Raw genomic sequence first — 144,179 nt, 5'->3', positions numbered from 1 at the left:
ACCCAGTGAGAGGCACTTTGCTTTATTACCACCTTATTTCTTTCTGAAGACTTCCCTTGCAAAGTCACAGCCCTTCTTCAGCACTCCTCCAAAGCAAGCAGTCTGTCATGCACCCATCCCCAACAGCCTCATCTCTGTTCCCCATGGCTACACTCGGTCAGCTCAGGGGACCAGAGCGTCCTGCTGCACATGGAGACCCTGGGCAGAGACTCCCCTCAGCAAGTTCATGACAAGAGGTTCATTCAGAAAGCCTTCTGCTCCTTCAACAGGGAAAGGGTGTTTCAGTCATCTCTGTTTATCTTCTCCTGCCCCCACAGACAGGAGGAAAGCATCCTCTCTATACTGACGTGCACACATGTATGCACTTTGCCGAGGGTAATCAGTATGTATCCGTAGAAAACATTTTGTTGAACAAAGGAATGAAGAAACACAAACTGGGTAGGTCGTTCACAGTTTCCGAGTGGTGACTCACATTTACCTCTTCCACTGGGCTTGAAGATGTTTCTGTTTTCTCTCAGACCCGAGGTGCTGAGGCCGGTGGTGGAACTACTATTCCCTCAAGCACTTAACTGCTGACACCACAGCTTCCCTGGACCCCAGCCTCAGAACTTCTCTGCACCCATTCTTCTCTTGGAGGTGCTCTGGGAACCTGCTTTTACCTCCCTCTCATCTGCTTCTGTGTTCCCCATCATCTCTCCGTCCCATGGTTCACTTTATTTTTTGTGCTCCTAAGAGTAACACATAGTCACCACTGACGTTTGGAAAATAGAATGAAACAAACGAAAACCCTCACTGTTTCCAAAAGGCCCATTTCCTCCCCGACTTCTCAGCCCATGGGGCTCCCCTCCTCTCTGCTCCTCCCTCAACCTAGTCCTCCTTCCTGGAGGGGCTCTCTCACTAGCATTTTCAGGTCTCTAGCTCTTCGGGGACAAGTATTAGCATACAGATTACCTTTGTACAACCCAATTGCTTCTCAATCACCAGCAACCCCAACCAGATTGGGGTTATTCTTAATTTGCATAATTTTGGCAAAGGGATAAGAGGCACAGTGGGAAACTGGTGTTCTCATGTGTCTTAAAGTAAACACAGTAGAGGCTTGTTCTGGAGAGGAATGTGGTTTGGAAACAAATAAAAACATAAAATGCAATAGGGGCATGTGGAGGTTTAATAGAGAAAGAAAACCGGCCAGGTTTCCACAGTGGGTGAGCTCTGTTCTGCCCAGACAGACAGGCACTACCTCAATGAATTCTTGCCATCCCTTCCGGCCTCATATAATGCAGAAATGGTCTCATAGAAGGGCTTCACGAAAATAGCAGAGTTTGACACAAGAGTTCTCTGAGGGACCACTTGCTGCTACTATATTTCCTGTACTTCTTCGTGAAGTTTACCAGGCAGCCTGCCTAGGTCCAGTGGAAATGCCGAGTCACTCCAGAAGACTCTCCATCCACATCCTTCCAGGACACTGTGTGGCTCCCAGGACAATGTGTTCTAAATGGCAATTGTGCACAGAATGGCCTATGTGGACTGACACAAGGAGGGTCAACGTAACAGAATAACTGAATTGCTACCTCCCCAGAATGGACATGGTGTTGAATCACCATACAATCCCAAGAATTGTTCTAGACCTACCATATCAAAAGAGCTACACAGCTAGGTACATGAACTCTTTTTAGGATCAGTGAGAAAACGAGACCAAGAAAAGTCCTACTGAGGGATTAGAATGTAGAGGATCAGCCAAATTTCCTCAGAGACTAAATAAATTTTCCAGCATTACACAGGTGTTGGGTATCCACAGATTTTGACCCCCTAATGACCCTGAAGCAGTTATACACTGAACCATATGCCCAAAGAGAAACCTACCACAGAAAGGATTAGTGAGCAGTGTAGACGTCACTAAAGACTGGGTTAGCAGGGTGAAGAGGGGTTCATAGAGCACAGCACACAGCATTTCATGCCCCAATTCCTCATTAGACATCTTTCTCCTAGTCTTTGTTCTTGGCACTAAGTATTTCCTCCTGAAATTGTTCATTGATTTGACAACCTTCCATGGGGTTCAAACTTAGATCTAGTGCCCTTGCTGGGAGCTCCTGCCATTGAGGAAACCAGAAACATGAGTGGATATAGCCCAGAGGAGATGCAAAGTTGTCGGTCAGGCTAGTAGAGACAAGAGGGTGTGTTGGTGTGGAGGGCACGAGGGAGCAGAGGGAGACGGGTAGCAGAGGACATGGCTTTGCAGCCGAGTGGTGGCAGTGATAAGAAAGAGGCAAGGGCCGCAGAGGAGCTTTACCTTGGTCTGGAGGAAATAGAGAGCCACCAGAGGACTTATTTATTGTTCTTATTTCCATCTGTATTATTTGTCCTGTCCTCTATATGCTGAGGAACTATACGATCGGCCTCCTTCTGCCGAAAACCTGTCATATGTTTGAAAACAATTATATTTCACCACTTGATTTTTCCTTTTTTAGGTTAAATAGTCTTGATGCTTTAACCTTTCCTCATGGGACCTCTTATCCATCACTCATGCTCTCCTTTCATTTGTTCTTTCTGGATTGTCTCAAGTTTTTCATATCTTTTGAAAAGTGCCATAATCAAGATGGCATGTGGTTTTCTAAAAGTCTACTGGGAAGCATAATAAAATGACTATTTTTCTTTCCCTTGCATGCAATTTTCTTTCTAATGCATTCTAGAATCATTGTGGGTTGTTATCCCTCCTCAACAATAATGCAATAAACTTGGCCTGTTTCCCAGCTTGGGATCAGTGATGAATTCCAGGCCTCTTTCCCCTTATCCTACCTACTAGTCTGCAGCCAACCTTCAGTTGAATCAGCACATTTGGTTCACAGCGTACCCATTTGCATTGACCTGCAATCATTACAACCAAAATGATCCATTTTGTTCTATTCATCTTCACTTAGATTTTGCCTCAAGTCTCTCATAAGTTTGGGATCCCTTCCCTTACACTCGCCCAAAATCTGGTTCTAGAAAATAAGGTGCTGGGTGTCTTCTTCTCATGACTGGAAAAAAACATTGACCAATAAAAGTCTTTGAAATAGCTAAAGACAAGTTCCAGGTATTCTTGATTTAATTCATGTAAATTACCTGATTTCTGATTATGATAGAATTCTCTCTTTTCAGGCTCCCATTCGACACTTTTTTCATGTGTTAAGGAATGTCTTGCCTCTTGGGTCTTTTCTGATTTGTTGCTGTTGGGATTTCTGGAGTTATTTTGAAACCTGTCAAGGACATGTCACCTCCAAATCTCTTGACGGAGGAGTTTCTATGATCCCCTACTGCCATAACTATTAAAACGCTGCTTTTGCAAGGTTTTCTTTTTTTGTCAATTGAGAAAAAATAATTTCCTTCCTTCCTGGGGTATATTTAGTTTATCTCATTTATCCATGTTGGGAAACTGTAATGATGTGATTAAATTAAGGGTTTCACACTGATTTGGAGGTGCTTACTGTGGGGTGGAGTTGTCGAGAGATTTTCCCAGAGACAGAGAAGCAAGCTCAGGAGAAATGAAGAGTTGACAGTGATGCAAAGACAGAAATCTGAAGCTTTTTTTTTTTTTTTTTAATGTATAAGCCATCATTAAGTTAAGAAAATTGGTTTACATGCAAATTTTCACTCCGAATTGAGAATTTCCTATCTTATGAAGTTTAGTTGCTGAGAAACTCGGAAAATAATGTTGCACTTTTTTTAATCCTAAGGAGAGAAAGGTGGAAGAGGAAATAGCACACGGTATTTTTTTCTCTTATTTAGGGGGGAAGAAGGCTTAAGGAGTGAGAGAGCATTATAAGAAAAGCTCAAAGATTTGCCCCTAGGAAAATTTCATTCTCTGGAGAACATATCTAAATAGAACATTAAATTTTCCGAAGAGTTTCTCCATCTGTCTCTCTCCTGAGAAACCCAGCATAGCCGCCCCATCCTATCATGGAGGGACTGGAGCAGAGAGGGCCAGGGAAGGCTTGTCTAAGGGCCCAGAGTGAGGTATTGTCCCTACCACCTTCACTTGGTACCATTACCCAACCTGCCCCACCCTCTCCAAGGCCCCCCAACCCAGAAGTTACCTCAGTGGGATCCAAGCTAGAGACCCAAAGATCCATGATATTGCAGGGAAGACACTCTACAATGCCCTCAAGTGGGGAAACCACTCTTTTGAGGCTCCTTCTCCTCTAGAGCCTCGACAGTTGATGACAAACAGAAGAATGCAGTGAGCGAGGCCAGAGGTACACCACCGTTAGTGATGCCAGGAGTGAGCACTCAGAGCTCTGGGCAATGTCATGAAGGACGAGGGAGAAATTGGCAAGACCAGTGGAGGGAAGTAGATGACAGATAGGGAAGTGGCTGTTCAGGTTTCATACACCTGACTGACTCATCACCATGTTCATTCATTCATATTTTCTCCCCACCAAGGGTAGACTGAACACCAGCTATATGCCGGGTGCTGTAACTAGAGGTTAGGGCACCAAGGGGGATGGGCATGGTCCTGCTCTCCGATGATGCCCACAGCATCTTGGAAGGAGAGTGGAGACAACGACTGTGTGGGTTTGGGCTAAGTCTGTCTTGGTGACATCCTAGCTCTCCCCTTCTGAGTCCTCTCTCAAAGCCACCATGTCATTCTATTGCCCTCATCCCTCATAGATTTGGTTGGTGTCCCTCGAAACTCCCATGGCACCATGCCCTGTAGTACGTGCTCCTTTGTGATTCAGCTCTTAAAGATTTCTTTTGTGATAGAACATCCTTCCGAGATATTGTAAGGGTAAGAATGATGCTTCCTCCGTTGTGGGGAGTCTGCAGATATTTTAATTTTTTGCGCCAAGCTAACTCACAGTCACAGATCTATCTCGCTTTTAATTACTTTCCCCTACAGTTTTAGTTGACCCTCAAATCCCTAAAGATGGATCCTTTCTTTTTGGAGTCTTGGCATATAGCATTTACGTAATGATTATAAAAACATTAAATGATTCCAGGGGTTTTGGTCTTCCTTAAACAAGGTCAGAAACCAGACGTAAGTCTGCCTGCCTATCTGAGGTTAGTAGGACACAGCAAAGCACCCTAACGAAAAGCATCTCCCCCACTGGAGGAGATTTCTACGTCATCCACATCTCCACTATCAGGTTCACTTTCTACAGTCACTGCGTGAGCAAGCCTATAATTAGAACAAAAATTTTATAATGGAAAAGAGAAAATGAAAGGAAAGGAAAGGAAAACACCATAATTAAAATTCCACCACCCGAGCCTTATACAATTATTACCATGTAGTATGTAATTTTACATAGTTTCAGGTTTACTTTTAAGGACCTGCATGTTCTCAAGTCAGATTCTGAGTCAGCATCACGGGTTCAAATTTCTTCTCTGCTAATTACTGTTTGACTTGCTGTGTGACTTGGGACCAGTGACTGAACCTCTCTGTGCATTCTGTTGCTTCATCTGTAAAACGAGGGTAACAGTAATACCTGCCTCATAGGGTGGTTGTGAGGATTAAATGAATTAATATGGACAATGAGTTACTATGTAGTGAGCACTGGCACATGGTGAGGTCTCAAAAAATGTCAGCTGTTATGACAAGGAGAGGCAGGAAACCTGGGCAGCATTGAAAAATGAATGTAGCAGCTCAACACACAGATTTCTGTCATTTATCTACGCAGTAACCACTGCTTACAAGCAGCCCCCAGCTGAGCATTGTCCTGAGGACCTGGGGTACTCGTGAGGAAGGCCAGTTGAAGGGAGGGTGCGGGAAGGAGGGCCAGGGGGCCTGGTGGGGTGTCTCTCCACAAGAAGCCTCCAGGCAGTGGGTACGAGGGGAGACCATGGGGAAAGAGGAATGGAAAGGAAGTGGGGATCATGAAAAAGCACGAAGGTAGAGGGCGCTGGCTCAGCCCGCTAGGCACCTCTCTGTCCATTGGCCCTAACTGGCTCCCATTCCTGTTATTGTTCCCATTTAGGGGGGTTGGAAGGGTGGGGAAGGTCTGAGCACAGGCAGGATGAGACAGGGAGATAGTCCCTGGCTGAGCTGGGCTGAGTAATTAAGGAGGAAAGGAACTCTGGAACCCACTGGACAGATGTGCTTGTTGTGCTGAGAGAAATTCACAGAACATTCGGTGCCATCTGCGTGGAGAGCTGGCTGTTTGCATGATGCAGTGCTCACCTAAGGAGGTGAAGTATCAGGCTCCCCGGGGCCCCATGCATGTGCCCCCATGTCTGGTTAGCTCTAGGGAAGGGCACAGGGGGAACCCCCAAATAGAGCCACGGGCACTTTCAGGAGGCTGGTGAGGAAGCAATCGACCTTCTTCATTCTCTGCCTAAGAAAAAAGGGTCACAACAAAGAATGCCTGGACTGAGTTTGTAGACAATGTTGGAAATAAAAATAGAAATAAAAAAGAAATATATATGGAAAAATTTTAAATTTCTGGCACAAGGAATAATTGTCAATCTCATATACATAAGGAGGCTCTAGTAGGCAGACCTACCAGATGCCCCTGGGAGAGTTCCCCATCCCAAAATGTGCCCCTCCATCTGTCTCTGTCCCTCCAGACATGAGGGAGTTGGAGAACTTCCCTGACAGCCTAGAAGGTCTGTCTTAGCACATGATGCTCTTACAGAAGTAACCTGGATCTAGGCGATGTCATCACTGTAGTCCATTTTCAGAATGTCTCCTGAGCGGGTGCCATATGTTTAGATCACAAGGGGTTGTTTGGGGAAAAGCTTCAGGACACGGTTGGGAAAGAGAAAGGGAGAAAAAGAAACACTCTGGGATAGGGTGAGGGGAGGTGGGGGAGTTTGGGCAGCTCTGAGTTTTTAGCCTCGGAAGAAAAAAGGGAAGGGGAAAAAAATCCAGACTCTACAGCTTATCTGAAGCAAGCCAAATTGGATTCTAAATCACGGCACTTAAAGCATTAAGGACTGTATAATTCAAATAGTTCTTGACACAGAAGTAAAACTATGACATTCAAAGCAGAACGTAATTGGGCTAGAATGTGCCACTGTCCATACGGGGTTAACAAGCTTATGTGGGAGTGAAGGTAAGGAAGGCTTTTCACTGCACTCAGAAAGCTAGAGGATTAAAATGCTCTGCCCCCCCCCCAAAGGAAAAAAAGTCAGAGGAGAAATGAAACAAGATTGGGAAAATTCTAATAACTGTTGGAAACTGGGTGAGGAGTTTATGGTGGGGAAGAGAGTCTTATCCTAGTCTTTCCAGTTTCTTGTACGTGTGGAAATACCCATGATTAAAGTATTTAAATGATAGGGAAAATAGAGGAAGGAGAAGAAAAGCTACATTTTATCTGAGAAATTTTGACCTTGTTAGTAGTGTTATCTTAAGCAGATTAGGGAAGGGCTAACTCTATTGGTTAGAGACCAATAATTAATTAGAAATGGGACAGAAGGAAAGCAAAAATGTTAAGCGGGGGAGATTCTGGAGTAGATAGTTGGAGGGCCTGGACGGCCCACTAGCACACGTAAGAGAAAGCACTAGAAGGATGCCAGAATCACTCATTCTTTGAGCAAATATTTGCTAAGCACTTCTGTGCAGGGGATACAGCAAGAGCCAAACAGACATTCCCTTGAGCCTCTGGGCTGGGTCTGAGGGATCCCAGCTCCTTAATTCAGCCCCCATTGCTGCTTCTGGTCCCTTCTAGAACCTTCTTTCCAGATGCCATTAGTGGACCAGGTAGTTACCAGAGGACGGAGGAGCAGAGTACCAACCACCAACATCATCTAGCTTCTCCTGAGAATCTGAGCTCTTCCCCTACCCCTGGTCCCTTCCTCTTTAAAGGTTCATTACAGCCAACCCACTCAACCTGCCCTAAAAGAGCTAACCCAGTTCCTGGCCCAGAACGTCTGATGTCATAAGCACAGTATGGGAGGGAGCACCGTCAGCAGGCAAGACATACTGAGTTTAACACCAATCAGAGCTACGCACTTTCTGGTAACATTTCGCAGGGGCCAAGAAGCTGCCAAAGCAGTAGTCAAGCCCCACCCCGCCACCCCCCACTCCACACGTTGACCTTTACTTGGCAAGGGCTCTCTGCTGGGCTGGGGAGGCTGCCTGTACCTGCCCAGGCCCCAGCCCCAACCTTTCTATGTCTGCTGCCTGCCCAGCATAGTAGCTCTCCTGACTTGGCCATGCTTCTGTGAATCCTACCTGTGGCTTCCCTATTCAGGAAGGCTGTGCTAGAACCGAAACGTGATCAGCTCCCCAAACAGGCAGTTGCAAGAAGGCCTCTGCTCCCTGTCTGCTCCCGCTGTGCAAAGGTCCAGCCGAAAGGTTCAAATTAGAGCTTGTTAGCCAATTGTTGAAAAATTGCGGCAGCACTCATTTGTAAGCACGATAATGAAGAAATCCCAGTATGGAAAGCGTGGGTTTATTTTTAACCCTTCCAAGGCGACACTTCCAAACACCTATACAATCAGCTGTGGGTCGGGAGAGGGAACGAGCCAAACGCAGGGCACAGGGCACATGCACTCACATGAAGCAGGAGGACATGACACAGAGGGACAGTGGTCTGGGGACAAATGGCACAGGATGGGAAGAAGTCTCAGTTCCCACTGCTCTGTCTCTGACCTCAAGAAGAGCTGCGGCACAGTGAGTGTGTCAGAACACCATGACCTGTTCCAAGGTTTTGTGAAAGACGCCAAGGGATGCTCCTGCCCTCGCACCTTGAGTGGCATCACTGAATGATGGGACCCCTCCCTCCCCCCTGCAGCATCCCGTTGTGCCTCTGAATTCTTGTCCGTGACGCTGAGCTCAGCAGGTGCAAGGTGCTCTGTGATATTTGATCTCCTGGCTCCGTTTGTGGCCGGGCCAGCTGTGACCGTGTGCATACGGGCTTCACAGCTCCACCCCAGCCTGGCTGGCTCGCACCTCCTGTGTCACCCAGGCCCGCAGAGCTGCCCCACCTCCGCACACCAACAACTTCCCGTCCTCTCCTGCCTCTGGGTCCCTTGCTCCTCCCAGGGAGACACTGAAGAGACATCCTGCTCTCCAGCAGGACAGGTGCACTCCTCTAGAGAGCCACAGGGTGTAACATGTGACAAGAATGCTTTGCACTCAGGGGACATCTTCTATCAGAGGAACTCCATGTGCTCCACAAACATTCCCCAGCATAGCACGGGGTGGGGGGGGGGCGGTGGGGGACGGAGGGAGGGATGTACCAAGTATGACGATCTCAGGTTTTTAGCTGGAGAGACTGAGGCCCAGGAAGGTGGAATGTGGCCACGGTCTCTTAATGAGTGTGGAGCCAGAAAAGGACAGTGGGCTGCTCCCCTGAGATTTTCATCAGATTCACCCCTTTCTGAGCTGTGAGAGCCTGCAGCTTCCCAGACCTGGTCCTTTCTCCCTGGTACAGGAACGTTCCTGTGCTTGCACTGATGTCCCTGTGCCTGGGCATGCTGGAAACCACACATCCAGCTCATTAGAAACCCAGAAATGTAGGCTGCACTATGGCCAGCATTTGCATCATGAGGGTACCTCAGTGCTCAGGAGAGATTTACACCCAAATCTACACCTTGGGCCACTTGGGCTGTACGGGTGGGAAGGTGCTACGGAACTCTCTGGAAAGAGTTTAGCCTGCAGTCCCTCTCTCTGATGACACTGAGTGGCTAATCAGACAGCCTGGTCAGGAAAGTGGCTGGACACAGCCAGTCCTGAGGTGGGAGACAGAAGACTGTGGGGACCAGGGCACCTCCAGGGTGCTCAGGGGTTTGTCGGGCAAAAGCAGGATCTATCTCTTCAGAAAGAGCAAACCATATCATATGTTAGAACCTCAATACCAATTGCTTTCTTTTCATTCTACTGTCACTGATCACCAACACTTCGTTGCAGAAGATACAGTGGATGGGCCCCAGTTTTCACGGCTCAGTGAAGGCAGCATTGGTAGGAAGCAATGCTAACCAGAAGTGACTTTGGGTGTGGAATATTCCATAGGCTTGGGGGCGGGGTAAGTGGGATGTAGGATAGTTCTATGACTAAAGACACAGGCTTTGTGTTTCCCAAAGATGACCACAACAATAGGTCCCCCATTCCACAAGTGACACTATTTCATAGAGAGGTGGGATCTGAGGTCTCTCCCCTTAAACCTGGACAGATACTTGCAACTTCCTCAACCACTAGAATAGGGTGGACATGATGGGATGTGACTTCCAAGGCTAGGCAGGAGCAGCAATGCGGCTTCCGTCTTGGTGCTTTGGCCTGCTCCGTCTGGGGGATGGCAGCCTCCATCTCCAGAGGCCACACAACAGCCATGCAGAGAAGGCCCCCTGCCTATAACTACCACCAGCTTGTCTGGCATGTGAGTGGGCCATCTTAGGAGCAGACTGAATGGCTTGATCCATTCAGCCTACAGCCTCAGCCAACTCATGACAGCAACCACACAAGGGACCCCAAGGCAGAACTGGCAGGCTGTCCTTCCCGAATGCCTGATCAACAGAAGCAGAAACTTTTTTTTTTTTTTTAAGCACAATATTTTGGGTGATTTGTTATGTAGCATTAGATAACTAAAAACACCATGGGAAGATTCTAAACAGAAGGGTGCTACAATAAGATTTATGTGGGAAGAATCAAGGAGGCCACTATTTATACAGTGGGTTGGAGTGCAGTAAGATTTGGGATAGGATGACCCAGTTATGGAAAATGGCCGTAATGGCACCAATCATTCCTCCTTCACAGAGGCATCGTGCCACATCCCATTCTCTGGGATACCAGATGTCAAGTGACCTGACTCAGGTAGAGGAGCAATTCTGAACTTCATCACAAGGCAGCCCTAGGCAAAAATGAGAAGGCGGGATAGGCAAGTGAAAGCCATTTTTTTCAAGTGGATATAGGTGCTTCTCTTCCATTTATATCCTCCCTCCTTTGGATGCCATATCATTTAGAATTAATCCTGGCCAAAAGAACAGAAAACCCAAAATAACAGTGGCTTAAGTAAGACATAATATTTTGGTCTCTCTATCACCAGAAGCCTAGAGGTAAGCAGTCCAGGGATTGTGTGGTGGGTGAGCCTATGGTGACAGAAACCCAGGCTTCTTATGATCTTTGCTTTGACACATGCAGCTTCCATTCCTAAGGTCATCTCTTGGTCCAAAATGGCTACTGGAGTACCAACCATTAATCTGAATTCCAGCCCATAGGAATGCTCCCTCCATTTAATGGCACTTACTGGAAGTTGCACATACCGGTTCCACTTGAATCCCACTGAGCAGAACTAAGTCACAGGGTCACTATCTGCAAGGGAGCCAGGAAATGTACATAATCTTTATCCTGTGTGAACATGGGCACAGTTAAAAACTGGGGGTTCTGTGACTAAGAAGAGGAAGATGGATATTGGGGAAAGAATAAGCAGTTGGCCAAGGATGTCAAATCCGCTCCGTATATCTATGCATCATTGTAGATACATCTATTTCAATGACTGAAATGCCAGGTTTCCAAAGGGAATCTAGGTAGAGATTTGTATTCATCAGATTCTCTCTTTCTCGTGTATCTGAGATCTCCAGCCACTTTTTCCATTCCAGTCACTGCTGTTCTGACCAATTCTGCACAAGACATGACCAGCTTCTCAGGAGCTTGAGCACACATCCCATCCTTGGACACGCATGAACAATTTCATAGTGCCTCACCTCCAGCCTGGGTCTTCTTTACTGGGTTCTGTCCTGAGATGCCTCAGGACCACATAACATCTACCAGATGCGTGCCACTGGAAGCTGGGGGTGGTTACTGCCTGCGGTGCAAACTTTGGACCAGTGGGAGAGAGGAGTCAATGGGTAAACTCTCCATCTCTCCTCCCTTTGGAAGGGCTATCCTGAGATGCTGTGGTTCAAAGGGCATATCAGAAGACGGTCCCTTAGGATCCAATAACCAGTTGAGCTGGCCCACAAGCACGGGCCAGCTCAGTTAGGTGTCCTCTTATTGGCCCTCCCTCTTTCGTGCCTCTTCTCCCTATTCCCTCTCTCTTGTCTCTTGGGGATGGCACTCCCCTAGCAGGACAATAGCACCCAGGCTCTGCCGTCCAGGGAAGCCAGGTTAAGGAAAATCTAGCAGGACAGTGGGTCTCTCCCCTCCATCCAGACTCCCTCTCCTTTTCTTCCCTGTTTCCACATGGCCAGCCAGGCCTGAGTGCATCTCTTAGGGATATATAAGATACTATTACAGAACAGAAATCAGTCTTCTGGCAGGTTCAACTGAAGTCCTGTTTTGTCTACTTTTTCCCAATCTTTTCATTCCAGACAAACTTAGCATCCCCAGTTTGATAAGGTGTCTGGTTATATCAGGTTCAAAAAAAAAAAAAAAAAAAAAACCCACACACACCTTGAGAATTAAAAAATTGGTTGTCTCTGATCAGCTTTTTTATAAAGAAAATTCATTTGCAGAACTCCTTTTTAATAGACTGAATTGAAAACGTGAAGAATTATAGGCAGAGAATCCAGTTTTCCCAAGAACTTCATTCCAGTTTCCCTGCCCCACCTCCTCCCACGCACTTGAGGTCTGTCCTTTGCTGGGCTCCTCATGGGCACCCAGTTGCATTTGGGTTTCCTCACTTCTGAAACACGGCTTAGGGTAACAACTTAGCACTTTTCATTGTGTGCTAATTCTCAAGGCAACTTCAATTCCCAGGAAGGTAGGTAATGTTCCTCTTTCTTGAAGGGGAAAACCGTAAGCATTGAGAATAATCAGGCACTGCTTCCTTCCCCCATTTTCATTCATCAAACTACTTGGACTTTAAAGCATTTGGGGGACATCTGGCTAAAAGAAAATGAGTTTAATAACCAAATGGTGTTATTACAGTAAATGAGATCTTTTGTCTCAAGAGTAGTCCAACCTAGTGGGACTTGAGGAGCCAACAATCTCTAATCTCTATACCACCCCCCCCCCCCAGAGGAGTCCCCACCCTCAGAGCAGCTGAAGTGGGACAGCAAATCCAGATCCGCTGGAAGGTCAAAATCCAACCCAGCGGTGACCATACTTCTGGGACTTACAACACCCACCATCAGTTTGATGTTGTAATCACTCCCTCTCTCTTGTCTACAAGGTTATCACGGCATCTTACCAAAAAAGCTTAAAGGATTTAATGTCATTTTAACTCACCAGTAAAATTGAAGCGACTTTAGGGGCTTGTAAATACGGATCCGGGGTCATAGAACTCTGTTTTCAAAAGTACCACCTTCCTTCCCCTCCAACTTTCATTATGAGACTGACGCGCTACCTACTGTGCTAACGAGGCATCTTCCATCTTTCCTTATGTATCTGATTGACACAACTCCAATTTCACAATGAAATGAAGCAAATACAACATTTTCTCTCAATCGTGTTTTCGTTCAGGTCTGAGGCCATCTGCAGCTTGGGGTTCCTTCTGTCATTCCACTTCAAGTGGCCAACTGAGCAGGAATTCTTAACAAGCCATTTTCTTTGGCAATACCCTTGGTTACACTTCTTGGATTAAAGCTGCAGTAAAATCTAAGGAAATTTTGAAACCTTTGAAGGAAGCATTAACTTGAGGCGCCTGGATGGCTCAGTGGGTTAAGCATCTGACTTTGGCTCAGGTCGCAATCTCGGGATTCTGGGATGGAGCTCTTTGCTAAGCAGGGAGTCTGCTTCTCCCTCCTTTTCCCCCTCTGTTCCTCTCCCCACCTCACACCCCTGCCCCGACTCTCTCTCTCACTCTCTCTCAAATAAAGAAAGAAATAAAATCTTAAAAAAAAAAAAAAAAAAAAAGCATTAGCTTTACTTCTTCCTTCTTCTAGATCTAGGATAGTTCCTGAATTATTCCCATTAGCTGGAGCTTGCCATCTACTGATTATGTTTTGTTTTGTTTTGTTTTAAGATTTTATTTATTTATTTGACAGAGAGACACAGCGAGAGAGGGAACACAAGCAGGGGGAGTGGGAGAGGGAGAAGCAGGCTTCCTGCTGAGCAGGGAGCCCGATGCAGAGCTCAATCTCAGGACCCTGGGATCATGACCTGAGCCAAAGGCAGATGCTTAATGACTGAGCCACCCAGCTTCCCCTGATTACATATCATTTAAGGCAAGCTCAATTATTCCAAAAAGTTATGAACCAGCCCTAAGATAACTTTATCATGGCTTTCCTAAATACTCTCGATATTATGATCACAGCCAGGTGAGAGATTTTTGCTCTCTACCCAGTCGTGCTTGGTCAGTCATGGCGTATGCAGAACATGTGTTGTAAACAGAAAGTTCTCTCACAACTGTCCACTGAAGGTGTGCCTCCCAGGGTTCACTTCAGGCATAGGGCATTGAGAAAGAGCAGGGCCAAGCAACATCGGCAAGGTTAATAGGTGACATTCAGCTCCGACTTTCAAAAATTATTAGAGAAATATATTTTCTCTCATCCTTCCTTGGCTCCCCTCTGCTGGTGTTTTCCTGAACCTGAAAAATGTATTTGCTCTTTGTAGCGCCCACCCTCAAAGCAGTCTGGCAACTCAGCCAAATTTTCTGCTGAGCCAGCCAGTGGGAACAGACACCAGGGTCCATGGCAACCGCAGGCGTGTATGTGTATATGTGTGCATGCGTGAGTGTGTGTGTGCGTGCCTGCGTTTTCTCTGTCTCCTCCTCAGCCAACGCAATGCACACTTCCTAAAACAGAACCCACACCTCTGCCCCAGCACAAGGAAGTAGAGCATAAACAAATCCTGACGCCAAGTTCTCTCTCCCCAGTCAGAACCCAAGAAGAGCCATTAGTTCTAGATGGAAATCTGCCTTCCCAGGTCTTCATTCCTTGAGAAAGAGGGAAGGTCACCTTTGTTTTGAGTATCATGCCACAGCCTTCTGTGTGTAATGCCTTTATTATTCCAGTTGTCCTACTCTGTGGGGAGAAAATGCTTCTCTATGTTTACTTAATGCCAGAGATTTGGGAATTCTGAAGAGACAGGTCCTAATTAGTCTACCAGGGTCTCAGCTACACAGATCTCTTGAAAGGAAGTGTTTTGGCTATTCTCATATCAGAAGCCAGAAGCCTGAGAAAATGCAGAATGTGGAGGCGGAGATATGTTGCTGGCCAGAGAAAGAACCAGAGAAAGAAATGCAAAATGTGAGCCAAATCCCCAAGCAGAAACCACTGTGGTCTCGGTTCTGCCAGTCTCTCACTCAGACCGGCAGCACCACTTCCTGCACTGTAAAAGCAGGGTGTCAGACCTGGGTTCTAGATCTTTACAGACTCCAAGAGGGGGGATGGGGGCTGAACTTCACCCATTCCTGGTCAGTATCAGGAAGTCCCCCTGGAAATCTGGGTCAATAGCCAACGTGGAGGTTTGGTATTGAGAAGGCCTTGTGGCACCTGGCTAAGGAAGATAATAGAAAGTCCAGAGAGGAGAGGAAAAAACACCTACCCATGTCAATGGAGTACAAAGATTGTTTTTAGTGCAAGAAGGCCAAGCCTCAGGCAGAATTATGAAGTAACCAGAGTTTACATCCAGCTCCTGCATAGTCCTTTTTCTCTATCAGACTGACTAAAGGATTTAAAATCAGTGATTTCTAATTGAGATGGGTTTGAGAGTCATTGGTTCTTTTGAATCAGAGGGTTAAGAGCACTTTAGTGTTATTTTCAATTGTGGAGCCAAAGCCCCCTCCCACTGCCCAGCCCCCAGCAGGAATTTCAGGCTTGAGCGAGTGGCCTAGGGAAGTGTGTGTGTGTGTGTGTGTGTGTGTGTGTGTGTGTACAGCAGTAACTTCAAGGTTCTCAAACCTGATTTCCTTATTTCTGGTGCTGCGGCTTTGTAGGTCCTAGAGGCCTATTCCCCTCCCCCACCCTCTGTTTCTCCCTTCCCCATCCCTCCCTCACCTTCCCTCCTTCTTTGTTCCCTATGTTCTAGGCTGACAGCCTACACTGTTCCTCAAGAAGCACAATTCACACTTCCTGAAGCCCATCTTGTTGTGAGTAGAACTTGTCACCGGCATGACCCAAGCCCCTCAGTGAGAAGACCCCTTCCGAGGAAGGCTCTTCCTCCCTGAAAACAAGTGTCAAGAGAGCTCTGCCGGATAGAGAGGGCTTCCCGCCTTCCCCGCAGGTCTCCTCAGGAGCCCTGGAGCCTGAGGGGCTGGCAGAGCCCAGAACATTCTGAGCAAACCAAGCTCTCCGTCTCTGTTTGCATTCCATCTGATGAGACAACTGGCAAACCTCTCCAACGTCTCGGCGGCGTGGTGAGCATGCTGGCCACGGGCTCGGAAGTGCTCCGAGATGACGGCGGCATGGAGCTTAAGGGAGCATCACCTGCCTCCAGCCAGAGATTCCTCTGTCTCTCGAGCACCCAGGATATGAGAGAAGGATTTCAGAATCCACCTCCAGCCACTCCCAAATGAATTGCCGAAGGGAGAGGGGAGCAAAAAAGACATGACATCACCAGCCAATGGGCATTTTAAGCAGACAGAGTTCTCTTGTGCAAGCGGGAATTCTTTGAATCACTGTTGAACGCGACCGCCCATCAGGATCATCATGAACCAGCAGAGGAGGAACGAGCCGTGGTCACCAGCAGGGGGCGCTGGACCACTCCCAGCTCCAGAGACCGGGAGTAAACGGGAGGGCTGGGTTCCTAGCCTGGGAAGGACATCAGCCCGGTTCCCACTCAGGGGCATCCTTGTTGAAAGGTGTTGATTGGAGGAGTGGCTAGGACGGGAGAAACCCTGAATCACACCGGGTCACTTAGCTGGGACATCAGCTGGCCACGTGCGGCCATAATCATGCACTTAGTGAGATCGCGCCTGTGCCCTGAGCGGTTTCCTGATACAAAACAAATATTTGAGCGCGAAGAGCTGAATACAGCTGCAGAATGTTTTGTCGACTGCACATTTTCTCCGCTGCAACTGCAAGCCTTGGAAAGCCTTCTTCGTGGCAGTCCGCGCAAGAACCTTGTTTCCGTGGGTAGTTTGCGCTGAGTACCAGTGACGTCACACATTAAGAATATCCTCCCCGGCTGTCTCACTCGCTCCGTTTCCACTTGCTCCTCTGTATCGTTTGTACAATTAGGGCTTAGACAAAATTTTCAAAAGTATCCCTCCCTAAATCAAAGGGCCAAGGGGTTTGGGCTCAGGGGCCACCTCCTTCTCCAGCCCCAGGCCATTCCGATGCTAGCCTGGTGTTCTCAAACTCAGAGAGGGCCAAGGCCAGGCCATTAGAAGTTTCAGCTGTTCATTCTGTCTCTGCCACAGACAGGCATGCTGTGTGACCTGGGTAACTTACTCAACCTCTCTGGACATGAGTTTCCTGAACAGTAAAACTTTGCCCAAGATCCCATCCATCTAAACCTGTAGGCTTGAATGTGCCTGGACTAGGCCCTGGGGTATTTGGGGTTGTGGGAACGGCTCCGAGTCTGACCTGGAGTGTGAGTTCCCTGGGGAGTGGGTGGGCTAGGTCCTCTACCTAAGCCAGAACTCAGGCTGATAAATGGAGCCGGTCCTCAGGATCACCTGAACATTTCTTGGGCCTTTCATGCAGGCTTTAAGTCACATTCCAGGGTCTATTAGAAAAAAAACAGCCACCGCCAGAGACCATCCAGACCGAGCATCCAAGGGACAGGGAAAGAGTGGGAATTCCTCAGGGTAATTGCTCCATATCCCTTATCTTACTCTGAGGCCTCTATGTTTCCAATACCCGTATCTCCAAACACACGCATTCTCTCTCCCTCTTCAGAGATCACATTTCCTCTGCCTTTTGGCATTATCTCCCATGTCTCGAATTTAATCGGCTTTTTTTTTTTTTTCCCTCCTTCTTGGCAATACAACTACTGGGCTTGACTCTTATACTAAAGTTACATAAGCCCTACAGTTCAAAGAGAGAATTGAGTCAGCAGGACAGGACTGACTAAGCATTCCCAGGTTGGCCACAGCAGGGCCAAATTCTCCAGTCCTTCTTTTGGCCTCATTCCCATGGAAATTCAATGCCCTGTAAGAGCTACAAGCTTTATACATATAATTATGAACAAAGTATTTGAAAAGGCTAGAGGGCAAGAAATAGGAATCTGCATCTCTATATCAGCAATTACCCTCTGCTTATTACTATAATAGCTCATTGTCCTTGTGTCCTCTGCACACACTGGTACAGGCAGGCAGGCGGTTCCCACCCGACCCTCTCCCGGGCCCGGCCCACCTACTGCTGATGGGACCAAGGGGCTTGAGAAGACAAGTGAGAGATTGGAGAGAAGTGAGAAGGTTGGAAGGACTTCATGGGCTCATCATCCCCTGCCACTTGTCACTGCCTTGTGTTTTATCACTTAGCATTCTATGCTATAACTTCTCTTGAGTAAGCACTTGACTCTTAGGGGAATAAAAAGAAGCACCAAGAGGTATTAAAATGCTGAGTCATTACAGGAGCTTAGAGGGAAGGACAGATGGTGAATTTGGAGAACAAGCGGAAATGAATGTCTCTGGGTGTTAACAGTGGGATATTCTGGAGACTGGTTCCCCCAAGATCACAGTTCTTTGCTCAGGAAATAAGGGCTGAAAGGACATGTGGTAGAAATGGTGAACTCTCTAATGATTTTCTGGGGTTCTCAACTCTGGCTCTCCATAGGAAACACCTGGGGAACATAAATTAGTGATAACTGGGCCCCACCAACTGAAGTAGAATTTCTGGAAGGTAGGTAGAGTCCAGGCATCAGTATTTTTGAAAGGCTTTTGGGGTAATTTTGATACACAGGGAGGTCAAGGACACCAAAATGTAGTCAGCACTGTTATCTTTACTATATAAGGAAGTTGGGAGAGGCGCCAAACCCTGAAAAGTGACCATTTTTATATTAAGTGAATAAGGTACAACTGATCTAATATTGACAGTAGTAACAGCTCACACTTACAGTACGCCAAGCTGGGCACTAAGCTCTTTCCTTGCATAGGCACACTTCATGCCAATACTAATCGCTGTGAAGGACACACTATTATTAGTCTCATTTTGTAGATAAAGCACCAAGGCTTGGGGACATGTTGTAACTTGCCCAGGGCCATAGCATAGTGAGATCTAGTCTATGAAAGGCACGTGGTGAAAGGTAGCATGGCAAATGGAACCTGGGTCTGATCCTCAAGTTGCTACCATCAAGTGGAGCCAATGACTAAAAGTCTGGAGCAGAAGGTGCGTGCTGTCCCAGTGCCATGATGTGTGATGGAACCATGTGATGAAATGGTGGGAGCGAGGGGATTTGTAAAGACTTCATAGAGGAGTTACGCTGAGCTCTGAAGAAGCAGCCCTGGCTGCTGATTTACAGGCCTGGCTGGGGAGTCACAGCAGGAAGAAGGGATCCCAGGGAGGAAGCCCAGTGTACAGAAATCCAGGAAAGCAGATCAGGACTGTCAGGTAGCTAGGGCTGGTTACGATTTGAAAAAGAAGCAATGTAAGGCTAAGAAAGTGAGTGGCTCTCCACTGTGCGATCTTTAACGGGATCTAGGAGGCAACTGCTTCCCCTCAACCAAGAGGTGGGGCTGATCAGGGTATGTGATGGCATGGTGTGCCAGAAGGAGCCAGACAAACTGGGAGCCCTCAGGAGCCTCGGAGGGACCCCATACAGGGCTAGGAAGCAGGCTGAGACACTGGGCTCTCAGTGGACAGAAGAAAGAATGCCAAAGGCACCTGGGAAGATAGTTAGCATACAACCCTATGAGCTTTTTGTTTGTTTGTTTAAGTTCAGGACAAGAGGGCATGAAGTTACAGAAGTCAACTATCTCCTCGGGAAGTCCCTGGATGCCTTGGCATGGAGCCCTGTTTTATCTCACCAGCATTGAGCGACTCTGTACTCTTCCACAAACCCCACCTTATTGTCGGGAACCACATCCCTGGCCAGGTCAGACCCTATCGGGGGGACCGAGGTGTCACTTACTCTTTGTTAGCTCCGGTTGTTGTTATAGGTATTTCATGGGAAAGACAGGGACAGCGGACTCTACACAGTTCGGGTTGTTGTTCATGTATCTATATAGATACTGTATGTTTTCCCAGTGCCTATGATGGTATATAATATTTGATTTTTCCTACCAAAGAAGAAGTGAGGAAAATGAGAACATAGGATGCTGGGCTAGGTATAACTTTCTTATATTTCCAGAAGACAGAGTTTTTCAAACTTTCCACTGGAGAACTTCTGTTGAGACTTAGGATTTGGGGGTATGGTCAGTTGTAGCCAACTAAAAGCATACATTTCTTTGCAGTTTTGCATTTTATCTTAAAATTTCATGTAAATATTACATTCCTATAACACATCCATCCTTCCCTGTTATGATGTACTGGGGTCATCATGTGGCTTTGCAGACCTCTGGCTCAACACACAGGCCTCCTTTGTACAAGAGGCCATCATGATTGTGCGACCTAGGACTGGATTATTGATTTACACATGAGTCACTTGAAAGACAGCTTTAAGTTTATCTATTTCACCGTGATCAAAGAAAACAGCTTGTAAATCTTCCTTGCTTTAAAAAAAATTTTTTTTTTTCCTGAATAGGTTAGCAGTTGGAAGATTTTAACACATATGTCATGGTAACCACTTTGTGGGAAAATGCTCTTTAATGAAAGATTCTTCTGTTTACAGCAAGTTCCATAGAGCTAAATCATACTAGAGTATAATCGCCAACTTCTCCATAGGGCAAAACTTACACAGGGGACTCTGAGGAAGGAAGGGAAGTTGAAGAGAGGGCCTGGTTATTTGACTGGTACAGGTTGACAGTGGGAAACTACCATTGGCTGAATATCTTTGTGGAAAATGGGGTTTTGTTTTCAGAGCTACTCCCTTATGCACAATAGTGCCTCTTGCTCCCAAGGCTGCGACCTCCAGCTATGCTCTCAATTGCTCCCCTTCTTCCCAGGGTTCTGGTTTCTTCTCCATCTTCAGCTTCTGATCTCTAGCACATTCTTTTCAGCTCATCCCAATGAAGGAGTTAAGAGATTCTGTCTTCCCATCCCATCTGTCACTTCCTGGTTTTCTCCAGAGATGTTGCATCTTTAATGGAGTATCAGTGTCAGGTTTTCCCTAAAGTCCTGACTCTTTGTTCACTTGGACTGAATGAGGGCCTTTCTCCTCACCCATTCTTGGCAGCTGGCTCGCCCCTCCATAACAAGGTTATGTTTGGCAGGGCTAAACTTTACCTGGGCAACAGTGAGGTTCCTCTCCCCCACAGCCCTCTGGCGGGAGAGCAACCCCCAGGCTCTTCCTTCCTCAGAGCCTGCTCTGATCCCAGCACTGCTCTTCCTAGGACCGAATGGCATGGAACCACCATAGCTGGTATTGGTTTAGGATTTAGAATGGTTTCAGTGCTGGTAATGGTTCATTCTTCATGTTCTAATGGCCAGCCCTTTCATTTTCTTTCCTGGTCAGCCCAAGTTACAGCAGATAAAATACGTTAGTCACTTGTTAAATATTTGTTGATTTTGCTATGCCTCTGTTGGAGCACTGTAGTCGCAGAAATACTCAAACATGAGCCAAGAGGAAAAAATTGTATGGCAAGCACCCAACTTTAATATCCTGTCATCTACTTCCTGTTTACTGCCTAAGACTTGATGAACCTGTATGTGCTGCTGCCCGGGGCACATTGCAGTTACCAAAACGCCTGCCAGATGGCCACTTGGTTATAGAGGAGCAGGACAGCTCCTCTCAGACCTTGGGGACAAATTTTAGACCTCACCTGCCAGAATTTTGTCCTGCCTGAGGAAGTTGGGAACTGGCTAGGAGGAAGGCAAACACAAGCAGTCTCAACACAAAAGTTTACAACAAAGGAAATATGGCTGATGAGAAGGGCCATCGGCTGGAATTTCCTGAGCATAATAAACTGTCCTGAAGGGGATACCTTCAGGGGCCACTTTGGAGACCGTGGAAGCCATAGCTGGATCTGTTGCCTAACGTTGGGGTCAGGGATGGGAGAATGCTTGGGGGAGGAGACGGAAGCAAGAGGGAAAACACTGGTGTCCCATAAGAGGAGCTCAGGTTATAGGGAGAATGGAAGGAGAAACAAACTAGGTCAACTCGAAGTCCCAAGTCTTGGGGCATATGGGTGGCTCAGTGGGTTAAAGCCTCTGCCTTCAGCTCAGGTCATGATCCCAGGATCCTTGGATCGAGCCCCGCATCGGGCTCTCTGCTCAGCAGGGAGCCTGCTTCCCCCTCTCTCTCTGCCTGCCTCTCTGCCTACTTGTGATCTCTGTCTGTCCAATAAATAAATAAAATCTTAAAAAAAAAAAAAAAAGTCCCAAGTCTTGGGTAGGTTGAGGTCCCATGCTGTACTCTGGCCAAACCCTTTGATTCCCTGTGGGAAGTAGGGGTTGGGGGAGCCATTCAGGAAGGAGCATCTCACCCACCAGTCCAGCTTCGAACTCAAACAACAGCAGGGAGTTTGCAGAGCACGCATGATAACAGTGGCAGACCATCAGTGCAGCCTCATTGAGGAGAGAAGTAACAGGAGAGAGAAGGTGGTCCTGGCTAGTAGAACTTTCCCTAGTCTCCTTTTCCCACCAGCTCTGAGCTTCTGCTAACAACAGCTGAAAACAGTTACCAAAGATATGATGGGGAGGAGGCTGTGTTATTTATACTGTAACTGCCCACGGTCAGCTTTTCTAGAAAGCAACTTCAAAGCTTTCTACCCAACCATGAAAAATTGTGAATGGTCGTTTCTTTCCAAAAATAAATGTAATTTCATGAGGAGCGTCTCCAAACTAACAAAGCTTTGTATCTGAGTCCCATGCCTTCACTGGATGGACCAGTTAAATGAATCGCATAGGGAGAGCCATTTAGAACTGGCCCCGTTGACAAATGCTCTTCATGAAAGGGGGCCTGGAGTGACATTGTACAAAGATGGTCTTGGGAAGCCAGGCCTTCACTGATGCTGGTCTGAATGACTCACCATTCTCTACATGTGAATGGGATTTGTTGTCTTGGTTACAGCTAACAGTAATTCATTTCAATGTAATGACATATATATATACATCAATGGTGACATCAGACTTGACCCCTTTATGTCTGAAAGGCACTGATGCCTCCCGTTGGATGTCCCATTAGGGCATTATGAAGCACTAGCCTGTTTCGGGCTTTCATACAACCATCTGATTCATAGTTTTTGAAATCTGCTATGTGGCAGATACTAGGCTGTCACTAAAGACGCTGAAATGAAAAACTCAGTCCCTGCCCTTAAGGCATTTAAAATCTGGTGGTAAAGTGAGACCATCCAGTCTACCGTATAGGTCAGGGCATCTGGAATTGGAAGTCACTACAAAGGCCAACCTTGAAAGGCTACACTGTTTAAAGAAGCAGGTCTGGCTTGACGTATAGAAAATGGAGTGCCTTGGTTTCCTATGGCCGTTATAACAAATGACCCCCACATCAGTGACTTAAAATAATACAAATGAGTTATCTTACAGTTTTATATATTAGAATTCTAACATGGGTCTCAATGGGCAAAAATCAAGGTGTTGGCAGGACTTTTCTGGAGGCTCAGAAGAGAATCCATTTCCTTACCTTACCAGCTTCTAGAGGCTGCCCACATGCCTTGGCTTGTGGCCCCTTTCTGCCATCTTCAAGGCCAACATCGCAAAGACAACAATGCATGTCTCTGACCATTCTTTCATAGTCGTATCTCTCTCTGACAGTTGCTGGGAGAGAACCCATGGGATTAGATTAAGCACACCTGGATAATCCAGCCTAATCTCAAGGCCAGGAAGGTAATCACCTCTGCCCTCTAAAGTAATATATTCACAAATTCTAAGGATTAGGACTTGCATGTCTTTGAAGGACCATTATTCTACCTACTACCCTGAGGAAAGACTTGCCACCATACATCTCCTACGTGTTTATTTTGTTTTGAGTTGCTTTTTGTTTCTGTTTCTTTTCCCAAGCATTATCCCTTGGAGATGCTGTTTGTTATCAAAAGACCATTTTCTGTGGTGGTAGATTCAGGTATAGGCTGGGTGGAGCCAAGGCAAGGGTTGTTTCAAAATTTCCAGGTAGAATGCACAGTTTGGAAAAGATAACTCAGTTTTAGAATTGATATTTGAAAAGACGTTTTTAAAAGTCATACTCCCCTTATACAAAGTACATATACAAAGTGCTAATACAGAGGACAGAAGGTAACGCTCAGCCCCATTTTCTTGGCCAATGGCGCTATGCAGAGGGAGTGCATTGCCTCTGTTATCTAGGATCGGGAGCAGGGCCAGGAGGGGTGGGGTAGACACTTCCCTGGGGGTTTTTATTAGACTGTTTCAAAAGAAGATTGAAAAGCACTGAATTAGACCAGGATAAAGGGCTTCTTACTAGCCTCTCCACCTCCACGCTTTCTTCAGTCTAGCCCATTTTCCATTTTGTCCCCGCCCAGATGGGCCTTCCTATGAAGAGCTCTTTGCTGAGGCCTCTAATTCATAGTGCAGCTCCCAGGGGGTTCCTGGCAATGCCTGGGATGAGGCAGATCCTCAGGAAATGTTTGCTGAATGAATCAAATAAAGGGAATGACTGCTGTTCAGGTCATTCCTCCTCACAGACCTGCCATGTCTCCCCATTATCTGCTGACTAAAACCTGGTTGTTTGAAACAGTCCCTCCCCTGCCCCCAATGCCTGTTCTTCAGTCTTTCTCTCCCCATGTCCAGTTCCTTTCTTTTTAAAGAATGGTTTGCATTCATTTGGTAAGGGGGCCGAAACAGAGCGCCACAGACCGGGTAGCTTCAGCAATAGAGATTTATTTTCTCAACAATTCTGGAAGCTGGAAACTGGATATCAAGGTGTCAGCAGACGTGGTTTCTGCTGAGTCCCCTCCTTGGCTTACAGATGAGCGTCTTCTGCCCGAGTCTTCATGTGGTGATCTCTCTGTGTTTCTGTCCAGATTTTGTTCTTAGAAGTCACCAGCCATATTGGATCAGAGCCCACCTGAGTAGCCTCATAGGAACTTGATTCCCTATCTCGAGGCCCTATCTCCAAACATAGCCACGTGATAAGGTGCTGGAATGTGGGACTACAACATGTGAATTTTTCGGAGACGGAATTCAGTCCATATCAAAAGCCAGTTTCATCACTTTCTTCATAAAATGTCCCATCTCTCTCCTTCCCTCCACTTCCCCCTACCATCTTCTCTCAACCAACTTTTTCCACCTTGTATAACACACCCACACAGACTTTCTAAACTCATTTCTCTTCTGAACAGCCATAGCAATAAATATATTTCTAGTGATGGCACTTACTACTTTTGACCTTGAATCAGATCACCTTATATTATATTTTCTCTACTCTTATACTACAGGTATTCTGGGTTTTAACAGGCATTTAACAGGTATTTTCTCATTTCTGGGGTCGGACTTGAACAGGGACACCCCCACATACCAGCAGCTCTCTGGCAGTTTTCTCACCTGGAATGGAAACTCCTCCTGGACAGACTCAATTTCTAACTAATGTGTGTCTCCCCTCACATGGCTTGATACAGTGCCTTGAACATAGTGGATGCTCAAGGAATATCTGATGAGCGAATGAAGACAGTAGAAGATAACCATGAGGTAGTCACTTGAATATGAGATAAGTTCCATAGATTATAGATGAATTTATTTCTTGCTTGAAAAATAGTTCTTAGAGGGCAAGGAACCAGAATCATGTTTAAGTTTGTGGTGAATAAATGCTTTCTGACAAGACTAACAAAGCATACCAGAAAAGCTGAGTGGTCCCAATGGCAGCATAACTCAGAATGGCTGAGAGACAAGACATGTGAGTACAGCTGTTGAGAGCACCAGTTCAAGAGCTAGCCTGCCTGGCTTTGACCTTGACTTTGTGACCCTGAAAAGCTTGTGGAAACTCTCTGTGCCTCAGTTTCTTCACCCACTAATTGAGGATTATTTAACAATATGTATATATATATATTTGTTTAATAGATATTAACAGATATATTTATTATATAAAATATACAATTATAATTATATACATATATCTTCACCTCATAGGCTCCTCTGGTACTTGGACTAGCATCTGGCATGTGGTAAACACTTGTAAATGTTAGCTATTATTGTCAGTGATTTCAGATGTTTTTAAAGTGTCAACCCCCTCCCCACCCCTGCCACTCACATCCACCCCTTAAATGAGGATCATTATATTTTGGTGCATGAATAAAGAGTTCTTCAAAACCATCACACTTCTACCCAAGGACCTGCAATTAGCCCTGGGTATAATTCTTCTTTACGTGTGTCTGGACATTGGGGAAAGCAGGTAGATCTTGTTCACGTCGCGGATGGGCCTTTGTGAAAAGTGACAGCCAAGTTCTTAATTATTCTTAGAAATGTCAGAATTCACTGGAAGCAATTGGGCTTGACAGTTCAAGGGCTAATTAACTCCAAATGCTGCTTCTTGGGTTGCCTCATTTGCAATTCTTGGTCACTTATTTTCTTATGTCTTTTTAGAAATTCCTTTCGCAGTTTTGTAGAAGGTGAGGACGCCGTGTGCAACAGATTTGTTGGCGGGGGTTGTCTGCAACACTGGCTCTGTGAAACTGCCAGAGAGCTGCTGGTATGTGGGGGTGTCCCTGTTCAAGTCCGACCCCAGAAATGAAGAGGGGGGCCACAGTACATGCAGGACCCCCGCAGAAAATCACTCTGGCCCAGAACTGACTTCTTCTGGTTCAAGAGCAGGCTTCCTTAGCCCCTCTCCCCTGACTCTAAAATGAGAGCATTTTCTTGGGGCCCGATTCTTAACCCGAAGCCCTCATTCAACACAAAGCAAAAATATGCTAAGTGAAGTAAGTCAGACACAAAAGGACAACTCTTACATGATTTCACTTACATGAAATATCTAGAATAAATAAACTCATAAAGACAGAAAATAGGTTAGAGTTTACCAGGGACAGGGATGGGGTGGGGGAAGGCTGGTAGGTAGCGGGGCATAGAGAATTAGTGCTTCATGGACGGGGGTTTCTGCTTGGGGTGATATGATGGAAGGGTTTTGAAAATAGACACTGGTGCCCGTAGCTTAATGCCATGAATGAAATTAATGCCATTGACTTATACACTGGAAAATGGTTAAAATGGCAAATTCTGTGTTTTATGTATTTTAACACGATAAGAATATGTTGAAAGGCTAAAGAAAAAGTCGCCACTGTCCCCACTCCTGAGCCCAGCGTATAGAGTTGCTTGGACTCCCCCTGATGCACCAGTAGCGCCAAATGACAAGCAGCCCACAGGACACAAGGTACTTATGCCCCAGCCTCCATACCTTTGCACATGCTGTTCCCGCTCCCCGAAATATCCCCACCATTCTGTATCTCTGGCAAACTGGCTTCATCTTTCGAAATAAGTCAGCTACTCCCTTCTCTGTCTAGGGTGCTTGACCCCCTCCCTGCTCCCCTTCCAGAAAGAGCTGATTACTTCCTCCTTTGTGTCATTTCGCACATCAGACTGTTGCTGGACACTATCGCAGTCTATCGTGCTTTATTTTCTCTTTCTGAATATCAAGTTATAATGCATACAGGGAAACTCACCCTTTTTAGTGGACATTTAGGGAAGTTTTAGCCAATGCAGTTAGTAGCATAACCAATACCAGCATGGTTTTATCACCCCACCACCAAAAGCCCCCCATCACACCCTTCTCCCAGCCCCTGATGACAACTATAATGTCTTGGGTCTCTCTAGCTCGGCCTTTTCCAGAATGTTGTATAAATGAAATCATGCAGTACATATCATAGTCTGTTGTGATTGTTTTTTTATATCTGTCCCTTGTTTTAGACTTGAGCTCCTACCATCAGGAACCTTGCCTGGTTTGCCAAGCACAGTGTGGGGTCTGTGGTAGGGCCTTGTGCGGGTTGGTGAAATGAATGAGAGCGTGATGTTATCAACTGTTTCTAGTAGAAACAATCCCAATATAGTATCCTTTGTTTGGGGAAGAAGTGGGAGGTTTCAGGCAGGAGTAGGAGCAGCTGGTAGCAAGACAGTCCCAAGCAGAAGCCTCGGGGAGAGGTGAGGTTTGCCTGGCCCTTCCTTCAAGGTGGCTGATTGGAAGAAGAATGCGTGAGGTGAGGCGATCAGCAACTAGCTGACTGGTCAGTACTGGTCACCTCTGAGCCAGCCCCAGGAAGCCACACCCATCAGCAGAGGCTCTACACTGGGCTGTCCTGGTCCCCACCCAGGACACTTCCTGTTGCAGGCCCCTCTGGGACTCCAGGTCAGCCAGCCAAGGGGTAGCCTAGAAAGGTCATCCAGGCAGTACTGAACAGCATCCTGGTGAGGGAAGAGAAACCAGAATGCTGGGGGGAGTGGGGTCCTGAGAAGCAGCTAAGCTTTGCCCTCGCCTACACCAGCCCTAACCCTCCCCTTCGCCAAACACACACACAGTCACGCTCATTCAGAGGATCCTTTTCCTGCTCTAATACTAGGCTGAAGTGGAGGGAATAAGGCATGACAAGTAGCCATGAGAGTGGCTATTTTTCACAATGGTTCTCTGTTTTACCCTTCCTAGAAGACCCTGGGGAAATCCTCAACCCCACACTCTGATCTTGTAACTGTGACCTAGAAGCAAGAGCTGGCGTTCTTATATTTCTCCTTCCTTCCACGCTTTATTAAATCTTTTATTAGTCCCTCAATGGGAGCTCCTCAAAGGCCAGGGACATAACCAGTTCCCTGGGTCATTTTGCAAGCACATCCATTATTAAAGACGGGCCATAAGAGAGTCAGGCCCATGTGGCCAACACTAAATAAATATCTGTTGAATAAGAGGATTCACTAATTCATGATCGACTAGTATAGATTATTGAAGCTTCCTACCTACATCTTTCTCAGACCTCAGTTTGGAGTGGCCACTGCCCCTAGAACATATCCCAGGACAGAGAAGAAAACAATTCACTCCTTATGGTATTCCTATTATGGTCCTGGAGAAAATGGCATGGGGCTAAGTCTATTACTTCTTATTGCAACAATTGAGAATCAGCCTTAAGAATCACTTCAGTATTTTGTTTTCCTGTGGAAATGAAATTTCAAAAAAATTCATATCATGGACCAGAAGCTTAAGAATATTTAAAAAAAAAAAAAAAAGAAAGAAAGAAAGAAGGAAAGAATATTTTCCAGACTTTTCACATTGGAAGTGACGTTTCTTTTTAAATTTGTAGCCCTTGCATCACCAAACTCACAGATGTGTTTTCACTTTCTCTTTTTAACACTCAAGGCTGTCTAGCCTACAGAAATGAGGAAGCGAATTGGCCCTCAAGTCAAGCCGGTATTCCAGGTCCGGCCGTGCTGTTCAGACAGATCCCGGTCACATGTCCAGTGCTGTGATGGAATGGAGCCCAGTCTTCTTCCGGTGACAAGGCCACTGATCCAAGTCCTCTGCCCCAAATCACCCCCACGTGCCAGGGCATTTCAGAGCAATGCATCATACCCATTAGATTTGATTGATTGATTCCTCAAGCATGTGCCAGGAGCTAGGGGCAGACGTGCCACGCTCATGATACGTGAAGGCTGCCTGGAGGGAGAAAAGGCAGCTACCAGTCATCACTTGAAGGAACCAGAGGAAGACTCCAGGCCAGGGGCTTCACGGCCTCCCCAGGGGCCTGGGACTGTGCCACTATGTCATTAGGCACCCCAGGGTGTCAAACAGGGAGCTGCAAAAGACCCTCTGGGCCAGCTATGACCCCTCCGGCCTGAGGCTCTCCCCACCAGAGGCAATAGGAAGTTGGAAAAGAGCACAGATTTCTTCTGAGCCAAATGAGCTAGCATCCCCATTCCACTCTGGACTGACTGTGAGATTTTCAGCAGATTTCTTGAACTCTGTGAGTCTTTTCTCGAGTAAGGGGCTAATATCCTCTGCCACCCAGGAGGCTCAAAACTTCTCAGTGATGTATTATATATAAAGAGCTCACAAAGCACACAGAAGGCAGAATGCCCTTCTTACCCCATGCCCACCTCCCAAGAACCAAGAGCCGTACAAAGCATGCCTGTATTACAGGGTGAGAACAACCCAAAACCTTACTGTCAGACAGTAGAGGAAGCACATTTTAATAGGGACAGGAAATCAGGCAAAATCTGGAATGTGAAACCCTGCAGGGATTTAGGCTGAGGTTTGGAGATAACCAAACTGGGGGTAACCCAAGGGCAATGGTTGTAGTGAAGGGGTTCACTCAGACAGAGGAGGGGGGACAGGAAGAAATGAGGGTGTTACAAATAAATATGGTTCCCACACCTTGGCCTATAGCTAGCCCTACATCTGACAACTGGTCCCTGAAACTACAGCATGTGTGATGCTCTACTTGGGGACAAAGCTTATCTTCCTTGTCAGTCCTGCATCAGCAGGACACAGGGGCTTGACTTCTTTCCTCGCTCCCCGCTCCTCTCCGAGACTGCTGATGTCCTCAGAGGTTCACCGAGAGCAAATCTGTGGCAAGCATAAAGAAGTTACAGCGATATACTTGTACGGCAGTCTAAGGAAGTGGTCATTCATCAAGCTATAGAATCTAATTTGAAAAGCCATCTGCCTCTTCCCTCCATCAGGATGCTGTCCTGGAAGACAGAGCTGCCCCCACAACTGCATCTCCTCTTCATGGGCCTGGAGAAGCCAGCCATATGGTGACCTGGGGGTAGGCGGCATGCGCAGTGGGAAGGGACTGCTCCCCCTCCCCCACCGCCGGCTCCCGTGTCACGTGGTGAGGGGCGTGGCTCTGACTCTGAAACCACTACAACCCCCCTCTCCTGGTGGGGACTCACTTCTCCACGCTGGGCAGACTGAACATTTTCACTCTGCCCCTCCCTACCCATTCTTTGCTTTGTACTCTTGGTTGCTCAACTTTTAAAGGCCAGGCCAACCATCTGAATGTCTGTATATTCCCGGCGTTCTTCCAGGGGAACATGTGTGTTCCTCTGGTTGTATACAGGATACCTCCGCAACGCAGTTTCATGGAGGAGACTCAAAAATCCCCCAAGGGTGGGGGTGACATGACTCATATCAATCATGGAACTCTGGGGAGCATGATGTCACTTTGATTTACCCCAAATTCTAGACTTGATCGTGATAAGTTAAATAAATAAATGATTGATAGCTTCGCTACATAATTCAATCACACTTATCCCCATAGGAGGGAGCATTTGGATAAGGTTGGCAGTTTTTGCTAATTTAACAATTCTGACCCGCTTAGAGGTAGTACCAATAAGATATTGATTTCCCAGGGGAAATTTTCTTCTGATCATGCATACTGAGCTTGAAGCCTTTAGGCATATGCAGATTCTGAGAATTTTTTTTTCACCTGAAACCATTTTTTGTTTGTTTTACTCTGACATTTCAGAGTGTTTATTATATTAGCCTGTGGAGATCTCTCCCCACTCTTTACTCTTAGGTCCTCAGTCATTTTGTCCTAAGAGTGGGTGTGTTTTTTCCACTACCTCTGACCAGATCTCTAGAAGCAAAAGATGGCAGCTGCCAGGGCTCTTCTTGCCCATAGTTCAGATTCAAGAAGGCAGGAAGGTATCTTTACCAGCAGAAAAGCAGGTGATTCGGTTCCATGCCACAAGCTTATGGAAAGGACATCTTTAAAGGATAACAACTATTATTTTCCTGATAAATCTCAATCAGAAGCTAATTACTAAGCATCTACCCACCATCTCCAAGGCACACATAGTTATATTAGATAACCTGTACCTAGTTAGATAAGACTCAGACCAAGATATACTCTTCACTCTACACAACAAGAATAAATCAGTGAAGTATCATAAGAGATTCCTAAAACTTTAAGAAATCCAAATATAAAGTGGATTCAGTCAATATGAGCTTCTTGAGTCTTTTAGCTATTGGTCTAGGAGAAAGTCAAAGTGTAGGACTAAGGTAAATCAGTCCCATTTGGACGGATAGGGGAATGTTGCCTCATCTTTGTCATATGGTTTGATTTGTGTTGTGCCACTCCCAGGGAAGCTGGAATATGTGTGGAATCTGTTTGGGAACAGTAACCAGTGTTTGGAAACAGTTGCCAGTCCAATGTGGGTGAAAGTCTAAGTTTGGAGGAGCAACTAGTTGGAGTTAAAGAGAGATCAAAATAAGACAGATAGGTGAGTATGGTGAAGTTGTTTGCTTACAGTTTTGGATAGGTACATTGTTGGTTTTCTTCTTCTCCTTTCTCATAGCACTAATAGCACTGCTTCATCCTTGGCTTAAAGAATGGGGAAGGCAGCAGAACGCACTGGGTATGTTCTGGGTAAAGGGTGAGCACTGCGTGTGCTTGTCCTGGTCTCCTCCCCCATTCCAGGTTGCCCCCCCCCCCCCCCACAAGTGTCTGTTAGCTTATGATTCTAAGTGATCATCCATCACATGCCTAAAAATCAGCTTTGCAGGGGCACCTAGGTGGTTCAGTTTGTTAAGCATCTGAATCTTGATATCAGCTCAGGTCATGATCTCAGGGTTACGGGATCAAACCCTGCGTTGGGCCCCACACTGGGCAGAAGTCTTCTTGAGACTCTCTCTAGGTCTCCCTCTGCCCCTCCTTTTGCTCACACTCTCTCTATCTGTCCCTAAAATAAACAAAATAAAATCTTTTTTTTTAAAACTTAGCTTTGGGGCTCCTGGGTGGCTCAGTGGGTTGGAGCCTCTGTTTTCGGCTCAGGTCATGATCCTGGGGTCCTGATCGAGTCCCGCATTGGGCTTTCTGCTTCGTTGGGGAAACTGCTTCCCTCTCTCTCTCTCTACCTGCCTCTTTGCCTACTTGTGATCTCTGTCAAATAAATAGATAAAATCTTAAAAAAAAAAAAAAAAAAAAAAAACTTAGCTTTGCAGGTGAACTTGCTCCAAAGCATTTGTGATAGCCTTTGATGGCGGGGTATAGTAAGTTGTCCTTTGAGGTTGAATTGTATCCACCAAAATGATATATTCAAGTTCTAACTGCAGTTATCTGTGATGCATTTTAGAATGAGGGTCTTTGCGAGTATAATAAACTTAAGGTGAGGTCATACTGCATTAGAGTGGGCCTTTAGCTGATGGCATCCTTCTAAGATGAAGGAAATCTAGTCACAGACACAGGCAGAGGAGAGGCCATTATAAAGGTGAAGGCAGATGAGGCAGAGATCAGAGTGACGCATCTCCAAGCTGAGGAAGACCAAAGATTGTTGGCAACTGCCAGAAGCTAGAAGACAGGCAAGGAATGAATTCCTTCTCAGAGCTTCCAGAAGGATCCAAACCTGCCATTCCTGTTGAAGGGAACCGTGTGTCATCCCAGAAGCAACCTTGATTTCAGACTTCTGGCCTCCAGAACTGTGAGAGAATAGATTTCTGTTGGGTAAGCCACGCAATTTGTGGTACCATGTGACATTATCCCCAGCAGACTAATATGGCGGTCATCTAGCACAAAGGCCAACATAACTGGAACAAGCTTTATTAGAGCCTTTCCATGTCAAAGGAACACATTTTGGTCTCAATGGAAACTTTATTTTGAAAGGATTGCTCTCCTTGACATTCTTTCCTAGGTGTTTTAAGGAGGTCCATGCCTCTGTGCTCTTAAAAATATTAAGTGTGCATGTCCACACCCATATAAATTCACTACTCAGCTGTATTTCATCTAAAAAATACATATACTGGGGCACCTGGGTGGCTCAGTGTGTTAAAGCCTCTGCCTTCAGCTCAGGTCATGATCTCAGGGTCCTGGGATCGAGCCCCGCATCAGGCTCTCTGCTCGGGAGCCTGCTTCCTCCTCCTCTCTCTCTCTGCCTGCCTCTCTGCCTACTTGTGATCTCTGTCTGAAATAAATAAATTTTTTAAAAAATCTTAAAAAAATACATATACCTAGGGGGTTTATTGTTATGAGGAAATTAATTAATTAATTAATACATTTTCTCGGAAGAAGGTGACCCATGTTACATTTTTTTAAAAAGATTTTATTTATTTATTTGTCAGAGAGAGAGAGAGCAGAAGCACAGAGAGCTGCAGGCAGAACAAGCAGAGCAGGCAGAGGGAGAAGCAGGCTCCCTGCTATGGCCCTGCCCAATGCAGGACTCGATCCCAGGACCATGGGATCATGACCTGAGCCGGAGGAAGACACCCAACCTACTGAGCCACCCAGGTGTCCCCCATGTTACATTTTTAACATCATATTTAATAGCTCTGGTTCAGTCTTATTGCATTCTCTAAGAGCACTAGCCAACCCCCAGCCTGTGGGGGCCCACACTCTTTAAGGCAGTTTGAGGAAGAGTGATCATCCCTTGTGTGGGAGACTAAAGTCTTAGATTCAGATCCGCTGGAAACTGCACATGTCCACCCAAACCAGAGGCCACATTCACCCATCTTGGTTTCTGCTACCCAAAAACATATAGACATCTGATGACGATTCGGTGATTTGCATAAATGAAAACTCACCCAACGACCACCTAGACTTCAAAGTTAATTTTGTTAAACTTAATGATGAGGCTTAAGGATTAATTTTTTACTGTTTGGTCTGATTTTCTATCACGATGTCAATTTTTCACTGGCTCACTGAAACAGCCACGGACTTGTGTACTCAATAGAATTCAATCCTGCTTTCCATACATTCTGTCCTATCATTGCTTTATTTTTGGCTTTTTGGTGTTTTTTTGTTTGTTTTTCTGGCTATAACTGGTATAAATAAGAAGAATAAAAGGAGCTTTTAAAAGTAATTCTATGACAGTTCACATTATCACTGGGAAATACATACAGTATTCCTTTAAATGAAACAAGAAGAATACAAATCAGTTTATGATTCTAAATAAACACATTTTAAAACCAGTTTTTTAAAATGGGGAAATTTCATATAAACTCTTTAAAATCTTTTTGACCTAGACAGAGAGAATTTCTGGCATTTTCACAGTTGAGAACTTTATGTGCCCTGGAATTAGCAAGAGAGACTATCTATTTCTGGTCAGTTGGCCTGGCAGAATGAAAAAGGTAGCCTTTAAAAACAAAACGGCTTCCTTTTTCTGTAGAAAGTGTGTTTTGCAGAAGATGGAATACATATTCATCATATATCTGTATGAAATAATCCTGAGCATACAAACTGACATATATTCAATGTCAATGTCATAATGTCAATGTCAACAGGGTTATTTTAGGATGTTGGGAATAGGAGTGACTTCTCACTTTTAGCTACTCTTCTGTATTTTCTACAGAAATATGTCATTGTATTATAATCGCAAAATATAATATAATTAATTGTTAAAATGATCTAAGAGCAAACCTGATGCTATGAAACATGTCCACAGACAGCCGGGAAACAACCACAGTTGACAGAACCTGCTGTTCCACTGTTTTCAAGGATGAGGAGTGGCCCAATTTGGGTGAAAAATGCTCACACCAAGGCCAACAGACAGGCCAACAGCAGCAGGCTCTCCAGGTGAAGCCCCAGCTGGCCAATGGCCTAAGACCAGCCTTCCCCAGGCTGGAGTGTCATGGTGTCCAGTTGGCACCATTTTTGTGGCGTCAAGCTCATTTCGTCTTTAATCCCAGCCTGCTTTGATGTGTTCAGATGAAATGCTGAGAATTTTTAGAGCAGAGAAAGCAATGAAGAGTCTGGCTCCCCAATCTGTCCATCTGGATAGACACACTTTGAATCCAGAGAACTTCTGGCACCTTCACAGTTGAGAACTTCATGTGCCCTGGTATTAGCAAGAGAGACTAAACTATTTATCATAGGGTATTTGGCCTGGCAGGATGAAAAAGATGGTCTTCAAATAGAAAAAAAAAAAAAAAAAAAGCCTTCCTTTACTGTAGGAAGTATGTTTTGCAGAGGGTATACCTATGGGCAGAAACATTAAGCCTAAAGATATTACAGGTGCAGCTGGGGTGCTGGGGTGGCTCATTCGGTTAAACATCTGACTCTTGACTTTGGCAAGGATTGTGATTTCAGAGTCCCAGGATCGAGCCCCATGTCGGGCTCCCTGCTCAATGGGGAGTCTGCTTGTCTCCCTCTCCCTTGGGTCTTCTGTCCCCACCCCCCACCTCTCTTTGAAACAAGTAAGACTTTTTTAAAAATTTAAAAACAAATAAAGATGCTGCTAAGGGAGACTTTCATTCATTCATTCATCACTCACGCACTTATTCATTCATGCCACCAAGCATTAACACAAGCTCTGTGCACTCGTCCTTAAAGCAGAGATTCTCCAAGTGTGGACCCGGCAGCATCAGCCTCACCTGAGAACATGTTAGAAACGCAAATTCTCAGACTCAACCCCCAAACTGGGGCCCAGCAATCAGTGCTGTAACAAGCCCTCCCCATGACCCACGATCCCCATGGACACTCAAGGTTGAGGATCACTGGTCTTGCACACGGGTGTGTTACAGTAGGGTGGGGAGGAATCAAGTATTTCAAGTAAAAGGGACATTAATAGGACATGGAGGGAGCTCACTGTTCTAGAGAAGTAAAGTGTGTGGGGCTGTCCTTTGCCGGATGGACAGAGCTTCCCAAAAGTCATTTTGTTGCCCTGAATGCCTGGTTCAGTGGCAGTTGCAGTGTTTATTTCTGTGAGATTCAGTAATATCACTCTCTTAAAATGTCAGACAATATGTGATCTTCTCAATCCAATATGATATTGATTTGAAGTATTTTTTCAATTTACTTCTAGAATGAAGTCAAAGGACCCAAATTAAAAATATCTCTACTCTTTCTTGCTGATGTTCTCCGATCAGAATGTCTTTGTGCTTTTATGGAATGGCTGCAGTCCAGCCTCCACAGCCCAGTGGAAGTCTGCCAAAAGGTATTCTGGGAACTCGAAGTGGCTCTTAAAGATGTCACCTGATAGGTGGCTAGAGCCACACGGCTCCCTTGGAACAAACACTTTCCACTTACAATGACATCCATTTATTTTCTCTTTTCGTCTTGTCTTCTTTCTTCCTTATGGCACCATCCTTAGTTGGGAAAGCAGTAATTCTACCAACTAGCCCTCCTATCCAATTTAACAGGCCTGGGCCCAGCTGTGTGGGAAGCAAAGCTGCCTATGATGTGAGCCATGTTGGTCTCCTGGGTGGAAAGGACTTGCTCTTCGGGACAATCTGTTGTATATCCCATGTTCTCTCTCTCTTGGCCAGAAGGGGCGTGGCTGTGAGGTTAACACAGCCATACAGTGGCAGCTGGCCACTTCCTTTCTCACCTCCTAAGGGCTTCATTTTGGATCCTGTCCAAATAGCCATGTTTTGGATAGAATGTGCAAAACAATCCAGCTGAAAGTCGCTTTCATTGCCTATACAGTAGACACTGTCCTCGTAGGTTTCGACAGGAGGGCTGAAGTTATGACTCCCTTTCCTATTGCGTGTCTTTATTTAAATTCCATTGCAGAACCTCATACCTACAGCTAGTCACAGCCATTGAAAATAATCTAATCACGACCACTTATTGAGTGCTTGCAACATGCAAGGCATGATATTAGTGTTTTCTGATCTAACCCCAGGACAACTCTCTGAGGTGGGTTTTTTTAGCCCATTTTGCAGTTATGGAAACTGAATCTCAGAGAGGTTAAATGATCTGTGGAAGGTTACACAACAGGGAAGATGCGGGACTGGGATTGGAATTCATGTCTGACTCCCTCGTGCTATGGTGCGTCTCTGATACGCCTACAGTGAAAGGGTAGAACGTGACAAGTCATTTGGCTGAACATATGATTCTGTGTTCTCTAAATGTGCTCTGGCCAGGGCTCAGACAAAGCAGTCTAAACTAATGACTACATCTCTGAGGTTTCTTATCAGCTTGAGTTTAATCAAAGAGGAATTTGCCAATGAACGATAGATTCCAGAGCTGGCAAATAAGTTCATCTCACTGATTATGATTATTTGTTAGTTGGTACCTGGCCTGCTGTGTTGAGAAGGAGTTGGAGGTCATATGTGAGCCCAGGGGGTAAGGAATGCTGTAACGCATGAGGGATATCCGTCCTGGCCTCAAGAGAAGCAATTACAATGAATCGGCTACCACATACGTCCTATCTTTGATGTATCCTGCTGGGTGCCAGGATCTAAAAATGTAGGCACAGCCCCTGAATTTAGATGATACACTGAGACAGTAATATTTAATTCATAATGAGGTATGATGAGGATATGCTCAATAAAATGTGGTGTTCACCAATTCTGTGGGACTTGGGGACAATGAAACACGACAGTAGGTCAGATTGGAATTAATGATACAGGCATACCTCATTTCAAGGAAACCTAATTTTGAAGGCCTGAACTCAACATGATAAACGATAAGGTTCTCAATTTTACAAAAGGATGGCTAGGATGTTTTAAATAATAGCATCCCACCACCATCCCAACACTTGTAAGAGGTTATTTACAATCCCCAGGATGGGGAGTCGGGCTGAGAAGCTTAACTGTTGGAAGACATTCCTTATGGGAGAGAGGTTGAGAATAAGCACTTATAAAGCTGAGACCGGAGTGTTAGAGAAGGGGAACCATGATTCAGTGCATCAAAATTTAATGTACATGACTTTTCAAGAACAGATCTGTCGAAGAAAGTCTTGGGTATCAATATTCTTGAAGAGAAGGAAAATGTCAGGGGATGAGGAAAGATCTTGATACCAAATCCTCATAGTCCGTTCAGTTAGGCTGATCTTCACGACAGGAGCTCAGAAAGGATGATGCTGTCTTTGGTGTAATCCAGCATCTCCAGGAAACTTTGGCACATGTGCAGCTAACTTGCCTCTGGAAACAAATGAGAGCCCCAGGGGCTTTGGGACTGCAGGTGACTCAGGGTGGAAGGCTTGCCCAACACCACCAGGGCCTCCCCAACCCATCTGTGGCCATCACCTGAGACAGGCTCTCAGGGACCAGACTGGAATTGGATGTTATCTACGTAAGCATGCTGGAATTTAGAAGAGTTTTATATAACTTTGCTCAGAATACTGTGAAATATTTGCTTCATTTTCTGTTTCTGTATCTATTGGACACTTTCAACTGTTACAACTCTGCAAGAGTTACTGTTCACTGATTAAATAAATAATTTCATATTGAGAACATCTTGTACATTCAAAATAATTGGGGGTCTGTTTATATTTAATGAACTTTCAAAGTACATCTGCAATGTACTTTTTACTACCAGAAGAAGGGGTGGACCAAATGGCATACAATTGGAGTTTGAAAGCCTGCAAAGCTAATTTGACATTTCGTTGATCATTAATATTGACTTTCCAGAGGCAGTTCTTTTCTGGGTAACGAGTCTTACAGAACATCCCAGATGTACCCAGTGGATCACAGAAGTAACCCTCCGAACTGGCTCCATGCAGGGCCAGGAAGCTGTCACTGAGCGAGTAGATAACATTTTCCACATGAATGTGGAAAGCTGGGAACATCAACAACTCTACAGCGCTGATTTCTTCTACTCATTGAGAGGAATAAACCTGCAGGAAATCTGTATGCACCTATAGAAACTAATTTGTGCTCTCTGCATCTTGCACAAAATACTAAGAAGCATTAGGTTTACAAAAATCCCATTTGGTCCATGAAAGGACTTACCTATCCTGCCTCTAACAATCTCCGCTTCCCTCTTCTGCTCTCCACATCTCTAGCCAAAGAAAAGAACCCGTCTTTTTCAAAGGCCTTTTCATGATATATGGTGAGAAATACATTTCACACTATGACCATGTACACATATTCATATATGTATTATGGAAACAAAAGACCCATGAAAAAGTGGTTATCCTTACTCTATAGAATGTACTCTGACACTTCTTATTTGATTTCATTTTTTTTTTTTAATCCTGGCAGTTTGGAATATCTGAGTAAGAACATGATGGAAATGTTCTAGATCTACGCTGTCTGTATGGTGGCCACTAGCCACACAGGGCTATCGAGCACTTGGAATGGCTGGTGTGACTGAAGGACTGGATTTTACATTTTATTTCAAGTAAAATTTAAATAGCCACATTTAAATTTAAATCGCCCCTGAGGGTGGTCTCTGCCGAGGGACAGCATCCTCCCTGTTTAGGAGCATTTTCTCAAGCTAAACATTTACTAAAGCAATTCCAGTCCTAGGAACATACCCAAGGAAAGTAAGTGCCTATGTCCACCAAAGGACATATAATAAACACGTAAAATAATGGCACTAAACCCAGAATAAGCCCAAGGTTCATCACTGATAAAATTAAAAATTTTAAGTATAGTATACTCATACAATAGAATACTATAAAGCTGCCTCCAAAGGAAAAAAAAAAATAAAGAACTGCTATCATATGGGTATAATGTCTGGGTGAAAGAAGCCAGACAGAAGAGCAAAGCTGTGTGTATGATTCTGCTTACATGATGATTGAGAATAGTCAAGATTATTAACCTCTGGTTATCGAAGTCAAATAGTGGCTGTCTCTGGAGGGGGTGAGTTTTTTTTTTTTTAATTGAAGGGTATTTTATTTTTTAATTTAATTTAATTTTGTTTTCAGTGTTCCAAGGTTCATCGTTTATGCATCACAGCCAGTGCTCCATGCAATACGTGCCCTCCTTAATACCCTCTACTAGGCTCACCAAACCTCCCACCCCCCGCCCCTCCAAAACCCTCAGTTTGTTTCTCAGAGTCCAGGGTCTCTCATGGTTTGTCTCCCCCTCTGATTTCCCCCAACTCCCTTCTCCTCTCCAACTCCCAGTGTTGGAGGGGGTGAATATTGACCAGAAAGTTACCTGGAGGAAATTCCTGGGGTGCTGGAAATGTTTTCTATCTTGATTCAGGTACTGGTTTTATGGATATATACCTATGTAAATGACTTACTATGCCATACGTGTAAGATCTGTGTACTTTAGCATATATATTATACTTCAATAAAAAAGTTTTAAAGAACGCTGGTTCCCAACCACTGAACTGATTGCATGATCCTCTCATGGGTTGGGAGCTGCGGTTTGAAGAACAGAGCTAAACAGACAGAGCTCAACATCCCTCCCAAGAGCGCCATTCCCTCCTGGAAAGGAAGTTCACAGAGTTTTAAATGGTGTTTTCTTATTCCAGCCTAGATTTCTTTAAATTTGCTGCATGGCTCTCATTGTTGTTCTGCTTTTGCATAGAAGAGCTGATATAAACGTATGTGAAATCAAATCAAGTCACTCATTACCCCCGGTTTGTTTTTCTTTATTTTATATGGTTCCCTCTGTTCTGCTTCTCCTGCCTTTACCCGCTTTGCGTGGTCACAGTATGAAGGCACTCTGTAAGCATGAGCTGGCACTTTAGTTCACCTTCTCCTCCTGCTGCTGCCTCAAGACCACTTACACAGAGACAGCGGACTCATCTAGATGCCCACCGGCACAGACAACTGAGTGCCAGGGAGTGCTGTCCTCCCTGCCTGGCCAGAAGGGCTTAGGGTCGGCACCACACTTCCTTAATGGCTGATGTTCCGCCTAGCACTGCCCACTTGCTTACAGAGGACCCACAGGGCTAGACATGCCAGTGCCACGAGAGGCTCACTGGCCACCTGAAGGAAAGAGCAGAAACATCACAGAATGTTTGCCCATAAAAACACTGTGGTGGAAAGTGCCCAGGAGGAGAGAGAAACTAGCAAGGAGCACCTCAAGACTAAAGGGATAAAGAAGCAGGATAGAATGACAAGGTGGGAAATGCAAGCCTTGCCAGCATGGAGCCCAGGAAAAATGGAAGTGAACAGTGAATGAGAAGGCAGTTTGGGCAGATGCACACAGTATGAGACCACCGAGGGAAAAAGTGGGGGAGCTCCTTAGGGCAACAATGAAGAGAACTGAGAGTTATTAAATGCCTATTTTGTGTAGATTCTTTAATTCTTGTGATCTCATTTAATTTTCATAATAACCCTGTGGGATAAGTGACATTCTATCCATTATACAGATGATAAAGTTGAGGCATATTTATGTTGAAGACCTTGGTCAAGGTGCATAACAATTCCTTGAGTGGCCCTCTGCCAAGACAGTAACAATCTTCACCTGGACCATCCACTTCCAGCCCTGCCTTCCCAGATCTCAAGTGGGCCTTTGGACTAAGGAAGCAGCAACTTAGTAAGGAGTAAGAAGCATGCTCCCTGATGTTTGGCAAGCAAGAGGTGATCTTGTGTGATTATATCCATGCTACTCCAGCAATTTGAGGCCAAAGAAGATTTCTGGGCTATTGGATGTTCATTCTGTTCTGAAAACATTCCAAGAGATTCTAGTTCTCTGTAAAGAGTCCTTAAAGTCCTGCCCAATCCAAAAGGATCTCTGGAAGGGCAGTACGAGGTGTTTCCAGTCCACTCTGAAGGGTATTCTAGAAGGCAGAGCAAATTCCTCTTCTAAGTTTTCCCAGGGACTTCCAAACCAAACTGTGTTGCCCTAAAACTTGATGTCTCAGGGCTTTCCACTGGAATTTCCAAAGTAAACCAGGAATCAAGAGAGTCCCTGCATTTTCCAGGATATGGCCATATTCTTTGGTCCAACGTTGGCAACAGTGAATTTGGTCACGGTTTGGTGATTTTGAGTCTAGATTCAGATTCAATTAATGGTTACTAAGACCTACTAGGTGCCAAATGTAGTCATATATATTATTTCATTCTTTCAATAAGCCCAGAAACAAAGTGTGATTATTTCCATTTTATAGATGGAAATAAGAGAGATGAAGACATCCATCCAATATCAGACTGCTCATGAGTGGGGACTGGTCACCAAGCCCAGGCCCTCCAGGCACGTGATCTGAGGCCATCCCATTGTGTTGCTTATCTTGACATGGTGGGTGTCCAGTTGAGGGACCTTTACTGTATCATCATGGTCCTTACTTACCAGGCACTTAAAAAGCTCATGATAGTCTGTTAGAGAGGAGATAAAGAAGGAGATAGAGAAGGAGATACACCCACCTCACTAAGAGTTCTAGCTTACAGATGGCTCATAACCAGCACCAGATTGTGACCAATGAGTGCCTATCCTGCACCAGGTCCTCAGCCCTGACAGTCAATCTCTGATGTCGTTTAACTTTATAAGAATACAAATGGTGGCGTGCCTGGGTGGCCCGGTCAGCTGAGCGTCTTGCCTTCAGCTCAGGTCATGATTTCAGGGTCCTGGGATCAAGTTCTGCCTCAGGCTCCCTGCTCAGCCGGGGGTCAGCTTCTCCCTCTCCTTCTGCCCCTACCCTCCTCCTGCGCACACACTCACTCTTGCTCTCTCTCAAATAAATAAATGAAATCTAAAAAAAAAAATACAAAATTTTATATACCTAGAGTTCATCCCAGGTTACTCCTCAATCTTTTGCTACTTAAGATACCTTTGCAATCAGCCCAATAGAATCTTTAAAATTAAAGTGTTATGCTAAGAATCACTTCATTCCTGGTGATCACCATAAGGCTGCAAGAGATGGCGTCTTGAGTAGTATTCTAGTCCCTTAAAGTAAAAGAAATTGTATTTTTGAAGAGGGAGTCAGAATATATATATACCTGATCCCTATCTGAGAAAGCTTCATAAAGTAATAGAACTAAAAATAGTCAAGTATTAACCAAACCTCAGTGATTTCACCTCAATTTTCTCTAGAGCATCTGGCAACCAGATAACAAGATTTTCCAGTTTTGTTCAAGTATGTATGAGGTAGATTATTAGCCACATAACAAATTAAATCCACTCTGCCAACATGGTTTTCCAGGTTTTGGGTCAAGCCTAACCATCCCTGAACTGTGTTTCAAGTTGATGGATACCTCCTTTGTAAAATAGCATTGACTCCAATAGACCCTAAATGATCATGCCTTAGCTCATTGGTGATCATGAGATAGATGACTGACAAAGTTTGGAGTAGGATGCAAATATTATTCCCTTCTACTCAATAAGTAATTTTTCTGTAAGTCTTGGTGATAAACATTTCATTTACCACACTAGAAAGGGAGATTTAAGTGGTTTTTCTATTTAAGTACATATAAAATATATATTTTATATAAAATCAATATAATTTGATTATAATATATTTTAATTACAAGAATTGGAGTGGGAAAAGGCTGGACATATACTTATAAATATTTAAAAATATAATTCTCTTATATATGTAATATATATTATATGTAATTTATTACATAATTATATAAAATACCAGTCCCTTAATATGCAGAGTGAAGTTTCATGAAGATAAAACAATGATCTATTTACAGTAATGGTGGCTAATCTATGCAGAACAGAGAAAAGTTGAATTAATTTAGGTAAAACAAACAAAAATGGTTTTTTGTTCTTTCTTTAAGATTCAGTCAATAAGGACAACATACAAAATGCTGGCAGTAGAATCTTGTGGTGTTTGCCATTTATATAAAAGTCTGATACAGTTAAATTTTTAAAAACCATATTCCAGAAAGCTGTCACCTGATTGTGTGAAAGTTCCTGGTTTTCATCATACATCCTTTGGTACAATTACGTTTTCAATTGTGCTGTTGATGCTGCCAGTTCACAGCGATATTTGTGGCATACGTGGGGAGTGAGAACGCGAGAAAAATAAGGATAATGAGTTTAAATGAAGTTGGCATCAATGATGGCTGTAGATCTTAGAAAAATGTTTCCTTTGCCAAGAAAAAGGAAGCTATTAAAGTGTGAATAGATCTCATAGAGAGTGTGTTGAAAATCCACTTGAAGTGGGTAGTGTGACTAACCACCAGCATCTGGGAAACCAGAGTGATTGCTACTCAGAGTCAATGGGACCAGTATGCCATCAGCCAGGTCTGAGGCCACGGTCACAGGCAGTGTTAGGCCTTTGAAGCAGATAACAGACAACGATGCCTATGGAGGCTTCACATAAATCACATTCAGCAGAGGGTCCAAGACTTTGTTTGAACAATTGCTTCCACAGTCATGGAGCAGTCTGTCCTGATCCAACCACTCCTTTCTTCAATTTATGATTTCCAACATTATTAAAGCAACCCTGGGAAGACATAGGTTAGCAATTAATATTGCATCACTTTCTATTGGCAACCTCAAAGGTTTGGTAAAGCCTTTGTCTTTCAAGTGTGAAAAGAGTTCTCAAAAATTAAAGACTTTAAAAAATTCATGTGAAGGTGAAGGATGGACTGAGACAAGGAAGTACTTACCATCCTGGTGCATGACAGACTATGTCTATACAAGACCAACCATATGGTGGAAAAGAAGAAATTATGTCTTCCAGATGTTTTATCTGCATAACATGAAAAAGTTCTTTGATTGAATTTTTCACTTTCATTCATGTGTTTGATGTTCTATGGACAAAGTCACAGATAGGAGAATATGAGAAGAAAATGAAAGGTGTGCAGAAATACATCATCAAAAATGCTTTTTGATGATAATAAAGTTCCCCTTTAATATTTCAGAGTTTTCTTCCAAGCAAGATTTGACGGGTCTGATATTTATATAAGACATACATTAACATGTTTTTTGGACTTTAGGAACTGTTGATCTCAATGTCTAAAAATCAAAGAGGAGAGAGCCACAGACTGAGTTTTGGAATGTCCTCATCATAAAAAGCTTGCTCCTGGTGGTTATTTTAGAAAATAAGCCATTAAACCAAAGGAGAAGCTAAAGCAGGAAAACAAAGATTAAGGGGGAGAAAAATTACGAAGTTGGAGGAAATGTGTGTAGCAAAGGCAGCAGAAGCAGAAAAGCAGAGACACACAACTATGACACACAACCCTGGAAAGGTCCATGGGTTGGAGGCCTTATCATAGAGAAATTTGGATGTCAGGTTCAGGAGCTTGGGGAGCTGTTCAATATTTATTTTTAATTTTTTGTTTGTTGGAGTCACCAATAATAGAATTCCTTCTGCCTCACCCAAGCTGAAAGAGAATTTGTCAAACAATCAGGTAGCTTATAGAATCTTTAAGTGAGCCAAGGAGTCTGGCTCTAAAACTAGGTAACAGGAGCTACTATCATAAAAACACCACCAATACTCCCAAAGATCCAGAAACCTCCCACACCACCTTTGACAGAAGAATGGATCCCAGTATGCAGCTACCTCCTCGTGTTGCTGATTTCTGGTTCCACTTCTCTTGTGGAACCTGAAGCACTTGAGATTCACAGAACAGAAATCATAAACCTGAACCTTAGCTGCAAAGGAGTCTGGGATATGAGGTTTCTCCTTGAGGAAGCCATTGACCCAGATGGTGGGAGGATGTTCAGCAATGTTGGGCAGCCACTAATGAAAAATGTCCACTATAGAAATGAGATGATCATAGCTGTGCTTTAGAAAAATTAATTTAGCAGGATTTGTGTGGAAGGACTGGAATGGGAAAAGGCTGGACAGGAAGACAAGTTGGGATCCTGTTGGCAATTGTCCAAGGAAGGATTAATATGATCTTTCATATTAATGCTGTTTGTGGTGGGAGCACAAGAGAAGGGGAAGATTCCGGAATCACTACAGAGATAGAATCAACAACATTTAGCAATGATAGCTGAGGTCAGTCGGCAGATATAGGGAAGTCAAGAGGAGGTGCCACTCTGAAGAGGACAGTTGAGTCCAGCCTGGGACACAGCAAAGTACACTTGAGGTGGACGAATCCAACAGGCCATTGTAAAGACCCGGAGTTCCAGAGAGAAGTATCTAGATACAGGTATTAGAGTCACCTACAGAGGAATGATAGTTGAAAGAAAAGGACTCGGAAGGTACGGTTCAAAGTTAGTGCTTTTATTCCTTTCCAAAACTGGTTTCTTTTTTTGTACCACTGTTTCTGGGTGTCAGCTTTAGTGATTTTAAGAGACCTTAACCCGGAGCCTTTTCTCCCCCAGCAGAAGAGGAATGAGTGAAAGCCTCGCTCTTATCCAAATAACACATTCTTTTCCATTGTGAGGAGCCAGCCTTCAAATGATTCCCAGAGTCTTTGTAGAACTATGTCTTGGGGGGTTAGAAGACTTAATTGTTTGTGTCCAGGTGACAGGATGGATCATAAATAAGGAAAACCAAGGCTGCTTTTATTGCGGTCATTTTTCACCTGGTCTGACAAAAAGCTAATGACACAGTTGGTAGATCAAAAGAGTCCACATCACAGGAGAGAAAGTTTCTGAATCTCCAACCTGGACAGGGCTCTATGTGAAAGGAGAGGGAGGGGCTTATTCCCGCGTATTTAAAGTGCCACAAGAGCTCACAGCACGATGCCTCACTGTCCTACATTTCCACTTTGCAGTCTCCTAACAGTGAGGCTTTCTCTGAGGAAAAAGACCCTCTGGGAAGTGAATGGGAAGCTTGTGACCCACAAAGAGTGAACTAAAAAGTTGGGACCAGCATTTTCTTTTAAATCAAGGGACACTTGTTTTGAAGGGTGAAACTATCTCAGAGCGGCTGAGCTGTGGTGCTGGGAAAGAGTCCCGGCCTCCTGCTCTGCTCTGATCAGGACCCCAGGGTCCCCAGGCATGGGTCAGGGTCAGGGTTCCCCAGACCCTGGAAGGATCCTGAAGCTGCAGCTCCCTGGAAAATGAGGGTCAATCAGTTGCCCTGGGTTGGTGACCTGGACACAATGTCACAGCTACTGACTTCCTTCTGAAATCTCACCTCCTGATGTGGAATCTTCTTAGGAGATGCCTTAGAGAGACAGATCTACCCACACAGGGGAACACCCTGCCCCAGAACCGACTCTCCTAACATGCCATTTATTTAAGACGATCTGCACATGCCCAACGGGGAGTCTCCACAGAGACCCAGTGGTTGCGTCTAGCTGGACACAGCTTCTCTAGGGCAAACCACCCAACCTCTGCATGGTACATAGTAAATAGTTAAGTCAATCTTCGGAACTCTGTCTTCCCAGAATATCAGGCAAAGCACGGCCTTATTATTTAATATCTTGAAGCATCACAAACGTGCATTATTCCAAACAGTAACAAACATTGTTCCTGAGACAGAAAGTCCTCTGCCCAACTCGAAAGACACAATAGGACAGCATGGCAGGGCGGGGTGGGGTTTCCTTCAGGAGGCCAGATGGCTGAAGAGGGTCAGGACTGGTATCTCTGCTCTGCTTAAACTCCAATTGTATACTCTTTCTGCAAAGGGGCCTTCTGCTGTCAAAGGTTTCACAGACGGTTCTAGATGTGGTCACAGATTAGTAAAGGGAAAGGCAAAAACTTGCTTGGCAGGGCTTACACTTCTCAAGTGTTGACCTGGGTTTTGGATTCTCGCGACTGTAATTTTAGATGGTGTGGGACACTCACAGAAGCTGCCTTAGAGGTGTCAGGAGACAAGGAAAGAATTGATGTGGACGCGGCAGACAGTAACACACAGGGCAGAGCACCAGGAAGAAATCAGTTAGTGGGATATGAATAGGCATGGATTCCTTTCCTTCCCAACTGGAGCATATTCTCAGACTTTTGTGGAGGCTTCTAGGTGCCCCAGTAATGGCTGTATTACCATGTTGACCCTGACAATGTCCCAAGGCACTTGGGCCGAGACTCACAGTGCTTCCATCCCGCAGAGGCAATGTGGAGGAAAAAATGTGATGTTTCCTGCAGAAACCTTCCACATCTCCCAGCAGTGGCAGTAAATCTGGGGTCCACTCTTCTTTTCTTTTCTTTCTTTCTTTTTTTTTTTTTTTAAAGATTTCATTTATTCATTTGACAGAGTGAGATACATCGAGAGAGAGAACACAAGAAAGGGGATTGAGAAAGGGAGAAGCAGGCTTCCTGCTGAGCAGGAAGCCCGATGGGGTGCTGGAGCCCGATAGCGTGCTCGATCCCAGGGCCTTGGGATCATGACCTGGCCCAAAGGCAGACACTTAACGACTGAGTCACCCAGGCACCCCGGGGTCCACTCTTCTGCCCCCTTAGGCATTAAGCAAAGCTACAGGAAGAGAGTAAGATTTTTGTTGGTGCTTGGCCCTGCAAATCATGAAGGTTATCCCACTGTGCTCGGCGGCAACCCCCAGAGGAAAATCAGGATTACAAAAGGGACAAAGGTGTTAGAAGAGAGGAGGGAAAAGTCTGAGTCCTCGACTTACTCATGAAAGGTCTAGGACAAAAAAGAAAGGGAGAACTTGGGGGTGGGGATCAGCATAGGATGGAGCTCCGGGGTGGCAGCCCCCTGCTGCTCCTTGCTTCACACCAGCCAGCCTTATATAAAGATGTCCTTTACCCACCAGCACTGAGCAAATGTCCCTTCATGGGTGGTCTGATCTGGGCCATAGGTGGAGATGGAGAGAATAAGATAAAGACACTATGACTTCACCTTATCCCCTGTCTGAGGGTGGTCTGGGTTCTCCCCGGGGCTTCAGAGAAACCAAAGTGGCCTCCTTCTTGACAGAAGCAGCTGGAAGCTTTGCCTTTATATCTGGCCTCCTTCCTCTGACAGACTGTTGGCCAACAGCACCATTATTTCTGGAGATGTATTTACAGACCACAGAACACGTAGGTACCCGTGACCCTCACCACAGCTCAGTGGGTGCTTATGGTCTTCATGTTCTCCGTGTGGAACCTGATATCCAGAGGGGTGAAGAGACATGTTCAACACCACATCATCTGAAGAAAAATTACTAAAATCTAGATTTCTTTTAGCCCAGAGTGTGACAGAGGTGTTCTTGTCCCAGTTTGTGGACGGGGAAGCTGAGGCACCCAGGGCACACCCACGTATCTTGCCCTTGGACTCGGCCTTCAGTGGGAGATATCAGAGGATGACGTTCTGTACTACAGCTACATTGTATTGTTATCTGTCTGCCAAAATCCAATTCTTTCTGTCCCCCTACCAAAAACTCTTGTCCCCTCCCAAGCACACTACTGCCATGCATACTCCTAAATGTACCTTTCTGCTCAAATCTGACCTATTCTGTGGTTGCATTAATTAGAGCAATGGTCCCCCACCAAAAATGAATATAATAATCACCTGGGGAGCTCTTTCAACACAAAAACACTCGCCTCAATTGGAGACAGTCTGATTCAATATAGCAGGAACGGGGCTGGGGGTAAGCACAGAGTGATTCTTTGCTGTATCTGGGATAAATCAATCTATCCTTTCAATTCACCCATTACCCAACTGATCTGTCTAACAACAGCCAAGAAATGGGCTAGCAGAATCAGAATTCGTGGGCGGTGAATACTCATCCTGAATGTTTGTTCTTTCCCCCCTGCACGGGATAGGCCCATTTCTCTGCCAATCACACAGTGCACGTGCAAAGGATTGGCTGTCCCGCCTCCACCCCACCCCCAGTGACACAATTTCCTAACCACGGGCTTCATTCTCCTGTCACGTTTCAGCTTAGCCAATAGGCATAAATCTGAGCCTTTCTGGAAAGGATCAAAATCACTTCTGATCTAATAAGTATAAGGCTGAAGGAGCATGGATGGTTTTTCTCTCTCCCTTGGAGCCCTGAGTCCAGTAATCTAGCTGTTCTGAGGCTTGGCCTGAGAAATAAGAACTCTTCAAGAAGAGTCCTTTCTCTTTAAGGATTTTCAAAGACCAACCAACCCCTTATGCGCTTATGTTTTCCCCTGACTTTTTTCCCTACAATTCCAAAGAAAGCCTCACATTGAGGAAAGCTAGAAAGGCATGATTCAATGATGTCAAATGCTCTCAGGATTCCTCCTTCCAAAGTCTTTGTTAATTGTGCCCAGTATCTATAGTGATAAATTTAAAGACACACGAAGCAGTGAAGCAGCGGGATCCCAAAAACACTAGACTATTGTATTGTCCCAGTAAGTTGAAACAATGGAGAAGAGTCTTGAGCCTGTCTCCAGGGCAACTGGAAATGCCAGTCACCGTCAGGTGGGCTTTCTGATGAATCTTTTAAAATGGACTTCCACATACTTGGTTATTTTAAATATGGAAAAATTAACTCATAAGTATTTAGATAAATTTATGAATACTTTGAACCAAAAATAAATCTTTGTTTTAATCCCTTTTGCGGGGGGACATTTTGTTGATCTGTGGCAAAATAAAATTTCTCAGATCAGGAGAAAGAAAAGACCCCATGAAAAGCACAAAAGCAACATATTAGCAAAAAAGAAAAAACAAAAAAAAAACCAACCAACATGCTTCCTTTTTTTTAACTTAAAAATCTATTTTCGTATTTAAATATGACAACATTGTATAATGCTGGCATTCTGAGATGTAGTCTTAAAATCTCTATTGCCAAAAGACTTCACTTTGCTCTGGACATCAGGCTTGGACCTTCCAGGAAGGCTCAAACAATCGGATGTGAGTGAGGAGCTCTTAAAACACAGCTGTAGGCCAAGAGCCCCAGAGGCCTGTGTAGGGGAAAGCACCATGGCATCCTGTCGGACACTCTGCCCCCATCCTCTCAGTCTGGCCTTGTCTCTCTCTGGTCCCAGCTGGTCCCCTGCACTCAGCTTTGAATCCTTGCCATGACCTCTCGTTCATGACCATGCATTTTGGCAGCATTTTTCTTGGCTGACCTCAGTATTCTCTTTTGGATACAATTTTAAATCCTTGCTCTCCAGACACACTTAGGATGACTAGGAATAAGAACTTCTAGAGCTGTGCTATCCAAGATGGTAGCCATTAGCCACGTGTGTCTACTTAAAGAACTTAAAATTGAAATAAAGATAAAAATCCAGTTCCTCAGTCACACCAGGCACATTTCAAGTGCTCAATAGCCACCTTCCCTTCCATACAGAAACTTCCATGGAACAGTGTGGATTTAAAGGTATTCCTAATTTCATTCCAACCCCAAGGGACTGACCAATTTGACTTGAGTTAACATCTTCTCCAAGTTCTCCCAATTCAAGTAATAGGAAGCCAAAATCACTGGAGTCCGGAATAATCTTGTTAGTCTCCTCCTGAGATAGTTCCAGCAGTGGTTCAGAGTTCTTTCAGATGACTCCAGAATGACTACAACACCACTTTGTCCATCTAGATATCTAAACATTTCAAACACAGCATAGCTAGATCGTAAGTGATCTAGGTCATTCAGAGCAGCATGGAGAAGATGACTCAGAGAACAGCAGAATACCACGTTTATCACAACATGTATGGGCAGAGCCAGACCATGTTAGTTTGCTACTTATTTGTCTATTTATTTGGCAGGGTGCCTGATGTTCCACCATTAGAGTTTTATTCCTTTGGGTGTTACAGGTATCGTCTTTTGTCTCTAGACTGGGACAGGGCATGTGGACTACACTGGTGGGGAGGTGAGAAAGAGAACTCTAGGGCAATAAGGGAAGTTGTTGATGTTCTCTTGACTTACTGCCACCTAGAAACAACCCTACAGGTGAGAGAGAACAAGAATGAAGGCCAAGAATGCCTCCTTGTATATCATATATGATAAGTGAGAAATTATGCTTTAATGTTACTTGTTATATACTCTGCATAGTGTTGGGCCCATAGATATTCAACACATATTTGTGTTAATAGATATTCAAATTTTTTAAAAGATTTTATTTATTTATTTGACAGAGAGAGATCACAAGAGAGGCGGGCAGAGAGAGAGAGAGGGAAGCAGGCTTCCTGCTGAGCAGAGAGCCCAATGCAGGACTCCATCCCAGGATGCTGGGATCATGACCTGAGCCGAAGGCAGAGGCTTTAACCCACTGAGCCACCCAGGTGCCCCGATATTCAATTTTAAGAACAATTTTAAGATTACTTTAGCATTAGAATCGTTCTGAAGCACTTTCATCTATCCTAAATTTTAAACTAATCTCTTAAGTACCCAATGCAACTTTTCTCGATACTTTTTTGGCCTAATGAGTGAAAATCTTCTCTTCCGCATCCCCATCCCAAACAAAATTTCATTTTATTCACTCATTTGTTTATTTATTCATTCAGCCGCTATTTTGTGTACATATTCAAACACTGTCCAGTCTCTGCAGAGAATACAAAGTTGAATAGTACCACTTGGTCTAGAAGCTTGGCGGGTGACCATACAATCCCAATTTGGACCTGAATCTTCTAGAAGAGAAGATTCCTAGCTTTGCTATCTCTGTTTTGTAAACTCCATCCCCAGTCCTGAATCCCAGTCTATTAGTTGGAATTCATCTTGGGTGCCTAACTAAGGAAAGTCTAAATAGTAGTGGCCCACACCAGATGGAACTTTATTCCGCCTTAGGTAAAAAACCAGAATTAGACTTCAGGACCAACATGGCGGCTCTTCGGAAATCCAAGCTCCTGTCTTCTTGTTTCATCAACCTTATTGCATGCTTTCATGATCTAAGATCTACGTTCCAGATGACAGAGAGAAGAGAAACAGAAGAGCATCCCTTCACCCTTTGGGGGTTGGCTTCTTCTTAATCTCATTGGTCATAATTTAATCCCATGGCTGCATCTTGCTACAAAAGAGAATGGGAAATTCCATCTTTTTTCCATCAGGCTTCTGTTCCAAAAGAGAACATTTACAATGGGTGATGGGGGCAGGGGCGACTGGCCGGCTCAGTCATTCAGGGGAGCATGCGACTCTTGATCTCCAGGCTGTAAATTTAAGCCCCATGTTGGGTATAGAGTTTACTTAAAAAATAATCATAAATAAGGGTGTGTGATAGAGTAGACACCTAACAATCTCTGCCACCTGTCACACACTGTGCCTAAAGCACTGTCCCATCTAAGCATACTTCCTTCGGAGGCAAAGGTAATAATCCATGCCCTCTGCTGATGGAAACAGAAGTCATTATCCTTGAGTGATATTATTCACATCACCAACATTCTTTAAATTGTGTATATTGCAAAATTCTAATCTCATCTTCTGCAAGCTTGTTACTGTAACATAGGAATAAAATGGATGTCAGCGGACACAACTACTAAAACCTTCCATAGATATTAAGACAAAACTCTTCCAGAGGCAATAACAAAGTCATAAAACACGAAAAGCTATAAAATTAGAACATCTAGGTTTTTCATAAAAAGTAAAACAAAACATTAAATTGGTCATATTGACCATGGTATTTTAAATTTCCAATTATCCTGTTAATTTCAATAGCTTAGAATAGGACATGGAAAATGGGGAAGTAAATTAATGTTACCAAGAGAACCCTAATTTTTTAGACCATAACTTTGAAATAACTCCGTGTCTTTAGTTTTTACGCATAAAAGGAAGAAACGAGCACTGTGGAAAATACTAGCCTGTGGAATACAAAGACAAAGTCCATGGAGGCTTTGATGTTAATATATGACAGAGTTTTAAAAAAAAAAAAAAAAAGGCAGAGGGGGGAACCAGATCAGAACTCACTTGCTGCTGTTATTCAGCTGGGGATAATTAAACCACTGCCAGGTTTCCCAAGCAGAGAAGAAAGGCATTTTCTCATGAGAAGAACAGTGCTTCTCTAAGTTCTGTTCAAATCATACCCTAAATACACTGAAAGAACTTCTCTTTAAATTGAGATTTATTGGGGTGTCCGGGTGGCTCAGTCAGTTAAGCGTCTGCCTTCAGCTCAGGTCATGATCTCAGGGTCCTGGGATCAAGCCCTGTATGGGCCTGGGCTCCGTGCTCAGCAGACAGTCTGCTTTTCCCTCTCCCACTGACCCCCGCCCCAGCTTGTGCTCTCTCTTTTTCTCTCTCCCTCTCGATCACTCTCTCTCTCTCTCTCAAATAATAAAATCTAAAAAAGAAAGATAAATAAATTGTGATATACTGAAGATTTTAACTGCTTGTAGCCCATGCTTCATTTGCTTTTGCCCTATTGGTTAATGTCAGATTCCTGTCCAAAGCAAAATCCCCTTCTCTTGTCTCCAAATGTTTCTGAGACTTCAGGTGCTCCCTGTACTTGTAGAAAAGCCTGGTTGAATTTCAAGAGGCAGCTGTGGCTCCCCAATATCCTGACCCTCCTTTCCCCTAATAGAGTGCCACACCTATAGGCCAATGAATGGTGGTCATATCCATGAGTGCTGTGGCTCCCCCAGCACCCTGCCAGCTCTGCTGGTCACTCGCAGGCTCTCCAGCCTCCCACCTCACTGTTACAAATCATAGAGTCCTGGCCAGTACTACTGGCAAAATTGGGAGAAAGACAAAGCACAACTGAAACTCAGCAGTGGGATAAGAACACAAGGGAGTTATAATCCTGTGGCAGAGACTTTTGTCTCCCAGTATCCTTTCCCCCCGCTTTTTCTGTAGTAACAGAATTTTTGCAGGATAAACTAAAAACTATACTTTCTAGCATCTTCTGCACTTAAACGTAAGAGAACATGACTACGTTCTGGCCAAAGAGATATAAGTGAACATGAAAGAAAGGAGTCCCGCCCCCTTTTTTATCCTTTTCCCTTTCTATGGGTGAAAATGTAAATGCAATGGCTGGAGCTCCAGCAACAGTCTTGAGCCATGAGACGACCTGGAGAATAGAAACTGTATACAAGAATACAATTAAAAAAAAAAAAAAAAGTAGTTTAGATTCTCCTGACACCACAAAGTGAATTCTTTCTCAGGAGTAACTATCTCTGGACTTACAGAACATATGAGAAAAACACTCCGTTTTGCTGAAGTCACTGAAGTCACTGTTACCTGCAGGTAATTTAATCCTAACTTTATGCTACAAATAAGGGCTAACCATAGTCAAAACCGCAGCAAGGTGGATTGGTTTTTCATCTTCTGGGTTCTCTATTACGATTTTTCTCCCCAGGCTCCCTGTTCTCTGATGCTTTCTGTCTGCCTTTGCACAAATGCCCTCCAATGAAGTAGTCATGCTCTGAAATTTTTCCAGTCATTCTTTTTCTATCCAGATTTACCAATCCTACATCTCATTCTTTCAGGATCTGGCAGGTGACTGAGTAGGTAATGTGGTAATTAAACTTATATAAGTTATTCATGTGAAATAATGAGTGTTTTAATTCTAATATAGGATTCTAATAGGGGATTAGGTGACTAGACTGGAGGAATGACTAAACATGGATACCCTAGCAGGTAATTATGGGAGGCATTTTCAGACAGGCAGGCTTTTTGACATTTGATATAAGAAATACAGTTCTGCAAACTGTCAGGCAGCTGCAAGTTTACATCGCATGTCAGATTCAATCAGGGTTCCCAAATGCTTATCTCAACTTGTTCCTTGTACAGCTTGCCCATATAAAAAACCACACTGATGGTGTTCAAAACAAGATACATGGAGCCTAGGTACGATGCAATGTGGAAGTTAACAGTTGGAAAACACTTCAAGTTTTCAGGAATGATATTCTTTTGATTTTCCTACCTTGGAAATTAGAAAGAGTGTTTGAAAACTCCAACATCCAACACAATGGTATGTGTTGGGAAGCTTCAGGCTCCTCCCATAATCTCCATCAGCTAGCACTCAACCAGCCAAATAAGCATACAATCTAAGTGCAAACACCACTTCTAGACAAATCCAGGCCTTCCAAGACAACTGTGACTCCCCGACACCCTCCCCTTCGGAGAAGAGGGGGCTACCACGGGTCGAGACACTATCATTTTTTCCCTGCATCAAAGTCAAATCTACTGATTATGTGTGGCGTAGTAGCGATTTACGGTTATTTCATCCTTATGTTCACAGGCTTTTCTCTAGCTTCTTATAACTCGAGCTAGCTCACAGGGAACTGTCTACTGAGGATATGCAGGAGACCCCCTGAATCTTCGAACGCCGCCTGAGTAACCATCCACTCTTACCTAGACTCCATTGGCCTCACTTCCCACTAGAAATATAGTAATTTGAGCCTGTGTCTTAGACCCCACAGCAACAGCTAATGACCAACATGTAATTGTAAACCAACTTCCTTGAAGATAGCAGTGAAACGTGAAGCAGCCCTTGGAAAGGAGGGAAGCAAGTAACCTCCCGGTGACCTCTTGTCTTTCCTTTCAGCACCCCTTATCTTGCAGCCGTCTACCTTCTCCCCCTCTTTCATCCCGCTACTGTTTATGACAGTGGACCCCTGGCAGGAAATGAGTTAAAAAAAATCTATGAAAATATCTTGTTACCCACAATAAAAAAAAAATTGTTTTAGTTACTGTCTCCTCTAATTTCCCACTTTGAGAAATGTCTCCGATTCTAGAATTGCTGTTATTTTTTAGGCACTCACTCCTCCGACCCCAACCCAGAGCATTGCTCTAGAAGCACACCTTTTGACTGACAGGCACTCTCCTAGGCATTGTGGGGATGAATGAGTCATCTGGGACGCCACCGCCCCCATTAGCTTGTCGCCTTGTGGGAGACAAGACAGGATGGATGAAACGATTATTAAACAATGTCAATTGAAGATAATGAATAATGATGTCATGCTATGAACTCGTCCTTGAAACAATGTACATGTACATGCCTAAAAATAGAGCTCAGGTGAGTCAGGAGCTAGGTGGGTGGAGGGTATTAGAACGAGAAGGGTCCAGCAAGGGCCGTGTGAGCCATGCCAACTTCAGAGAGAGTTTGAGGTACTGCTGAAGGCGATTGCTTTGGCCAGAACTTGATCCTGTGAAGGTCTTTGTGCATTTTCAGTTTTCTTTCTTTCTTTTTTTTTTTTTTCCCCAGTAAGTCTAAAGAGAATTTTCAGTTTTGAGGCACTCGGTAGTGGTTAAAAGGAAAAGGATTCTCATGTATGCCCCTTCTTGCTTGTCGACTTGTGGGAAGGCCACTCAGGTTACTGTGTGGGAATGACCCTTCACATTCTTTTGTGCCCACCTGCAGGAGAGCTTGCTTCTCCTCTTCGGCAAAATCCTTTGGGATTTGAGGAAAGGAAGGAAAAAGAAACACTTCCACTAAAAAGCTATTAGAGGCAAGGCAGTGAAAATGAAATGAGGTTTTAATCTTACTTCTAAGCCATATCATGCATATATAAGGTTTCATTCTAATCTTTTTGTAAATGAGCGATAATTTGAATGCTCTAAAGTCAATATTTAATTACCCATGAGTTCAACATAATATGTCCCTTTGAAAATATAAAATTCTTGTCATTAGGAAGAAAAATCCAGTCTAAAGTAAGATTTTGCTTCTGACTCTAGATTTAAATGAGGGTTTCCTTTAAACACAGTTTGAATTATTGACTTCATAGTTTATGACATTGTGTTAAATGAGATAGAGAGAAAAAAGCACACTGGCTGACCGTGTTGCGTAGCCTTCAATAAATGTTAAATTTGTTAATGTATAACAAAACCATATAAACTATAATCTGCAATAATACAGATTTATTGAGCATTCCAAATTTCTCATTAACTCACCTTGTGTTTTTCCATTTAGATGAGCTTAAAGTGCATAATGGAAAGTGTTGGAAAATGTTCATAGTTGTAGATTATCCTGGACTCCTTAAACTATTAGCTTGAGATTCTGCTTTAGAACTAGTTATTCTTGGGGCTCCTGCTTTTGGCTCAGATCATGATCTCAGGGTCCTGGGATTGAGCCCGCATCGGGCTCTCTGCTCAGCGGGGAGCCTGTTTCCCCTGCCCCCCTAGGCCTGCCTCTCTGCCTACTTGTGATTTCTCTCTCTCTCTGTGTCAAATAAACACATAAAATCTTTAAAAAAAGAAAAAGAAAATCAAAGACACCCTAACTTTGGCTGTGCTAAGACCTTGACTTTACGGTTCTGTGGCATAGTCCTCCCTCGCCCCACCAGTCCACCTGTATACCTTATGTTCCCTTCCACTGACACCAAATTACTACTCTTTGCACAGGAATTATCAACCCTGCCAAAACCACAGCATGAGTGGAGCTATGTGATCTTGATTCTTTTATCCTTTAAATTACAATCAAGCCAAAAGACCAGCTCTCAGAGTAGCAAGTAAAGAAGAGGTCTACCTGTTTTAAGTAAATCTGATGGATTAAATTCCAGATTGGCAACCCATGCGTTAGGAAGTGATTATTGGCTTTGTAAAAGAGTCTTTCACTTTGCAAAGATGCAACCAGGGGATTTGTTTGAAAGCTCTATAGCATTTCAGTCATACCAAGAGTCCTTCTGTGGGGTAAAGCCAGCAATGTCCTGCAAATGGCCAAAGATGCTAATCACTCACTAAAGAAAGTCTGAAAGGTAACAGCTGTTAAACTCAGATCTACATACAGCAGTTTCTTTAAATATGAATGGCCCACAGACACCCCCCTCCCATACATATCTGCAAAAAAAAACTTCCCCACTTTGGAGAAGCAAAATGGTTTTGTCAGTCAGTGAAGACCTGTTTGACACAGTACGATAATAATAAGTTGCAGCTTTGAGTTCTTGGCTGAGAGAGCCTGGTTACAAAAGGATACAAAGAATAATTAGTGCTTGAGGATTTTTTTTTTTTTTAAGATTTTATTTATTTATTTGACAGAGAGAGAGAGAGAGAGATCACAAGTAGGCAGAGCGGCAAGCAGGAGGTGGGGGAGCAGTCTCCCTGCTGAGCAGAGAGCCCGATGCGGGGCTCGATCCCGGGACCCTGAGATCATGACCCGAGCCGAAGGCAGTGGCTTAACCCACTGACCACCCAGGTGCCCCATGATTTTCTTTTTAATTTTACCAGGCTCTTTGGAAAAATTACATCCTACAAAAACAAACAGATGAACGCAAAACCCAATATTCCGCACAGCTGAAAGAGCAGAAATAAACCTTCCTCTGATTCTGTTCATGGAGTGGTAGCAACAGAGGTGGACAAATCCAGCACAAAAAGAGGTGTAGGCAGAGCAAGGAAATATCTAAGTTGATGTTGTGAAACAAAACCAAGGAGACGGAAAAGGACAAAATGAGTTGCAGAAGCATGTTTTCCTAATCTGGAGAATAGAAAACCAAAGAGCCAGACCTTCCGCCCGTGGAGAAAGCCTGGACTGTGTCCTTTACATTTCTCCTTTGTGCCCCTCACTCACATGCTTCTGTCTTCTGTTACCGCCCGGCAATCCTCCAGGGAGAAAAAGAATCTTGCTTTGTCCCTGCCAGACCTTCAAAGCAAACGTAGCCCTTTGTTTCAGAGCTCTTTCACCTTCACAAAATGCTGATACAGTTTTTACAAATCAGAGGAAATCTGATGGTGGGAGTGGGGGCAGGTTTTGAAGAAAAAGAATTTTCTTTCCTGCCACCAAGACAGGATACATCTAAAGTCATCTCCTCTGGGTAAGTGCTGATGTGTTGGTGGCCTAGACCATACATGCTTTAAGGATTCCTTTCTGGGACTCTGTGCCAAGCAATGAAGGAATTAGCAAAAAGAAAAAAAAAAACTTTTCCACCTAAATGCTGCTCTTTTCTCTAGCTATCTAAATGTTTCTCAAGATTTTTAGCTGAATGTTCTTCAAGGTGATGTATTTTCAAAAGGAAACCTCTAATTCTGACTGTTCAGCTCAATCAACGTCTTTGAACTTTCCTTTTGGGTTCTCAAAATCCTCAGTGTGCTTTACTGCTAGAAATTGAGCGAGAGGGCATTTCAGGGGATCAATCAAAGATAATAGGAGGGTTCTGAGCTTTTACAGTTGAAAAGAATGCTGTTTTCAGAAATCGTGAACAAGAGCACTATTATGAGCATTTAATTATTTCTATGAATATATTACAAACTCCTCCATTACTAGAATGTAATAACTAAAAACTGTCTTATAACGAAATTTAAATGAATTTCATTCCATGAAATGAGACTTTAAAATCAGCCAGGCAAACAATGGCATTTTTTTTTTTCCTGTTGGCTCCTCAAAACTCTTGCTCCATCAAAACACAAGAGGAATGTTGTTCCTGTCATGTAAGCATGCTATTAACATAACTTTCGTCAGAGCTCTGAGACCCTGGTTATGTAATATTTCCAGGGCAACTCCAACTACTGCAAGGTTATTGTGAAATCCCTAAAAAAAAGACAGAAGGAGAGGAAAAAAAAAAAAACTAAATAAATATGAATACACATCGAAAAGATAGACAGGTGGTATGAAAGATTTTTGGAGGTAGAGGCATTGATTATCCACAACATGAATGTCTTTATTCTACTGTGGACATAGTCAAAATATAAATCTGCCAATTGCTAAGAGCTTGAAGGCCTGACACCTAAAAGTATTAGATTGAGCTTGAAATATCAAAAAGTAAGAAAATTAATGAATGTTTGAAATACAGTTGAAATTGATTATTTAAGAGTTAATTATGCAATTTCTGGATCTTTTGGTTTTTTTTCCTGATTATGCCTGGACCTTAGGCCGTTGTTCCTTAGGATCTCCCCAAGATGCTGGATTTGGCAAGAGAGAGGATATGAAGGTTCATATGCAGGTAACTGTTCCAGCTCAGATAAAAATGTTAAAGGGAAATATAACTATAAAAATGTACATATGTGGTGGCATGGCCTTATGATGGGACAATATGCAATCTTTCACTATGGTGTTTACAAAGAGTTATGATACTGACAAAGTGTTCATGGGAGTGAAAACAGAGGCAAGAATCCAAATTCCATGAGTACAAGCCCAAACATTTAAAAGAAATGGGGAAAACAAAACAGATGGAAAGGGAGCAGGGATAGAGGTTAGGGTGGTGGGGGAATTTGTTTTCCTGGCTTTACGTTTTTTCAAATGTTTCTAATAAGGATATATCACATTTGTGGGATACTTAAAGTTGTAAAGGATAAATTCGTGTCTGTGCATACTTTTTCTGGATGCAGTCATTCTTAATTAATCCTTTTGTCATTTTTGCAAAGGTTGGATTTAAAGAAGGCCTTTAGTTACCAATACAAACAGAGATTCCAAAGGACCATTATAGGTATGACCCAGTTTCCCAGACAGGGTGGCTCGGAAGGCTAACTTAGGAAGGTCCACCTAGATGTAGTACTCGGTACTGTGTATGTATCTGTTACATGGCTGTCATGATTATTAAAGATTACCTTTTAATGGGTAAACAAAAGATACTCTTTTTATTCCTCTAGGAAAAACCAGATGGCTAAGAGTCTAGGGAGCAACAGCTTCAAAGGGAACACAGAGAACAGAGGACGGTTCCAAAAGAGAGACTTGGTGTTTATTTCAATGGAAGCTGAGAATCAGAAGAGAGACCTTCTTCTTTGGGTCAGAGAAGTTGAAGTGGGAACCCAGCCAAAACTGGAACTGGAATCAAGGGCCCGACAGAAACCCTGGTTTGGCATTCAGGAAGAACATCTCGGCCTAAAGAGGTCTTCACTGGATGGACAAAGATGGACAAAGATCAAGACTCCGATGGAGTCAGACAGACATCAGGATGATGGTGGATGAAGACCGAGTGGACTTATGAGGCTGGACAGAGCTCTCCACATCACAGTTTCTGAGTCACATGAACCGAACGAGGCTCTATTTTATTACCTAGAACCACCTACCCTGGGACAGATTGCACTCTTGTCAATTATCATCTGGAGGAAAGTTGTTTTCATCGCTGTGTTCACAAAGACTGGCCTACGTGTGTGGTTAGCATGAGGGTGACCTCCCCAGGAGAAAAGTACAGGCAGGCCTGGAGACTTCGAGACAGAGGGAGAAGGAAGACCTTTAAGCTCTTCAGGAGATAAAAGCAAGGACCCAGACGCCTTTGTTATTGTACCGTGCTCCTGGATATTTCTGCCATAAGCAGCAACACTAATTAAATTGGCATTCCTTATAGCCACTGCTGTAGTTTCCTGGGAACATTCATATGTTGACGTATGAGTTTGTCTCTGTAATACTATCATTGCTCTTAAAATATTCCTTTTCCTTTTATGACCACCTGCTGTGGCTGCTAAAGGGGAACAGTTTGGTGGGTCCTATAGACACTACCTTAAAACATCGAGAATCCAGCCACCTGTTCTCGTCTCCCTCCCACCTAGATAGTTCAAGTCATTATCTTTTCTTACCCAGATGATGATTAAAAAAAAAAAAAAAATCCTCCAGATGGATGTCCCTGCTTCCTCTCATACCTCTCTATAATCCTTTCTCTATATAGTCGTCGGAGTGATTTAAATAAAACCTAAGCCAAGCATTGACACTATTCTGCTGAAATCCTCTGTGGTTTTCCTGTGCATTAATCTCAAGCCACACTCTTTGCTGGGTCTCTGAAAACCTGTGTGAACTACTTGTGCTGTCCCCCTCTGCCATCTCTCCCACCCTCTGTCAAGCTCCACCTGTCTCCCTATTTCTTGAACTCACCAAGCCTGTCTTGCCACTTTCTGATGCCTTTGCTTGGAAAACTCTAATCTCTACTTGCTCTCTCACTATTTCTTTAATTTGATTTTATCACAGATATGTATATATTTTAGATGTTATTTTAAGTAATTTCTATACCTAACTTGGTGCTCAAATTCATACCCAAGATCAAGAGTCCCACTCTCTACCAACTGTGCCAGCCAGGCTCCGCTATCACAGATATATTTTTTTTAAAACTATGTTTTCAAATACAATTAGCATTTGGAACTACTGTGTAAAATCATAACATTTTGCTACGTGACCACAGTACTTAGCAACCGTGTCCAAGTCGGCCAGAGTGCACAGTGAGGTAGGCGAGGAGGGGGGTGGCCCCCTAAGACATCTCCTTGGTAACTTTACCCACATCCAGATTCTGGACTTCAGTTTTCTCTGGGTTCTTTACGTGGCTTTTCTTCTTGCCATCACAGATGTCCCTCCTCAGAGAAAAGCCTCAGTCACCCAGTCTAAGTTAACCTCCTCCCATCACTTCGTCCTGTCTCCCAGTGTCATTTTATTCATAGCATTTAAGGCATTCTGAGGTGGCCATACTTACTTAGTTACCACATTCATTTTCAAGGGTTGCCATAATAAACTGCCACAGACAGGGCGGCTTCTGCAACAGAAAGCTTTTTCCGTGTTTTTTGAGATGTCATTGGCATACAGTGCTGTGTAAGGTTAAGGATACGGCATAATGATTTGACTTATATATATATATCACAGACTTATGTGGCAGCTTGCAGGAAAACCACAGCTGCCTTCCTCACGGGGTCACCACACCGTGCATGCATCCCTTCTGTCTTCCTATGTGCCCTAATCTCCTCGTCTCAAAAGGTCCCCAATCAGATTGCAATAGGGCCCCACGCCAAGGGCTTCCTTTTAACATAATCACCTCTTCAAGGCCCCATCGCCAAATCCAGTCACATTCTGAGGTCCTGGTGGGACTTCAACATAGAATTTTGAGAGGAACACGATTCAGCCCTTAACAATGATTTATTTGCTCTTTCGCTTACCTATCTACTAGGACCTCCCCATACCAGAGTTTCAGCGTTGCAAGGGCAGCGATTTCTCTCTCGTTCACAGCTGCAGCCATGATGCTAACACCATGTCATTTCATGCGAAGTGTGAATTGTTTGTACTAAAGCAGTGAACAGTCAGTGGTTTTGAATAATTTTTTATTGCCTTTCCCCAATGTACCCTATTTTTCTGAAAGTTTTTTGTCTCCTAAAATGCACTCGTAAAGTTTTTGTTAACAGATTTTCTCATGAGATAATCAACACCATCACGTTCCAGTCCAGACCCAAGAAATCTGGCATTTGAGTCCCCTGAGCAGCCTTATCAGTCAGATGTATACAATTTCTATTAACCATTTTAAAGTGTCAAAAGTATCTCAAGGATTCCTCCCTCCTTTCTTCCTCATCACCATCTTTTCAGATCCCTGGTGTGAAGAAATCTGAGTTGGAAACCCAGTGGGTTAACGCTTCTGGGTGTTGCTCTAAATTTCTCTGATTATGGGACAGTAGGTAGATTCCTCCTATGACCAAACTGACCGAAACCTGAAAATGTCACCCTCTATGAGAACCATGTTTTCCCAGGTCTGTGGTAGTTAAAGCGAATTCCAGACCCTCACCCAGTCAGTGTAGCTGAGCTAAAAACAGATGCTGAAAGGAGATCATCCACTTAGCTTAAAGAATCCATGGGGAATCATCCTATAAAAAAATGATCTATTTCAAAAACAGTAGGTCCCTATGCTTTGAATGCTTTGTCTTATCTCACAGTCAGCAAAAAGTTTTTACAGGAATGAAAATAAACACACCCATGGTGCTATAAATAAAGGGTGAATCGGGAGCCAGCTCAAAGGCATACCAACCCACTAAAGCATGGGGGATCACCAGACAGCTGTTCTGAGAGCCACAGAGCACCTCTGACAATGGAGGTACCAAGGGTTTTTAATGAAAGACTTTAATTTTATAGTTAGACTCACAAGAATCATCACTACAGCAATTTGTTTGTAAACTCAAGGCTTCACACATTTGATTGCCACAGGAACTAGGACGAAAAACACACACCCACGTAGAAAGAACATACACATACTCTCATATAATTGGAGTTTATATTTTTGGGAAAAAAAAAAAAAAAGACCAACCTCCAGCAACACAACTGTCTCAACAACAACAACAACAACAAAAATGCATTATTATAATTGTGATTTGGCATATTCCAAGGGGATAATTTAGTGACCCTACAGTATAAGCCCCAAAGAACCACCCGATAAGGGGTAAAGCACACTCAGTCTTCCAACAGAATCATCCTTCACTTTGTTCAATGTGCAACCTGGAAGAGAACTTGAATTTGAAATTTGACAAAGACTTCTTTAGAATATTCTAAAAAAAAAATGAGCTTTGGACCACTCGCTTACATATCCTAGCAGGATAGCACTTGCTAGAAAAAGAAGGGCAAAAAGTCACAAGATCCGTCCGGGCCTTCTGAGCATTTTACAGTGTCAGCAGATGTGGTTAAGCTTGCCATCATTTTATTCTAATAAATGCTACTGGTGTGATTCGGTTTCAAATAAATGGTAAAATTTTATTCTGATCCCTTTTACGCTTTATAAAGCAGAGCTACCTGTAATCCTATTTGTAGAAACTCCCTTCCAGGAAGAAGACAAACCCAAGAAGAGATGTGATGGATAAATTAATCCTTACAAGAAAGTAAACTCAAAGTCCAGCATTTTATTAAGCCAATAACTTATTTCCAGGTCCCTGAGGCTACTTATTTGTTTTTGCTATTTATGGAAGAGAAGCGTATATGCATGAACTAAGGAGAGAGAGGCTTATGTTCTTCTAGGATTTTAGCTCTGCCCGGCATCAGTGAGTTAGCGCAGACTGTCACACAGAACCTTTTCTAATTGTTACCTGCTTTTACCCTCAATCCTGCTCAGAATGAAACAGACCTATATATGAATCCCAGTGACCTTGACAAGGTTATCTAACTTCTGAGCTCTTTTCCTCATCTGTAAAAAATGGGCAGAGTGAGGTGACTTCACAGGGTTGTCATAAAGATTGTAAAAACTAACGTTCTTTAAGTCCTAAATGATGCCTGACACAGAGGTCATGTGGGGAGGGCTGGCGCCGTCCAGCTGCTGCTCCCTTTTCTCTCCATTCTCCTCTTGTCTTTTCCTTCTCCTGTTCTTGCTTTCTGTATGCTTAAGACAGGCAGAGAAGTGGTAGAATCCAGGAGAGTTTATGAGGGGTTATTCCACATTCTTTGCCCATTCTGCTACTTGATTAAAGCCTCATGCAGTATGAAAAAGGGCAAGTAAAAGAGCTTCACAAATTCATTCATATCCGTGACTTTGTAATTGGTGTAAATCCCCTTGCGCAAATTAAGGAACAGCCTGGGCGTAATTTACAGATGGAAGTGTTGAGAGCTAGGAGGAGCCGGAGAGGCTCAGTGGAGAAGTAGAACCACTAAAGGGGGTTGCCTCCACACTTTGCCTCCTGCCCAGGGCATCTGTTCTTGTCGCTCTTGTGTTGCTGTTAACTCACTCTTTTGCAAACTTTACGTCTGGGGGTACAGCTCTGTTTCTTTTATTTCTCTTCTGTTTATGTTTGACTTTTTAAAAAAGATTTATTTATTTATTTTAGAGAGAAGGAAGGAGAGAGCATGAGCAGGAGAAGGGGCAGAGAGAGGGGGAGACCAGCAGACTCCCTGCTGAGTGCTGACCACCCCCCCCCACCCCAGAGCCTAGGACCGTGAGATCACCACCTGAGCCGAAATCAAATGTATCGAGAGTCGGTTGCTTAACTGAGCCAGCCAGACACCCTTATATTGGACTTTTTTATGTAGCACATAGAAGTATTTGGGGCAAAGTGTGCTCTGAGCTCCTTAGGATTGAGGGGAAGAGATGACTTTGTTAAAAGATAATGAATCACGGAGATTTTTAGTAATGAAAACTGCTGGGGTTCACTATTCAGATCTTCAGACTATCGTGTACAACATGAACTGCCCCATCTACATCTTTGTTCAAATTGCAGCTATGTTTTGAAGTACTCACAAAATAAAGTATTGTAGGGAAATCCCATGTTAGATTGTTTATCAGTAGGCTATAACCTTGTACTTCAACCTTGCAGGTGATTTAAAACTCATGCATGTTTTCATTTTCAAGCTCAATTGGAGCGTTTGTGATTTCACTTCTGTTCGAAGATGGCAAGACACAAATTCCACTAAGTAGACTTAGGAAATGCTCTTCTGGGGCTCTAACGAATGGAAAAAATTACTGTGTTTCTCTCTCATGCGATCCGGAGCTCACCGAAGTACTTATATTCCTACTTTAAGGTCACTTGGGTATAAGATCAGGGATGGAAATGTGACGAAGGAAAAAAATGACAGTGGGAAACATACAGTGAAACATTTCATGAAAAACCTACCCTCAAAGACAAAATAGAGATTTCATCTCCAAATCCCCACAGAATTTTGAAACTCTCAGGACTGGCTGTACCCAGGAGCCAGAAGCAGCTTTGCTTACAAGTCAGAAACATCCTAATTCCCCACTGACTCCATTTTCTTTGCCTACCCAAGACAATCCAGTGAATCTTGTAAAGCAATATTTTCCCAATCGGGAGGATGCTAGAAGATTCCTAAGGGATGCAGACCCCAGTCACCTAGACTTCCTAGTTTCTTTGGCTTCACAATCCAACTCATGGAGTTTATTGAGCAACTACTATGTGCCAGATTGTGACTGCATATCAGGTAAAGCTAGGAATTTAGATGCTTCTAATATTTCCTTTACGTGAGGAATACCTGCCACCTTCTGACCCCCAGATCTTCACTTGGCTGATCCTTGTTTTCATTTAGTTGTCAGATCTTTTCTGAGAACCTTATCTTTTCTAAGGCCTCTGACCACCCACCCTAGAGCCGCCCCTGGTCCCCTGCACCTGTCACTCTTCATTTCACTACTTTATTTTGTTTTTATTTTCTTTAAGCATTTATGACTTTTTAAAATTATCTTGTATACTCATGTTTTTACTTTTTGGGTATATTAGCTGTCTCCCCAACTAAAATACAAACTTCATAAGAGCTGGGCCTTTTCTGTCCTGTCCATGTCCTCACCAGGGGCCTGACACTAGTAGGCAAAGGAAGGCCAAAACAGAGTACATTCCTACGAAGGCAGTATTCAAGTGATGCCCCTCGGAAAAGGTGGTCCCCAGTGTCTTCCACTTATTATTTCTGAGGCTGAACCTATGATTGAGATTTGGGAAGTACATGGACTATTTCTGGTGAGGCACTGAGTTTCAGAGGATGAGTAGGAGTTAGTTGGGTGATGACGGGGAAAGATACACCGAAAAAACAGCTCACACAAGGGTAGGGACCCCTGAAAGGTTCTCAGATTTGCAAGTTTTTTGTGCAACTGTAAGAGGCATTGGGGGTGAAGATAAGTAAAAAATTAACGAGGGGGAGAGGGAAGAAAATCAAGGAAGCAGGGGCCAGACACGGAGGAAGACAAGCTAGGGGATCTGGGATGTGGTTGAAACATTTTTAAGCAAGGAAGCAAAAAATATAGTGGGGAAGACTAACCAGAGGCTCCTGAGTGAGTCAGACCTGGGTCCAAGCCCCAGATGCCCAGCTTCCAGGCCACATGACCTACTGTCTGTGCACTTCTAACACAGAATAAGACTGGAACTCACCTCACACACTAACTTTGAAAGTCAATTTATGCAAAGTTACTTTGCCTTGTGGTAAGCATGTAAAAATGTGCAATCACTTTATGCTTGGATGATGATTATTGGGGACAACAAAATTGTTTGTACATTTTAGAAAGAGCTCTCTGGAGTCAGTGCAGACTAGATGTGATAAGCTTTAAGATCTCATGATATAAAAAACAGTTCACTTGGAGGGGCCTGGGTGGCTCTGTCCTTAACCATCTGCCTTTGGCTCAGGCCATGATCCCAGGGTCCTGGGCTCAAGCCCCTCATTGGGCTCCCTGCTTTGTGGAAAGGCTGTTCTCCCTCTCCTGCTCTCCCTGCTTGTGTTCCCTTTCTGGCTCTGTCTCTCTCTGTCAATTAAATAAATAAAATCTTAAACAAAACAAAACAAAACAAAACCCAACAACAGTTCATTTGTTTCTTTCTTTAAAACTTTATTGAAGCAGAGTGGATGCATAATGAGCTACACATTTTAAGTATATTATTTGACAAAACATTTTAAGAGTATTTGGAGACCAAATAGGAAAGTTAATTCATTTTAAAAAATACATAACAATGATGACCTACTATTGACCATTTCAAAAGAAATTGTTTTAATGCCAAAGAAAAGTTGGGAGAACATTCTCTACAAACAAATAGCGAATGTTTAAATTGGAATACATTACTTTATGGAAAAACCTACTGCATTATTTTCAACATTTTCCCACAGATCAGAGAAAGCCCTATCCTGCATTGGTGTTTGCAACCTCTGACATTCAGACTTTATTAAAGGGTGTGAGCCTGGATGCAGGGAGGCAATCTGGGGGTCAGTTGGTCCCAGGAAGAGCTTGTGAAGAAATAGACCCAGGTTATGGGAGTGGGTATAGAGATGAGGGTGATAGATTAAAGAAATACTAGGAGGACAGAATCAGTGGGAGTTGGATGTTGGAGGTGAATGATGGAAAAAGTCAAGGATGGGTTAAGAGAAGAAGGACATCCAACTCAGCAGAAGGAGGAGGCTTAGTGGAGAAGCACGTAATGCTTTGATTTATAATATGTTAACTCTGGAGTCTCTGTGGGCCATCCTAATAGCGAGGTCTGGTGGGCCATTGAGATGCATGGATCTGGAGCCCAGGAGAGAGGTCTGTACTTGTGAAACAAAATTGGACACCATCAGGTTCAGTGAGGTATTTGAAACCACTGGAGTAGAGGGTGTGCAGAAGGGGGAGGGAAGAGCAAGGGAAGAAGAGCCAGGGGTATTTTCTTAAGCTCCTCTGACCCAGGGAATTTTAATAAGCAGTTAGGAGAGAAAAGCACCATAAAAAGAAGCAGGTGAGATATTAAAGTTTGATAGGAACACCTCATATTTGTAAAGGGATATAAAGTTTATAAAATTCTTTTTCATATATTGTCTTATTGAATATTTGCAATCAAACTCCGAGGGGAGAAGTACACCCACCCAGGTAAGGAAACAAAGACCAAAATCAATATTTAAGGATCAGATATAGCATAGAAATTGGGCAAGAAGATGGGGAAGGAGCAAAGTAGTAGTTGGAAAACCCAGGAAGGGTGGTATTGTAGCAAACTGTGTGTCAATTTTTTAAAAGATAATGATAGTGAATGTTTCTAGAGTGCCTTTTATCTTTCAGACATTGTGCTAAGTGCTTTACAAAGGATTTCATTTGACCCTGAGAACAACCCTCTGAAGAAGATACTATTATTAACCATATTTTACAGTTGAGATGCTCACATTTGGCTTGGATTAAGTAAACTTGTTCACAGTGCTGTGAGTGGCAGGGCTGGACTCCAGTCCCGCCAGGTCTGATGCCAAACCCGTCCAAGAGCAAAGGAGCAGCCATTATGTCAAGGACTCAGAGACCTGGTCAAGGATGACCAGGCCTGAAATTCGTTCACAGTATTTGACAGTTCAATATCTTAGCTCAAGAGTCTGGGGGAAGGAGGAGGGAAAGCAAAAAGGACGAATGCCACACTGGCATGGATAAGGTTGTCATGTGTCGTCTTGAAAAATGTGTGTCACCTTCATTACAAGAGGAGTTACTCTTGTGAGGTTGAGACAGCCCCACACCACAGCCCTGAGTGAGGGTTAGACGGAGTACACGGGACACACAACCGTATACTTTAGAGAAGCTGATGATAAGGGAAAAAAGATAGTTAGGAGTGGGATACCTGGGTGGCTCAGTCGGTTAAGCCGCTGCCTTTGGCTCAGGTAGTCCTGGGATTGAGTCCCGCATCAGGCTCCTTATCCAGCGGCGAGCCTGCTTCTCTCTCTGCCTCTGCCTGTGACTCTGCCTGCTTGTGCTCTCTCTCTGACAATAAATAAATAAGAAATCTTTAAAAAAAATCATTAAAAAAAAAGAGATAGCAGTTAAAAAGAGTACTGAGGAACAAGGAGACTCTTAATTAATTAATTAATTAATTTTTAAGATGGGAGAGATGTAAGCATATTACCATGGTAAAGGAGAGTTTGCCTGGGATAGTCCTAGCCTCCCTGGAAAATTGTCAACAAGGCCCCCTTTCCTCTAGCTTTTCCTGGTTAGGACAACACATTATATGGTCATCCTAGGTAGAAGAACCTTGAAAGGGAGAAGCAGAAGAGAGAAGGGTTGTTTGTTGGAACAAAGTTCTGGAGACAGAGGGAGTGGCTCTGGGTAGGTAGGAGGAGGGCCACAGAGCTTCCCCCAGCAGCAGGAGAGCCATGAGGTGAGAGTAAATGTAGATGTTAACAGGTCATGGGCTGGATGTAAGTTTGTGAGATTTCTTTCTTGACCCTTTCCTCTGGGAAATGAGCAGCCACGGGGTTAGAGGTCAGCATTCATATTCATGTTCAATTTGCTTTTCAGTCTGTTAGCTCTGAGGCCAATCTTTTCCCATAGGTGTTTCCATTGGTCTCCGTAATAAAAGGCAGACAGTGTGGGTAGACCCGTGCTAAGCATGAACCACTAGCTGAAAACATGTGCCCTAAGAGAAGGGAATTTATTCCTGTTACTATGGCTATGAAAATGTTAGCCCAGCAGCATAATAGTGTGAGACAATTCTACACCACGAACGATTGAAAGTGTCTATCCTATTCCTTTGTCATTACAACAGCAGCTTATTACTGAGAGCTTACTATGTGCTAGTAAGAGTTCTATTTTAAATCTAAATTTTAGCATAACATTATAAATGTATGCACTTTTGTATTTTTATGACTCTCCCTTTTTTTTAATTGATGAGAAAATCCAGTAACTCATCCAAGTTCACACACCTAGGAAATGGCAGAACCCCTATTTAAATCCAGGGTTCACACTCATAACCACTAGGTTATCTTCCTCCTGCTCTCTGTTATTACAATTTGTTGATTTAAGTTCATTTTAGGTCTTCTCCTTTTATCTGCGGCATTAACCAAAAGTTGTCATTATGATACAAATGACCACTGAGTCCCCCCAAAAGAGATGAGACCATAATCTGATGCGAAGGCTGCTGCTATGTGGGACTAGAGCCACTGTTAAAGAGGGAATGGGTGCCTTGATGGTTGCTAGCCCTTTGATACGGCCAGGCTCTGGCTGCTCTGTGAGGTCTCTGGTGGGCATGCTCGAAGAAGCATGCGAGAACCGGATCATTCAGTTTAGGAAACGTGGTCATAAAATCCATCCATGTGGGCCTTTGCCCAGTAAGGCCCCATCAAGAAGTGGATCAGCGATGACAGAGGCTGCTTTCTGGCTCTGATCGTTCTCCAGCTGTGGTGAGCTCCCTGGTAACGCGGGATTCACTGGAAACATTCAGGAGCAAACACAGGGCTTTGGAGAAATCTCTCTGATTTGTTATTCTGCTCTCTTAAATATTAATATAATATACAACATGTTTGTTGATAGACAATGTCACTGTCTCCCTTGGTAAATAGGAAAACAATTTGAACAGTGTGGGATAATTATGGATCAATCACTCAAAAAAACTAGTGTCAAAAAATGACTAATAGTAGAGGTTACTGGGGTAAAAAAGAAATTGAATTTACAGTTCATGCCACAAGATTAGTGGTAAGGAGAGTTCTCTTGTCAACACTGATGGGAATATAATGCTGATTTAAGATTTTAATTTGTTGTGGTTTTTTTTTTTAAGATTTTATTTAATTGAGAGAGAGCATAATAGGGAGAGGGAGAAGCTGACTCCTCACTGAACAGGGACCCCAATACTGGACTGCATCCCAGGACCCTGGATCATGACTTGAGCCAAAGTCAGATGCTTAATGGACTAAACCCCCCAGACACCCTGGGATTTTTTTAATTGGATAGTGTTTTACTACTTTTGTCCTTAAAAATTTTTTTTTCATTGAATAATTCTATGATGATGGGCTGATTTGTATGAAAGTGAAAACCAAGAATTATGTGTTTTATGATACAAATTCAATAATACATCTTATACTCACTTGGTGTGTTTGTCATAACCTAACTCAAAAATCATAAAATAATTCAACAATTACATAATGTCACTAGGAACCATTTCGTCTCTTTGTTTCTTGGAACATCTTAGAGGAAACTCTTCTTATGCATATTTGAAAATTATAGAGAAACTGTGGCTGCTTATCAAGAAGGTTTTATTTCTTCATTTGTTAAAAAAGATGGAAATGATAACAACTCTAGGTCCTTCTAGCTTTAGCACTGGATCTTCGATAGGTTAGCGAAAGTAGGGTCAGGTCAAGAAGGAAGGCATTGTAGGACATTAGTAGGAGGCAAAACACAAGTACTACTTTTCTGGTGGCTGATGAATTCTTAGACTGCCCAATTCATATTGGTGAATGTTGAAAGGAAGAAAGGAAGAAAGGAAGAAAGAAAGAAAGAAAGAAAGAAAGAAAGAAAGAGAGAAAGAAAGAAAGAACTACAAATACATTACTGTTAAAAAATACATTTTTTTTTTTTTTTGTCAAAAGTGAACTCCAGCCTTCACACAGAAATTGTCTTCTTTTCTGTTGGTGTATACTCTTAGTCATGGAAGAGCAAATGAGCTAAGCCTTTAGTATCATTTCTGTGTGAATGAGACACATTTCTAGGTCTGAGGATAATAAGATAAAGGTCATCCCTGGTTTTACAGAAATGACAGGAGTAGGAAAGTTCATCTCTTCAAAGTATGCATGGACAAGTTTTGGGGGGTACTATAGATCTCTGTCAGGCTCTGCGCTACAAAGATGAGTACATCCCAGCTCTGGCCCTTCAGGAGTTGGTAGCTGGGGTAGGTGGAGACCCAGGGAACAAACAGAGGGAAAGGTGGATGTAGACTATGAGATGAATAGCAAAGCTGCCAATCTGTAGCGAAACTTGGTGCTGTCTCTTCCATCCCTGATGTGGTGGCCCAGAGGCTGTGTTATGTCAGAATGTTTTTGTATATTGGAACATAACTTCAGAATTTCATCAAATTTATATTTGTCATAAGATGACCCTTTAGGGTTGAGACAGTGAGTGTACAGTCCAAAAGCAAGCTCCCAAATGAGTGGTCTTCTGAGGAATTAGCAGGTGAACAGAAGTCCTGCTGTTGTCCTTGTGTTGCGTCCCGCATCTCTCTCCCATGTCCAGTGGGATGGAGAGGACACCCATCTCACCTCACGTCGGGGACAGGTCAGCAGACGCCCCAGCTGTGAAGCAGGCCTTCCAGGCCTCTTCCCATACTTGCCCCAGACATTACCGCACTCGCTGCTCTGTTTCTGCTTTCTTAAGTCAGTCCTTCAAAAATGTTTATTTCTTAGGCACAGAAAAAAGACTGAAGGGGCACCTGGGTGGTTCAGTCGGTCGGCTGTCTGCCATGGGCTCGGGCCATGATCCCAGAGGTCCCGGATTGAATTCCCCATTGGCCTCCCCGCTGGGCAGCAAGTCTGCTTTTCCCTCTCCCTCTGCTCTTCACCCTGCTGTGTTCTCTCTTGCGCATGCTCTCTTTCTCTCTCTCAAATAAATAAATAAAATCTTAAAGGAAAAGAAAAGAAAAAAGATTGAAATCTTTGAAATGCAAAATGAACAACCACAAAGCATAGGGGCTTTTTGTTTATTTTTGTGTTGTTTGTTTGTTTGTTTAGCTTAATAAATTAGCAAAGATAGCCAGGGCCAGCTCCCCAGTGTCTAAATATGAGGAGTTTTCTATCTGGTTGGAATGGGTGTGGGTGTGGGTGTGGGTGTAAAGCTGTGTTTGCTATGCAGTTTGTAGTGTTTTTTTGTTTTGTTTTGTTTTAAATTCGGAGTGTATCTTTTTTTACTTGGAGTGTACCTTTCCTTGGAGTGGGGAGGAACTGATGACATTATGCAAGAGGGGCTCACACCTCTCCCTGCCACCACTGTGCACTGGGGCTGTGTCAAGGGCATATGTATGCACCAGAAACAGATAGCTATAGATACATGTAAGGGCTGGAGGTATTAATGTGGTCAGTATTCTCATTCATAGGTAGCTTTCTGAGCAGGGAAAGAACTTGGCCCTGTAGTTTAGGAACCACAGGAAAGCTCACAGAATTTAATTTGGTGATAACAGTTTCTGGACTCTCTCCTGAACAAGTAATTCAAAATGCAGAAAGGTTTACATGCACAGAAACCAAACAACTGGGAACAACTCTTTGTGTGTTCCTAAAAGAAAATGATTTCCTAAACTGTAGCATACCGATGCAACAGAATAGCACGTAGCATTTAAAAGTGAGGAATAGGAAGGTTAGGTAGCCATTTGAAAACATGTACATTTTTTAATGTTTAAAAAATGAATTTTTATTTAGTATTACAAGAATAATACTTACAAGGTAATATAAGAATAATATTTAATATTATTTAGTATTACAAGAAAAATATATGTATGCCATAAATATAGGAAGTCATGTAACCTTAAAAAGTGAAAATAGTTTTTCTAATTTCCTGAATTTCTGGAAATTAGAATAGTTTTTCTAATTTCCTGAATATTGATATTACTCTTTATTTTAGAAATAGCAGACAACCTGATGGTTTATGTAGAAGTCCTAAAGAAGTAAAACAAACACAACTAGAACTAAAACAGAGGTTTAGCAAGGTTCTCAGAATACAAGGTCAACGTACGAAAAACCAACTGTATTTCTACATACTGCTAATAAATAACTGGGATTTTTTAAAAATTCATTTCTAATAGTGTCAGTAATAAATAAAATTCTCAAGAATAAGTTCCATAAAAGACATGTAGAATGTCTGTACTAAGAACTATCAAACATGACTGGGAGAAATTAAAGAAGACCTAAACAAATGGAGAGGGGTATCACATTCACGGAACAGAAACTCAATAGTGTTGAGATGTCACTTCTTCCCATATTGACTTAGAGAACCCATGGAACCTCAAAAGCAGCAGGCTGCTTTTTAAAAATAAAAATTGACAAGTCTACTCTGAAGTTTATACGGAAATACTAGGCATCTAGAATGCCAAAACAATCACAGAAGAGAAGAACAGATCTAGAAGACATATACTGCCTGACTTCAAGACTTGGATAGACAAAGAGTTCAATGGGATAGACCAAAGCAGCCGAGCCCAGGAATGGACCTATTCTCATAGAGTCAGTTGATTTTAAACAAAGTTACCAAATAAATTCAATGGAAAAAGAAAAGTTAGTTCATCAAACAGTGCTAGAACAACTATAAAAATAAATAATAATATAAATATAAGAGCGGAAAAAAGTAGGGAACACAAGATAATATCTTCATGTCCTGGAGGTAAGTAGGGAGACAGAATATCATTGAAGAAAAATACTGGTAACTAAGATTTTATCAAACTGAAACAATCATGCATATCAAAAGATATTGTTAAGAAAATGAGAAGGCAAGCTAAACTGGGGAATATATTTACAAAGGACTTAGTTCTAGAATACCTACAATGGAATAAAAGAAAGTGTCAAGAGAAGGAAAAACACTGTATAATCTCACATTTATGGAATATTAAAAAAAAAAAGCCTAGAGAAAATACATCCTGGTCTGAATATATATCGTGTAGTAGGATGACTGAAAGAATTTGTTTTTGTGGAACTTTGTTGGCAGAACAGGGAGTAGTTGAAAAAGCACTATTTAAGGAGTCGGTTCTGGTCTCCCATGAAACTAGTGTCTTCCTGATCTGTGAAATGAAGAGTTGGCAGGTTTGACAAGCTCCAAGACTCCTGAAGAGCTTTTATATTATATGGATCCAAGAGGTCACATAACAGGACAACTAACCCAATACAGACAAAAGTTACCATCAGACTTTAAGGGCTTTTCCCATTTTTCTATGAAAACAAATATTATCATGATACTTCCCATTGGCTCTACTTGCTCTCACAGTAAATCCCAGCTGCTTAGCCTAAATGGCAAAGTCCTTGGGGATTGGCCTCCAGTTTCTCTCTATAGCCCTTTTTTAGTCCCACCCCCACCCCTATTCCGAAGCAGCAATCTGAACCTCAGTCACCTCCCCTGCCTGCACCCCTCAGCCTCTAGCCCAGGTCTTGACCCATGCGTTCTCTTCTCAACCACCTGGCTTACTCAACGGGCCTTCATCTGGTTCAACCCCAGATACCTCACTGCTGAATTTGCCTCGTTTCCTACGTGCTTACCAAGTGCCTAGTGCTTATTCCTACAGTGGCATTTCTCAGCTCATCACATGGTATTTTAATTTCACATTATCTTTCTCTATCTCTTACTGGACTCTGAGCAAAGGAGAGCAATGTATTGAGAGAGAGAGACTGCGGCTGTATCAGAGGTAAGGTCAATGCCCTGGTTGCTAATGATTACAGTGAGGTGGGGTGGTGGGGGTGTGAGAGACAAGTGTGAAAGATTATTCCTTAAACCACTATGTCTGCGGCCAAAGGCCACCTGGACAAATCATGGTATCTCCAGATTATCAGTCCTATAAAGGGAACCTGATGGGGAAAAAGGAGGGAAGCTGGACGGGAAGGTATCTGGCTTACCTTGTGTTTCTATCATGGTTGCACATGAGAATTACCTGGGGGAGCTTTGAAAAATACCAGCTCCAGGTCTAGCCTTGGAAAGTCTGTCTTAGTTGTGCTGGGATAAGGCTCAGGCACTTGTCTTTTTAAACGGGTCCTCGTAACTCTTATGAGGATCATATTGAGAATCTCTGGTTAGGGAAGTGTAAGGTTAAAAGGGTGGGCCATTTTTGCAGTGTGTGTAGGGGGGCTCCTGGGAGTAAAATTAAGTCAGCCAGAGTGTCCCATCTATTTCCATGATATACACTATTTAATTCTGCTCTTCAGATCCCAGACTCCTTCAGATCACACTTCTCAAACCAGAGGAACACAGACGTTCATTCTGCTCCGGCAAGAGTAAAGACTAAAAACTCACCAAATCAGTAAGCAAATGATTTCTGCTTTCGGAGAAAAGACCTTGGCCGGTTGCGGCAGGGAATTAACATTTCTTGAGACCCTCTTCTACATTAGGGGTCTTTACATTGGTATTAGGGGGCTTCCTGTAGATTGTCTCAAGAGAAAAAAAATGTCTAACTTACAAAATGAACTATTGAAATGATTCCTCCACTAGAACTAAAGAGGACCAGACCAGTCTTGGGCAAAGTTGGACAGAGGTGGCAAAGGTTGTCTTCAGTGCTCTTGCTTCCTTCCATTTCCGGCAGTCCTGTTGTGTCCGTGCCTCCTTGGCCCCAACACACCCTGCCCCCAAGCATTGTTGCTGACCTTCCTCTGCCTCTTGTGGCATTTTCCTAGTCCCAGATCTTTAATAACTGAGACTGGATGGAATAATGAGATAATCAGCCACAGTAACACTTGATTAAAGGTTACTGTTCTCACAGAAAGTAATACTTCTGTCTAGTTAAAATTCATGAGTTGGCTTGAGAAGGCCCTTAAGGAATGATCTTAAGATGGGAATCATTTCAGACCCCTTACATGGCAGATGGGGGAGATACAGTTTTAACACCTTCATTGAGATACAATTTACATATTATAAAATTCACGCATTTTGCAATAGCCAAAAGGTGGAAGCGACTCATATGTCCATTAATGGATGGATGGATAAATACATATAATGGAATATTTATTCAGTTTTAAAAAGGAAGGAAATTCTGACACATGCTATACAGGGATGGACGTTGAAGACATTATGTTAAGCAAAATAAGCCAGTGACAAAAGGACAGTTACTGTATCTTTCTGCTTATATAAGGTACAAGAGCAGCCAAATTAATAGAGTCAAAAAGTAGAATGGTGGTTGCCAGGGGCTGGAAGGAGGATGGAATGGGGAGTTTTTCAGTGGGAATGGAGGTTGGATTCTGTAAGATGAAAGAGTTCTGTGCACGGATGGTGGCAATGGCAGTACCACAGAGTAAATGTATAGAGTGCCACTGAATTGTGTACCTAAAGGAGGTTACGATGGTTAATATTACGTATATTCTACCATAATTGAAAATAAAAATTTAATTTGCCAATTTAAAGTGTACAACTTAATGGTTTTCAGTATACATACGGAGTTGTGCAACCATCACAATAATCTAATTTTTTAAAGATTTTTTAAAAACTTTATTTATTTGACAGAGAGAGATCACAAGTAGGCAGAGAGGCAGGCAGAGAGAGGGGGGGGGAAGCAGGCTCCCTGCTGAGCAGAGAGCCTGATGCCGGACTCGATCCCAGGACCCTGACATCATGACCTGAGCCGAAGGCAGAGGCTTAACCCACTGAGCTACCCAGGTGCCCCACAATAATCTAATTTTAAAACACTTTCATCACCCACCCCACTTCCCCCAAACCCTCCTCATACTCATGAGCAATCATCTGGGGAAGATATTTTTAACATGCCATAGGCGTCACTCAACACTCATAGACACTTAGAAGGGACCTGAGAGATTTGGTCTTATCTCCTCAGATGAAGAAATTGAGGGTCAGGTAAGCAGAGTGTCTTGTCAAAGGTCACACAGCTAATTCATGACAGAACCAGGTCTTGATTTTCTGGGAAGTTCTTTGTCCTGCTACAAAAATGCTGCCCCTCACTTTCTTCAAATTGGTGCTTATGATAGACAAATAATATCTGGAGATATTACTGCTCCCCGCCGAGGGCAACTGGGCTCTTTCTTCAGCCTCCCTTCACATCTGCCTGAGCTAGAAAGCAGAGAGGAAAAGAGTATAGTGGGGAAAAAATGGAAACTGTGTTCAATAATGCCCCCTGATGCCTTAATTCCACTGGGGAAGAGTCATAACAAGTTTTACTGAAAATCATGTCTCAGCCCCTCATAGAAGAATGATTGGAAACACAGCTAGGTGCAGGGATCTTACTTTTGAAGGATGTGGTGTTTTTGTAGTGGAGACAGGGGAAAGTGGCAATAAACAGCAACATCATGCGTCAGCAATACCAAGGTCCTGGGCTGGCCATGGTGGTCACAATGCCCCTTGCTGTCTGGCTGTTGGAGAGCTGCAGAGGAAGTGGGAGCTGCAGCTTCTGTAAGTCTTGCAGTCTTCTACTTCCTGTAGCATTTAGGCCCAGGCTAAACTGGCTTGACTGAGGAAGTCCTTGGATAAAAGTTGGGGTTAGGGGAGCAATGGATAACTAACTTTGTGAGTGAAAGCCTTCCAAATGTGTTCCAGTATTCCTTTGGAACTCATTGTCAACTGAAGCATTTTCAACTGTCCTTATTTCCAGGAGAGCTGGTGGGGAGGGCTCTGTGGTTGCTAATGGTAGGGAATGAGCAACCAAGTATGAGAGGCCATGGAAAATCATGTAGCTATAGATCTGGAAATTTCTATACCAAGTCCTGAAGCCTAATTGTGAGATTTGGACCTCTCTCTCTCTCTCTCTTTTTTTTTTTTTCTCTCCTCTGGTTTCTCTGAGAATTTGAGCTATCCTCCTCCTTCCGGGTTACCACCCTAACTCACCACAGGCTGATGTAGGTCGCTTGGAACGTCTCCATCTGGGCTACTCAAGAGACAAATACTCTAAACCTCCTGTGGGTTTCCACCCTAATGAGACAAACCTGACTGGAGAGACTGCCATGGGGAATGACATAGGTTTCTAGACAACAAGTTCCCTGAGGACAGTGTCTGGATTATTCATTTTTACTGGTGCCTAGCAGAGTGCCTGGATCATGTGTTTGCTGAATGAATGAGTAGTAACATTTCCTATCAAATGATGCATTATTACTTACAAAGTGATTTATCTCCCACACATTAACTCATCCTTGCAACTGCTCCTACCTTACCCCTGGAAGGTAGGCAGCAAGACTGTTTTACATATGAGGTCACATAGCTGTAGGTTGGCTTTCAGAGTCTAAATCCGTTGGCATTCTCATAAAGGTGTCTTGAGACTGCCCTTGCTAAAATATTCTGCCAAAGCCCTGCGAGATCTGAATATAGATTCAGATAGACATTGGTGGATTCTGAATTTTGTTCCTAAATTTGGAATAGACATATTCTTCATCTAAATATAGTCTCACTAATGGTATGATTTTGTGCTATTTGCTAATCACTGTGGGTGTGTAGGATTTTTTATTATTATTACATTTTGAATTACATAGAATTTAGGGGCTAGCCTGGTAAACTGGTGAATCCCCATGTAGTTTGTAGCAGCTATTTCCTGATATAGATTTGGCCTGATATACTATTGTACCTAATACAGTTTTTGGTGATTTCAATTAACTAGATTGTAGCTTTATGGACCTAGGTCTTCAAGAAACACATGTTCAAACATTCTCCCTCCTTAATGAGATCCTTGTTCCTGTTGAACTTCTATGACCTTATTGGAAATCAATGATTGCTTCTGATCCTCCAAATGTAATGTTGAAAAGACCTAGATGAAATCACTATACAAAATGCTTTGAGATTGCAGGATGTGGAAAGCGTGCTGTCATTAAAATGAATGATTCTGCTTGGAGGTAAACCGTATTTTCAGTCTGTGTGTATATTGCGCATGAGGGAATTTCTCTGTGCAGAATGATTTTCTCCAAATAATTCGCACGCTCACAGCACGGCTGGTAGCAGGTATCACCTAGCTCCTAGGTGGCAGCTTGGCTAAAGCAAGCTTTCCTTTCCTAGCAACTGTTGCTAAGAGGGGCGTGGCTAGGGAGTCCAGCTAGGACGCGTTAGGCCGCCCCCCCCCCGCCACGACGCAGACTACACTTCCCATCATGCTCGAGGGTGGTCTCCGTAGTGACGCACTGGGTGTCCGAGCAGTCGGGAGGAGAGGCGGGGGCGGTGGCGGCGGCTGCGAGGAGGGGCCGTGCTCTCCCCGTGTCCCCGACTTGCGCTCGCTCAGGCAGCTGCCGCCGCCGCCGCCATGTTGGCTTGAGAGGCGATGACAGGAGGCGGCTGCGGCGTTTGGGACTGAAAAGTGGAGGAGAACGAGAGACAAAGCTCCGAGAGGAAACCATTCCCGGGCTGAGGAGAGGGAGGACCCGGCCTCTTCCGGGGACCAGTCGAAGTCGGCGTTGGAGGGGAGGGGAAGGTGGCGGCGGGGGGGGAGGCGGAGGCAAGAGAGGAGCGCCGAGAAGCCGGAGACGATGCGCCCCGACACCCGACGCTGCCCGGAGGCGCCCGCGGCCTGAGCCCCAAGGGGCCGTGGGGTCTCCCACCCGGCCCGAACGCCCCGCGCCCCGCGCTCGCCGCCCCAAGCTTTCGCTTCGGCTCCCAAGTAGTTAAATGCCCTTGAGCGCGGGTTTCCGCGGCCCGGCTCCCAGCCCCGGCAGCGCGAGTTGAGCTGTTTCCCCGCGCCGTCCGCCGGCTCCAGCGCGGCCGCCACTCACTGCTCACGCGTCCATGTGTAGCCACATAGTTATCTATGTACATCCACGCTGGGGCATTTTCCTCCTGCTTAATGAGGACTTGACTCGGGAGCAAGTGTGAATCACTGCCGGGCTGGGAAAGGAGGAAGGCGGATTTAACCCCCTCCCACCCCGCTCCATGTCCGTGTGTCACTCGGCTGGGTCTACCTGGTACGGCCGGTCCTGGGGCTGCTGCTGCGGCTGACGACGACGGGGGCTGCTGCTGCTGCTGCTGCTGCTGCTACCGTCCCGGGAGTTCTCTCCGGCTTCGGCCACACAGGTCCTGGGGATTGTTCTCTTCGCTCGGAACCTCGGTCAGGCCGGCACTTTGGCTCCGAAATAACTTATTTTTTTGGAGGGCACATCACGAACCAATCAAGATCGTTAAGGTTGATTGCTGTACCTTGAAGAGTTCTCCTTTTTTGTTTGTTGTTGTTTGTTTTTGGTTTTGCCCCCGGTAAACATCTCTGGGTGTATATCAAACGGCAAGATGTCCAGTAATGTCCCGGCAGATATGGTAAGTGAAGGATAAGTTACGACATTCTTTGATTTAATTGTGGTTTCCAATCTTATTTAATCAGAAAGGATGCAGGCGTGAGGTGAAGGTTTGCAGGGGACTGTTGAAAAGCCACGGTGCTGGGAGATTTGGAGAAGTTGGAGGAGGTTCTGGTTCCCCCTCTTAGGAAGTACCGCTTTTAATACGGCTTTTCTCATTTGGTTGTGTTTTCTAAATCATCAAAGACAATGGAGAAATAGGGGAAATGTGGCAGTGTAGGTCGAAGTGGAGAAAATATCTCCCTCTTTGCCAGAAATCTTTGAACATTTGCAAAGCTTCTGAAAACGTCAGTGACAGGAGGCAGAGCTGAGGACGGGTGTCCCTACTACATACAGCGGTAGGCAGGGAAACTGGAATCTTGTTCTTTGACACTGACGAGATCATTAATGCAGTAGAGACAAACTTGATATTTTCAAGAAAACGGACGTGTATGTCTTCAAGAAAAAGTCTGCTAGAATTTGCTGTGAGCTTTTTGAAATGTCTGGGTGAACAACTATGGCAACAGAAATACTGAGATGTTTTGGAATTTTCGGAAATCTAGACTGACCGTCTATTATTGGTACTTAATGAATTTCCAGGACTTTTAGTACCAGATATTTAGTAGTATTACATCACTGGACTTTTAAAAGCCAATAAAACACAGTATTGAGCCTTGATCTTTGAATGTTGAGAACTTGAAACAAAAAGTACTTTTGTTTATTGATGCTTTTCTTTCTGTTTCTAAAGGTTAATGTTTGTTAATGTTCTGAGTCTGTTGGCTAACAGAACCCTGTAGGCTTACAGTGAGGGGAGGTGGTGGATTTGTGAGTTGAAATTACACTTTGCAGTCCTAGGCACAAACATAATGCAATTAACAGGGAAGATCTCTAAAGAATTGAAGTTAACATTAGCATTTGAGTGTTCGTGTATTCCCATGAAAAAACAAAATTGAACTTGGCTGATTAAATTTTTAAACGTCAGATAATTTCTGTAGGAGCGAACCTCATGTACAGACTTAAAAACAAACCTAACTGACTGTAAATGGCATATTTTGACCTTGGTTTAAAGCCATTTTGCTTATGTTTGATTTGCCATTTGATGTACTATTTTAATGTATAGGAACCACAGTGTTCTGTTGTGTGGCCACACAGCAACTTAAACTCTCCTTCCTGAGTCTTAAAACTCCTGAATCGTCCCTTTAGTTTTTCCCTTCCCTCCTGGTGTGCACATGGGAGAACAGTCTCCTGCCCGACTCAGGATAAGCTGGACGTGGTTTCCTCTACCCACTCTCGAAGTTGCCTGGAAGGGTGTGTGGACTGAGTTGGAAAATGTTATTTCCCCTCTCTGATGAGTATTTTGGGGGCTAATTGCTTCCAGCACAGATTTGTTCTCTCAAGTCTCCGTTTTGTATTGTCGGTGGTGCAAGATAATGTTCACTCTATTTTGTCATAGAAATTGTAATGAAATAGATTTGTGTCTTTAAAACAGTGCCACTACTTTCTTTAGGCCCAGTGATGAAGAAAAGCTGGAATGTGCGTAGCATCAGTTACAAACTGAAATGATTTGGGGAATACCGTTTCCAAGTCAGAAGAAGGTTCGGGAGCTAATGTTCGGGTCAGGGGAACGGGAAGTAGTAGCAAGGTTATATTAATAGGTACAATTATAAAATATAACTATTTCTGTTTTAGACTGTATTTTAAGGCCTTGATTCGGTGGTGCTTTGAGATCCCTTGATTAAAGGTGATATGCAAGGGCAAAGCAGTATTATGTAATAAACATATAATGCCCTGATGATGCTGTTTCAGAGTATGTCTAATCTACAGCTCAGATTAGATTGTTCTGAGTATTTTTTATGTCTCATTTTCGAATTGCTCAACTTGTTGGAAGTCTTGAGGTTTTTTTTCTCTGTCACAACCTCTTAAGCCTTCATTTGCTCTTATATCGCATTTTTGCTTAAAAAGTACCTTTATTTGATAAGTGCCTGCAATTCTCTACTTTTTGAAATATAACATGATATATATGGTTAAAAGTTGTTGATTAAATGCTTTTTGTTTTGTTAAAGTCTTCATATCAATAATTGACAGTTTGCGTTTACATTTATGACTTTTAAGTAAGAACCATTTCAGCACTCTGAATCTTGAACAACCTTAGCCTCCCTACCCCCACCTCCTTCCACAAGCTGACATTGCTTTTGCAACGTGACTCCTGACTGATAAGGATATGTACTCTTGGAAGTATGAATGCATACATTTTTGCAATGTGCAGTAAAATGTTCAAGTTTCTAATGGTGACAGTCGGTGCTATGTAGAAACAAATGTTACGCTCTTTTACATGTTAATGGTGCTTGTCCTTGTATAGGAAAATCCTAGTTGGGAGATGAGGTGGGGCAGTGAAATTATAATCTCTGTCATTTTTTCATTAGAGTTAATTCATTGTTAAGTTACAGTAATTGCTAAATCAATTGATGTTTTTGGTAAAGTCTTCATATGGCAATAATTGTGACTGACTTTAAAACCAATTTTTTAGCATCTTTTTTTGTTTTGTAAATACAACTTCCATTTCAAATTTGTTTCTAAACATTCAGTAAGTTTTTGTGTTTACCATAAGGAGTCTCTTTTTTTTTTATAACCTGAATTTAGCAAGTTGATCTTTTTGGATGGGAGTGGCACCCCTAGTGAATGGATTGCTATACTCTTTAAAAAAATTTACAGTTGGTACTTTAGCAATTAACATTCTGTAAATATGTCCTATATATAAGTGTATTTACATAAAATATTGGTTTTTCTTTAGCTATAAGTGATTGAGTTTGAACTAAAAGATATACTAGCATTTCAGTATAATAACTTACTTGTGGAAAAAAAAAAAACCCTAAAAATATCTGAAGAGAATATCATTGTAGTACATTGTATTTAAATGATTCATTTCCTTTATTTATTTTTTTTTTCCAGCCCAAATCATAATTCATGATGGGGCAGTATTCATTGTTAATAATTGTAGGATGAATTATGCTAATGACTATAGGTTTTCTGAAAGAAAATGTTTACTCTTTCTGTTAATGGTAAGGCCTAAGCCTGGATAGATAAGGTGGTAATTTTGTTTTCTGGACTGGGAAATTATCAAGAAATTATTTATAGGAGTATTACAGAAAACATCTGAGCTACTATTTAGAGTTTTGGACCAAAATTATATTTTATGATATTTATAAAATTGAAAGCCCTATGTAAAAAAGAAATTGACAGTGTGAGAATATTAGCAAAGCAATTTTGGTATTTGAAACATTTTAATTCATAAAACAAAGAAAAGCCCTGTATCTTTTTAAGCTATTAAGGTAGAAATTGTAATAGATACAACAATTTTTAGTCTGGGGTTAAGTAAGATAATGATAATTTGAGTTTTTTCATTGGTTAGTGATTACTTTTTTGGTAATGTTATATCTCTTTTATTTGTGGAGAAATATGGGAGCCCTCTGGTGGACAGGAAATTACTAAAATGAATTTCCTTTCAAATTGAACTTGTATCACTTTTCCAAGTTAAAGTAAAATGACAGATGTAGAATATGCCAGGGGACGATGTCATGCTAGAAAAAGGTCCAGAGAAAAGAAAATTTTTAACTTTGAAGAAGGAGTATATTAAGATCTAGTGCCCCAGATATTCTCTTTACTTATAGCTTCTTTTAATTTTTCTTTCTCTTGCTGGAGCTCTTATTTCAAATATAAGTGGGGAAGTTTTATGAAGCTAAAGGGTAGATAAGTATGTTTACCTATGTAAATTTGTGACAGTGAACAGTCTAATAAATAATATATCTCAAATGGCATGTTCTTCTAATTGTTTTACTTGAATATGTCTTACATTTGATGTTCTGAATTAGATATTTTTCATTAAGAAAACAGAAGACAATTTACCTCAGCTTTGAATGCCTTTTGCTTTCTGGCTCTAAATCCTATTCCAGCTCATGTCCCTCTCCTGTGAAGATCGCTTTTAGTTCATTTCTAGCCCTTGAGTGTGAACCATTTTGTGACCGTGTGTTAGAGATTCTTCTTATACAGTGTCAAATTTATATGGATATCTGTCTTATATTACATCTCCCATGATTTTTAAAACAGACATTGTAAAGCCAGTGAATGATTTTCTTAACTCATGGAGCATTACTCTCTTTATTGTAAAAAAGTACTACTTTTTTACAATAAATCAGTACTACTACTGATTATGGTGTTAAATATGAGGTGTATGATGCCTGTTTCTGTTACTACTTTGAATATGGAAAATGTATTTTTAATATTAAATCTTGAAATTCTCTTGAATTAGTGGTTGGTTACTGATGGCTCTAATTTTCTTAATATGGAACAGTAGATATATTGTAGGAAACTGAAGTATATGCTTCCTAAATATATTCTTTAAGAATTCCTCTCATTCTGGGGGAAAAGCTGAAAGTGACTATAGAATTCCTGGTAACTGGAATCCCTAAGGAGTGTCATTCTGAAACAGTAAATTTTCTGATTTCATGAAGGTTATTTTGGAAATACCCGAATCTAACAAGTTGGACTACTATCCTATTTACTTGAGCATGATATGCTGCACATAATTCAACTTATTTTTGATGACCTAGAGCCATCATTTGAGTAATATTGATTCAATTCAATGTATGTTCTTCGTTGAGTACTTCTCTGTGTAACATATGATTATTCTATCAGCTACAACTTCAAATCCTGAGCACCTAATATAGATTGTGAAGCTTTATGCCCCTTTACTGGGTCAATAAATTTACAAAGTGACATGAGGCAAGTCAATTGAGATGTGAGAATAAAAATATTAGAATTCCTATTTATTTATTTTATGCTCCCAAAAGAGGAATTAAGCTTTTGTATTAATATATGGATTGGCTTTGGGGCGCCTGGGTGGCTCAGTGGGTTAAGCCGCTGCCTTCGGCTCGGGTCATGATCTCGGGGTCCTGGGATCGAGTCCCACATCGGGCTCTCTGCTTAGCGGGGAGCCTGCTTCCCTCTCTCTCTCTGCCTGCCTCTCTGTCTGCTTGTGATCTCTCTCTGTCAAATAAATAAAATCTTTAAAAAAAAAAAAATATATGGATTGGCTTTGAGGCTTTTCTAGGTCCACATTCAGATGGTTACAAAGAGTGTGGTTTGCTGAGGGAACTTGCGTGAGTTCTGTAATGTGGAGGCCAACAGCAGCACATGACTTTCTCAAAGTTTTTGTGGTTTTTCTGTTACAGTATATTATATAGTTACTTTAAAAAATGCTTTTTAAAAGAAACTGTGATACTTTGAATTGAGATGGGGTGCAGAGGTTCACTGTCAGTGTTTAAAAGAGTTGCTAAAAAAAAAAAAAAGTAAAACTCAAAGCTGAATTACTCATTTTTATTTCACAAAAGAGGAATATTATAGACGCTGATATTTTCCATGATGACAAGAAGCTATCAATATTATGCTACCTAGCAGATATTGTTGAGAAAACAAACACTAAGTTGTCTCTATAAGGCAAAATTGACATTTTAATAAGTGAGAAAGTATCTGCTTTTCAGAAGAGACTAAGGTTATAGAGAGAACATTTTGAAAACATGTTTAGACATTTCCAGTCTGTTGAAAAATCTTACGGAGAATTTCAGTGGACTTTGGACCCATTTGTTAGAAACCTAGAAACACATTCTACTGAGCTTGCAAAAATATCTGACATCAGGAAAAATAAAATTTTCATAACATTGACATCTGGTAACTGACTTTAAACAAAAACTTGTGTATATTTGGTGATAGAATAGAAGAGTGGTATAATTTAGTAAAACAGTAAGTGACATATTCTTCTGTAAAGATTGGTGCATCTTTGTGAACTACGTTTTTCAGTTATGACTTAAACAGCAATTTTTAAAACGTCAAAGTACGTTGAACTTCACAAATTAGGAAAGCAAGATTTTAAAAAAATAAAGAGACATTGAATAATAGTGCTCTCACTTAAAATGTTAATAGCAGTAGCATTTTTAGTGATTTAAGATCAAAACAAATTAGTATTTAACATAGTTAATAGTTAAAACAATATTAAAATCTTTTAATTTCTGTTTTAGTATTTGTTTTACAATATACTTAAAATATGATTTACAAATGAATATACATATATTGGAGGTATATGCTCAAGTATTTTATAGTTGGTATGTTCAATAAAAAAAATTTTAAGAGCGCCTGCGTGGCTCAGTCAGTTAAGCGTCTGACTCTTGATTTCAGCTCAGGTCATGATCTTAGGGTCTTGAGATCAAAACCCAGGTCAAGCTCCCCACTCAGCCCAGTGTCTGCTTGAGATTCTCTTTCCCTCTCCCTCTGCACACCACTCCCCTACATATGTACTTCTCTCTCTCTAAATTGTTTTATTATTAAAAAAAAATAATAAAACAAAATTTAGAAGCCATTGTATAAGATGACTTCAGATTTTTGAGCATTTTAAGTTTTTGTGTTTGATATTTAGGTTTAATGTTTCCTGCCTTGTTGAACAGTTACATTTTTCTGTGGTCAGTATGCCTACCTATTCCTCTCTAGCTATTTATAGTTGCTAATTCTAATTTGCTGTGGGTGTGGAAAGCAGATTTTCAAAGTTTATTAAAGTATATTAAAAACATCAAATGGTATCCAAGTAGGATTTTCAGGAGTTGCCCTATAGTAAAGTGCATAATCTTTGTTTCATGGACTTAAGCATGTCTGTTTTGGCTGCTTAGAGTTCTCTTTACTTGAAGGGCTTATTTTCTGGCTCTTAACTGTGTTTTGCATAAATGTAGATTTTTGATAGTGAAGAACTAGGTAGATGATTTAGAAAATAAAATTAACATGTACAGCTTTATTTTGAGCGCATAGGAGAGAGAAGGTAGTATTTGTTGTGCACTTGCTGCTATACTAGGCAGCTGCTTGGCATTTTACACGATAACATTTTATTTAATCCTCACCGTGACCCTGGATAAATACAGTTGGTATATAGGGAAGGAAGCTGCAAGTGCCTGCCAGGAGGAGACCACCAGGAATGCAGCGGTAGTGAAACAAAGAAGGTTAATGACTTGCTGTAGCAAGGAAGAGCACACGCCTGAGAAACATGCCTAGCCTCAGTAACAGGAAATGCGAAAAGTTTAGGGTAGGGTTTGGGTTGTGCTGAATGATTCTAATGAGAAACCAGGCAAAGTAGAAACTAGCTCTGGATTGTGGCTTATATGGACATGAAGTGGAGGTGCGTTTAGTAATTGGATCTGTCAGTGGTCTTTGTTCAGGAGGCAGGAGAAATGAAGGGGACTGGGACAGATCTAAGTCATTTTGGATCTCTAGTGTGGTGATGGGAGAAATTTTTGTTGCCTGTTGGTCTTCTTTTGGCCTTGTCTGTGTCTTTTAGAAACACCACAGTGTGATTATCAGCAGAGGTGAGTTTTACTTTCTCACAGTCTAGGTTTAGAGGGGATAAGGAGGTCAAAGAAGCTAGTAAAAAGCAGAGCCAGGATAGGAATTTGGGTCTGATGGCGATAGTGATAAACATGCTAAGTTCTTTCCCCCTACCATACCTGAGCTAAATCCCTGAGGCAGAATACCTTAGATTCCTTACCAACACCCTGCCCCAGGCATTTACCACTGGCTGGTCTGAGCTTGCCTGGTAGAGTAGAGATGACACCTGTTTTGTATACCTTCGCCAACTACTGTGTAATCTCTGGGTTGGAATGATTTTAATGAGCATGGATTGTCTTATTAATTGCTAAAATTAAGGGGAGTTTTCTTTAAATTTGTTGGAACTCTGAGTCATATATATACAATAAAATACAGTACAATAAAATTTTTTCTATAAAGGTACCACTTTGAATGTAGAAACTATTATTGCTCTATATATCTAACACAGATTTTTAATGGATTCAGTGCTTTCCGAGTATTTTGTTTTTATACTCTAGCTACTTATGTATGGTGCAGATTTTTATTTTTATTTATTTATTTATTTTTTGGTGCAGATTTTCTATTGACTGATTCAAACCCAGTAGCATTTTTTTAATGGTCTAAATAAAATATATATGTGTGCAATTTTCTATGACTAGATTTTGAGAAGAAAATGTTCTTTCTGCTGATGAAAATTGTCTAAGTTAGGCATTATATCTTTTGTTTATGAACTTAAATTAAGATGGCAGTTCATTTGTGTCTAGACAAAATGTTCTCATGATATATGTTCAATTTTTTTCACTTTTATATGAAATTAGTGTTTTTGCCTTAGAAATATTCCTACTTCTATATGCTGCTTTTTTCATTTAGTTGTATATTCATGAACAGCTATCCATACAAATAAGTATAGAACCATATTATAATTTTGAACTGATTCTGATAGATGTACATAAATTGTTTAGCTAATTCCATACCCATGGCCATTTAAAAGCTATTATAAGCAATGATATAATGCATTTTTAAAATTTATTTATTTATTTTAAAAAGATTTTATTTATTTATTTGACAGAGAGATCACAAGTAGGCAGAGAGGCAAGCAGAGAGAGAGGGGGAAGCAGACTCCCCACTCAGCAGGGAGCCCAGTGTGGGGTTTGGTGATCCCAGGACCCTAAACCATGACCCAAGCCAAAGGCAGAGGCTTAACACACTGAGCCACCCAGGCGTTCTAATGTAATGCATATTTTAAAACATAACTCTATGCCTTGCTTGATTTTTTTTTTTTTTTTAAGATTTATTTATTTACTTGGGTGGGGGAGAGAGAGAAGAGAGCATGCTAGTGTGAGCATGTGCTCATTGGGGAGGGGGAGAGGAAGAGGGAGGGAATCCCAAGCAGACTTCCCGCTGAGCATGGAGCCCACAGTTCCCCTGGATCTTGCAACCCTGAGATCATGACCTGAGCAAAAACCAGGGATCTGACACTTAACCCACTGAACTGCCCAGACACCCCTGATTATTTTCTTAGGATAAAATTCTTAGGAATGTAGTTGCTCTCTGTTAGATATGTGTTAAAATTTGGGGAGGAGGAGAGTTACATATTAATTAAGTTTAAAACATCCTTGAATTTCTGGATAACCTTAAATTGTTTTTTATGCATTATCCTATTAATACATTTCATTACATTTCATTTACAATGTGTGCATTTTTGTTCATCAGAAAGATTGACTAGTAAAGATTTAGTTTTCAAACTTATGATGTCTTCATAAAATAGGCTGGGAAATGTTTTTTGTTCTTTGTAATAAAAGATTATGAAGATTAATTTTATTTCATTCATAAATGTTTGAAAGAATTCACTGGTGAAGCTGTCTGGATTTTACTTGTGGGGATTGTTGAATCTATTTCATATATATATATGACTATTCACAGTTTCTATTACTTTTGTGTCGGTTTTGACAAGTTTTGCTTTTCAAGAGATTGTCCATTTTATCTAAATTTTCCAACTTGGTTTATGATTTTACATGCTTTTTATTTATTTATTTTGATGTTCATTGTATCTAGTGATACCTGCTTTTTAAATCTGCTTATTGATAATTTGTGCTTCCTCTTTATCTTGATCAGTTTTCAGAGAGCCAATTTAATTTTCAAATTTAAAATGTTCTTTATTTTCTAATTGGTTCTGCTTTTAGCTTGTTTTCTTTCCTTCTAGTTCTTTTTTCCTTTTTTTTTTTTTAATTTGCTGTTCTTTTTCAAATTTCTTGAGATGGATACTCAAATCATTAACTATCTTCTTTTTTAAATGTATGTATTTAAGTCTATGAAATTTCCCTCTAAGCAACTTTTCCAGCACTTTAGCTGGATCTCACAAGTTTGATAAATCATATTTTTATTTATCACTCAACTCAGAATATTTTAGAATTACCTTTGTGGTTTCTTCTTTGATCCATGGGTTATCCAGAAGTATATTACATAATATCTAAACATTTGGAGATTTTTTCTAGCTATATTTTTTGTTGTTGATAACCAGTTTAATACAACTGTGGTCAAGGATTATTCTGTGATTTTGTGTGCAATTAATTGACACTTGGTTTATGGCCAAGTTTTAGAATATTTGAGTGTGCTGTGCTCAGTGTCACTTAAGTCAATTATATTAATCATGTTTAAATCCACTGTATTGCTACTTTTTTCTTTTTTTCACTCAATTGAGAGAAGTGCATTAAAATCTCCCAATTGTGTCCTCTTTGTTCTCTGAAATTTTGCCTCATATATTTTGAGACTAAATTATTGACTGCAAATAAATACACAATTATGTCTTCCTGTTACTGTCATTCTCTAGTAATAATCTTTGATTTAAAACTTATTTTTTTGGATGTAGTGTACTTTTCTTTTGTTTTTTTTCCCATCTTTTTATTAAAACCTTTCTTTGTCCTTAGAGATGAAGATGAATCTCTTCAAGTATCATATAGTTGGGTTTTGTTTTTTATTAAACTTGATAATCTGTGTTGTTTTACATTTAATTGCCTTAATACATTTTGGGGGCTTAAGGTGACCATTTTACAATTTGTTTTCTATTTGTACTGTCATTCGTTTTAACATCCTCCCTCATTTCTTGCTTTCTTTTGGATTAATCATACTTTTTTCCCCCTCATATCCTGGCTCTTAGCTTGTTGTTATAAATTCTTTTACTATTTCCTTATGGGTAACCTTAAGTTTGCAATTTACATCTTTGACTTGAGTCTGCCATCAGTTACTTCCTTTACCATTTCCAGGAAAATGCAAAGGCCTTAAATACTTGAATCCCATTTCTCCCATGCTTGGTTTTAGTTTAAACCTCCAAAGACGTCATTCTTGTTGCTGTTGAGATAATAGTAACACTAGTAGTAGTAGTAGTAATAACAATGTTGTTATTAAAATAGCCATTACTCATTTCACTTTATCCTTACATTTACCGTTTCTGGAAGCTTCATTTCTTCCTGTTTTACTGTATTTACTTCTGGGTCATTTTCCTTTGATATAAGGAACTTTAGTATTACTTTGAGTGCAGGTCTTCTGGAATACATGACTCTTATAGGCACCGTACAAAGCTTAGTACTCGAGAGGTTTAATCCTCTAAGAAAATTCTCAGAACAAGCCCATTAGGTAGGTAGTTTTAGTGTTAGTGGTATTTTATTCATAAGGAAAGTGGGATCTAAGATGTTTGGTAATTTTCCTGAAGCTACCAGCTAGGTGGGCTTTTTGTGTTCTTGGATTGTTTTTTACTTCTCTAACTTTTGGACCATTATTACCTTACTTATAGCATACCCTCTTTACTATGTCTTAATGCTAATTTCTGTGATGAGACAAATATTCTGGTATTTTAACTTCAGCTTCTTGCCTTAACAAAGGATTTTTGCGGCTATCAAGTATGGTGAATGATTTTTCAAGCTATAAAATCTCTCATTTTATGACTGTAAATAGACTGTTACAATCAATTACATATATTTGAATATATTATGTATATTAAGCACATATTTAAAGAAAACATTTTGTCTTTTTTACTTAAAGGAGTATTCAGTTATACAGTTTTTTTAATGCTCAAAATAATAAACTTTCTGTGATAGGTATCATTTTATATCTATATTTATTAGTCTGATGTAATAATCCTGCCCTTTTTATTTATTTGCATTATTCACTCAATCAACAAGTATTTGTTGAGCAAATGCTATATGCCAGGCACTGTTTTAGGCTTTGGTATACAGTGGTGAATGAAACAAAGTTCCTCTCCTAATGGAGCTTACATTTAAGTAGTAGGGAGATGACATTAAACAAGTAAGTAAAAAGTAGAGTATAGTAGGAGTTGGTTAAGTACTACAGAGAAAAATAAAGCAGGAAAGGGGGTTAGAGAATACTAGGAGAGTATGCCTGTCTTGGCCAGTTTTAAATATTGTGTTCAGGGAAGAGCTCACGAGGATAATGACATTTTTATATGGATCTGAAGGAGATGGGGAACAAGCCATTATCTTAAGAAGTCCTATTCCGGGCTGTGGGAATACTGCCTCATGATTTCTTTGTTATTTTTTTGTTTGTCTCACTGTTTCTTCTGCCAGTCTTTACCCTAAATTTTTGTATTTCTCACAAAACAAAAACTGGTTTTTGTTTATTTTCCTTCTGTGTGAACTAAGTGATTATTACCTTCCTCACAACTTTTTTTTTTTTTTGCAACAAACATTTATTGGAGTCCTTTGTGCCAGATAGATTCTGTCAGTAGTTAGAGCTGATCAGTTTTATCTAGTGTATCCCAAGTCCATTTCCTCTAAATTGTCTCCCACCACCTTCAACCAAGTGTTTATTCAGACATTGGTCCCCTTTATCCACTGCTATCCACCTTTCACTCAGGTTTGTCTTTTGAAAATACAGATCTTGTCCTTGGACTATTCCTCTTAATAATGGCTGGCTGTCACTTACAGGCCAATCCTGGCCAGGCTCCTTAGGTGGTAGCATTAAGGCTCTTAGCAGTTGCCTTCCATCCATTCTCATCTCTTGCTTTTACCCCTTTGTGTTGTGATGAACCCCCTGCTTGACGCACATCTTTCTGTTAACTTTTATGCTTCTCTCTCTGAACCTTGCATAGACTTCTCTTTCTTTACCGAACGCGCTGCTCCTCCTTTTTGCACCATTTGTACCTGAGACTTGTTCTCAATTGCAGGGTTAATTCTTTGGTAATATCTTAAAACTTTTCAGCCACTCAGTCACCCTAAGTATAGCACATGCTGGAGGCTCCAAACCAAGTGACAGCTGAGGCAAAGCTGCCTTCTAGGAGGGACCGGGGAATTAGAGTAGCAGGATGGATTTTTTTCCATCAAGTGTTGGCGGCAGTGTAAAGCACCAAGTCCAGAGAGATGGGGCTTACATCCTGGTTAGGGCTTAGAATCTCTGGTTCTCAGCCCAGAGATTTCTAGGTAGTGATGAGTCTTAGCATTTCTTGGAGTACCATCATACCATCAGACGAACAAGGCCCAGTCTACAGAAGTGCTAAGTGAAAGCATTGGAATCCTAGTTAATTGGGCTGGAATTAATCTTATTACCCCTACGCTAGTACTTATAAATATTTTTAGCTGCTTCTTCTGCTAGACGGATGATCTGCTTTTTGAGGACCGAGAGGAGCCTTATCTTACTCATCTCTCTATATACTCCTGTACCTAGCACAGGGCCTGTTATATAGAGAATACTCAGTGAATGTTGAATTAGCACTGCAGCTTTGTCCAATAGAACTTTCTGCATTGATCAAAATATTTGTGCTGTCCAGTAAGGTTGCTGCTGGCTGCATGTGGCTTTTGAGCACTTGCGAAGTGGCTGGTATGACTCAGGAACTAAATTTTTAAATTTCATTTTAATTAACTTAAATGTAAATAGCTATGTGTGGCTAATGGGTACTGTATTGAACAGTGCAGTTATATATGGTTTACATAATTAATTCTCTCATTGGGTTAAAAAGATCACTGGGTTTTTTGGCTTATCTTCTAAATGGTCCCAAATTACTGAGCATTTGGGTTTTTTTTTGTTTTTGTTTTTTTTTTTGTGATTTTTCTGTTCTCTTGGTGTCAGCATTAATTTTTTGCTGTTCTCATTATGTATACTGTCATCAGCCTCTCTTTTAGCTTTTTGGATTTTAGTCCTAGTGGCATAGAAAGACATGTAATCAAGTTTATAGCATTCTCTTTAAAAAGAGCAAATAGTGTAGGAACCTAGGAGTTGTCTTTGACCTCTCTTTAACCCCAGTAAGAATGTGAAATTAGCCCTCAGGAAAGAAAAGAGGGCTGAAAATATAAATTAGTGTGCACATTCAACTGAAGAAAAAATCCTATCAATATGACATTACATGAATTCATCAAGGGGGAGGTGGGACAGCCCAAAAGTACAATGCCTCCATTTAGAGATAGGAGAATTTAAAAATGAGAACAGGAACAGAGTTAAGGGAAATTTTTTTTCTAAGTTTCATTATTGTGAAAGCCATGCAAGGAAAAACTCAAAGAGGAATAGTGGTGGGCTACAGCAGATATTGCAAGGAGGTGAAGAATAAGGACTAATTGAAGTCCATTTGGGGTAATGTGGTGAAGGCTAAATGGATCTTAACTCATTGTCAAGTATTTTACGTTGGTTAAAACAGTGTTTTCTTTGTAATTCTTCCATATTGAAGTGCTAGGCATAGAAGGATTCATTATGGTCACTCTTTTTGAAGTCAGTACTATTTTTTAGTTTCTGTGTCCCACAGCTACCTTTTCTCAACCTTTTCTGTCAAAATGTTTTGCTTTGCTAGTGTAGAATCTGGATAGGCATTATTAGTACTTTTTGCTCTAAAATTGATTCTTTTTAATCCTGTAGAGGTGAATTTCTCCATTACCTAATAGTAGGGCTGTTGTTTCAGTAGTGATCATTCAGTTCATGCTTTGATGCAGGGTTTACTAAGAGATACTGGTTTGTTGTTGTTGTTGTTGTTGTTAATTTTCCATACCCAGAGAAAGACAGTTTTGCTAAAAATTGGGGCATCTTGCTTCTTAGGGGTGTTTTCACATTCCAGCTGGCATAGGAAGCAAGCAAATGGCTCTTTCATTTCCCAAAGTGTTGTCTACATTACTCCTTTGAGACTTAGGACAGGCAACCAAGGGAAAAAATGAGGAAAATATTTTTCCTACATATCTTTATTCTAAAGTAGAGACGAATTCACTCTTAGGTTGTGCATAGTGCAGATGTAAGCGTATTGTATTTTTATTTTCAAGTTAGGCCAACATTTTTGAAGTCTTTGTTTCTCAATTAGAACCACTACCTATACAGCTGAAGTCTTCTAGAATAGTGCAAGTAGCCATTCCTGTTGGACGCAAGGGAGAGCAGTCTGCTCTGAAATTGTAAAACTGCTTTCTTGTTTCCCAGGTGACTTGACTAACTTATGTAAGTTACAGTTACCTGGGAAATGCGCCAGATATAATCACAAGTGCAAAAGAGATGTCTGAGAATGGGTACATCAGATAGTAAAGTGGCAAGAAGAGTAGTGTCCACCACTTCCATTCTATTTGAAAACAGCACAATATATTAATTTTAGCTAAAGAATTACTTTCCTAATTTGACCGTCCTTGTTTTGTTAGTCTTAGCATCTCTTTTTTTAAATAAACTATTTAGAAGGAAAGGTAATCATAATTATGCATTATCGAGTAGGTTAATGAGCTTGTCACTCAGTAGTAAATGAGTATAACATCTTACATAGTAAAATGAAATGGTATTTATCCTTTTTGTGATCTCTTTTTTAATAAGATTTATTTAATTATTTTAGAGAGAGAAAGTGCATGCATGTGCGCGTAGTGGAGAAGTGGAGGTAGGGGGCAGAGAGAATCCCAAGTAGACTCCCTGCTGAGGGCACTGAGCACAACTCAGAGCCCAATGCCGAGCTCTATCCCAGGGCCTAGAGATCCTGACCTGAGCAGAAATCAAGAGTCTGACACTTAACTGACTGTGCCACCCAGACACCCCCTTTCTGTGATCTCTTCATTTACCTGACCAGTGTTTTCTAAAGAGAAGTATTTATCTGGTTTGTCTTATTTTGCCATTTTTTGGCCATAATCTATTTATTTAGTGTGTTTTCATTTACAAATCTGAATTTCATTGTTTTATTATTGTTTTATTCTAATTTTATACCTAATTAGAAAGCAGGAGAATTATTGTAAAACTTGTGAAAAAGAAAACATTTTAAAGAAAATAATGCCATTTATAAACCATTACTTAGTACAAATGCTTAATGTTTTTGCTTTCTACCATCTAGCCTATTTGCGTGTGGTGTGTGTGTGTATGTAGTTGATGATTCATTTTAGAGTGTTCTGATTTGGAGAGGTCTTAAAGATCAAATTTGACTATGTGTAGGCAGTTTATATTGACTCGTTAAAAAACCTGTAAGTCTTTGAGTTTGTCCAAAGAATAAAGTAAGTTTCTTTTTAACACATCATATGTGTACCATTACTTTCTTTTAAGATTCAGTCTTTCTGGGCATTCTGTAGAGTCTAATATGAATGTGTCTGAAAACATTTTGCTAATTTTAATTCAGTAATTTCCATAACATCAAATCAAAGCAAAACTTCACCTAAACCAGAGTACTTTAGTAGAATCAAAAGGAGGAGGAGTTCGAGTTTATTTATAGTTGAGATTTGCAGAAATGCTTATTTAATGGCTTTTTGATCTCACCAAAGGACTCAACTTTCTTTTCTTTCTTTCTTTTCTTTTTTTTTTTTTAAACCCCCTCCAGTTAGTACTTTGCTTTATCCTATTTCTAGTTTGGAAATACATATATGGTATATGATAAGATCTATATATATATCTTTATAGTACACAAGATTTTTTTTTTTAAACAATCATATACTTTGAATTTTGTTATAGTTTATTTACTCCCCTCTCCACTTGTCAAAAATAAGTGAAAACAAATTTCTAAATGTATGCTTTACAAAATTTATACATTGTGTTTACTTTTTAGAAATGACATTTGTGTAAAGATTATGACTTACTGAGTTTAGTTTCTGCCAGTTATGAGCTACTTTACTTGCCAGATATATTCAGCCAAGGCAGTGTATTCCAGTGGTGGTATTGTTAGTTAGATCAAAATCAGTAACATCAGCACTGTTTCTCTGTAGTCCTGAGTGAGGGATTTCTGCCTCTTCTAACTGAAGTAATTTAACAAAGGGCTTTAAAAAGACCGGTTGCTGTCACCTGGTGACTACTTACAAAATACTTTTGGTTACATCTAAATTCCTAAAGAGCATGTTTGTTAATGATTCTGTTTGGGGAATTTTTGTGCAGTCAGGTAATTCAGATTATGTATTTCTTTATCATGTCAGTACAGTACCATTAACCAAAAGCAAGTTTAAAGAAAGTTAAAGTTTTTGTGTGACCTTGTACTAGAGAAATATTAAGGAAGTAAAATTGGCATACCAAACCTTACTATCTGTGGGATATATATTCAGGAAATAAAGGATACATTAAATGATTAAAGAGTGAACAAGAAAGATGGTAGAAAATTCAAAGAAGTTAGCACGTTCTTTTGGGAAGAACAGAATCTTTAAGTTCCAGGTGAAATTTAAGATCTGCAAATAAGTAGTAGCACAATATTTATTTGAAAGGTTTTAAAGTAGCACAATATTTATTTGAAAGGATTTAAAGTTAGGTCTACCTAATAAACTTTTGCAGAATGGCTTTCTAAGCAATTTGATTAGTTACCCAAAAACTGTGATTACTGTGAAATGGCATAGTAGAGCTGTAAATAGTAAACATAAACTCAGTCCTGATATGTGTACAGCTTTGCTATGTCCTGAGGAAAGTATTTTCTTTTTCTCTGTGATGAATCTAGTGTGGTAAATCAGATACGTCATCTGCAAATAATAGGTTTAAAAAGCACACAAGCCTCAGATATATTGAAACATTGCTCAGATTTCAGTCTTTTGGAGCATAAGTCATTAAGCCTTCTTGTCTGATTTATGTTGTTTTCAATATGTAAGGACGGTTTAGATTAGCATGTACTGAGTGGCCAGGTGGGCACTGTTCTAAGTGCATCACACGTATATTAATTCAATAACATTTCCCTAACAGTGCCATGAGCGGGGTATTGCTGTTACCCCCATTTTACAGATAAGGAAACTGAAACATGGAGAAATTATGTAATTTGCTTGTATCTGGAGGAGTCAGGATTCAGACCCAGTCCTTCTGTTTCTAGAGCCTATTATGTAACAATGTAACATCTCTGGGTTTCTGGGAAGTTGTGCTGTATTATTAAATACTACGTATATTAGAAATGAAGCAGTTCATTTTATGTATGCATGTGGTAATATTACAGAACAATATGGCAGCATTGATTTAGCGAATAATAGCAAAAAAGCTAAAGGATTGACTTTAATATCTGTAGTATGCAGTTAAATTTACAAAGCTAAAGGGCTAACTTTATTATCTTTAGCATACAGTTTACTGTTTATAGCATAATTGTAGCCTAACATGTTGATTTGAACAATGTCCATAGTTGATTTTTTAAGGTTGGAAGAACAAAAATAGCTTGGAAAAAACTCAAGAAAAAAAAAAACACCTTTAATATAATGTTTTAAAACGTCTAATACCACTTCAAATATAGGAACCATGATTGTACAATAAACTCCAGCACTGCAAGGAATCTGGGAGTAGCCTAAAATCCATTTTATGTTACTATAAAAAGTCTGAGGACCTCTCAATGCTGCTGGTCTCTGGTACATCTTTGTTGCTGAGTCCCTACACTAAAACGAGGATCTTTATTAAAGATGCTACTCCCATGTGTTTGAAGTACTATAAGTTAGGAGACATTGTTAAGCTTATCCAAACACCATAAATCATTCTATTAAGTTTATTCATCAAATCTTTCATATTTCCAAAGTGATTGATATTTCATCCTTGCAGTTGTCTATAGGAAAATCTGGGGGGAAGGGGTTAGGGGAAGGGGATGATTGTCCTTCCTTGTAATGGAAGTCTCTGGCCTTTTTTTTTTAGTCTCTGGTCTTTTAATTAGACTTTAACATTAATGAATGTTGCTCCTTCTTTTGAGAGACTTGGATTCTTTCTAAATTGTTTCTCTCTAAATTGTTAATACATTTCTCTCCTAACTCCCTCCCCCCCTTTTTTTTAAAGTGATGTCTGTTCTGGTGGAATGAAGAACACATTTTACTTTAGAAAACTGCTCTAAAAAAAGAAATCTACTTAATTTGCAGTACCCTGGTATTTTAATTTATTATTGGTTACAGAAAATGTAACTATTATATCAGGTCTTCTAATTCCATGAATGGTGGCTTAATTTTTTCCCAATTCTTGGTCCTCTTAAAACCATCTCCTTAGTTTATGGACTTGGCAGAAACTTGTGTTCACAGGTGGCTGTGTTTCTTTTGAGCTCTATAACCATGTTTCTTTATTCCAGGGCTTCTGGAATGGATACATATTGCAACAAAATAGTTAGTCTTGCTTGGCCTTTCCTAGTCAATCTTACACTGACTGCACATTTTCTGTCCTAAAGCTAAGTGATCAGCTGTACAGTTTGACCCAACTATTTAAGATTATAACGTTGAGAGAAATGGAGAGAATAGTATGATGAAACCACCTGTATCCATGTCCCAACTTCAACAATTAGCAACTCATGGTCAATAATGTATTATCTGTAAACCTACTCTAGTTGCTCCTCCTGGATTATTTTGAAACAAATACCAAAATTATGTGTGATATTATATATATATATATATATATATATGTATATAGAAAGAGAGAGAGGGAGATGATATGATATGATATGAGGATAATATGATAGAGGATAATAACTCTTTAAAAACTACCACAATACTCATCACAGGTTTAGAATTAGCAGTAATTACCTAATATTACTAAATATTACAGATATAAAACATAAAGGTAGATTTTTATGCTACCTTTTACCTGAAAATGCTGACAAATTAACATTGTAAAACGTGTTTAGCATTAAAGTGGTTTTTGTCTTATGAACATTGAGAAATAGAAAATCCATAGGAAAGTTCTTTTTAAATCCCACTTTAGATGATATTCTTAGAGTTCTCAGTTTTTCTATCGTACATCAGAAGTAAAAAAAAGTATTTTGACTTTACTGTCAGAATATATACATTGGCCAATAATGTCAAGCACATACAAACTTGTGATACATGTATTTTGTAAAGTAGGATTTTTTTTTTTTTAAACTAACAAGCTTTTTGAAAGGCTAAAGAAATTGCCACAAGATTTAGAAATAGTTCTGGAACAGAGAAATTTCTTTCTGATGATTGATTGGCTTTAATTTGGGAAATCATTAGGTTGCTGTCTTCCTTTTTTATTGAGAGGAAAAGGAAGAAAATAAGTAGTATTTTTACCTCTGGTCAAGTGACCTAAATAGTTTGTTCTCTTTTTCCTTTGCTCTCTAATAGATTAGTATTTATTTAAATAATTGATGTTAAGTGTCCCTGAATTCCTGTGGTTTGAAGGCTTTCCAGATACTATTAACTTTCTCTTCCTGAGTGGAGGATGTGCATGATAGTATCTTTTTTACTTTTAGTCAGTCTAAAATTAGACTTCTTAATCATGAATTAAAAAGCTTGTGAATGTATGTGAACTAGAGGTAAAATATGGCTGTATTCTTAATTCTTCGCTTTTTCTGCTTAACTTCCTTCTTTCACTCTTTGATGCAGTTAAGGGTTAATGGAGAGCTAAATATAAATGTTTATAAACAGCTCAAATTAGAAGTTTTTTTTTGTGTAACTTTAAACTGAATAAAAGCAAGTGTTTAAAAAATTCTCTGAATCAAATTTAATTTGGAATTCTTGGCTTACAGAGAAAGCAGTTCTTTATGTCTGGTTGCCATTTACTAAGCTCCTGCTTTTCCCATCTCTCAAAACCTTGACCCATTTCTGGACTGGAGTAGGGATTGGCCGCATGTACTTGTGAATTTAACAAAATTGATTTTCTCTTGACTAGAGATTATTTTTTTCTCTGATTACTTTCCGCTTTTAGAGTTGTACCACAGATTGACATTTAAAAAATTAAAAAACTCTAGAAACCTTGTCCTAATACATTTGAACTGTTTTGTTTATGGCCCCTTCTTGTGTCTCCCTTGACTCTGTTCTCTTGTTCCCATTACGGCACCTAGCCTTTTCATCATAGCCCTATATCTCTACCCCCCAAGGTGGGTAAGAGACTAAAGCAGTGGCTAAAATGTGAGAACAAGCCCAAAATGGCTTAAGTCATATTTTTAAAAATTTAGGGTTTCTGCTGCCTCTACATTCCTGCCACACAGGAAGCAAAGTAAACAGGGACACTGAAATTTAATTATTATAATTTATATTTTCATTCTAAGCATTTAGCATACTACTTTGATAACTAGTAGTCTTTCCTTATTGACCTTCAAAATCTAAACTAGAAAATACTTTTGTTCCTTTATTCCAGAATGCATGCAGTATAGCAGACAGATTAAATTTATGTTTTCACCTTCTATTCATGATCTTAAAGATGGGGGTGGCTTAGCATTTGGCACTGTAGCTTGGAATCAAACAGTCCTCAGCACAGAATGTCCAGGGATAAAGAGGACACAGCATAGCAGCATTACCACAGGCTTTGTCTTGTTCTTGAGGATGTTGCATGCTCTCTAGGTAATTTGTGTTCCATATCTTGAATCAAGAAATGATGCAACATAGGATAGGTAATCCCTAATTTGCATAGTATTTATCTGTATAGCAATCCCCACTACCTACAGCTTAGTCAGGACTAACAGAAGAGCATCAGAGGTCTCCAAACAGCAAAAAAATCACACCAATTCTTGTAACCAAATTGATGAAGTTTATTACTGGAAAATTTCAGACTTCAGCATTGATGGCACTCTTCTAGATCCTTTTAAGTCTGTCTTGGTACTCTCGTTTTAGAAATAGCTTAAAACTGATTATCTCAGTTTTAAGATTAAGATTTTGATTATCTTGATTATCATCAAGAGATCCACTCTCTAGGTAAGACAGAAATGTTGCCCAACAGGCATCTTCTCTGAAAAAACTCCTTACTATAATTCATTGGTCCCAAAAGTAAATTCCCTAAATTCTATTATTATAGTCCCTAATCTAGTCAGTTTCTTCAGTACATTGCTTTAGCCAAGGGGAAGAAGGGACCTTATGCAAAATAACATAGTAACAGTAACAATATTATTAATACCAAAAAATTGTAGTATATTTACAGAGTACTTTATAATTTACAAAATGCTTTCATTCATATTCTTTTTATTTTTATTTTTTCTAAAGATTGTATTTATTTATTTGACAGAAAGAGAGAGATCACAAGTAGTCAGAGAGGCAGGCAGAGAGAGGGGAGCAAGCAGGCTCCTTGTGGAGCAGAGAGCCTGATGTGGGGCTCCATCCCAGGACCCTGAGATCATGACCTGAGCCGAAGGCAGAGGCTTAACCCACTGAGCCACCCAGGTGCCCCTATATTCTTTTAAAAAATAGATTTAGATTTCTTCTAAGTCTGAGAAAGGAAATCCTAAAAAGTGGCAGAATTCCTAGCATAGCGTCCCTGCAAGTTTAGGAAAAATATCCCTGAACACCTTCTTAATTGATCCAAAAGGCATCATTGTATGATAAATATATCTACAGTGGCTATGCAGACTGATTATTTGATAGTTATTGAAGGATGCTAAGCTTATCTGCATTAGAAATGTGTAAATTATGCAACTGTTCACAACTTGAGTTGATTTCAGAAGATAAAGCTGAGATAGGAATGTATGGGTTTTCTTCATTGCATTAGAATTCTTCAGACACCTTCCACTGAGTGCTTTTCTGTTTGGATTGGAGTCCATTTGATCAACCTGTGAATGATAGTTGTTTGCCCATGCATCGAACTTATCTTGTAACTTAGAGATAGATCTCATTGTGGTTTGGGAAGCACAATTGAGAATTTCCACAAAATGCCAGTAACGTTGCCTGAAAAAAAAAATTTTTTTTTAAGAGTGCGTATGCGCACGAGGGGGTCAGGAGGGAAAGGGGGAGAGAGAGAGTCTTAAGCAAGCTTCACAGCCAGCACGGAGCCTGAGATCTCAAGACCCTGAGCTCCTGATCTGAGCCAAAATGGAGAGTTGGACTTTGAACCAACTGAGCCACGCAGGCATCCCAACTGGAATTTTTGTCCTGTGGTTCTCATTTGAGAAGATAATTCATATTTGGGGCATTCAGAAGACTGGAAATAAAGTGGTATTTTTAGTTTTGCTGTAGGTTGTGTATATTCCATGGCTTCTGGCCCTCTCACATTTATTTGTTCAGGAAGTTTTTAACTTAGTGAAGTAGTTTTAATGTTAATATCTTTTGATCCATGGCAGATTGGTAATTCATGGCAATTTTGTGGGGTATGTGTATTTATAATTTTATAGCATTCAGACTTAGAGGATTTCAGAAGTTTGAAGCAGGTTTATTTTAAGAGGTATCCCAACCCATCTCTCTCCCACTGTCTACCCCAACCCACTTCCCACTTGACTAACTCCTATTCTAGGTCTCGGCTTAGGAGTCTCTTTCTCTGGGGTACTGTTCTAGACCCTTTTAAGTCTGTGTTGGTACTTTTTCTGTGTGCCTGATGACACAAGATTTCTGTTGTAGTGTTGAGTTACATTTCAGTTGCTACTTTTTTGCCCAGAGTTAGGCCAATTTGTGTGGATTGGGAACTAACAACATTCTTTAAATATTTGCCTAACATATATTTAATGGAAAAGGATACATTTTTTGTAATGTTTTTGTATAGGAACAAATACCTTATTCATTTCTACTGGTTGAAGCAAGATCAGTTTTATAAAAATACTTAGACAAAACATTTCCCAAATCTTGGTAGTTTCAATTTATGATTTTTCTGAACCAGACAACTTTCTAGAGGGCATTTAAAATTTAGAAAAAAAATCGCTAACTGTCCACTTGTGGAACTTGAGCTGACTGCAGCCAAATAATGGCCAGTATATTCCAGTGTTGCTTTAGTGTCCCCTGTAGATCTGAATTCCTAGACAACAAACAGCCTACCTGGGCCATGCTTTCATCAGACTCTGGTCTCTCCAATGAGAGCATGGGACACGTCCAGCTTAGAAAAGAGTGGGTGTTCAGTAAATATGGGATTAACTGTTGAAAGAGTATTAGTTTTTCTCTCTGTTACCCTATCCAAAATTTGGCTTGGAATTTCAGAAATAAAATGTTTACCATTGTTTCTTATTACATATTAGTGTGTATCTCTGTATATTAAGTGACTTATTTATGTGAAGAATAGGAAACTTAAAGCAAACTTTCAGGTTGTTATCAAGAGTTTCATTTCTGGATTAAGTTTTCTTTTTGGTTCAATAGAAATTTGTTTTTTCTTTTTCTTTTTTTTCCCTTTTTTTTTTTTTTTTTGAGATTTTATTTATTTGAGAGAGAGTGGAGAGATAGCACAAGTGGAAGGGAGGAGCAGGCTCCTCTCCATCCCAGGACCCTGGGATCATGACCTGAGTGGAAGGCAGACGCTTACCCAACTGACCCAGGTGCCCCAGAAATTTGTTTTCTTTGTAAGCCAAAAGGTGGGCTGTTTTAGTTAAGAACTGAAGAGTAAAATATGTGAATATGTAAAGATTTTGTTGCTACATGAATATGTAAAGATTTTGATACTTGAGGTAATTAGATCAACCGATTATTGGCTGTAAAATAAATAATTTCACAAACTCTATATCCAAATAACAGTACATAATTTTTTTTTCCCCTGAAGCTTCTAAGTTAGACCCAAAACTCATCTTTCCTCTTAGGTTGGTTGTATTCATTCAGAATAGGAATGAATTCCCATGAATAAATTGAGGAGACTGATTTGGATTTTTTCTTTTGTTACAGTAAACATTATTTCATCAGATAGGCAGAACAGTGTCACTAATATTCACCGATGACACCTTTTCCTCCAAGGATTTTCATCTTATTTCAAAATGATTTTGGTTTTCCTTCTCCAAAATATATGAGTATTGTGGTATGTTGATTAAAGTTGCTTTATTTTCACTGAAATAAATGAACTATGCATAGTGCATTAGAAAATGAGAAATAAATGAGAAAGAGAATTTCGAAGCATTGAATACAATTTTTTGTATTTTCCTTAACTGAGTTTGCCTTTGTCTTGAGTTGTTTTAGTTGAGTTGTTTTATCCAGGCTTTGATTCTTATTCAGGGTTACTTCTGAACTCATGACAACAAAAAAAGATGTGTGTCTTTCAAAAAGAAAAATAAAATCTGAGCAAAGAAAAAAGTAAGGGAGAATACTAAGTAAGGGTGGGTAAGCCCTGTTCCTGTAGACTCTTTACAATTATTAAAGTTTGGCTTTTATTTGGCTCTGAGCTTCCTGTGGGCAAAGCAAAAATAGATACCTCATTTATAGTAAGATTAACATTGTAAAGTAGAACTTTACAGTTCTTAGGAAAAGGAAATTGTTTTAATTTGCTTAGGAAAAGGAAATTGTTTTTGTTGGCACTAAGTGTGAAATTTGTGACATAGGTCTTTATGAAACAGACATCAAGAAATGTAGTAAGTAGCTCTCTCCAAGTAGATAAAATAGGGAGTTTTGAATATCATAATCCTATTCACAATTTGTTTAAAAATGATTATTTAAAGAACAGCACTGTCAGTAAAAATATAATGTAACCAAATATATGTAATTTTAAATTTTCTGGTAGCCGCATTAAAAAGTGGATGGGTGAAATTAATAATATTTTTAACCCAATATATAAAATACTATTATTTCAACAGGTAATTAAAATAAGATTAATGGTATTTTATAGTTTTTTTTCATACCAAGTCTTTGAAGTCTGTTTATAGCATATCTCAATTTAGATGTTAAATATTCATCAGAAATAACTCAATCTGTATTTAGATTTCATTAGGTTTACATTGATAATTATAATTGAAGATAATATGGGATATTAAGAAATGCAGCCCCACAGTAGGAAAAAAAGAGGTTATTACAGTAAAACCTAAAACTGCTTCATTGACACAGAAGCTACTGAATAAAGCATTACCAATCACAAAACGAAAAAATGAATTATGAGTATGTACATGTATCACTGAGTCAGGAGAGATGACAAAGCCAAGGACAATATATCTTTTCAGACAATGGCCATGTATACACAGAAGCAAATTTTAGAATGGAGAAAGTGTTTTTTAATACCTTTTTATATAGAGTTTGTATTAAAGCTAAAGAACTCCTCCTTAGTATTTATAATGAAGCAAATATTTTGGTACAATTAAAAAAGGCATTAGACTGGGATCAGTAAATATATGGCACCCTTATATTTTAGCTTTGCCCACCCCTATGGTCATCTAGCCATATACTTTGTCTATGATAGATGTGGGGTAATCACTCACAATTCATGTTATACTGAGTCCAGAAATGGCTTCAGAATCCTTCTTAATGGAGCAGTTTTAGCATCTGCTGTAAATCGGTAGGAATTGGCAAGAGTTCTAAACCCCATTTTCCAGCCTGGCGTTAGATATTTTCTGGTTATTTTCTTTTCTAAAGTAGACTAATGTAAAGATTAGTATGTCCTCAATAACCATGAAAGAGGAAATAACTACCTACTATCTGAGTAAAAGGCTTTTTTCCCTCCATGACACAGTTTTATCTAATTGAATGACTTCCATGTAATTTACTAACATAGGATGCAAGATGCTACTTAGGATGCCCACCAGTTCATTCGAGAAAGGGATTTCTAATGTCCCTAGTTTTTTGTAAACCCTTCATAGTTTTCTTTAAAAAGGAGACTTGCTTATTAAGAATGTATTTTTAAATCGAGCCTGTGTGTAATTTAATGTTGGATTAATTGAATGAAAATGGCATACAACGAGTATTTAAAATCATGCCCTATCATTTCAACTTCTTGAATGTTGTGAGGGTTCAAACATTCATTCAGTACAAACTATGGCAGGACAAATTATGTGGAAATTTAGTAACAATGGAATTCATAATATTTCTTTCAGTTGTACTTTTCAAATTGAAAGACTAATTTCTATGAAAATATGCAAAGCATATGTAGCCATGTTTCTCAAAAAGAAGGCAGTATTTTGAAAATACTTTGAAAAGGTAGAAATGACCAAGATTTCATCCAAGAGGACACATGAGAATTTCTCAAGAGTGGGTCCAGCCTATAAATATAATTTGAAAAGTCTCCCTACATGATTTTAAATTTCTACTGCCTGAGGGATTCCTGAGATTTGGGAATTTTAAAAATCTAGCTGGAAAATTAAAATTTGAGTTTATTTTTCAGACAGAATTTTAAGGTGAGAATTACTGTGGAAAGCTGGTGGGCCATTTATTTAATTGTTCTGTTGTCATGAAATAGCAGACATGTGTTTAGTTTGACATTTATGTTCTTCATAAATATTAGTGTTTCTGTGATTTTAAATATACTTCAATCGTTTGTAGTCTCTATGGAGGTTTTGTTTTTTATTTTAATTGTTAGTTTAGTTTAATTGAAATGGTCCTGTGCTTCTGAATCAGATGACAGTTTTCATATTTGACTTTCTGGTTCTTTCGAGTTAATTCTGATGCTTGCAATACAAGATTATGTGTTATCAAGTTGTTATGTATGTACATACATATTTGTGGGGCCAGACGCACTTATATTTTGTTTGTCAGGTCAATGCAATGTAGAATGATTGATTGTATCTTCAACTCTGTTTTCATAATCTTTGTTGTTTATAAAAGTGTATCCATGCTTATTTTAGAAGTTTGGGAAAATGCAGAAAAGGATAAAGTAGAATTTCAAAATCACTAATTATCCTATCACAGATATCCATAGTCCACAAATATTCATAGTATCCCAGAAATAAGAGCTATTAATATTTTACATGTTCCCTTATTTGTCTTTCTGTCATGCTGTAAATACAGTTTTATGTTTTGCTTTTTAAAATCAGCATTTTGGAATGTTCATTTTTTTCAGGATACTAAATATTCTTTAAAAACACTATTGTTGAGCCTTTCATAAAAAAATATATAAAATGTCTAGCATAGTGTTGACACATTAATAAACATGAAACAAATATAAGTTCTCTTAGGGTTGGAAAGGTCTACAGGTTATCTTGAGTCTAGTTTAGTATTCTAGCTAGTACATCAAACAAGTAGTTACTATCTTGCCCTCTGCAAACATACTTCATCAGGAAGGGAAACTCATTTCTTTCCTTTTTTTTTAAAGATTTTATTTATTTATTTGACAGATTACAAGTAGACAGAGGGGCAGGCAGAGAGAGAGAAAGGGAAGCAGGCTCCCTGGCTCAATCCCAAGATCCTGGGATCATGACCTGAGCCGAAGGCAGAGGCTTTAACCCACTGAGCCACCAAGGCGCCCCAGGGAAACTCGTTTCTTCATAAGCTAGCCTGTTTCTTTTATTTCTGGCGTTGATGATTTGCTTTCCTATAATCATCTCCCACTGGTCCCAGGCATGCCCTGAGAACTACCAAGAATTAGTCCATGTACATTCCTCAGTGACAGATGTTCAAATCCCTCTGAAGGTAACTTTCATGTCTACTTTTCCCAGTTTTTGCATCTCTGTTTCCCCACCTTCTAACTTTTATTTTACTTACAAACATAATTTTTAAAAAATCAGAGTAAGGTCAGTTAATCCAGTCTCCCCTTTTCCACACAGATCTTTTCTTTTATAGGTTCAGGTTATTCTTACATAATTCAAATCATAGCTTAATTTAATATTCTACTTGATCCCAATTCTGATAAGTTGTGGGGTTTCCCCTTCTATTCTACCATTCTTTCTGTGCAGAATACATATTTTAAAAATCATAAAGTTTTACTTTATTTTTTTTTAAGATTTTATTTATTTATTTGACAGAGATCACAAGTAGGCAGAGAGGCAGGCAGAGAGAAAGAGGGGGAAGCAGGCTCCCTGCTGAGCAGAGAGCCCGATGTGGGACTCGATCCCAGGACCCCAAGATCATGACCTGAGCCGAAGGCAGAGGCTTAACCCACTGAGCCACCCAGGTGCCCTTAACTTTTACTTTAAAAGATATAAGTGCTTAATATCAATAGGTGTTTATTAGCTTTTACTTTTAAAGAACTAATTAAAACATACCAGAATTCAACTTTTAATACAAATTTTGCAGTTTCAGCTTTTTTTTTTTTTTTTTCCTAATATCAGATGAATCTGAGACAGTTCTAGCCTTTTCATTCATGGAAAGTTAAAAAAATGTTTTCAACTCAATCCCCCCCCTCCATATGGGAGTAACTCATAATAATAAACTAGTCACTGAATTTTTACATTCCAATTTTTAAAATCGTGCCACGTAGACATAAACAACGTAACCATCCAGTTCAGGCAGCGTTTGGTCACAGGTTTATTTAGGTTGATTTCTGACTGCTCATCTGTTAAAATTTCTAACACACGCTCATTACCCAGATAGCTAATGCCAGTTAACGATGGTCAATAGCTAAAGCAAAAAAACTAAAAAGAACTTAGTTTTATAACTGAAATATATCATATCATAGGATATATCCTATAAAATAAATGATAATCTTTCTTTGGTAGTGGTTCTTTGGTGTCTGCCTAGAGATTGATGTGTGAGCTTTTTTCCCTCAGCCTCTCAGTGTGCTAATTAAAAGAACATCATTTATTTGAATGAACACGTGTCTGTAGGACACTGTTGTTAAGTAAGTTGACAGACTGGCTTGTATTAGCATACCAAAAGATTGGCTTGACTTTTTCCATCCATATTTTCCCATATTTTAGAAATTTTTATGGCTGTATAATGTTCCATCAAGCTGCTCTGCCATATTTTTCTTTATCTTTTTTTTGGATATATTAAACCCATACTTTCCTTTTCATTTTTAAGGTTTTTTAGAGGTAAAGATTTTTATGTCATAACTTTGTTTCTTCTGCTTTTGTTTCATAATGCCTTATATCAAATGAATTTGTAGGAATGGAATCGATGAGTAAAAGAGGAAGAACATTTTTTACAGATTATATTAATCACCAAATGACTTTCCAGAAGTGTTTACACTGTCTGGGCTCCTCTCTCTCCTGAAATTTGTCCAACCATTGGCCATCGGAGCTCATTCATTCACGTGTCTAGGGTCAGAAGTGGAAGTAAGAAGCTGAAATGTAAACCTCCTCTCATTCATGCAGTTAGAGTGAGAAGGGGAAATAAGCTGAAATTTAAACCTGTTAGTGGTAATATTTTTTTGGTATTTCTTGTCAAATACATAGTAGAGGAAGATGTCAAAACTAGTATTTCAAAGACATTTTAAAAATTGTTTGTGAAATTCAGGGCGTCTGGGTGGCTCAGTGGGTTAAGCGGCTGCCTTGGGCTCAAGGTCATGATCTCAGGGTTCTGAAATGAGTCCTGCATCGGGCTCCCCACTCAGCGAGGAGTGTGCTTCTCCCTCTCCCTCTGCCTGTTTGTACTCTCTCTCTCTGCTTGAACTCTCTATCTCTGTGTGTCAAATAAATAAATCTTTAAAAAAAAATAAAATTTTTTGTGAAATTCAGTGACTTATCTGAATTGACTGTAGGGTATTTGGAGAAGTAAAACCCTTAGATGATCATAAATATAAACATGACAAGGAATGACTGCTCAGCAATTGGACTTTGAAATAAGCTCTTCAAACCATTGGATATTAGTATAGTCATTACTTCCCTTTCCCCTTCATCCCAGAATCATTTTTGGAAGTTTTATCCTCAATCCATTTATTCTGCCATTGTATTAAATACTTTTACTCTTTGGACTTTTTCTTTCAGTATCCATATTTGTGGCAAGCCTTGTCCTTTAAGATCTGGGTTTATTTTGAAAACAAGCAAAAGTCATTCAAAACAAAGTCTGAAATAAAATGACGGTGTTAAATGGTGTAGTATTTCTCTAGGCTAAAAGAAAAAGCCAAACATGATAGGTAAAACAATAGGGCAAAATTCGTTTATGTATATGATAAGGAAAGGAGGTGATAAAGAACAAAAAAAGAGAAGTAGTCCTTCACTGCGTCTGAAAATACTTTCAAAATGCGAATTTTGATTCCCCCCCACAATGGCAGCAATGGCCTATATTCAATCTGATGGGTTACTTGACACTCATCTACATGTAAAAAGTTCTTTTTTTTTTTTTTCTTGTTACAGAGTCATAATTTTATGGTCTTTCTATATGGAGCAAAGAAAATAAAATACAATAGTGTAATTTGTTGAATTTAAATACCATTAAAACCTTTTTACTTAACCATAGAATATCTTCAGTTAGTATTTTTTTTTTCAGTTGATCTTATTTCAAATGATTTGAAATAGCCTTTTTTGCTGTGTAGTTTAAAAGATGAAGTTACTCCATTGCCCTGGATTTCTCCAAGAATGTGGTTTTGATGATTCAGCAAGTTAAAGTGGTTAGTCAAGTGTTCCTTAACCAAAGTGATATTGCCCCCTACGAGACATTTGGCAATGTCTGGGGACTCTTTTTTATTGCCCTTACTTCAGAGAAGGCCAGGTCCCACTGGCATCCAGTAGGGAGAGACTAGTGGTAATACTACACAGCCTTTAATGCACAGAACAGCCCTTCACAATAAAGAGTTCATTCTAAAATGCCATTCATGGTGAGGTTAAGAAATCCTGTCTTAGCCTAAGATCTTGGGCTCAGAGGTAGTCAGAGCTGTATTCAGTCTTCCGCTTTACATTGGCAAGGTGTATAAGCTCAGTTAAGCCTTAGTTTTCTCATCTGGAAAATCAATCTAATATCTGTTTAATGTAATTGTAGTTAGCATGGTTTCTGAAATATGGTAAGTGGTCAGTAAATCTTATAATTGTTATGAGCACCACCAACAGTAATATCAAACATGTCAAAAACTACTAAAATGGTAAATTTTGATGAGTATTCAATGAGGATCGCACAGTTCAATTTCTTTGCTGAATTCCCTCTTTTGAAAGTAATTCATTTATATAATCTGTGTGTAATAGCTGTGCTATAGCATACTTAACAGTTTTTGTTTTCTGTGTATCTTCTTATATGTGTTTCAACCTACCTTCTTCAGATTTAAATTTTTGGAATAACCATTGTTTAAAGATTGAAAAATTTATAGAATGACTGTAGATGTTCTGAGGACCTTGAGTCTTTGGAATAAGGATTGTTAGTAAGCATATGGACTGTAGCTGCTTCTTTTTAGACCTACCTCTTCTGTGGTTGCAATAGAGACTGCATTGGTGATCATGGTAATCATGCTATTTTTCTCTTTCTCTCTAATGGCCCCCTGATGATTTTATTGACGTATGTTGGGGAAGATAATCAGCTGGTTCAGTACTTGTACCATGCCTTCATTAAGGATATTTAATAGTGCTACCAGAAATACCCACTCTGTGAAACACTGACTAATGGTGAGAGGAAGTAGAAGGAAGTAAAGACACAAATGCAACAGATGGGATTGTGATTCTTGCCCTTGAGAAGTTTATAATCTAATTGAGGTGATAGAACTTACTTACATGTTTAATTAATATTCAAAGGATTTATAGGCCTAAATATATGTCAACCTCACTTATAAGACAGGAAGTAACTGAGCAAGGTTAGGAAAAGGATAAATCGAGGGTTGCCATTTTATTTTATTGAAGCCGATTATTTCTTTTATATAAATATGAGTCTAACAGCACTTTAAGGTTTTAGAATTTACAACAAGTGTTCATACTTATTTTATTCAATCTTTGCAGTAGACATAAAAGGTAAAGTAATAGTTCTTAAAGTGCTTCCCTAATATGCATGTAATGTGAATGAAATTGTGGATTTGAACATGTATTGGGGAATGTCTTTGTGGAGTAGAAGAGTAATAATCTGTTTTCAGCACTGCCCTGGCCAGTGGACATGTGTTAGGAGACCTTAAAGAAGATTAGCAGTGTTCACCAGGTAACTCTTTTCTTTTCTTTTTTTTTTTTAAGATTTATTTATTTGAGAGAGAGCGTGCCTGAGCGTGAGTGTGTAAGTAGGGGAAGGGGCAGAAAGAGAGGGAGAGAATCTCAAGCAGACTACTCTGAGCACAGAGCCAGAAGGGGGACCTGATCCCATGACCCTGACCTGAGCCAAAACCAAGAGTCAGGCACTTAACTGACTGATTGATTTCAAAAACCAAAACTTAAGTAAGCTTTTAAAAAGAATTTTCTGTGTATAAAAACTACCCCTGCCACAGAAACTACCTCTGAGGGTTCCAGAAGCAACTCAAATCTTTAGCCTTTTAGCACATGGCTTAATTTTTATTATCTAATTATTTCTATTAGGCCAGCTCTAACATGCCTCTTCCTTTGCAATGGATTTTTTTTTAAGCTTTATCTTCTGTTCCTGTTTTCTTCAGCCATTAAGAATTGAACAGCAGAACTAAATTATTTTTGATATTTTTGATATTTTGAAAATAAAGACTTTAAAAACAAAACAAAACCCAAACACCTACTACTGCTACCGCAGTTTTAAAAATGGTCCTCAGTATTAATTTTATAGCTAAATGGAAACTTTGACTTGATAGAGACCTTAGAGTTTTAGTTTAACTTGTGATTGACTCAATTACTTTGCTTGGAGCAATATTGAATAGGTTACATTTGACCCTTGAACAACACAGGTTTGAAGTGCACGAGTCCACTTACATGCAGATTTTTTAAAAGTAAATATATTGAGGGTGATGAGTGGCTCAGTTGGTTAAGCATCTGCCTTCGGCTCAGGTCATGATCTCAGGGTCCTAGGATCAAGCCCTGCATGGGTCGGGGTTCCCTGGTCAGTGGGGAGTCTGCTTCTCCTCCTCCCTCTGCCCCTCTCTCTGCTTGCATGCTCTCTGTCTCTCAAATAAATACATAAAATTTTTTAAAAAGTAAATATATTAGAAAACTTTTTGGAGATTTGTGACAGTTTGAAAAAAGACTTACAGATGAATTGCATAGCCTACAAATATTTTAAAAAATATGTTTTGCCATGAATATATAGAATATATATAGATACTATTCTGTTTTATCACTTACTACCAGCAAATATACAAAAATCTATTATAAAAAGTTAAAATTTATCAAAACTTATGCACACAAATGCAGACCATATGTAGTGCTATTCACAGTTAAGAGAAATGTAAACAAAAATAAAGGTGCAGTATTAAATCATAACTTTATAAAATTAACTATAGTACATACTGTGCTACTATAATCATTTTGTAGCCACTTCCTGTTTCACATTATCTTTCCATTTTTGATCTCTATTGTTAGTAATGCATATAACATCTATAGTGTTTTGTATCATATAAGATAGTAGTGATGTAGGTACTGACAGATGATTCATCATGTAAATAGATGACATAAACTTACAGTATTGAGAAATATAATACTGTATATGTATTTTTTCTTATAATTTTATTAATAATTTTCTCTAGCTTATTTTATTATAAGAATACAGTAATATAATACATATAACATGCAAAATATGTGTTAATTGGTTATGTTATTGGTAAGGCTCCTGGTCAACAGAAGGCTATTAGTAAAGTTTTGGGGGCGGTCAAAAGTTATATATGGATTTTTGACCATGTTGGGGTGAAGAGATGGGTGCCCCTAACCCCTGCGTTGTTCAAGGATCACAACTGTATATACTTAAAAGAAGCAATTTCAAGAACACCAGCATGATTTCCCAAGGAATTACATACTGTTTTTAGATGTATTTGATTACTCTGAAGTCAAGTCTTAAGGCAAGAGAGAAAGAGGCATTGTTTCTAATTTGAGGGTTCACATAGTGTCATGTGTCCACTCCTCTTCCACCTGGAGGGAAATTTCCCACTGCTCTGTTCACTTATACCTGGGTTGAGAACAGGATTTTTATTTCACACTTGTGTCCCCACACAAGGTGGCCCAGGGATCCAGGACTGTTGACCTCAATTGTCCATGAGTTATGACACCAACAAATAGTCCGTACACCCCTCGTCTTTGAGTCAGTGATTTCTTTTCCCTCTCATTTGGGGACTCTGTCTCTTCATTTCTTTCTCTCTTGTTTGAATCATCACTCCGCTTTCTCTCCATTTTCCAGCCCTTCACACCTGCCGCAGTCTTCTTGTCTTCATGGAGAAACTAGTCCAGAACCATCCCACATGCATTATAATACATTTTTCTGATTTGAACCTATGTTAGTACTTTGTTTGAATCTCTGTTTCTTGGGGTGAGGAGATGATGCTACCAAGATTTGTATTAACAAAAGCAGTCAGTTGTGGAGGGAAATTTACAGAAAATGAACAAATGAAAATACCAGGCTACCTCCAGTAACTATAACATACAAGACAACACTAAGAATTGGAATCAAATGTTAATTCAGTATATTTCTAGAGTGATTTTATAGAAGTTGTGGCAATATTTGCCCTTACAGTTAACTTCCTAACAGGTGTTTTATTTTTAAAGCCAGAACAAGTCAGATTTATTTATTTAGGAAGCATATGTTTTGGAGATGAATGGGGCAGTCCAAGAGCTTCAGCTTACCCAGAGGCTTTGACATATAGTGATCCTGAAGTAAATTCTATATATATGTATGTGAGCAATTAAGTAAATAACAGTGAGGGAAGTAATAAAACCATTGAACTTCAGAAGAACCTGAAATATCAAATGAGTCATTTGAAGTAAAACCATGATGTACTCTAAAAAATTTGAATGCTCTGCAGGTTAAACTACTTAAAACTTTTTAATAGTTATAGGTAATTTAATGTAGTGGCTAAAAGCAGGGTTGAGTTGAAACCCAGTTGTGGTACTTCGTAGCTCTTGGACCCTGGGCAGGCTCTTGAGTCTCTGCTTCAGTTTCCTCCTCTGTTAAACATGGGCGTAATGATAGTTTTCCTATAGGGTTGCTGTGAAGAGTAAATGCTAGATTCAGGTAAAACATCTAGAAGAGGAGCAAGCGCACGTACTAAGTTATATGTGTTTGCGATTATTTTCACTGCATATTAGGTATATTTTCGTCATATTATTAGATAAAATAAACTCTTAGGAATTCTCTGGGAAATTGACAAGGCGTATATAGACTTTTTTCTATAGAAATGTAATCTAGGTTACAAACAGTGGATTTACAAATGAAACCTTGGGACGTAAAAGTTCATAAATTAGAATTGGTTAGGATCCAAATTATTTAGTAGTTGCTAAATTAAAGCCGATAATAGTAGTTGTTCCCTGAAGGCACGAGGTCCTGTATACATAGAAGCTTATGTATCAGTGATCAAAATCACTAACTCCATTCATGAGCAAATAGCCTGAATACTTGAATGTGAAAAGAATAGTTTCTAGTATTCGAAGTTTAAGAGTGGCCAAGAAGAAATTATTTTGGCTTCAATAGGTAAGAACTGTCAACAGTAACTTTGGGTAGAATTGTGCCTTTGTTATTTTGTAGGCCTGATGCATTTAGTTTTTCCCCAAAACTGCTATCAGAAAACATAATCACATGCATAAGCCAATTTCATGATCTTAGAAGCACAAACTAAAGTGTATCTGGTAAATTCTCTTGCTTTTGGAGGTCTTGAATATTTAAGGATTCACATGGTATGCCTGTGGTAAGTGCCCAGTATGTATGTGTTGTATGGGTGAGTTCTCATACACAGTTAATCCTGTAAGCATGGGAGAGGGGGACATAGAATACCCAGGATGACCAATGAGTAGAGAACTCGTGATAATGGTCCGAAGTAGGATGTTGACAGAGGGAATGGGGGCGAGGGATAGGGAAAGAATAGATGCAGTAAACACTGCAGAAGAAAAATGAATAAAACCTGGTAACTGAGTAGCTATGGAAAAAATAATTGTGATCAAAATAACATTTAAAATCATATTCACTAGCAGCCTCCTTTGTTGAGGCATCATATGTTCTTCATATCTTCTTCTAACTTCTTAGATTCATTATCATATTCTCTACATTAATCTTTACCTGAGTACTTACTTTTCACCTAGCAAACAGAACTAAGCTAGACCAGAAAAGGTCAATATACACGTGGGTGTGTGTGTGTGTGATGGGAGGGTTGGGGGAGTGGTGTTAATAGGGATTGCCTCTTAGCATTGTTGAATTGCTTCTGTAGAAAATTGGGAAAAAATGATTTTATTATATTACCTAAGATAGCAGCTTTTATGCCAATTGTCATACTTTATACAACTTTGAAGATGAATTAAGGACAGTACCTTAGGGATTGGTAATTATTCAAACATGAACGTCATGAATATTCTGAAAATAAAAGAAAATCTAATTTAGGAAATGAAAGTGATAGGAACACTGTCATTAGTTCTTATAATAAGAGGTCCAGAGACTCATTAAATATCTTTCCCAGACTTTTATATCTGTTTTATGATGTTAGTTACTCAGAGTTATTGTTGATATAAGTCAGCAACTCCTGAAATTTCTCACATATTCTTGCAGATGGTGTTTAATAGACAGGAACATAGGCTATTTCACTGGCTAAATAAAAAATCCCAAAACATTGCTCAGCATCTAGTCCAAGTCCGAGGGTTGTTGTACTTAACTGAACTGCATCAATTGAAGATTTCTGTCTCCTGGTTTCTTCATAACCTTACACGAATCTTCTTTATCTCTGAACCTAAGTTTCTAAATTTGCAAAAAGTATAATGTATTTTCAGCTCAGTGCCAGGAGTCCTTTAGTTCTTGAATTAATTATCTGACAATGATACTTCCTGCTCTTTTCTTGTCCATGTATTCAGATAATTATCTAATCTGCTCATAACAACCTTTCCTGTTTATAAATATTTCTTCTCTTGCTGTTAGTCATTTACTTTTTCCCAGGAGCTCACCTGACCCTTTCCTAAACTATTTCTTTGTGAACATTTCCCTTTTAGTTGTAATTTGTACTTTATTACTCTGTAGTTCTCTTTTTCCCTTCTTTGAAACCATCTGCTGTCATTTGTTTTGCTTTCTATATTGTAATACTAAATATTTTTGATGTTGCTGGCTTTATATTTTATAACAGCTTTTTATGAACTTTCAAGGCTTTCGTGTGTGGGTTTTTTTTTTTTTTATGAATAGTATGCATTCACCTCTAATGACTAGCACTCAATGATTGTGTTAATTAACATTCTTAGTATATCCTGCATAGATCTTATGCTGTATTTTACTGATAATTGTATCTAGTGTTATTTGCTGATGTGGATGCATTTATCATACTCGCTTGTTTTGTTCCCTGTTTGTTATGTAGAGCTCTGCTGCGGAATAATTCGTCAGCCTAATCCTAAGTAAATTGATACATTATTTGTTAAATTTCAAAATTTAATAAATAAATAATTAAAGCACGCGTGTATTCAAGTAAGAATCCGTGAGTATTCCAGAGACATTAATTTATAAGTGAGAGCCTCCGTATTAAGAGCACATGAGGTCATCATGGCTATCTGGGGCACCAAGAAGTGACAGTATCACTAGTCACAGGTTGAAGCAAATTGTGCGGGCTGAATAGGACTGCAAAGCACAGGCAGCCTGGAACAATTGTTTTCTTCATGGGCAGACAAAATGTATTCTTCCTAAATAGGAGAGCCTGCTATCACTTTTGAATAATGAGTTGACTGACAAACATATTGTAAAGAAGAGGATGATTTTTTAAATGTCTTTTTCTTTCTGCCCTCTTCAGAGCAACTGTTTTTCATTACCACTGTGGTCTGTTTCAGGGCTTATATTCCATAATATGGAATGTATATGGAAAATGGTGAGTCTGTCATCACCTAACTGTGTAACAGTAAAAAATACTAAAGTAAATTTTTTCTTGGTAATTGTTGGTAATCTGCTTGTAATCTTGGTAATCTGCTTCCTGGTTATACTACTGTAGATACATTACCAAAATATTTTAAGAATATTGTCTGTAGTCTGGCATATTCTGGTGCATTATTCATTTATCTTCCAGCATATTAAGTATCTACTATTTTTCAGGCAAAGTAAATCATATGAGGTTAACTCTGTGAATTAATTTAATATGCATTTTTCTTCTTTTGATCTAAAATGAAGATTCAGTTGGGAAACAAAAAACAGCCAAAGGCATCTCATCTCCACAACTGTTCTTGTTGATATCAGTTAGCAACTTCTGAAGGAAGAGAACTATAAAGAAGTTTCAAAATTGATTTACCACCCTCAAAGACCATGATTTAATTGGAGAGTTAAGACATATTTATGAATGTATCTTGCTACAGTAAATGATATATGTAGGATGACCTTATATTATGTAGGTTGAGATACTTTTGAGAGTAAAAGGGAGCACTGTTCATCAGAATAGTAATACCACAAGTGTAAATCAGAGTTGTCCCAGGCAAACATGGATATATAGGACTGCTTCAGCACATGCCCATGATTGGATAGAAACACTGAGTGAGGAAGGGGCAGTGCAGGCTAGAGTGGTCACATAGGCTTCAGAAGGAGGCAGTAGAACTGAGTGAGCGGAATCAGGAATTCATTCCTGTGATTCTCAGCAGGATAGGATTTATAATGAATTTATCAGTTTGGCTGGAATAGAAATTTGTTAGGGAAATAGTAGTTGGATTAGACTGAGGAGTTTGGACTACGAACTATGAGATCTTAAGTTGCTTAACATCAGCATCCCTCCTCCAACAGGGAGCTGGTAGTACCTAGCTCCTAGGGTTGTATAACAATTAACTGTATACCTCATGCAAAGTACTATATACTTTTGACTGCTTTTGAGTGATCAGTAAGTGATCAGTAAATGTAAGTGATCAGTAAATGTTAGCTGCCTATAGCACAATGACAAAATTTTAAACTGTCAAAATTGTCTGGCAATGTGCAAGATGAAGTTTGGGAATGAGAAAGACAGCAAAGAGAACTTGAAAGAATCTAGTAACCCAGTGAAGGGGAAAAAAGAGTAAATGATGACGCTGAGCCTTCAGGCCTGAGTAACCGAGAGACCAGAATTTAGCAGAAATAAGTAAGTCAGGAGGGATACCTCTGATTTAGGAAGAAAGAATTTTAAACAGATCAATTTTGAAGGGACAGCAGGCAGTGGGAGAAATGAAATTTGTGCCCCATGGAGAATTGGTTTGGGAATGTTCCAAGTAGGTGGCCATTGAATGAAGGGGGTTAGATGGGATCTCTGATAGAGTGTTGGAGAAGAAAAGATTGATGAGGGAACCTTGGAAAGCCCATACGTGGAGTACAAGAGGAAAAAGAACAACTGAAAGAGAAGATCAAAAGCAGGAATAGTAAGAAAAATTGGTTCTATGGTTAAATACTACAACTGTGTTAAAGTTAGATGAATTTGTTCACTGCAAGAATTCTCTGGGTTTTTAATATGTAACATATATGGCAAATTTCCAAAGCAGGAATATATGAAGCAGTGTTTTGCAAATTCACCTGACCACTGAACTGTTTTCTCTCCCAGAATACTTCATGGAGTGTAGTGTTTCAGAAAATACATTTGGGGAATTACAAAAACCCAATGAGGAAAGACTTTCAAGAAGGAAAGAATAAATTGTGTCAAATGTTACAGAGAGATTAAGGAAGATGAGAAAGGAGAAGAAGCTATTTCATGTCTTTTATTAGATGGTCGTAAGTGACCTTCAAGAGTATGGTTCAGTAAGTGTGGTTTCAATAGGCAGATTTATAGGGAATTAAAGATCAGAGTTAGTGATGAGGAAATGAAGGCACTGGGCTATTAATTCAAATAAAAAATGATTGATTGTAATAACCTGGTCATTACTGAATGCTTATGTATTCTACACATTTTTTTTATCATATATAGTAGAATTGTTATATTTCTAAATAACATGCCTATTTTATATTAGAGCTGGAAGGGACTTTTAACAGTCATCTAGGACAGTCCCTCAGAGAACCATTAGTTTCACTTTTATAGGGCAAAGGCACACATTAAAATTATTTTGTTTTCTAGCCACAGCCATGGCATCAAGTCTAAGCCATTTTCCAAAAAAAGGTTATGGAAAAATATGGCTTTCTAATGTGTGTTTTCAAAGTGTCCATCTTAATGTGAGTTTTAGTCAAATATTAAAGACCATCTCTGGAAATATCTTATCCTTTCATACAGCAGTGATGCAGGTATTTAATTCACAGTCATAACTACAAAAAAAAAGTCACTTTGGCATCCTCTAACAATAGGTATAAATAGGTTATTTTAATTAAAACCGTTTCAGCATTTTTTATGATAAAATATTATGCCATAAGACTGATGACTGATTTTTCATTACACTCAAATGAGGCTCCACATCGACATATTATGCCCAACAAATTTGAAATTCAGTAAAGAAACTTTTTCAGTGGCCTGCCTGTGTTAGCCCCACTGCCTGCTGAGGCAGTTGAATGCTTTATAGCAAATTCTGTACTGATTATGTTTTGGTCATCTTTGTTTCTTCTAAGGCATCTAGCGTAGTACCTTGTTTAATAAACATTTGTGTATTCATCATTTGAAGTGTCATCTGAAAGTAGAATCATAGGTCCCTCTTCTCCTTATAGATTCACAAAGTCATTTTGGCATATGAAACATTCTGAGAAGTTTTGCAGTGAAGAAACTTGGAATTATTTTGTAAATAGTTTTTGGCTTTCAAATTGTAGTAAAATACACATAATATTTACCATCTTAACTATTTTTATACTTTGTATAAAGTGAAATACTTTATTATATCAGAATTACTTAGATGAGATTTCTCTCCAACTGTTTTATTATATTTCAGTAATTTAAAACATCAGAGGATCAAGATTAATTATTAATGGGGAATTATTTTTTCAACAAACCATTGTCTTTGTGATCTTAGCCATTTTTAAATGTACAGTTCAGTGTATTTTATTTGTAATGCACAACCATCACTGCCGTCCCATTTCCAGAACTCTTTTCATCTGGCAAAACTGAAAGTCTGTAATCATTAAATATTAACTCTCCATTTCCCTTCCCCCCAGCTCTTGGCAGACATCTTGTTTGAATTTTTTAACCTGGCATTTCCAGATTTATTGTACAGTGTATAAGAATGCTTTTTTTCTCTTAACATTTACTTATATTCCCTAGAAGTTCTGTCACTCAGAGAAATAGAATTAGTTTTCAGCTAGTGTGTAGCAGATTAAGGAGTATTTTGTCTCAAAAGTTGTGTGAATCCTCAGAGAAAAGCAGGACCTTCTGGAGTGGCCATTTGAATGAGAAATACGTACAGTATTTAGGAGGATGTAGGGGGAGCTTGAGAGGGTATTTGGGGAGACACTGGAGTGCGCTAGAACAAACCCTGATCTCAGACAGAAAACCTGGGCTGTACTCTTCTGCTTCGCCCATAACTAGCTAGTCTCCTGGGGCCTCTTTTCCCTGGTCTATTTGCTGTCTGCGAACTGGATGCATTCGGAGACTCCCTCTAGTCTTAAGTATTAAAAGTTGAATGAGTGAGGGAAATTGTAAAAGGCATGAGATTTAAAGTAGTACTGAGAATTTGATAACGGCATAGAAGAAGTATGAGGGAAAGAATCTGGGAATCGATACCCCCAGGCAAGCACTCACCTCGAGGGGAATATGGTGCAAGGCTCAAATGATGACAAGCCCAGACAAATACAAGAGGTAGAGAAATCTAAAAGATTCATCCTGTGTCCTACCCTGTTTTATCGTAGTTCTAGGTGATTAGAGGCAAGAGAGAGAACTATATAGTAGATACTAAAATAGGATGTGTGCTAGAACTACTCAGATGACATACTATCTGTAAGGAAAACTTCTGGTGCATAGTTGATATTCAGTAAATACTAATTTCCTTCCCCATGATTTTAGGCTTTAAGCCAAAAAATGTACACTGTTCTATTTCTACTAATAACAGGAGATGGATAGAGAAAAGAAAATTGTCATCCTCCTGAAATAATGTGAACATAATGTTATGAATATAGGAAAAGGTACTCTCTCCCTTCCCCAATGTCCTCTTTATTGCTTTGTCTTTGCCGGTTCTCTTTCTCCTATCTATAATTTATTATCTTCAGTGCTTGGTTGACAGAAACAGTTGTACTGAACTGTTGTTCTTAATTAAGTGAGTCATAAGACCTGAAAGTCTTTCTCAAAACAAAGGTTTCCCTAGATAGAGATCCAGTGTCCCACAGAGACTACTTTGGTTTCATTCAAATTCATTATTTAGTTGATAGTATGTATAGGAAATTAGACAACTACGCTTGCGTATTGAAATCTGGTTAAAGCAGCTAGTTTGAATCCTACAGTCAGGTTTTAAAGTGATATAGAACTGTAATTCAATTTCAGAACCCACATGTTTTCTATTTATAGGATTTGGAACTTGAAAAATTGTAATTTTAAGAATAATTTACAGGGTTTCTCAAGAAAATACATTGTTCAGTCTTCACATGAAATTTTAATTATAAAAAAGTCTCCCAAACTTATTTTAAAATAAATGTGTATTATAAAGTATTTAAAGAGAGAGCATTGTATTGTTGGTATAATGTGATCTACTTAACTAATGATGGTTATGATGATGACAATGATTGATAACTTATAATAGCTAATTAGGCACTGACTGTGTGCCAGGCACCAAATGCTTTATAAATTTTGAGTTACATTATTTGATTCTGAACTGTACTTATAAGAACCCAGTGGTTTCTTTGTTTCTTCAGTGATGAGGAAAAAAAAATCAATCTACATTTTCTAGCTGGCAAGTAGGCTAATTTAATATTGTTGTTAATTCATTTGCATAACTCAACAGTTTCTTGTTTGTGTTCAGTGCTCAAAAAATAATTTAATGAAGAAATAGTTGACAGGGTCATATAATTTAAAAAGCATTAAATGTTGCGTTGGAATGTTGTTCTCTACCTATATTTTAAAAATGGGTTAAATATTCTGGAAATTCACATTCCAACTAAAATGAGATGTTGTAAAATTTTACTTGGGAACTTAAACTGGCGAACTGTCTCACCTCCCCTGTGCCTAATGTTCAGGTTAGGTAAGTGTTTTTACAAATAAAAAGGAATTCCACTGAGTTTTTACCTATAAAGATTTCATATTTCATGTATGTTAGAATCAACATCATGCTGAGTACTAAAAAGAATATAGAAAAAGATCCTGTAGTTTCAATCCATTTAGCAAATCCCAGTGTACCTTAGTTTATGACTCCATAATACAAGTAAAATCATAGACAAGAATTCGGGTGTATTTTCTTAGAAGTTAAAATCTGTTTCCATGGATGCTTTATATAACTTCTTCATAAATAGGATTGCTGCTATTCCAGTGGGGAATAGGAATGCTTCTTAGCTTCTCTAATTCTATTTTGAAATTCTTTTTCCATTTCTTCAAAAATTTAGTTTCATTATTTCATCTAGGAGGATGAGGCTCAGGAGGATTTGTTCATGCTGTCCTGTCTCAAACACATGTAAGCCAGAGCGTGTGTGAATTGGAGTGGGGAGTGTGGGGCACCAAGCATTCCATGCACAAGAAACCACCCGTGTAAAGGCCTTAAGACAAGTAAGAACTTGGCACTTTCGAGGAACTGAGAGAAGGTGCCTGTGGTTGGACCATAGTGAGGGCAAGAGTGGTTGAGATGTTGATGGAGAATAATATGGAGACATTGGTAAGGAATTTGCTGGGACTACCTGGTTCACTTGACCCAAGTGGTTAACATCAAATATTGTGTTGTTAGCGCATTCAGGTTCAAATCTTAGCTTATCCACTTACTAAAGTCTCTAAATTCATTCCTCCAACTCTAAAATGGGGTAGTAATACCTGCTTCAGAAATGGGCTAGGTGAGTCATAACTAAGGGCAATACCCGAAATACAGTAAACACACAATAAATGGCAAGTGTTAGCATTTCTCCTTCTTTGTTCACTGTGCCATATAGACCTTTCTCTGGAATGTCAGACTCACAGGTCCTCCTTTTGTTGTTTTAAAAATTAATTCAGCTAATATTTATGAGCACTTAAAATTTTATATCCTCGCTACCCTCTCCCCCATAATTATGTTTTTATGTCTCTCTCACAGCTTCAAGGTTACAAAATCCTTAAGGCACCAAGCACAGTGTCTGTTTCAGAAAATGTTTGAATAAATGAACAACTAAAAGAAAGTTTATGAAATATATGATTACCATATTTTAGCACTGCAATTGTTTGAATAATTTAAAACAGTCCTATGTAAAAAAAAAAGAGCACATTTCTCCCTCATTCCATTTTCCTGTAATGTTTAGCAAAAATTCAAAATATGCCATTTACAAATCTGTAACTCTAGGAACAAGAAAACATGCTTATCTATTTTAAAATTTATACATTGTCTTAAAATAAGTCACTGGTAGACTTATATCCTTTTTTTCTAGATCAAGTAGCTATTTTCATACAATGTTATTTTTTAAAAAGCATTATTCATCTTCAAATGCAAATAAGAATAAGACAGACATATAATACTATATAAATCTTCAGCCAGTTGAGTGCCAGTTTTTTAAAACATCTTATTTGGAGATATTTATAGATTCACATGCACTTGTTACAAGAAACAGTACAGAGAAATCCCATATACCCTTCACCTGGGTTTCCTTGCTGGTACTGTCATCTTACATAACTGTAGTACAGTCTCAAAGTCCACAGACATCATTCAGATTTCTCCAGTTTTTCACGCACTTGTTTGTGTGTATGCATTTAGTTCTGTGTAGTTTTATCACGTGTGCAGATTCATATGACCACTCACCACAGTAAGAGACAGAACAGTTCATCACAAGAGTCCCTTGTGCTTCCCTTTTATAGATAGAGCCACCCCTCCCCCTGCCCCTCTTCCTAAAACCTTGCTACCACTAACCTATTCTCCATTCCATAGTTTTGTCATTTCAAGAATATTATATCTTTGGAGTCGTATAGTATGTAACCTTTTGGGGTTGGCTTTATTTACTCTGTATAATCCCCTTGAGATAAATTGAGAGCTTTTAAAAAGTGACTTGCAAAGAAAGTCTAACATCTTTCCACTGGCCACTTGCGCTTGCCTTTTAGCAAAAAAAGGCAGGAATGAGCACTACAAAGGCAAAAAAGTTCTTCATTTGAATGTTGGGAATTCCTTCCCTCCTTCCTTCTTTTTAAGATTTTATTTATTTGATAGAACATACAAGGGGAGGGCAGAATTCCTTTTCTGATCAACCCGTTGATCTCTTGGTAGAAAACAGTCATTTTTCTTTTACAGGGCATGGTCTATCTCTATACTTGTCTGTTTCATTTCCAAAGACCACTCCAGTTCATCTTCCACTTTCCCTGTTTACTTCCTCTTTTTTCAGCCTGACGAGTTGAAAACAGATTGTTGTGTGAATTAAGTTCTAGAGATTTCTCTAGATTGTTATAACCTGACAAATAGAGATAACAATTTGACCGAAAACTTCTTTTTTTTAACTGAAATACATGCATAGGAGAGTCCTTGTCATTTCCATTGGCCTTACAGGAAATGATTAAGGTTGCTACCTCACTAAAAGTCTTGTTTGGAATTTTTTTGCCTCAGAAGTAACTATGACATGTATCATTCATTTGGATAATCTGAATACCATCCCTTGGAAATTTTATTACATAATAGGAGCTCCATCTCATATCAAGTGATTTGGAGTCTTGATTAACAGTTTTATTTTTAGACAAGTATGTACATGTAGTGTATCACATTTTAAGCTGTAAATAAGAGTTGTTTTTAATCCATTGTCAATGTGTCAAGAATTTAGGACCCCCACAAGCAAAAGTTCTTTTAAGGTATTTTATTGACTTAGCATGGCTTCAAATAAGTAAAAAAATATTTCATTAATAAATATTTAAATAAATGGAACATAATCTTTTAAGGGAAACTAGCTCACATTTATAGGAATTGCCGTACATTTACTGAGAGGAACTATAATTGACATTACTTATCTGAATAAGCTTGAGAAAGTTCTTACAATTATATGGGAGTAATTAAGTACTGACCACCCTGTGTATCCAGATGTTTATCTGGTGATTGCTTTCAAGATTTTTTCTAAAGAAAGCATGGAAATTTAGTGTTTTCCTCCTTTGGTGTTACAGCCCTAAGAAACGCTTGCCTATGTACTGGGGCAGATGTATACTTCTAGTCTCAGAGCAAGGTTGTCACCCAGACATAAACATAGGAACAAGTCCAGACTCATCCAGTAATCTTCCATATCAATAATCCTGTCTTTAGCTTCATTTAAAAATTAGGAACAATCAGAATTAATTTTGCTTTTGAAAATGCCTTACTAAATTATAGTATTTTATATAAACATGTTACTGACAGTGAAGATCCAGAGCCTAACAAATTAAGCACTGAGGTGTTTACATGTTGAAACTATCCCTATGTCCATACAACTACCAAAAAATGATTATTAACCATTCCCATTCTTTTTTTTTTAAGATTTATTTTACTATTTTAAGAGCTGGGGTTGGGAGAGGGAGAATCTCAAGCAGAGTCCCTTCTGAGCATGGAGCCTGATGCTGGGCTCCATCTTACCACCCCTGAATTCACAACCTGAGCTGAAATCAAGAGTCAGACCCTTAACCGACTAAGCCACCCAGGTGCCCCCTCCCAATCCCATTCCACATAAGACAGCATTTGATAAAATGCCCAGAATGCTGAAACCTTCATTTGAATCTTAGTGCTGACCTTTCCAGTCTACATTTCCACTTGCTTATTGAAACTAAAGAAACTAAAATATTAGTCAACAAATATTGAACGCCTACTATATATCACCCATTGTACTAGGCAGCAGAAGTGTTTCAGGCAATGTGTGACTTCACTCAGCAATTTAAGTTTGTGGGTTTATTGCTGTTATTTTCAATTTGGGACATAAACTTCCTTCCTGAAGCAGTCTTTAACTGTTATTGTCAGTTTTAGATTGTTTTAAATGTAATATTTGATGATTTCTTAGATTTATGTATTTATAGACTTAGAGTTTGCATATTTTCTTTTTTCCCTACCCAAAGGGATAATTAAGTTCTCAGTAGATTTTGAAATCTTACCTTGCATCTTGTTTTGAATTTGTAGCCCAGAGCTCTACCATGAGTTAAAACTTTAATGTTTTCTGGGGCCAGGCAGGTATCATAAGTGTATGAAGCAGGTCAGTGTGAGTAAGTAGGGCTCAGTAGGGTCTGTGTCAAACTAAAACGTTTATGTCCCCCTGTAAACATTAAAAAAAAATGTTTTTAAACCTGTCAAACACAGCTAGAGGTCCAAAGTTTCCGACATTCTGAAAATCTAGATGCACGTGAATTCTTTAGACCATTGATTTTGAAACACAAAAACGAAATAATCAGTTTACTGGTAACAGTGATATATATTAGTTTTAAAATAAATGCTGGGAATTTTGCTGCATGAACCATTTATGGTGTGGGTGATGTGTATTATTTAGTTTAATATATTGTGGACACCTTTCCATGTCACATCATGTAGATCTATACCTCATGTTGTTTAACAACTGCAGATTTCCATAGTAAGGATATACCATCAGCTATTTTTCCATTTCCATATCGATGGATAATAGGGAAAGTCTGAAGTATGCTTTGGCATTGTCTTTGCAGATTCTAAGAATTAAGTCCTTTTTCCTCCCCTTTTTCTTTGTTACTTTTAAACATAATTTGAATAAAAGCCCAATAGAAATTAGTTTTAAACTTAAAAGACAATTCTGAGAAAAAGTAGATTTATATCATTTATATAACTCTTAGGAAGCTTGAATTTAATTATTTTTTTTTCTTGTTAAACACATGGCTGAACCATTATGAGGGGCATAATTTCTTGGACATTAATGGCTGAAGGACCCTTATATAGTAGTGTGATTCCATTAAAAGATTCCATATAAATTCAAAGTATATAGTATATATCAATATCACATATAAAGAGACAGCTATGAATAGTGTATCTCTTGAGAACTGAAATTCATATTGTAGAGATCTTGCATTCCTTGCTTTAACAATCACTCATTACTTGTTTGTTTTACAAAATAAATAAGTGGTGCTTTCTTAAAATTTAATCATTCTTATAAACTTACTTGAATTTTGTTCAGATGGAACTTAAAAAGTTTCTGGATTGTATTACTGTATTACTGATTGTATTACTTCCTGTATTACGCTCTTTGGTCTAATTTCAAATTTCATTCTGGTTTAAAAAGGCAGCAAGAAGTTCTTACTGGACATATAGAAAGAGCTTTTCACCTGGAATATAGATTGCTTTTTCTGTTATCTTCTAAAAAACTTTTCATGGAAATAGAGTGCTGCACATACAGTTAGAATATAATTTCTAGTATAGAGTCTAGTTCTCCTCCATCTAATATGGGATCCAGTCACATCCCAGTAAATGAGGAATTGTTTGTGCTTAGCACTTTTCTAGAGAGATATTTTATAACTTTCAGTACATTTGAGGCACTAGGAATGGCATTGGCCGTGTTGGTGGTAGATAGTAAATCAGTGACCTGGCCTCTAATTGACTCTGCGGTAGGCACCAATTTATTCATTGTAGACTTGGCCATCTTAAAGATCTTCTGGTATTTTTTTAGAAGGAAAAAGTATTGGTAACTGAAGAAGAGAGCTTGGCTAACCTGGAACCAGGCACAATTCAAACCGGTACAATGACATTCTCTGTTCTTTATATATAAAGAAGCTGGGCTAGTCCCAGGACTCAGCTCTGGACTAGACCCAACTTTTGGGGAGGCCTTACTTCCTCTCTTAACAGAGGCCCAGAAGTATAGAAAATCCCACTTGCATTCCTGTAACTAGGGAAATGAGTGATGTCATGGTTTTTAAAAATAACATCAAGTTAATTATGGATAGAGAAAAAAATTTAAAAATGAACATTTAAAAATGTTTTACAAAAGGTATAAACAAACATATTTACTTGGAAGTGTAAATTCACTGGACCACAAAAATTTTAATTCCATTATTTACCTTCGGTTGTTCACTGAGGATGAATCTCTGTCCTTTGTCACTCATAGCTTCTCCTCTGCCCTCCCACAATAAATGATCGGGCATTGGGTTTAACATATTATTGATTCCTCCTTTAACCATTGTAAAGTTCTTTACTGTTTCTGGTTAATTTGTTTACATTTGAATAATTTTTGTAGGATAAAAAGTTATATTAATTCATTGTTTCCCCTTTATTTTTTCTAAGTAGATTATCAACTAAATTTTTCTTCTGTTTAGTGATATGACCTGCAGTGTCACCACTTTTGTTAGTTTTTCAGTGGAAAATATGTATGCTAAAGTAATAGTGATAACCTACAAAAGCCCAACTCTGAACATTGTTGGAGTAGTTAAAATATAAAAGCATAATGAATTTTGGTTTTCCTTTATTTATTATGACAAACATATCTGCCCCCCCATATATTTAAACAATGGAAATGAAATCATATGCCAAATTGTCATTCTTTTAAAAAAAAAGTCTTTACAGAATTTAAATAGATAAAACCAGAAAATAGCATTAGTAATAGTTCAGAATGTGATTGAAATGAAAAACCTAGGAGTCATTTTTATTTACTTTCAAAATTTCAAGATTTGTATTAAAAGAATCCTTGTCTTCTTTCAGATAAATTTGCGCCTCATCTTGGTAAGCGGGAAAACAAAAGAGTTCCTGTTTTCTCCTAATGATTCTGCTTCTGACATTGCAAAGCATGTGTATGACAATTGGCCAATGGGTGAGTGGTGTTTTTCTCTTGAGAATGAATAACGTTAATTCTTTATGCCCTACCTTGTTTCACAAACATTTTGAAAAAGTTATGAAGATTTTTAAAAACCAAATAATTGAGAGATTAGTCTTGGGAGTTAAAGGGGAAGGAACACTGTTATCTGTCACTTTGTCCTTCAGCTACTTCATTGCAAAATGGGGAAGGAGCCAGTACACAAAATCTCTTTTTGCCTTAGAACCATTTTAATGTGAATGAAAATTGTTTTTAAAAAGAAAAACACAAAGTAGCTAACAGATGCACATAACTTTCATATCAGGAAATCTGTTTATAACAAAACACAAAGTAAAAGATAATAAAAACTATTTTTAACAAGTTAAAATATTTTCTCATTGGTCTATCCTATCTATAACCTATTTAAAATTGAGTTTGACATAAAGTTAATTTCTAATTCATGGCACTTCGTGTGTCCTCTGAACAACAAGGGCAAGAAGGTATAAAATCCACTTATGCATTGCATTTTCAAGTCAGTATCCACGACAAACAAAATTTGAGGGAGTTGGGGAATGGTATTCTTCCTTTCTCTGATTCTTTTCCATGCGATAAGATTTTGCCTTGCCATCCTACAGTGAGTCTTTAGCTTGTTTTTTTCCTTTGAACTTTCCCTAAGTCAGCTTGGTCCTTTTTAGGGCATGTATTATAGTGATATCAATGTTTCAGCTAATTTAACTTAATTTTACTGGCCAAAGCAGTTTGGACTTTTAAGGGACAAGACTCATTTCAACAAAGAACACAGTGTATTCACAATGAATCAATCAGGTCAGTGTTTCTCAACCTTAAATAATATATGGAACTCCTTTAGAAGAAAAAAATTCCTATAGATTCCCTAGTGCTTACTTAAATTATTTTTATTACAATTTTTTTTTAAGATAGAAACATAAAACCCATTTAAGATGCTTTATCCTTATTAACGCATTCATAACCATAAGACTAAAACAGATCTAAAAAGAAAATGCAAATATAATTCTAAAACCAATAATGTTCAAAGTAACAACATTAATGATACATTTTTGCTAAAACCAACTCTCACTGCTTGTGCCGTGAATATAGATAGTACTGTTGAGTTTGGCACATGCCTCTGCTCCTGCTTGCTATACGAGGACCCAGTTATCTGCAGATTATTCACCAGAGAACCTTCATTTACAGTGTGCCCGATTGTCATTTAGCCTTCACTTAGCAAGAATGCATTGTTTATGTATTTAGGCAACCTCTGTTCTTTTCTTACTAGCCTCTCGACAGTTAAAGGAGTACTGCTTGGCGCCATAAACTGCGTATCTGAGCAATAAATCCCAAGACTGTAGTTGGTTATAAGGTGATTATTTGAATTATCTAGATAATCTCTTCCAGATTATCATTAAAATGAAAACATGGTTTAAAACTTCTTGAGGAGGACTTTCAGAACCATGCCTCTGTTGTTCTCGAACTCAGGATTCATAGACATACATTTAAGAAACACTGATTTGGACAGATACTTTCAATTGACCGGATCATTCTTCCCTTGACAATTAAGGGACTAGTCAATGTTAGTTCCTAAATCAGGTTAGAGGTAAGAAAGGAATTCAGAAAAGCTGAAGTAGACTAAACTTGGGGCTCTTAGGATATGGGAATTTACTCATAGCCATGCACAACAGTAACTAGGAAAAGCATTTTTAAATACTTGTCTAATAGTGATTTTTTGTTTGTTTGTTTTTTGGTTTTTTTTTTTTTTTTAAGATTTTATTTATTTACTTGACAGAGAGAGAGAGATCACAAGTAGGCAGAGAGGCAGGCAGAGAGAGAGAGAGGAGGAAGCAGGCTTCGCGCTGAGCAGAGAGCCCGATGCGGGGCTCGATCCCAGGACTCTGGGATCATGACCTGAGCCGAAGGCAGAGGCTTAACCCACTGAGCCACCCAGGCGCCCCTGTCTAATAGTGATGTTATACTAAATGTGATGTAGAAGATTACTTTTGTGATATGGGGAGGAGAGGGTAAAGATCAGTTTTGACATCTATGGTATTGTAGAAAAGATTACGCAAGACAAAAAAGGGCAGTTCCTCTAAAAAATTTATGTTTAGGGAGCAGCATTATAACTTGTGGTTAAAAAAAAAGTACTTTTACCTTCATAATTGTTTGACTTAGATATTAGAATTACTTTTAATTCCTTAAGAATCCTGATTAATCGTAACCAAAGGCAGGACTCAAATGCAGGTGTTTGTCATAAATAGTGTCCTAAATCAGTGAGCCAGCCAACTGCCAGCATTGGAAATTGATTGTATCAATCCCACCTTACTTAGTTTCACACACAAATTTTTGAGCCCGGCCTTTCCTAAGTTTGCTGCTTCACCCAGCAACTTTAGGCAATGCAGGGAAAAAATTTTTTATTTTACCTAAAACATTTAAATTAACAATCTAGTTCTACATTTTATCTCATAATAGGTCAGCAAATGTAAATATTTGTTGGCGCTAATAATGAAAGTATAGTAAATATTAAATCGGTAGAAGAAAACACTTGGTGCCATATATTTTTGGAAAGAGTTTTTCTTGGTCTGCTCTTAGGCAGTTTAGAGGAATATAGTTAATAGGTAGAATAGCTCTTACCAGCTCAGAGGTCCAAAAAAAAAAAAATCTGCTAAATATATGTTACTAGTTGCTGAAATTCCTCCTTAAAACATTGTCCTATAGGTCTCTCTAAATTACAGATCCTCTGAGAGGAAAAGGTAGATAGCATATTAAACCCAATGAAGTATGTGGAAATCACAACACTCTGTATAAAATAATGAAGTACGTAGCTTCAAGTTTTGCATCTCAAAAAAATACTTACAGATTTTTAGAGTATTTTTTTCTAATGAATTAGACACTGTCATTTGTCTTTATATGTATAGATACTTCCATCTTGACCAGGAATAGTCTGTTAAATGGTAATTTTGGGAGCAGTGAATTCAGAATAATCCATATTCTAAGGCTTAGTTGATCCTTCTTCTAGAAGAAGAGTTACCTGGGAGCACTAGTGTCAGAAGGCAACAGGGGCATATAAGTGGGGGAGGAAGGACCAGGAGAAAAAGCACCCAGGGCGGGGGTGGGGGGGGGTGTGCTAGAGAAGAAAGGACTCCGATTAATTTCTCCTGTCCCATTTCTGTTGTGCTGAGTCAGTGGGAGGCACACTTTTATCAAATTCATATTCATCATTTTGAACACTCAGAAGGAAAAGTGCTCTACTTACCTCTATTCTGTCACTTTTCTTTAGGATATTTTAAACTCATCCTTGTGTTGACAGCTCCTTCTTTAGGAAACAAACACATCATACAAGAATTCTTGAGAAAGATGATAATGGAATTCTCAAATCTTTGTCACAATCAGAGCTTAAATTGTTACGTCTACCAGCTAGTGAAATCACTAACCCTGTACCCTATCACAATATCAGTGTCCTTAACTCATTATTTTAACATAGTAGTATTCCATATTTCATTATAACAGAAGTTGTACACAAAATGAAATATTCTGCTACCCATCCTACTCACCAGTTTGTTTTTTTATTTTCTTTATAAGCATATTTGTGTATACCTTGTAATATTTTTCAGTTTTCTTCTTCTGAATATTTTGGGTAAAGTGAACTTAGAGTTGTATCTTCTATAATGTTTATCATTTGGTTTCAGAAGACAGAATAATAAATCAATATTATCCAAAAGTAAACATTGTTAATTTTTTATTTTTAAAATTTGTATTCTCTAGTTTTATCGAGGTACATTTTTTTTGTTACTCTCTATGTCAGTATATTAAAATCTTTGTTAACCTAATTGTCTCTAGCTTCAAATATATTTTTTAACAGGTACAAAAATTGGAACATTATAGTATTTTCTGTTAATTACTGGTAATAGCAATTAATTTTCAAATGACATTTCTCTTTTCCTAGGATTAGATTTTCCCCAACTCATTCATTTTAATCTTTAAACTTCAGGACTATAAACAGTGCAATAATACCTTAACATTGTCTCAAAATACACCTAACAAGTTCACTGCTTCTTTTCAGACTGGGAAGAAGAGCAGGTCAGCAGTCCAAATATTCTACGACTTATTTATCAAGGACGATTTCTGCATGGAAATGTCACATTAGGAGGTAATGGTCACCTTTGTAATGGGATTTAGTGTCTGTCTCATGGCAGTGGCATTCATTTGTTTGTTTCAGGGCTGTTGGCTGATTTTACAAAAAAAATTATTCCCAACTCATGAATTCTGCCTATTTTGGTAACTCTACTTCTTTACCTTTTGCATTCTGTTGAATTTCATTTTAGCACTGTGAGAAGTGTTTACTCCTTTATCAAATAAACTCTCTCTCATTAGATATAGGAATCCATACCTATTATTTTGTAATTTTATTGTACTTCTGGATAATATGTTAGATGTAATAGTTTTAAGTTAAAGCCAGACGCACAGAGTAGGCAAAGTTTATGACAACGGGTTTTCAGTCTGACTCTGTTATAATTGCCCATCTAGCAGAAATGAAGGTAAAAGAGTTTCGCTAGAGAGACCTTGTAGTGTGAGGATTCAAAGAGCAGATTTAGATCCTGGTTACCAGAGTTGTGCCTTGGCTCCACTGCTTCCTGCTGTGGAATCTTGGGGAAGATACTTAGCTTTCTTCATTGATAAAATGGGCTAACAATAGTGTCTACCTCCTAGGGTTAAATTATATATTCAAAGCACTTAAAACAGTACTTGGCACACAGTGAACGCTTCTTTGGGATCACTGCTCTTTATATGTGATTGGAGAAATATAGCTCAATAGTGCCCCCTTATGGGGTACATTCTCTATCATCAGCAGGTTTATTTTGTTTTTAGTTCCTGTATTTCAAATATACCCTGATAATTAGAAATTTGTAGGTAAATGAAGTGATCCACTCTAATATTTTTGTGTAAATATAGTCTGACTTTTTTTCTCTAAACCTAGCAATGGAATGGATCAATATAGGTGGGTGTTTGGTAAAGGTTGAATAACATCCAACTATGTGGTTTTTTTGGTCACAATTTTTCTTTTTAGTTTCCCTGTGATCTTGAATGTGAATAATAAAGGAGAGAGTACACAGGGTCATGGTAATTATCTTCAAATACTGGAATGGCTGGTGTGGAAGAGTAGGCTAGCTTTGTATGGCTTGAGACTTGCTCTGTATAACCTTGAATTAGACTTAAGACCAACAGGTGGGGATCAAAAGCAGACAGATACTATTCACTACAAAATAGAATTATTTGAGCATGTCAAGCTGCCTCAAAAAAGAATAGACCACTAAGGGAAAAGAGTGAAATCCTTGTTACTGGTTACATATAAGCAGTAGGTACAGCCATGGTCGGGGTTCAATCCTTCTGTGGATGGTTAAACCAGGAGACCTGGGCATTCTTTGCCACTCTTGGGATTTTATGGTTCCAGTAAGTTTCGGGTTTAATTTCTTTGTTACCAGGTTTCTTAAAACATAGCCCTGAATCCCCTTTTTTGAGATACAACTTTTTAGTTCCATAGAATTTCAGTCTACTAAAGAAAAGGTGTGGTAACAGTCTTACTAAGGATAAAGAAGATCAGCTATAAGTTTGACACTCAATACACTGCTGTTCATTCTTTCTCAAAATGTGATGGAGACTGTGGCATTCAGTCAGGAATCAACTGGGATACTTACTTCGAAATGCAGATTTCTACATGCTGGCTAGTTGGAGGAGAGCTCTCTCTGTCTCTGTGCCCCTTTCTTGTCCCCTCCCCTTCCCCCTTTCTTGTCCCCTCCCCTTTCCCCCATCGCCCAGTGTACTGCTGAATTGAAATCCTGGGTGATTTTTATGTGAGGTTGAAAACTCCTATTCTGGGAGCACCTTAGTGGCTCAGTCGGTTAAGCCTCTGCCTTCTGTTCAGGTCATGATCCCAGGGTCCTGGGAGTCTGCTTCTCCCCTTCTCCCTCTGCCTCTCCCCTGCAAATCGTACTCTCTCTTGCTGTTTCTCTCTCAAATGAATAAATAAAATATTTAAAAGAAAAAAAAAGTCCTATTCTAGATATTATACAGAGTCATAGTAGAAGCAGAAGCATCCACAGTGAAGGAAAGAGAAAACCTTTTAAATTCTTCCTTTCCCTTCTTTGAAACTGTTATCATCCATATCCACTAATTCCAGTTAAAATTCAAATGGAAAGGAAAAATAATAATCCCCATCAATCAAATCTGTAGCTTCAAATGGTAAGCCACTCAGCAGCTTCCCAGGCCTGTCCACACTTCTCTAAATGTACCTCTCCTTTCACTTACCTGTTTTCTGAGATCTGTCTTCCTTGCTTTCTCAAAATGAAGATGACGATGAGGGTAATATTGACTGCGTGCTTTCTTTGTCCAAAGCCCTGAACTACGCAGTGGTCCTTGACTATTTCAGTTAGTCAATACAGCTGTAAAGGACAGGTGATAGAATTACTGTCTCTATTTGGGTAGAGGAAACTGAGGCCAGGGGAGCAGGTAGATGACTCGCTCATGACTCATCTCACATTGGCAAGTAGTGGAGATGTGATTTTCAACCCAGATCCGGCTTACTAGAGTCCAGGAGATGATAGGAGACTAATCTGCAACTTGAAGTTCAGTCTTTCCCAGTACATTTGATGAAAAATTTTATAATCCAAAGCTCTATTATTTGCATTTTAATGTTAAATCAGCCCTAGGGGATGATCCAAAAAAGGACCTCCTCTTATTTCATCAAAGTGTGTATTTATGGGCCATCATACTTCATTTGAGCTTGAGAACTTAAGAGAATAGACCAAATAAATAAGTGAGCTAGAAACTCACCTTGATTATGAATAATACTGAAGATATAGAGGATCCTTTTTCAATCTACATGTTAACCACCATCCTATGGAGCAAGAGTTAAGAAGCAGGTAGCAGGAGGATCGTACTTGCTAAGTGATAATGGCTGTCAGAACTAAATCATCTCAACTATGGAAATAACTTTAAAAGTTAGATATACTGGCTGCTTCTAATTTTACACACAGAATAACAAAGCGATTCACCATGAAACTTAACGTCTGTATTTGCTTAAGTGGTTCGTGGATACATGGTGTGTGTTATATTATTCTATGTCTGAAGCATTTCATAATAAATTTTATTATGAATGAAAAAACCTTTTCAGTTAAGACTTGATTAGAAAACAGCGATTATTAATAATGCCAAGATAGTGGTTCTCTTAAAGTAACCGTTTAAAGAAAATTATTTTCTCATTGAAAAATATAGGGTTGAGAATAAATATTTAAAATTGAGTTTGTTGTTTGTTCTATTTCTACATTATATTGGCCTGTTCAGTGCAGTAATTTTATTAGGTGCTACATATTAGACAGATAATTAGACTCAGAAGCAGATGTCTCTTAATCTAAACTTTTCCCTGATCTAGAAAAGGTATTCTCAGAAACTTTTTTTTTTAGCTCCTTTTCTCCTCTGAAGGTTATCTCCAATATTAATTAATGACGTATTTTCTCTCGTCCCCTTCCTTCAACAGTATGATTATTGGTGTCAAACTAAGGGCCATAGCTGGGCAGAACAATTTCTGAATTGTTTCTAATAATATTAACCCACTTTCATTTTCTAAGAGATGCTCTAACTGGTAAGTGCAGTCTGCTGAGGGGGTCCTGCAAAGAGCTATCAGTTCTTTAAATGGTTTCAGTTCTGATTAGTGATTTCAGTAGGTCAGTATATATGTAACAGACTATCTTCTGCTTTTCCCATAGCATTAAAACTTCCTTTTGGCAAAACAACGGTGATGCATCTGGTGGCCAGAGAGACGTTGCCAGAGCCCAACTCTCAAGGTAATCCTCACACTGCAGAGGCATCTCGCTCAAGCCGCCGAGGAGACAGGCACTCAAAAATGGTTCCGTGTTTTTGGACCTTCTGAGGGAAAGGAAGTTTTCATTGTTTATGATCAGAGCTTGTTAAGCAAATAACCAGACATCCTGGAAACGGGCTATAATTAAAACAGCTATAATTATCATTATAGCTTTTTAATTAAAAAAAATTTGCAAACATTAAAAAAAATTCTTACTATGTTTGGATGCCCCCCCACCCCCCGCCCCCTAATTTGAGCATTTTTATAAACCAGGCTTTTCTGCATTTTCTCCAGGTCAGAGGAATCGTGAAAAGACTGGAGAGAGTAATTGTTGTGTAATCCTGTAAACACTGTCCGCTACGTGTGCTGTGATGTAGTCTTTGTCTTTCATGCTGCTGGGACAGAAGAGACCCAACATTGCTTCAGAATCCCTTAGGAAGAGTCTGCCTGTAAACCCATGGAACTGAATGATCTCATGAACACTGTCATCTCGCATCAGAGTAAAAAGAACCAAGAACATTTTTCATTTTTCACTACGATTTTTTATTTCTAGTATCTTTGTTTATGTTGAGCAGTTTTAAAATATGTTGGTTTGTGAATGCTGTCAATCTCCGGGGGCAGAGTTAACAAGTTATCTTTCCTAGCGGAAGCCATTTTGCTGCCACAGAAACGTTCACCACCAGAACTAACAAATCAATATAGTTTGCACTAACAAAGATTGACATTATTTTCTTCATCAGCAGAATTTGCAACATGGTTTATGGCACCTAGAAATGCTCAGAAATACAGTATTCCACACTGGAAAACATTCAGCAATTAATGGAGTTAATTAGTGGGCCAACTGGAGAGGGAGAAATGGAAAAGAAACTGAAATGTCGGGGGCATTCTATCGGAGTCAGCCCCGGTGGCCGCACTGGCACAGAACACACAACTGAGTGTGACTGTTTTCATCGCAACACATGGAAAAACAAAATGTGCCTGCTGTTTAAAGCACTCAGCGGAGAGCTGATGAAACAAATTGCTTTTCCTTTCACACACACACTCCTCAGTCACGCGGTCACCGAGTGCTTGTCCACACAGCACAAAAGGGGTGCGAGTGCGCTTCCTAGCCTTAACGTGGGAGGGTCCGTTCCATACTCGTAGACTTGCATTGCCGCGCAGAGATAATAGAAAACCTCATTTACTCATCAGTTTAATGTATTTGAAGATCAGCAAATTGAATTTTTCCATAATTATTGCTCGTCTGTAATTGTGTCCAGTGTCACACTCACTCATTAGAGTTCAAATGAATTCTTAAAATTAAAATAGTTCTCCATAGTAACTAATTTTATTTCTTTATGTAGTTTGCATTTGGTATTAGTGCTTGCAATTGTATTAAAATCAAAAGCTGACTTTTAAGGCATACTACATGATTAAGGATGCCATTCTTTTATTTTGTACCAATAACTTAAAAATTGATATGCTAAACCAATTTGCACAGCACTAAAGCATGAGCTAGTTTCATCTAAACCTGTAAAAATATAAAAGATTTTATATTTTTTCACTGGGAAGAAATTCTTCCTGGATGAAATTACAAATATGTGTAGAATATATTTAATAAAAAGCTTATAAAATACCTAACTATAGAACTTAAATATAGATTGGCGTGTAGTATATAGAACAATATTCCATATAAATAACTTTAGCCTTTATAAAAATGAAGTTGCAGGCTGACATGTTCTGTACTTAAGTAAGTGTCCATGGCCCTTAAAAACATTCAGTGTAAATGGTTTCAAATGGTCAGCTTTGTCTAAAGGTAATCAGGTTATTTTGTTCATTGTCAATGCTTTGATGAAAAGGCTTTATATGCAGTAGATCTACGAAAATATTGTTCATACTGATCAGAATTAAATTTGTATAGAGCAGAGTTTTAAAACGAATGTAAATAGCACTAAACATTTTCTTTCTGCAACCTGTACTTAAAGATTCTTTCTGTAAACTAAAAAAAAAAAAATATCGTAGTGCATTTCAGAGCTAATTTTGAAGGTCTTGGTTAAGTCAATTATTGTTTAAACACCGTCTCATCCATGTTAAAATTTGTTTTCTACTTTTGTTTCGGAATCTTTAAGAAATTTGTTTAATATTCTCTTGTTAGTTTCAGGAGTATTCACAGTGTATCTTTGATATTTAACCTGGTTAATTTGCACACAGAGCAACAATGGATAGCATTATGCAGTCTCTGTTATCACTAAAATGTTGTATTCGGATGTTAAATATTTATATGCTTTGTTGACTAGCTCAAATGTGAATTCTGTTAGTGTTGACTAAAGAGGAAACTGATAGTTACTTAATTGGGCAATTAAGCCATTTATGGCTCTATTCTTCTTTTGTAAAACAAACTACTGGTAATTATTTTTAATACCTATTTTAATTCTAATTACTCTTCTGTCTTTCCAAAGTTAAAGACTTATTATTATTCAATTATGATTGAATTTTTATGATGGTTTAAAAATAATTATCTTTTGGTTTTCAATATATTTTTCTGTGTGTTCTCATGTTATAAATTTCCCTTTTACAAGACCTCAATTTAAAGTTTGCAAAATGGATAAACCGGTTCATTAGTAGAGAAGGAATTATGTCACTTAATTCCTGATAACATTAACATTGTTGTGCAAAATGGAGAACAAAATAAAATAGCAGTAAAATTATATACTGAAAACACCAAAAATTTAGATGCCTTAATAGTATATCCATGAAAATACTCAACTATCCCTTTGAAAATAGTTCCTTGGACTGCCTGAGGTTAAAATATGATTAATCATATCCAAGGCTACTATTTGAAGATCCCTCTGCCAAAAATAACAGCTCACTTACCGAGAGGTAAAGGCTGCATAGATACGTAATGTAAATAAAGCCTGAATTATTGGCCTGTGACCCTGCCCAGCGCTTGGTATCTAACTCACCTCTTTTACCTAAATTATCCTAGACTTTGTTAAGTGTTCTGGACAAGGCAAAGCTTTTCTTCTTCTTTATTAAAACCTCAGCATGTCTCCTTGATCTGAATTATTTGCTTTCTGTTCAAGATAGGTTTTATCTTATCCTATCATGAAAAATAGAATATCTAACATCGTCAGTCACATTAAATGAGGTTTTCTCATAACAAACATTTATCTTTAGTTTTATGTCATCTTGAACAATGTTGCAGTAATTTCTGTTAGCTGATTGTGGTAAACAATGTTTAATGTGAAAACAAATTAAAACTTTCTTCATCTGTTGTAGAATATTTTCTTCTTTTAAATGACTTCTATTTGCAATTTTGGTGTATTTCCCTGTTCTTTGTTTCTATTGCTTTTCTCTTCAATGTATTTTTATTACATTCTCTAGTAGGATCACCCTGCACCAGCCTTTATTCTTTCATTTTAACCAAAATCAAAGAGAAATGATCAGTCAGAATTTAGCATGCCTTCACACCATCCTTATTGGTCATTGTCACGGGCATGTCTTCAGTTTTTTTCCATTACCATTTTGTAATACAGTCGCTTGTTAGCTGAACAGCAAACAGGTAGGAGGAGGGCTTGAGAGAAGAGTATATAATCTAGAATCATGCCTGAAACAACTGTAGGCAGCTGGCTGCTCAGTATGGTCTCCCTGGCCCAGGGGCAGTGGGCATCTTGGCCAGGGCAACAGGTGACCACTGTGCCTGCTCCCCCAGCCTCCTGGTGCGCTTTCTTCCCAAGACTGTAACACACATGAAGCTCTTTGA

At 40.0% G+C, this 144,179-nt stretch overlaps 1 protein-coding gene across 1 annotated transcript; it reads left to right on the top strand.

The window, feature by feature from the left end:
- Positions 1-81,830: 81,830 nt before the first annotated feature.
- On the top strand, positions 81,831-140,957 carry UBL3 (ubiquitin like 3). The gene is made up of 5 exons (XM_032879986.1): positions 81,831-82,595; positions 132,480-132,588; positions 136,643-136,729; positions 140,343-140,420; positions 140,732-140,957. Exons 1-5 carry the CDS (start codon positions 82,569-82,571, stop codon positions 140,782-140,784), a joined length of 354 nt encoding a protein of 117 aa, XP_032735877.1. The 5' UTR covers positions 81,831-82,568; the 3' UTR covers positions 140,785-140,957.
- Positions 140,958-144,179: the final 3,222 nt, after the last annotated feature.

Source organism: Lontra canadensis, unplaced genomic scaffold (genome assembly GCF_010015895.1).
Source record: "Lontra canadensis isolate GAN:19392208 unplaced genomic scaffold, GSC_riverotter_1.0 scaffold67, whole genome shotgun sequence".
NCBI lineage: Eukaryota > Metazoa > Chordata > Mammalia > Carnivora > Mustelidae > Lontra > Lontra canadensis.
The sequence above is the reverse complement of the archived record's forward strand: the minus strand, read 5'-3'. Positions and strand labels throughout refer to the sequence as shown.

Excerpts from the sequence above, each read along its gene's own strand:
- UBL3 (XM_032879986.1), top strand. The coding sequence starts at position 82,569 with ATGTCCAGTAATGTCCCGGCAGATATG. Across the intron at positions 82,596-132,479 it reads GTAATGTCCCGGCAGATATG|ATAAATTTGCGCCTCATCTT; the intron begins GTAAGTGAAGGA and ends GTCTTCTTTCAG. Across the intron at positions 140,421-140,731 it reads GCCAGAGCCCAACTCTCAAG|GTCAGAGGAATCGTGAAAAG; the intron begins GTAATCCTCACA and ends CATTTTCTCCAG.